Source organism: Haemaphysalis longicornis, unplaced genomic scaffold (genome assembly GCF_048455015.1).
Source record: "Haemaphysalis longicornis isolate Haplotype H1 unplaced genomic scaffold, Haemaphysalis longicornis Haplotype H1 scaffold_6, whole genome shotgun sequence".
Taxonomy (NCBI): domain Eukaryota; kingdom Metazoa; phylum Arthropoda; class Arachnida; order Ixodida; family Ixodidae; genus Haemaphysalis; species Haemaphysalis longicornis.
The window spans coordinates 32,824,901-32,953,466 of NW_027526407.1; the positions used below are offsets into that span (position 1 = coordinate 32,824,901).

Genomic DNA, 128,566 nt, shown 5'->3' on the forward strand with positions numbered 1-128,566 from the left:
CGGTGCGTTAACACGTTTGAAAGACCACACTTCTGTTGAAAGGGCGCCATTTCACGAACTTAACTCATGCTCTTTTCAGCACTCAAAATTGGTGAGAGGTTGCTAGCTGGGATACTGTACCGGACGGCGACGTCCTTCTTCCTCGCCGGCGGATACGCCATTCATAATTTGTAGAACTGTAGAACTGATGAAATTTGTAGAACTGATTTGTTAAATTGAAATCGTGTTTTATTTTTGTTTTTTTTTTGTTACTTATGATTACATCTGTGTTACGTGGTCCGTCCTCCATGCCTTGTAACGGCTTCCTGCGCCTTTGTCAAGCTGCTCGAGCAGCTTTTAGCCAGGAAGTCGTCCAGATGCTTCTGGGAAAACTGAATAAACTGAATTGAATTGAATTGAATCCATAATTGCGCGCTTGTCTTAAAAAGATAGAACTTTTCAATTTCGGGCAGCAGAAGTCACCGCTGACGATCCGACACCACAGATGGCAGTGGAGACGCGCGATTACACGCCGACAAGGAGGCCTAGCACCAAATCGACACCGCACTCACACGTGGAAACGCAGGGTAGTTTGCGTTGCGGGCAAAATTAGCTAAATTAGTATATTTCCCCGGCCTATTTTTTGAGAGAAAAGTGCAAAAAATGACTCATCAGTGTAGAGATTTCGTTATACATCACGGTTAACCGTCGCAACGCCTTCGTTACCTAGAGGTCGCGAACACATGTGCTTCAACGGGGCTGGCAATGGTAATTACAAAACTTCGTCAAATCCAAGAATTTGTTACATAGAAGTTTGTTACATTCAGGTTTTCCTATATTTCCTGAACCCACGATTTTAATAGTGGTGGCATACGCGAGTAACCACCTTCATGCTGCAATTCTTGCAGGTATTTCTCAAACACAATTTTCTGCTGATCGCTTCCACACAAAACCGTGCGGCGGCAAATTTGCTGGTGTCGACATGGAACACTGTACGAGGTGTTGGAAGAAATTTTTTTAGGAATCGCAGAAAAATTACCAGACCAGCCATGCTAGCGTACATACTACCACTTTAGCTATTTCTAAAAGCTTGTGTTGATCACGGAAAACAAATAAAGCAGTCATGTTTGGCAAATGACAACGTGTACCAGAAAGCAGCCGAATTTCGTTCACTGCCATCTAGGACACCTGCCGATTTTTTCCCCGGCGCATCGCCGACACGGAGACCTGGAGCGTGGGTCCACTAGGGTTCCCTAGGAAACCACAACCACAACTCTTTCTTCCTCCATGACCACAACGGTTCAGATGGCAACGCCGTCTGGTTGCTGTCGATGACAAAAGCCTGCCACCAAGCCTCATCTGGTTTCGTAAAGACTTACAAGGTGGCGCCACGCAATCTGCTTCCGTCCTTCTGTTGCGCCTTCACAAGCGCTTTTTTCTCTCTCTCTCCCTCTCTGCAGTGTTCTCTCTCTCTGCCTCCGCGCCAGCTGTGCGGAGAAGCGGGCACAGAGGGGAAATGCGGCATCGGCGCGTTTCTCTCTCCCTCTTGCGTAACGGAGGCGCTCTGCGAGGAGGTGCCTCCCATGCTTCGCCGGCCGGGCTTCGCGTGCCCGTAGCGTCAAAGCCGCATTCGCGACGTCGTAGTCGAGCGAGGAGCAGCAAGGGGGGTTCTAGCGGCGGGGAAGCAGGAGCCGCACGCACAAGACCGCGGCCAGGGCCGGACAAGCGGAACTCCGATTCAGACCACCGGTGTTGCCGACTACTTCCACATCGGTAGGCCTCTGCAGCGTCGCAGCGAGCCAGTAGAGTATTGCGGGATCCGTCTCAGCGTCGGAGTCTCAACATGGCCGAGGACACGCAGTATTCCGAGGTTCCGCAGAATGAACCCAAGCAGGCGGCGGCCAACCAGCCGGCTGCGGGTGAAAGCGACGTAATCTGCTTGAAGCCCAAGATGAGCCTTCTCAACGGCATCACCGTCATCGTGGGGAGCATCATCGGATCGGGCATCTTCGTGTCGCCTCGTGGTGTCTTGGCGAACACCGGCAGCGTCGGAGCCTCACTCGTGGTGTGGGTGGCTTGCGGTATCTTTTCCATGATCGGAGCCTACTGCTACGCAGAGCTGGGATGCATGATCACAAAGCAAGTACACCTTTCCCTGTCTATGCCCTCGTTTTGCTCTTTTTTTCTTCGTTTTGAACACTGTTTTCATTCAACGTGGTCGTACCACGTTGTCGCCACTTCCGCGAACCTTTTCCTGCCAAGCTGGCTTCCCCGCAGTGGTGACCGACGGCGTGGGCTTCGCGGTATTGCATCACCGCATGCGCCGGGTTTTTTCGTCGTGTGCTTTTCATCGACGCTGTTGCCAAAAGCCACCGAAGCATTTTGAAAAGCTTCAAGACCCACTGTTGACAGTATATCACCCAGCGAAATATCGACGCGATGAGGCTAGAACTGGCCCGGTGGGAGTTCGATGCTGGATCTTGTCAGTCTGTCTTGTCCGTAGCATGTCACAGGCGGCTATTCTAACAAGCATAATCATATATTCAAAGATCATAGGCGTTCTCATTAATTGAACTACATTGAACTAAATTGAACTGTGCGGGTAATCAGTTCTGTTCATCTGCCTTGCATTTCTGCATTCCGAGTTTTACATAAACCTGCCGCAGTTGTTAACAATAACGGGTCAAATTGCGAATCTTGTTGCAACAAACCTGTGAGCCAACGTATGCGCCAGTTCTCTCGAAGGGAGGAAAGTTTGTTTCATTATATTGGGATGGTTAACTATCAGATAAATTTCGGCGATTACAGGCGAAGAAGCCTCCCACCTTATGCGTTAGGAAAATGGCGAGAATATTTGTATCAAATAATCACAAAAACGGGTTCAGATAAGTCACAATAGAGCAGCAGTAGGGTAAAAAGATTAATTAACGTAAACATTCAGGAATCTTAGCATTAAAGATCGAAAATTCGTAAAGGCACATATTTGGGCAATTTTTCTGAGATGTAGTGTGATATTAGGATATATTTTATGGTAATATTAGGGTAGATATTTGGTGGATATTAAATAATGGAAAGAGATCTTTCGGGAAATAAAAATAACTGCGTCTACAAACCCCTAAAATGTACTCACAAAGTGTCCACTCGCGTCGATCTAGGTTTGAGGGGCATTTTAAATCATCAATTCTTTTGCTTTTCCTGATTTGGTGCCACACTGCGTCCGCTTTCCAACGGGATCTATTGTTCTGCTGACAGCGAGTCGTATAGGATGAGCCCATGTTTATACCATTCTAGTCACGCGCCCTTGAAGGAGGGCAGACAGCTCCCAGCCACCACCCATCGTAAAATGAATTGGGAAAGGTCGGAGTTGCCCAATGGCTTGCCCATCAAGGCGTATCGATTTTACCTTCGCGTTCTGAGCCAACGCTATCCATTTTTTGAGCATCTTTCTTCGCAGCACTGCTAAATATACCTTGGACTGACGTGTATTTCTCGCGTTATTGTTTAAACAAGACGCCTTTTGCGGGTGACCAGTTATTCAGTGACCCAAGGGCGCACGTCAAGACAGAACTATCTGTGGGCGATATCGAGTGCGCCGCGTAGGTTCTCATCCATCTTGTCCTCCAAAACATCTAAAGATTACACAGAGTATAGAATGTTTATATCGCGATGTTCCGGGCATGAATTACGTGAAAAACATTATGTATGCGGGCGCCGTATTTCTCAACCTTTTCAATGAGCGTACGAATACTGGTTGCCTTCCGGTAATTAAACTAAAATTACGTAATCACAGAGCTGACCATAAATTCAGGCAAGCATGGCGGCTGAATGATGTTTCGTTGGACCTTCTTTTAACAACCTCTGATCTCCACAAGTGGCGAAGCTTTGCTTAGCAGGTAACATCATATCTTTTGTTCATATAATGAGAAACCGGAAGGTTAAGATACAAAATGTATTTTCAAATAAAAACTAGTTTTTTCACATCCCATCGGCAGAACAAAGTGTTTGAAAAGCCCGCATAAGTGTGACAGACATCGACGCGAAGTCCTAGGATGCAACGGCATCCTAATAACAATATCTTAATACAACCGTTTGGCTTTTAAAGCTTCTCCCGAGATGAGATTGCATCAGCATGATAATGTTTATTCAAACAATACACGAATAAATCGGCGTCTCCAGTCACTTCAAATTCATGTCGTGCTCAACCGAACATGTTCTTCATTTAAGTGGGGCTTTTGCGACCTGGAGCTGCACCGCACTGCAGTACTATAGATTCATTTAAATATATTTTTTCGTTTTTCGCCTCCACAAAAAAAGGCCGCTGCAGCCGGGATCAAACCCCCAGCCTCGTTGTCAACAGCGCAACTCCTTAACCACTGAGCCACTGAGAATGGTCCAAAGGAACAAAGGATCGCACTTCGCCATAAAATCACACCAGCTTGACTCCTCTTGCTGTTCTGCCAGTGACAGATTGCGGCTGAATATTTCTTTGATTTCTTTCTGACATGAACCTACTACCGTGCAGTGAAAGCACAGTAATCAAAATATCCAAAAGTATCGCATTTCTTTTTGAAAAATAAAAAGGTACAATGACAGTGCATATACACCTAGTGCTCATCTATTAAGCAGAACATGCGGATCGTGTGAACAACTACTACGGTTAGTTTATACCGGCTGAAAAATCCATGTAATCAACGTGATAATTATAGCAGGTCCGTGTCATAGCTTAGAGAACAATTAGTACAGTGCCAAGGATATTCTAGCTTAAGTTTGGATACGCGAAGTTAAAAGTGGCAACTGATCCGGAGAACACACAAAGGGTGGACATCACCTGTTACAAAATGGATATCTAGGGACAGAAGCGATGTCAGGAACAGGTGGGGAACAGGGCTGGGGCGAAGCCAGCATTAAGAACATAGCGGGGACAAATGGATCTGGGGCTGCTGCAAGCTTAGAGTAAGTGGGAGCCATTGTCCTGCCTTGGTCAGCTAATGGTAGGGGTTGTTGTTGATGATGATGGTGGTGGTGGTAAAAGGGGACCTGATTATCGTAATAAAGGAGTTGTAGTAGTAGAGAACAAAATTAAAACCTCACTGAACATTCCAGGAACAAGCTCACTGAGAGTGCATTAAAACGACATGGCGTTACTTTGACGAGGTCTAAACCAACGTTGGTCTAAACCACGGAGGCTCAAAATGGTCGAACTCGGTTTTTATAAACACCTTCAACAATTTTTTGACGAAAACGTTTTGTCATATGTGCACCCAACTACCCTCCAGTTGAAGTTCGCCGGAAAACGGTGGGGGCATTTCAGACGACGGCTGCTTCGTGCCGGCGCTGTACGACTTCTGCAAAAGACGCGCGTTTAAAATCTGCGTAGGTAAAAAGCTATAAACGAACACGTGGCTGCGAAAAGCGTGGCGCTTTCTGCGAAACTCGACGCTTCCGCTGCCGCTCGGGTGCGCTCGCAGTAAAAAAAAAAAAAAAAAAAAGCGGGGAAGGCGCGGCTCCAGAACGTGCCTCGAGCGGCCGCCTTGCCTCCGCGGTATCGAGCGCTAGAGCGACCACGTGTTCCGGTCGGGCATGCTTCTTTGGCGCCGGCTGCAATGCAGCCCGTTTATTGCACCAGCCACGAGTCTCAGCTCTGCTGAAAAGCGAATTTAAAATTTCCGATTTGTGTTAAGCTCGAGAGTCGAGACGGTCCTATGGAGAGGAAATTAAGACTAGGGAGTAATAAATCGGTTCCTTTAACTCTAAGGGGGTGTCGGAATTTAGTGCGACCTAGCGGAAACCTGGCGCCTTACTAAAGAAATTGAAAGCTAACTTAGGTCGCCTCAGTGGGCCATGAAACGAATAATATTAGGAATAACACTCAGGGATAGAAAACGAGCTGCCTGGATCAGGGAACAAACTAGAGTAGATGATATCATAGTTCAAATAAAAAAAAAAAAGAAATGAACTTGGGCTGGCCTTGTAGTTAGGCCAAATGACAATCAGTGGACTACCAGGGTGACAGAGTCCACACCGAAAGACGAGTCTAGGAAAAAGGGGAAGGCCAGTTACTCGATAGGGGGACGAAATAAAGAATTTCAGGCGAAGAATGGGCTCGAGAGGCACGGCGGGAGCGTTTGGAGGTCGATGAGAGGGGCCTTCGTCCTTCAGTGGGCCTGGTGGGCCGTTGATGATGAAGGATTCAAAATGGCAATAAAATGTGTGATATGCCCCAACCACCTAAAGGCAGCGTTTAAGAGAATTTCAAATTAATTACAGACACTCTTCCCTACGGCTTGCCCTAAACCCGTTAGACTACAAGTACTTCGTCCAGCGCTTCCAGTTATAATACTTAAACCTTTGCTAAATAAACTGTCTATTCATTATTACCTCACACACAACATGACGAAATAAGTTAGTATCTGTCACTCTATCAGAAAGTGTTTTGATCATAAACACTTCTGACAACCGACCTGCTGACTTCACCAGCTAGGTTGAAATTATATTGATCACCAGCGAATGTGGGACGGCTTCAGAAAGTTGGGCCATTAAAAGCTCATTTCTATGATGCCTACACCCACGTTTTCGTCGTGCAAAAACGTGCTGTCGCAAGCGAAGTCAACGCCGTATTACGGTTAAAAACAGATGGGAGAAGCGGATATTCGAAGACCGCGCCACGAAAACAACGTTTCGCGGCCACGTTGAACATCTGGGCGGCGGGTGCTGCGCACATTACTCCCACGTGGTTCAACTGCACCTTAGGGTCGCAGCCTTTGGGTGCATTTCTTTTTTTGTTCTTGCGTGATTGCGACCCGTGTAAGCCACAGAAGCAGCTGTGATGGGTAATTTTTATTATTCTTTGTTTTCCTTACAATACCCAGGCATCGGTTGAACAAAAACACAGCCAAGTGCACTTTTTGTTACGCTTTGTGTGCGCCATTCCACCTCAACGCTGAGCACAGCAAGCAACGCGCGCATGCTATGTACCGCATTTTGTACAGTGTAAGCAGCCCCTCCCCTATTTTCATACAAACCATGGTTAATAAGAAAAGGCGTGCTTGCATAAAAAGCACGTCCGATATAAAATGTCAGTTTGTTTAGAAATTTAAGTGTAATGTAATCGGGCTGGGCGCTTAGACTCAGTCCAGCCCCTACGACGTCTTTTCAACATCTTGCAAAGACCGGAGATGTTCACTCTGTCATCATTATTCATCCCTAGCCAGAATAGCTGTAAAACTACGAGTAAGGGTGTTGGCACTTTAATACAACGGATGTAATCACTCTGAAGCACCTAATCCCGTCTATGGCACGTTTTTTTTGCAGGATTAGAGAGTAAAGAAATCAAGTGTGCATATTGCAAATTTTCTGAAGGCTGTAGCTTTGATGCCAAGCTATCAACGGTGGGCGGTGTTCCAAGTATACGAAAAATCAGACACAATAAATTATTTTCTTTCATACATTTCAAAACCTTTCCACATATTCGAATAGCGCAAAAAACTGCGATTATCCACAAACGCCAGACAATCGCAGTTTCTTTCGCGCTAAAGCGGTAATATGTATCACGGATACCAACCAAATGCACACTGTGCTAAACCCTTTCCACAGTGGCCGCATAGTCCTACGTTATGGTAATAGGCAAAGAAGAGGGAATACTTCGATGGGGTAAATTTACGTCTGCTCAACAGATTCCAACACAAACCTGGCCTGCAGACACAAAATATGACAGGATGATGCCGTAAAATGTAACACTATGTATGGCCACTTTAAGTTCATTTACGAGGTATCCGTTTCGCCCTGATTTTGGGCTAGCCTTTATACAAGAACAATTCAATACCGCCAAAGTAATGTACGGTTGCGAGAAATAATACGATCTTTGGCCTTCCATAAATGTTAGTCCTGGCTTTGCCTGGTTGCCTGACTCACGTTGTTTAAAACACCACAACACACCTTTCCAGCGCAGAAACGTCGGGAAAGAAACATATAGCAGGTGTGTCAGTTAATTTCTCGGATTTTGGTTCTTTCTCGGCTATACAAAAACAAACTAGGAACAGCAAAGACAAAACAGGCCTAAACGAAGAAAAGCCGACCGTTAGGGGCGCAGTTTTTTCGGAGAGTGGGCGTGAAGGAAGAGCTTAAGGTAATGTAAATCAGCGGGGCTGGTGTGTCCACCGGGCTGCCTGAATACATCCAGGTGGAAACATGAAAGGGAGGTCTAACGCTAACGAGACTTCCCGGTGAGGTTGTACAATGCGTTCATTGTGACTGCAGGAAGTGCGTGCCCCGCCACATCCGGTTTGTCCCCAAAAGCAGCTGTGGCCTGCCTTGATGAGCGCGTCCTATTTAGCGTTCCCCGCGAAAAGCTCCGTGTTCAAAAGGCGAACTCAGCGATGAAAACTGGGGAAGAGAAGCCTCCATTATTTATGGCTGTGTACACATGGCGCCGTACCTGTTCCAAGCGATGCCGCGGCAGCAAGCCGACAAAGTTTTGGCGAGGTGCGAACGGGCTGTCAAGATATTCACAGCTCTCACAGCTCAGAAGTGTTTGGAGGTTATGCAAATTATTTCCTTGCTTCGTGGGCAGTATTCCGTTCCGGATGTGGTTTTAACAGTTTGCAGTAGAATATAAAGCACCATTCGTAACTCTACCAGCAGCAAGCCTTCAGGATTATTTGTATGAAGATTCTAAACGTGTTGCAAAATGTTAACTTGTCGTGTCTGATTCAAGCGCAATCACTGAAACATTGTAAAAACAACGCAGCAAAGCTGACTAGCGCGGGACAGGACTAGCGCTGGACTAGCGCTGGACAGGACAGAAAGACTGTGTCTTTCTTCCTTTGCGTCCCGTCTCTATCTGCGCTGTTTTTACCATGCCTCATTGCTCCAACCAACTAGCCCATATTCAAGCATTGGCAATCATTGATGCGTGCGAGAAAGAGGAGTAAACTTTATTAGGCGAGCATTACTAGGTGCTGATGTCTGGGCACCCGCCTAGTGGGGGGTTTTCTCTAGTCCGGGATACTCCGTCCTGCGCTGGCCACCCGGGGCCCTCTCCACCAATCTATGCTGGGAGAAGAGGTCGGAGTGGTCAGCCGTGCCACCCACTTCTCGTATGCAGGTTGGGGATTAGGCGTAAGGGCGGGGTTTGTTGACACCCCATACCAGATAGTATAGGGTGCCAGGGTGGGGCAGTACTTGCAAGAGGTGGGCTAGAGGGTGGCATACATTGCAAGGAGTAGGGTATTGGGGTGATGAGAGTTTGTACTTTGTCGGAATATTGTAGCTTATGTTCTGGATAGGTATGGGTGGGGCGTTGGATGTTGTTGACGCCCGTGCCGGTAGTGAGCGAGTATGTCGTGTGAAATACATTGTGTGTGAAATTTTTACACTCGTCATGAACGGCCCACTTTTTAAAAATAGATTGCTAAGCAGGCGAAGAGAAACGACGTGATTCGCGGGACTTGCAGGAACAGTTTTTTCTTGTAATAAATAAGGAGTAGATGTGATGGCACTTATCCTTGAGGTTGGAAGAGGGGCGTCGCTTGTCAAACCCGGGCTGTGTGGCTGTATCACATCAAAGCGCCGGTACGGCTTTGAAAGAAACCACCTTGTTTTGCTGTTATGCACATTAGAAAATGTCGCGTAACTCCCGACGAGACCATTATGCTTAGCTGGTGATTTGATATCAGGGTCTGATTCCACTGTTGGAATGCAACCCGTGTGGTACGTTCCACAGCTTTAGTCTACAACCTCGGTCTGAGTGACCTACCCCTAACCTTTATTTTTTCCGAGCTTGATAAGACAGATTTGACCTAGATCAAAGAAGGGAGCAACCCCTGTACTAATTAATAACACTGCATCCTGAAGTTTTCGCCGCACATGTAGCTCGTACCGTACGCTCACAGCTTCCGTCGATAACCTCCATCGGGGTGATCTGACGTTACCTTTACTTCTTCATGCTCGGTGGCAGATATTCGACCTTGATGACAGAATAGAGAGATATTCGTAAGAATTATCAAAACAGCATCATTGCGTCTGTTGCGCGTGTAGCCTATATCAGTCATTCACGTATGTATAGCGAAACGTATACCCCTCGTGAACACAACGGGATCTCTTTCCGAAGCAATGTTCTGAAACATCCTTGCTGTACGATCAGCACTGCTCTGAGAAATCAGCAGCATTTGCAATAACAAAGTTCGGTGGCGCTTCGTAGAAACCTGCCGGAAAAACGAACAACATTCATTATGGTTCCGGTTGTCGGATAGAATCCCCGTGAAAGTGGGGCCATTTGTAAACGTTATACGCTCGAAAATTTCTCTTGCATTTTTTAGACTGCTTGCTAACTCTTTATCTGAAAACACATGCAGATATCCAAGGGAAGAAATTATAGTAGGAAACCCTCGGGGTTTTTTTTTTTTAGTTCGGGCGCCCTTAGCACGACACCCGAATCACATATAGCCTGTGATGTAATGGGATTCGTTTTAGGGGGCTTCAGAAAAAAAATTATATTCGACCCCTTCACTCATACTGTTGGAGTCGTCTGTTAAAGCAATGCCTTGTGTACAGTTCATCACACATCGCTTTAAATGCAGGTCCCCAAGCCTGTTGATGAAACCAGCAGTGTATCTATAAGGACATGACAACGCACCCTCAGACTGTGGGGAAAGACCCCGGCAATCATTTTTTACGATCAGTGTCTCCGCGTCGACAACGCCGAAACGGCTGTATCAGAAATATCAGTGTAACCCAAAGGCCCTGTCTTAAAACGACGTCGCAACATCTTGCAAAAAGCACACGATGTTCGCTCAAAAGCGAATTGAGCACGTTTATGCCATCAAATTAGGCCAAGATTGCGCCATCCCTCTTATGCCGGTTTCATAGTTTTGTGAATGAAGCTCAGCTAGCGAGTACAAAAACCGGGTATCTCGTTTAACCGTTACTAGGTCTTTCAACCGTTAAGTCTGTCGTCTGCTCTTGCGCATCTGGCGTCGTCGCTTAGAAAAGCCGAGGAACCAAACGAAACAAAAGCGTGCGGAGTGCACGCACATGTGCGCCGTCAGCTACGCGTGACGCAAAACCTTATGCGCACTTCTAGCGCTTACGTTTCTTTTTTTTAAATCCTACTTCTATAATGCGCCTGAGAGAATCCACGGACGGACTTCGGTCAGGGCTGTCGTCACTTTTAGAACTAGTGACGTCGGCGTGCTTTGGAGATGACGCTGGGGACAGCAGTTGGTATTTCGCAGATGACATTTTCGCTGGACAGGAACGCTGTGAGGGTGCTTATCTTTAAACACAGTGCAAAAGTTGTGGTGTAAAATGTGGTCATTTGACTAGGTCATCGGCGAAGACCGTGGCTAGCCTGGGGATTACATCTCTTGTAGGGCAGCCGCCATGACTGGGCAGACATTCTCAGCAGGATCACTGCCAGATTGGAGTCGCCCCATAACATACTTATGAATGGTAGTTCAACAGCAATAAGACACATGCTTTGGGGCTAGCTATGTCGGAAGACAGCAAATTGCTTTACACGCACGCCCATGCCTTGTTCGCTTCCACCATCGAAATAAGCGAACGATGACAGATGCGTGTTAAATGAGCTCGTTTGTCCTGTTGTCTTGGGAAACTGCAAGGTACGAGGAAGAAACCAAATTCTTCAGAAAAAAAAACAAGGTACAAGCAATTTCTCATGCTATTTTTAAGCGCGTAATAGCATGTTAAAGTTCTCGACAGCAGAAGACAACTGGGCAGTTTGTAGAGACTATTATAGATAGATAGGTTTTTTTTATTCTAGGTAGGCCTACTGATATATCGTAAAGAAACTTCCAACACATTTTTAAAAGTTTCGCCGGTAGGTCTAACATCTGACCATAAAGTATATTTTAAAAAAGGGTAGCAGCGCGTGTCTTTACGTACAGCTACAGTAGGTAAAACGCTTGTTTATAACAGCGATTGCAACTTCAACTTTTTACATCTGAAAACTGACGACACATAATCTTTACAAACATGTTGGAGACAAAGGGGCGGGCCAGGCCATCAGAACGCCGGAGTAGTTTTCTTCAAATCCCGCTCGGGTGAGGCAGGATAAGGCTGAAATTACGAAAGCTGTATTATAGACCCGTTTTATCGGCTGTAAGCTTGACTTTGCAAAAATGTCTTCGTTTCGTACACGTAGGTGTATTTTGGCAAAATTTCAAGCGGTGCGCGAGGTTCCAATTCAAACACAGCTATTTGATACCGCTGTTTTCAGGCTGACATTTATACGCCGCGACGTGCGCCGCGACCTGTCCTGCTCTATGACGTCATTACCTGAGTTAGAGTCAGTTCACGGCGCCTAACAGGACTACACTTCTCTCCTGATCTCTTCGTTATTTGTTTTCTACTCCCTACATATACCCTCCTACGTCGCACGTGTGCAAACTTGCTTGCGTCCGCAATATTATACCCTAAGCGAGCGACTGCGACTTAAGTTTCCAGGTAATGATGGCGTGTGTATCATTCGGCCGCCTACGTCTGGAAACACGGGAAAAAGAGCAATTAAACGAATTTGAGGAAAGCTATAAACAAATGACGCAAAGGCGCACCACAAAGAACGTGCACTAGTCTTATTATGCTTTTTAAACACAATTTATTGCTCTAGTGATCAACTCGCCCATCTTTATGGAACAACGGGCAAATAGCAGTCATTATCGCTCTTTTCCTGTTGCCGTCTTCTTGGTCGCTCTGATAACAGGAGACTACAAGGAAACCACAGGCAGTATATGGCTAGACTACCCCGCCCTGATTCCTACTGCAGCGCCTAACACTTTAAACAAACAATGGACAAGTCAATATTACTGCTTCGATGAAAATTAAGGCGCTCCGATTGGAAAGTATACTGTCTAAAACAGGTAAAGCTGCGGTGAACACATATTAATGGTGGTTTGATTCGACTCCAAGGAATTGATGCACACACTCACGTGCAAATGCACACGTGCGCGGGCGAACACAAATAAAAAAGCAAACAAAAACAGAGCGATTTTGTGGTCGCCTCGTCTTGTCCTTTGTATTTTTTTTTTGTTCTGTAGTTCAGTTTTAGTACATTTTACCAGCATGATAGCCTAGGCATGCTGCACATCACATTCCTTCCCTCCTTTGCGCTCTTCCTGAATGTGCTTTGTAAATCATCGAAACCATTTTATAGCTGATTTTCCTGTATAATGTGGTAGCTGAAAAAACTGGTTACGGTACTTTGGTATGCCAACAGCATTAAAGGGACCATGCTTGAAGTCAATAAAGTGACAAGCATTAAAACGACAGAATTAGCCATAAAACATTAAAATGACACTATAGAACTTCGCTTCAATTTCTAATTGCATTACCGAAAAAACATGTTAAGGTCAATGCAAATAACGCCTGACTTATTACCTCGTGTCTGTGTCTCTTCATTCTGTTGACTTTCTTTTGCGCTTAAACGATGCCATAGTTCCATCGACACCAACTAGCCGAACGTCTACCGAGCGACGTCATCATTAGCTTGGTTGCTATGCATTGCACTCCCCTGCATATTGCAAATGGGCATCACGTCTCGTTAAACCAACGGTATTATTAAAGCTGCTATGTTTATCTATTTTTAATGTTCTACTCTGAGTCTCCAATGTGGGTTTTGGTGTCACAAACTGCAACTCGAAGCATCGGTCCTTGCAATAACATACGTTTTTGCGTTTCCGTAATTAATTAGTTTCTCGCTGAGCCATGGCATCCGGGTATGGTATGTCTATTGTCAAATGACGTAATAGAAAAGTTTGTGTCATATGCTTTCTACTTCCTTAACTGACTGCCTTAAAGTGAAGAAGGGAGTAGATGCTCCTCCAGCTCTAATGGCGCTGACAAGGCCGTCGGCGGCCGTCTACTGCAGGCAGTTATATCTGCGCATTCGCCTCACGTATCTAGCCCTCTAAAGCTGTACATCGTTTCGTCAGGGATCTCGTTTCCTGCAAATGACCCTAATTTGCTTCCAGATAAAGCAGAGCTCAGAAGGCCGACGGCTGTTTCACACTGTCAGCGACAATGTAAATGGCGGCGTAGGTAATTCCCGCGTAGCACGTTAACAATTGCCGGCCTCCACCAACGGCGGAATTTCGTAAATGCGCTTAAGCGAGGGCAGAGATTTAAAAAAAAGGAGCTGAAGTGGCTGAAAACCACAAACTCAGCAATTGGGCTAAGGAAAACTCAGCATTTTGACACAGCAGCGAGAGCTTTCTCGGTAATTTGTTTATTGTGTCCGGCGTAAAGTATGGCCGGCTCCACAACTCCCTTAGGTGGCTGTATTTTCAAGGACGACTAAGCACAAAAACGTACTGTACACAATGTTTTGTTCATCATCAGACGGTGTCAAAGATCCACAGCACGGCACGCCTTACAGAAATGTCTTGCAGTAATAAGCACGTCACTCTAATGACCACGATCGTTACAACGATACCCTTCTTTCACGCTGCGGTGGATATTTTCATGTGGCGGAGTTCGGACTCTATCTGAAGCGAAGCGTAAAAAATACAATGCGTTGCAAGATCAGGAGTTCGGGTTAAGCACGCAGTCAATTAGAATATACGTGATTCCTTTTAGAAAATATGAGCTTAAGTGAAAGCAGGTAAGTAGCGGTGGGGCAAACACTATTCATGAATCAGATGTCCGATATCCAAATATTTCGATTTGAATCAAACGCTTTAGTTTGATACTCAAAACGTAGTATTGGGTACTTTTAATTCCTGCAACCACTTAAATACTGAATTTAACAGCTTCCTACTTCACGAACCACAGCAGAAAACTTTAGTAACACTACTGATATATAAAATAATGCCCGTATTATTAAGGCTACTGTTATTATTATTTTTACTGTGTGCATGTAGAAGGGTCAGAACTGGAACCCCGAATTTTATTTCGTACGTTAATACGCCTCTGTCTTTACAAGGATCATGTACATGATTGAACTGTTAGGTGTACGTGCAACATCCACCATAAAGCTCTTACAAATCTTACCGACACAGCATACTGTAAAATATGAAATGGGCAACGATAAAAGCTGACGTCTTTCGCCAGATAAAGCACTAAGTTTTCTCGTTCTTGGAATTTTGAATATTATATACTTGAAATCAACGCATATCTCAAGGGAAAAAAACCATAGAATAGGTCAATAGCCTGATGTCACCATTCGCAGTCATGGACAGGAAAAAAACTTTTGCTGGATGCAAATTACAGCATTATCGAAGATTCCAAAACAAAGAGGCTGTGACAACCCAAGCGCTGTCTTCCTTTTCACCTGCATTCCTCTTCGTCTTTTAGTTGGCTCTGCAGTTCAATTCTAGTAAGCTTTGCCAACGTAGCCAAAAATGCACCTTACATTGCCTTTATGATCCAGTGCGCTCTTGGAGCGTCATGTGTTCTTAATGATTTCTCGTAGTAGCGCCATCCGCTTTGAGACGATTTCCTTACTCTGAAACCATGAGGCGCGTTTAAGTATCACACGTGGCTACAGAGAAAAAGTCGTGCGTACTTCTGATCATTCCGCGGCTAAACATTCACCCCGTGGCATTTCATGGCGTGTGTTCGTTCGCGAAGACCCCAGAGTTCGCCAACCGACATCCCAGATTCCTTCCGAGTTCAGCGGACTTCTCCTGAAATGTCAGTTTCCGAGGAATTTTCTGACTAGCTCTTTCACGCCGAAGTAAACCACTTTTCTGTAGACATAGAGCTACAAAATTTCCTGGGGTCCTTTTTGCGTCTCTTGTTCTCCAGCATCTATGAAACATGCAACGCACTCCTCCTAAGTTTCGTACTTAAGACATGGACGTCCTTGCGGATGCTTTATCTTTATTACGTTATCGGGTAAATGGTTGATAGCGAGGACCCTTAAAAAGGCAAACCGTATGTCAAAATGAGCGACTTTTCAAAGAAAACACGCTATAGAATGAGAAAAACCTGTATATAAACCACGGCGACATGTCCGTCGACGTGCTTCAATCGCAAGCAAGGAGCTAGCTCCAATTACAATGGCAGAGTGCCCGTTTGCCGACGCGCTATCAACTAAAGCTCAGTAACAGTCATTCGGCGTACCGGAAATTCAGGTACGCCGCAGGCTCAAGACAAGTATAATGGAACGTTAAATAACTCCACCATAACGATAGCAGAACGAAAGAAAAGAAATGTTACAGTATATTGTCAAGACAAATCTAAAGCTAGTAACAGTCATTCGGCGTGCCGGAAATTCAGGTACGCCGCAGGCTCAAGACAAGTATAATGGAACGTTAAATAACTCCACCATAACGATAGCAGAACAAAAGAAAAGAAATGTTACAGTACATTGTAAGACAAATAATTCAAGGACGTAATAGCTGTCAACGACCTTGAAAGATTTTCCGTGAGTATTGTAACATTTCCTGTACCTGTCTTGAGCTGTCAGCATGTTACAATAGTCAGCACAAAGAATTGTGCTCATACTTGAATTATCTGTTTTGGCTATTGTAGCACTGCACTACACTTGTAGCCTGCAGTCGCACTGTTAAAATAGCAACACAAATTATTGTCGCCAAGCTTAACAATTTGTGTTGAATACCAAAAGATTTCACTATACGTGTCTTGAGGTGTCGCAAGGTCGCAATAACCAATACAAATAATTGTCACCATGCTTGAATTATTTGTTTTGGCTATTGTAACATTTCACTACACCTGTCCTTTGCAGTCGCAGTGTAAAAACAGCAACGCAAATTATTGTCGCCACACAAATTCCTGTGGAATACTAAAAGATTTCACGATATGAGTATTGAACTGTCGCAAACTTGCAATAACCAAAAAAATTATTGTCACCATGCTTAAGTTATTTGCGTTGAGAATTGCAACATTTCACTGCACTTTCAGCTGTAGCAATGTAAAAATATTCATCGCAAGTAACTGTCGCCGTGGTTAATTATTTTGCGTTGACTATTGTACATTTGACTACATCTAACTACACTCCTCCGGGGCTTTCCCAATATCACAGTGGCCAACACAAATTATTTAAGCACGCGACAATTGTCCCCGACTTTGAATTAGCTATTTTCGTCATACCTGTTTTTTTTTTCACCGCATTTAATCATACCTGCTTTAGGCTATGTTCTAGAAATTTGGAGTTTATCTGGTTTATTTCTGGTTTTATATATTTTTTTCTTCGAAAGCAAGCATTTCGTGGTTTTAACTTTCATAAAATCACTTCTAGACGAAAGTTTAATGTGAGCTAAAAGTGAGAATGTCATAGATTGCATCTTCTGTAGTGATTCATTGTAAAATTTTGTAGGTAGTGTTATCTGCACAGGAAGGTATAAAGAATTAGAGCAGCTCTAGCTAATGCTAATACAGGAGAAAAATTCGCATCGCGGAATACATTTTGCATATAACTGGCGGGCAGTACGGCGTTCTATAATATGACCTTTGTTTTTTGTTTTATTACGGGTGTTACATGTCCGGAACTGCACTACAGCATAGACGCGGAAACGAACCGACTTCAAGTTGCAAGTTTCCCGGATATTGTGCTTTCTTCCGTTTCGTCTGCCAAGTTCCTCTTTTGACTCGTCTTTATGTCGTGCGTAGCTATGATTTGTAACTGAGCCCGTGAACCAGTATTAATGTAACTAGGTAAATATTTTCAAAACTTCGGTGATATTATAAGCTGCCCTAAGTCACTCTTCGTTCAAATTCAGTGAGAGAAGATAAACTCACACAACAAAGAATAGAACCAAGCCTGCGGCGACCGCCTAAGAATGGGCAGCGATGACGTTGGGCCTTTTGCCTCCACAAATATGGGTTTAGCCGATATCTGCCGTTTGCAGCTGTAGCGGGCGACGGATTTTCGTTAATCCGGTCGTGCGTTTTCCGCGCCTGTCGGAGGAATTAATAAACCGCTGGGCTGAGGAAACAGCAGGGTGCCTTAAAATACCCTCAAGCACGTTAAACCCAGATTTGGCATCGGAAAACATAACTGTAGGCTACATGTTTGTTTGCCCTTGATAAAATGCGATTTCTAAAGCATGTTAGGTGCTTGAAATGCCAAAAAAAAAAGAATTCAGCGTGTGTGGCCTTCGGAAATTGCCGCCGTCGGCTAATTTAGGGTTCATGAAATGCAAGACCGCTGTGATGTCCTCCCAAAAACAAAAGATCCATCCTTAATTATTAATCATTTCCAGGTAGATTCGCATTGTAAGAAGCTACACCGCTATTTTTATATTACTACATTTTGTCACTACATAGTGGTACGGAAAGTGGGTGCAAGCAATCTTTAAATTCCCCTCTACATTCTCGTATAGTCTCCTAATAGATATCATCATCAACAACAACCTATCTACGCCAACTGCAGGCCAAAGGCCTCTTCCAGAGATCTCCAGTTATCGCGGTCCGTTCCTATAACTGCGTCCAATTTATCCACGCAAACTCCTTGATCTCATCTGCCCACCTCGCTTTCTGCCGCACCCTGCCGCGCTTGCCTTCTCTAGGGATCCACTCCGTTGCCCTTACACTCTGTTAATCTGTTACCAAGATTGTGTCACCTACGGGACAGAAACTTGGAGGCTTTTTAGAAGGGTTCACATTAAATTGAGGACGACTCAGCCAGCCTAATAGATATAAACGACTAATAAATATTACCAGTTAGAAATGCTGAAAAAGCATTCGCATGACATCGTCCTCACAGAATCCCCCCCAGTCCAATTATGTTTCTTGTTCTTCGTGAAACTAGGTTGAAAAAAAAAACGCCGATCTGCCTACTTTCCTCGATCTCCATCTAACCTGCATGGGTGCTCTCTTTTCTTCCCTCGCAGGACGGGCGCCGACTACGCGTACATCATGGAGGCGTTCGGTCCGTTCGTGGCCTTCCTCCGGCTGTGGGTGGAGTGCATGATCGTGCGTCCCTGCTCGCAAGCCATCGTGGCGCTCACCTTCTCCTTCTACGTCCTCCGGCCCATCTTCCCCGACTGCGACCCGCCGGACCCGGCCGTCAGGGCGCTCGCCTTCGTCTGCATCGGTAAGCCTGGCTGTTTACTTCTCGTGGCCAACCCCGGGTAGCGTTTCATTTTAGGGGCGAAGCACCTTAAGGCCGAGACGCTTGTCCGTCCGGCGTCCGGCGTCCGTTCTCACGGCACAGCACCGTGTGAATCGAAACATCTGTGAACAAAAGGTTCACAAAAGGTTAGAGAGAGACAGAGATAGTGCTCCTGCAGAGCCGTGCTGCGCATGCGAGAGGAGCATTGGATTGAAGTAAATTGGATTAAATTGGATTGAATTGTATTGGATTGGAAATCGTTTTAGCAGCAGTAAGCACTCTCACGGGTGATTTAAGGCAAGAACGATCCCCAGTGCTTCGCCCAGTCGTCATGATTCACTTCGTGCAGATGCGTGAATTTTTTTAAAGGGTCATGAAGACAGAATGCAACTTTGTTTAATTTGAAATAACTAGGCTTGAATACCTCACTCAACTCCATTCCAGCCACGAAGGAGTTTTTTTAGCCGAGAAAAGGCAGCAAGTATTCAAAGACTGTCAAAGTTCACGCTACAGTGACGTGTTATTAGTAGGAGGGATGTTATATGGGCTAGCACAAAAACATTGTTGTCAGTGTATCAAGTGCAGGTTAGCATTCAAGATGCGACAAACAGAATTAAAGGCCGTTAATCGACCAGACTTAGGGGAAATCCCCTCGGTGGAGTAAGTTTCTGCGAAGGAAAGTTTGAAATCCACCTCAATGCAGCAGTACGGCCACAAGGGAAAGCTATAGAGCTTTCTCAGAAGCTTCGTCGATGCATAAAAATTCGTCCTGGTCTAGGATTTGAACCCGGGACCACCGCTTAACCGGAGCAGTCGCTGTTCGGGGATATAAGTTATTTCGGGATATATGCCATTCGGGGATATAATTTTTTTTATTTTCGGGATATAAATTTTTGGGGATATAATTTATTATTGTTTGTGTAAGGATTAGGGTATATTGTAAGCAAAAGCGTGACATTACGGCAGAAAAGGCCACCGAACGGGGCTCTAATGGAGCGCCGCTAGACGACACTGCAGGCACAGCGACATTTTTGTCATAGGATGGGATCGATGCGTAGCGTCTCATTAAGAGCAACGATGCCGCTGAAAAGGTTGCCCGAAATTCACTGTCATTTGCTTCTTTTTTTATTGTGCCATTTTGCACACATTGTGTGGGTAACGAACTAACAACAACAGAGGCATCTTGACTGTATCGCTTCCGAATATGCTCGGCAAGGACTACAGCTTGGGGATTCAAGACGGCGTCGTCCATTAGCCTCTCTACAGGCTTGCCATGTGCAGTTGTAGAAGAGCAACAATGCCTAATGTGCTTCCCAGAGCGTGGTTCAGAGTGGACTACCTTGCTTTTGGCAACACAAAAGCTATCAGCACCACAAACCATGCTGTGCAACGTCGTCTTGCCAAAATAGCACTGGGTACTGAATAGAGAGCTGTCGCACCTCATTATTAGTTGTATTCGGGATACTGATCTCGGAAACCCAAACTTAAGCTGAAGCAGCCATATTTTGACATAACAGGTGCCGCTCGAGCGGAGCAAATGCCGGCATATCTTGCAAGGCAAAGAACGGCTAATTCAACGAAAAAACTAACAACGTTAGATTTCCCACTGAACGCTTCAGACCACGCATCTCAGCCACGAAAGCGAGCTAGCCAAAACTATGAAGATAAAAAGAAACTGGAGTTGAAGACATGTGAAGCAAATAGTTGACGGCAGTGGAAGGACATAACAATCTGGTATCGAAGAAATGAGACGGGCGACGTTACTGCACTGGTAATGGTGGATATAATGCCAGGACTCGACTCCGGTACGAGTCCCTCGTATGCGCTAAAAATTTGAGAGTATACAGTCAGTCGTTGTGAGAATCGTATAGCGTCCGGCCGACTGCGCCAGATGTGAGCGTACCGAACGCCATTAGCGGAAAGGCCGCCGTACAGCATATGCTTCATTTCTGGCGATGCCAGACCAACAATTCAGCCTCGTTTTATTGTCACGTGGCCTGAAATCTTGTCACGATATTTCAGTGCGAGACCCCGCTTAGCGCTGCGTCCCATCTGGAACTTTCAGTGCTGCGCCGATAGCAAGTGGAACGTAGTACGCGATACGGCTGGTTCCATCACGGCGTGACAGCCGGCAGCAGTGCTGAAAAAGGCGAGCCGCACTGAGGAAGGTCACATTGGTAACACTATAAGCCGAATCTCTAGCACCGCATATCGTCATCAGCCCTCCCGCATGGGGACAGCCGTTGTCGCCATTAAATCTGAAATACGAGTCGTCGAGTCGCGTAAAAGAAAATAGAAAGAGTAAACAGAACTGCATCGGTGTCGCGTGGCAATATGAAGTTTATACTTCGTTATCTAACGCGCTTGAAATCCCGATCTCCCTCTCCGTTCGCGTTGGAAGCCCGCCGGCACGAAGTGTGCGAAACCTCTTCAGATATATCCAAGAATGGAGGGTCATCGACCGTGTATATATAGAATTACTCCTGGACGATTGATGAGCTGAGTACTTGATAACCAATCGTTTTCTTTGTCAACGCCATCACTGCGTAACGTGTCTCGTGGCTGTTTTGAACACACGCGCCAGCGGGTTTCGAACGCAATGAGCGTCGATGACACTTGGGACGTCAACAGTCCTTCTTCGAGACGTGGCAGCAGCAGCAATCAACTTGACCGACAAGTGGGCACTTCGTTGCGCGCGTCGTATTCACCCGTCTCATCTGTATTCACCGACGTGCTTTTCTTCGAGACGGAAACGACCAAGATAACGGTGTCTGCAATCGATTCTGTCTGCGCCAACCGTCTGGAACTCTTTCTCGTTCCTCAGGCAAGAAAGCGAGGAACCAGACAAAACATCCTCCTTTTTCCGCAAAAGGGTGGCATGAGTGAAGGTCGAGAGACCCTGGAAGCTTTTACAAGCAAGCGTATGCTTACGACTGGCGGCGTGAGAGCGGCGGGCACATAACGTGTTTGCGGTTCGTTCAAGTGGGGGCCCGTCCACTCGAGCTGATATCTGGCTCTCTCCAGATTAACGGCTCCCTTGTTTCGTGCTTGACTTGGAGCCCCCACGTGTGATAATAATTAGGGGCCTCCGGGCCGCTCGTCCGCTGTGCGCTGCCGTTATCGTACGCTAACCTCCTTCGAGTGTGTCGTGCAAAGTCAGCGTATACCGACTGTTTGACTCCGCTGGTTTTCACCCAACCCTCAAATATTTCTGGTCCGGAGTACGGGAGCGGAATCTGATAAGGAAGGGCTGGCTGGTTAAAGTGCTCAATCCGCAGACGCGTTCTACAAATAATGATGGTAATGATTATGCTCGCGATGAGTACGACGACAGGGATGTCATGATACACATGTCTTGAGGTACTACATGATATTCTATGACGCTACAATGACCTCAATCTTGGAGCCGACAATTACGGCGCCCGCAATTAACAAACCACTCTCGCGCATGCGCTTAACAGGAACAACGGGTGCTTGCCCATTCTGTCCGATAAGGCATACGTCGCATTGAGCACTGCAGCTCAAAAAAAAAGTTTCTCAAGACCACTTAGGGAAGCGGGTTTCATGTACTTTTCCTAATCACTCTAATTCTGTAACCTCAAAGTGACGTCACGCTTCAGCCTAACAGCGTGGGTCTATGTAGCAGTTTGTCCAAGACTCGCCAAATTGTGGCTTGCTGCTTTGTGATTGCACGTGAGTTTACTTGAGAGTAACGGCATTACGGTAGCAGTGAGGATCGTACGGCTTGAAACACACACACACACACACACACACGCACACACACCGATATAATGTGAGACCTATAGAAGGAACTTTACTGATGACACGTGCTTTTACGGAAGCTCGACGCAGACTACAACCATGTAGTACCGCTTTAAAGAGGCCCGTGAGTAAATGCACTCGACGAATGTGCACGAAGCTCTGTATACACGCCGGTCAAGGTTCAGACCGAGTTTCGGGCATATCGTATTGCAAATGAGCAGCGCAAACGTGCGCTCGGCGAACGGGAGGGCTGTTGGCGGTGTGTTTCTTCCTGTGCAAACCCTGTCAGAGGAAAAAGAGGGCATTCGAACCTGTTCCTAAACATTGTGAGCGAGCGGCTGTGCGTGTGTTCAAATAACGCCCACCGCCCACGAGTGGCACCAGTAATTTGGCAGGGCAGTTACTGTAATTGGTCCTTTTGGCGCACTTAGCCCTACACTCGCCTCCTTCACGCATGCGGGCGTACACACCCTGGAAACGTTTACGTGACGATTATAGTTTCTTTTTTCTGTGGCCAGCCCGAGGCTTCCTGCCGTGCATGCGGCAGTGAAGGCTGACAACTGCGGGTCCAGTGACCACTTTACCGTTGATACTGTGCGATACCAGGTGTGCTGCAGGCGCGTAATTACGGCTGTCCATTTTTCATGCGTCGTTAGGGGAGCAAGAGTTGCCGTGAGGAATCCAGTTTCGTTCCTCGGATCCAACGCTTGCATGGCGTTGAAACGCTGATGAAACGTGCGCCTGCTTTCGTGCTTTCCACATCACTTCCTTTCTTTTAGGGGCGAAGCACCTCCGGGGCACGCCTAACGTGCTCACGGCACAGCACCGTGTAAATCGAAACATCTGTGAACAAAAGGTTCACAAAAGGTTAGAGAGAGAGAGAGAGAGAGAGAGAGAGAGAGAGAGAGAGAGCGCTCCTGGAGGACCGTGCTGCGCATGCGAGAGGAGTATTGGATTGGATTGGATTGCATTGCATTAGATTGGATTGGATTGAATTGGACTTGGATTTCGATTGAATTGGGCTGGGTTAAATTGAGTTGTATTGGATTGGATTGGATTGGATTGTATTGGAAATCTTTTTAGCAGCAGGAAGCACTCTCACAGGTGATTTATGGTAAGAACGATCCCCAGTGCTTCGCCCACTCGTCGTGATTCACTTCGCGGAGATGCGTAAATTTTTTTATCCCTTTATATCTTTTCATGCTTGTATTTTCATTTATCTTATTTTCTGCTTTACTTTCTCCTCGCATTTCTTCCTCCTGCGATATTTGTGTTTTCCTCATCGCTACTACTTTTTAGCGCGCAAGTTTCTGCAAAGACTGCGCACCCGGTTCCTAAAATTTGGAAGCGGCCGCGAGCATACGTGGTGAATGTATACAAAAAATTAGCTCTGGCTTAGCTCGGCTATGCCAGGATATACGTAGCGTGAGCTCAGGTTCAGCTGGTTGTTCTTAGGTTTCCTGGTTGTCTAGGATTAGCTGATCATCATGCTTACTGCTGCTAAAACGATTTCAAATACAATACAATCCAATTTAATCCAATCCAATCCAAGCCAGCCCAAGCCAACCCAACCCAACCCAATCCAACCCGGTCGCGGCAGCGGCGGCTCCGGCGTGCCAGCTGTGCGCCGTGAGAGGACACTGCTCCTCGCGCATGCGCAGCACGGCTCTCCAGGAGCCACGCGAAACTGCTCAACCTCGGCCAGTGTAGCTCACGCTACAAAAAAAATCGGTGGAAGCGCTTTTAAGTTTTGACTCAGCGCGCTCAAAGCTAGTCTGCAAACGCACTGCAATCTCAACTGCGGCACAGCCTGCCAAGACGACATGCTTTAATATCAGGGAAATGAAGTTGGAAAATTTCCTTACCACGAAACACAGGTCAAGGTATGTGTGCACAGGTTGGCATCAGCCGGCAGAAAAGCAACCAGTTCAGTTCATAAAAAGGGTGCAGAAGAATAAATGTAGATGAAGAACTAGAAGATAATAAGCAACCACTTTTAAACGCGCGGCATGAATGGCAGCGGCCGCTAAAAGCTGATAGGCACATTGACTGAATTACAAACAACGCAGGAACAGGACGGTAGGAGGATCACACAAACACGGGGCTGCTCCTCCTTGGTGATCCTCCTGTCGTCATGTTCCTGCGCTGTTTGTAACTCAGTCAATGTACCAACTGGACCGCCGACAATCTGTGATGCACATTGACGCCGCACGCAGGCGCAGACCATCATGTTTAGTTCTCCTATTCTTTTACATTGATACGTGCTTTTGAGTAACCGTTCTGTTGCTAACCCGCTTTCGTTTCTGTTAGGCTTCTTTCGCAATCCGCTTAGAGGTTATGGTCACTCTGAGGGGTCTCTTTACGAGAAGCAACACTGCGGAGTTTTTGTGTTAAAATTCTACCATACAACTTTGTTTTGATCGAATTTCAGAGTATTTGTGCTCCCCTTCCTTCGTGAAGTTGAGTTTTTGTTCATTTCACACATTCTGGCAGGCCGTCAAACGGGGTCTGTCAATCGCATGGCCCGAAATTGTGCTAGATTTCTTTGCGTAGCTTTTTCATATGCAAGTTTATCTTGCCAAACCCTGGCAGGTCTTTTGCGTCAACTTTTTTTCCCTTGGCTTTTTGACGCTGTCCTTTATCTTCCGAGCTTTTTCAGCGTTCGTTTAGAAAGCGTTTCTGTCATAACAAACAGTGTGAACGAAAACTTTGTAAAAGCGCTATTTTTCCAAACTCCTAGCACCGGTTCCACTCCTAGTTAATGTCAACACAGTTTAGGGCGAAGCAAACGTTGGGCTTATTCGTGGAAGAACATCATTACATAACGAAACGGTCGGTAGTTGAACGATAATGTTTTTGCATCGCTACATAAAACTAAGTGCATAGGTGTCCTTGTAATTTTTATGGAAGTTTCTTAATTCGTGGCGCATTATACTGGTTTTGCAGCGGAAACTTGAATTTAGGCTCGAATGTTTCCGCGGCACCTTCCGTTGTTCCTTCTTATTTGTTCTCTGTTTCCCCGTCTCCGTCCGTGTTTTGAACAGCCTTAGCGGTGGTAGTGTTCCCGCCTACGTTCAACATGTACCAATTCGCCCATCGGAGTGCTTTATTGAACTGGATGCTCTATCTGCATTTAACCCCTCAACGATCGAGAACACAAAGGATTGTAAGGCGCCGCTTCGTCCAATGTCAGGACGACGTTTATCTCTGTCCTTGTGATACATAGCGCAACAACTTCAACAGATGAACAAAAGCGCGCTCAAATTACAATGTTCGAGTACTCGATGTTCTGATAACGCGGCAGTATGTTCGCGCACTTAACAAGTTCAAGTGGATTCGGTCATGACGCAACACCTGGTATCGATCGCTTTGTTGCACGACGGTTGTATTAGACTGGCGGCAGTTGTAGCACATGAAGTTGATAAAGAACGAGACAAAGAATTTTCATTTATCTTCCTGAACAAGGACGCTGCCGTAGGACCGGTAATTATAATGATCTGAACGTGACAAAGGTTCGGGTCAGGCCTGTACGGCGCTCCGAAGGAGCTACAGGCGAGCGCCGAGAAATTTGTTTTTTGAATTGAATTGAATTTTATTTACAAAGCGTGAACATGAAGCGTAAAAGAGGCACTGGGAGCTCCCAAGGTAAGAACCGCAGGGGGGAACTTCCATGATGATTGTGAAATAATAAAAAATGAATAAATATCAAGAATCACTAGAATACGATGTCAGCAAATAAACACTCAGCATAAAACAGAGAACGATTAATACGAAAACCAAAGTAAAAAATATTATACTGAGTAGCCGGAACACTAAGAAAACAATACATGCAACCCCAAGCTATTCACAAATCGGGATATGAATGCCACATTATCAAAAAATACATAATACTGCAGGTACAATTCAATCAAACAGAAGGGCCCAGAAAGAAAGTTTTTAGTTTCGATTTAAAGAGGCGTGGTGAATTAGAAGATTTAATATCTGGGGTTAGTGAATTCCAGAGTGAAATGGCGGAGAATGTAATCGTATGTTTGCCGTAGTTAGTGTGTACACGAAAGTATCAGATTCTGGCTTGAAGCAGAGTGCGTTGAATTGAGATTTGAAGTGATGCGTTGATGGAAAATGTCTAAAGCAAGGTGATAGCAAAAATGTTAAAAAAGAAAATGCCGATGCTGTAGCTATAAAGTCGTTGTATGGGCAAAACACGGAGCTGACAGAACCACGGGGAAAATTCTGCTAGTCGATGGGAAGATGTAATGGTGCGTAACACTTGTTTCGGCAGTGTTATTAATGGTACGAAGAGGGTACGTATCACCCCAGGAAGAAATGCAGTAATTTAGGTGACTGCGGTAACGCCTTTTCAACTCTGTCTATGCCGCACGCTGCGTGTGCTGTTTCGCGGGCAAATAAAAACGAACGAACTCGCACTAACATCTAGCGTTTTTGTTTGTCCAAAGAGGAGGGGACCATGCCGTTGAAAGCGGAACCAAAATGACGTCCGTCATACTCGTTTTGCAGCTTACCCGTACCTCGTAGGGATTAATGCACTGTCAGCCTATATCGGACGTATCATAAGGGCCAAAACCCGTCACCTACTGTTAATGTCCTTTATCTGCTTTGCCGTTCGCGCTCCTCATCTTATTAGGTTAGGCCGGTAGCAATAATGCGACGTCGTATGCTTTGTTCTGCACAGGATGCGCAATATTAGTTACCTCGGTTATCTCTCATTCGCCTATTCATCCATATGAAGCCTCGAACAGTATTTTTGCTTCTGCTCTGGTGTAACAAAGAATGGTTACATAGTTTTTCCACGAATAGTCGTACCCAGTCTAGTGTGCCTCCCTTTTCCTTTGCTTCTTGACCGGCCTCTGCCATATATAAAACCAAGCTACACTACGACTTGTCGAGTCTTCATAATTATCCTTCTCTCACCTCCACTCTCGTTTTCACTCCAGGCTATAAAGCGTGACCTCCATCATTCTTTTTTTTCTTTTTCTTTTTTTTTCTGTCCGGGGGAAGGTAGGGGCGATGCGGGACCTCCAATTTCCGCGATAATTCGAATCCTTCCCGCCAGTCTCCTGGCCCCATTCTTTGGCTGTGAAGAAGAAGTGAAGGCATTTAATAAAGCCTCTGGGCACCGGCCTAACGGATCCCCATTTTCCTTCCGGGCGCATTCTTTCCCGCCTCAAGGCTCATTCGCCTGGTATACTCTGCTCCCAGTCTCACACGACTTCCCGGCCCTTCCATGGCATAGCCTGCTTCTTGAGACCCTCCGTAGTGGTGGAATTCTTTCCAGACTGGGAATTTTTCTAGAGTTTGCTTTTTGCGAGGGCGTTTCGCATTGTCAGGCCTTTTGAACCGCGCGTGCCTTGCCTGCGTTGCTGCAGACGATTTTGTTCGACGACCTAACTTATCGTCTGCTAGGGTGAGGTCGTGTATGTGCGTCTCGAACAGGCGTTCGTTCAACGTAAGCGACGTCGCCAACGACAATGCCCGCCGTGTTTGGAATAGATCACGGGGACGGGAAACCATCGAGGTCACACTCATCAGAGCTTTCGCCGGTCACCGCCAGGGGAGCTGCCTTCCGCAGCCCGGTGTCGGCGGCAGCGGCCGGCGAGTGACGGAAAATCGAACACTGATCGTCTGTGGCCTTGGCGTTGTGGTCTGCTATTTGTGGGTGCTCGTTGCCGCATCTTCTAATTTGTCGTTTATTTTTCAAAGCTGTAAGATGATGCAGAAGGTCCTCTGATACTCAACAATTTACGTTTCTATTCGTGCTTGGGATAAATTTGTTATATGAGTGGCTAAAAGATTTAGCCCGCAAACAGTTCATAGCAGATGCATATAACTGTACAGTACAACAGAAATATTTTGAAGCCATACTAATACATCAAAGCCATATTTATTTGCTTCTTAAATAAAATTGTCCGGTTTGCGCAGGAAAGTTAAGCTTAAGCTTTGGATCCCATACGGCCTAGAAACATTTAAGGTGTCATACGAACCTTTCAGAAAGACTGTACCCTCTTTGCGTGTATGTAAGATCTGTAGCGCATTGAAAGGGAAAAGCAGGAGCGGTAGGAAAGCGGGACAGAGTGTAGGGCCTAACTAGATGAGGTAGAGGAAATGCGAAGACTGTTTTGGATGGGTGGAAAGAGAGGATTAACCCTTCGGTAACAGTGGATGCCGAAACGTTACCATCTTTCGATGCCCTTTGCACAGGAGCAAATAATGCGCGAGCAGATTCTTGATGAGGTTTTGCATGAAAATTATGGTTGCTCGAGCTTCTCGGCCATCTGAAGCATGTGCAGCTTTCCCGCTCATGGCAGTCCTTTCAACAGCGAATACTTTGCAGTTATTTAGCGTAATTGAAAGTCGTTTTGCGCTGCTAATATTGGGGGTGAAAACTTGCTTTGCGCGCAGTTTCAAGTCTTGCACGTTTTGCGTCTAGGTTCCTGAGCCATGGAAACTATCCCATAGAAATGCATGGGGAATAAGATTTGACAGCGAATTCCACCTAAGATATTCCGAGTCCTGGAAAGTTCTCCCAGTGTTTTCATATCCACGTTGACTTCTTGCTTTGTGCCAAATATCACTTTCCTGAAGTGGTTTCCCTAGGTTCCTGAGAGGTCGGAAATTTGTGCGAGAAAGCTGGGTATGGGATCTGTCAAATAAATACAGCGGCGAATTGCAATGATCCTGTAGGTTGAAAGTTCAGGCACGTGCCGGCAGCTTTGCGGACGACAATAAACATTCTAAATGGAGCTCTCCGGTCGGGAGGCGTCGTTTCGACGCGGCGATTATAACCTTGAATAACCAAGGTAGGAGGGCGATGCGCGTGGCACACGCGAGCGCTTCGGAGTTCTTGGCGTGCCTTGCGGCACTCGTGATGCGCAGGCTTTTTCGAGACGACGCCCCCGTTTTCTTCTTGGCGTTCTCGATTGGGAAAGCTCCAGCCGTTGGTGACGATTTCAAAAGACCGCCTGAATGAATATAGAAAGAAACTCGCCGCTGGCCAGCAACGCCAGTGTGGCACGTGTATTTTTACGCCCTAAGTTTCGATACCAAGGTTCGACTTTTCATTCTACCACAGTTTTGTGAGAGATTGTTGCCTAAAAGGAAGTGAAAAGGTGACTCATTTAGTGCCTCAGCGTTGTGAAAACATTAAGAATTAATATTAAAGATGGATGATGATGGTTGTGGAGGAAATGTGTTGATGTATGACTCATCGATGATGAGGTAAAAAACAAAGTGGGGCTCTCAACTTTATCTTTTACAAGGGAAACAGGCTGCATTTCGCTTTGAACTAACCGGCAGTTAAACAGTCTCGAAATGCTGGCACAGCTAGATTTCCACTGCATAAAACAATTCGTTTTGTAATTGGTAATTGTTGAAGCAAGAAATAAATTGTCATTTTGTTAACGATTGCATTATCCAAAATACTGCTTAGCGCTTTTCATTTTAACCCAGCATATGACGTCTTCTATAACTAATGGTCATCGTACGACTCATCGGCATTACCAACTCCGTTTACTGGCGTCACTAACTTGCAGCCGTGCAGGACAGTTTCTGTTTCGCTTCTTCCTTTTGCCATAATTGACTCAAAATTCCCTACGTAATGCATTTTATTGTTCGTTAAATGAAGCCACAGCAATGAACGAGAGACATGAGAAATGCTCGAACAAATTGGTTTAATTTGCAAACAATGATGGCGAATTCTCCAGTTCCTAAACAAGCCTCAGGCCTATAGTGTTCACATGACCTTGGTTCATAGAAATGAGATAGACTCTGATTTTCTAACTCAAGCCTTTGGACCATTGTTTTTCTCTGTTCTTAAAGCCCTTCTTACGTGACCTTATTTGTTCTCACTCCGCGGTCCAGTTTTTGGCAGTAGCCCGGGATCGGTTTTGAGCGCCGTTGCGTCCGACCGGTCTAGCGCGCCTATATTTGTGTTGGCCGCTTCACAAGGTTAAGTTTGGTGAGGCAACGCGAGCCGTTGGTGTTGGCACGTCCCCCGTGAAAATAAACTACTTTGACGAACGACTAGCCGCCGGAACCCTCAATAGGCGCCGACTGACTTTCTGTGTTCTGCCTGCTCTCGGGCGTGTGGATACGCACCTCTCGTTGGGCTTCTCTCCGTTGTTTTCAGACACGAAAACAGCTAGAAACATAAAGGGGCTTCAAAATGGCGGATATACGCCTCCATGCATTCTCGAGGCTTTCTCGCGTTTCTAGGAATTCGATTCGCTTTGTGGTTTTCTTTATCGTGTTTATATTGATACTCTTACCACCTGATTCATTCCTTACAGCTTACTAATTTTGTTCGGGCATACGGTTTCTCTGCAATTTCTTAGCTCTCAAATGTTTCGCAATTTCTGTATGTCAACGCTTGAAACCCAGCTGGCTTGTTGATGGGTTGGACCCGCTCCTTACGACTCGTCCAAGCTTGTTGCGCAAGCTAAACGCGCTTACACGTGGCAGGAAAAAAACGAACGAGCATAGCTCCCCTCATCGTGTTCGCGGCCCTCATACGTCCCCTTGTTATCGTATCTTGCAAAAATCAGAGAAAAGGCCACATTCGGTATAGGTAAGTCCACTCAAATGTAAGCGCAAAACCAGAGTCCTTCAATTAAGGGACTCTGGTAAAACTGACAGGAGTGAACAGAAGAGATATTGCGAAACGTCGTGCCGTGTGCCATTTCCTAGATATACTGATGATGATCGTCATTGTCATCTTCATTAACAAAGTCTATGCTGAACTTCGTCAAACACTGGGCAGGAGACCGATGCAGCCATAGTTGTGGACGAAAGCTTAATCGCTACACTAGCGCTTCGAAACAGGAAAAATGGAAGCTTTCTACACAAAAACGCTCATTTGTTCGTTTGCTTGTTTGTTTGTTTGTTTATTTGGGAACAATTTTCGGCCACACTGCTTTGTTCCTACACGATCCACAACACTTCGTCTTGGCATCTTGCCAGCCGACAAGAATATGTGCACGGGCGTTGCAGGATTCTAAACAATCCAGTTAAACATTGCAGGTTTCAAGCAGCTTATGCCCGACTGTGTTTCCCAGAAAAAATACGGTTTGCTATTTTAACAAAACATTACTATAGCATGTTATTTTCAATCGATGACACCAAACACTTCTGTTCACTTTCTTTTTTCTCCTTTTCTGTTTTAAGTAAGCGAAATGTGTTTCAACAACCACATTATCCGAACCAGTAACGAAGCTAATACTATTGAATATTTGTAGCCACCCGACTTAAGACGGTACGGCATTGGCTCCACATAATCCCAACTCATAAAGATGCAACCCATCCTCATTGCAGTATACTATCAGTTATATATTTTTTCTAAAATTTGATGCCTACGTGCAAAGGATTCTCCTGGGCACAGCCATCATTCACTGGTCCCTCTGCTGTTCTCTGTAGCTGAGTTTAAAACACGTCATAAAGAAACGGCAGCATCTCCACTCCGTGGATGATGGCGAGGGTGCAGAGAACGGGGACTCGAAATGACATCCAAGTTGCACCCCGAGTGACATCCGATTTGCGCCCCGACCGTCATTCGATTTGAGCCGTGAGTAGCACCTTATTATTCCCTAAATGAAACTTCAACTCACGGCTCAGATCTAATTTCGCTTGATTTTCGCTTTATGGTGGTGTGCGCACGAATTGACGCGGACGGAATTGGGAGGTCCTATGGTACTCCGCACCGTTACAGGCGAAGGAGTAAGCCGTTTGACCCTCGGGTTCTAACTCACGGTCGTAGCCCAATGGGTAAGACGACTGACACTAACTCTGCCTGGTCTACCAGACACAGGCTTGAATCCTGCCGGTGCCTGTGTGATTTTTTTGCGATTGTAAATGCTATGCGCACAGACGCGGACGGACATTGTGCGGTCCTAACGTACTCCGCACCTAAAATGCCAGAAGGCCCTGAGGCTAAAATAAGCAGTGCTTCAGCAGTCGCGTGAGGCAGATCAGAGGGGGTGATGTAAATAAGGCTCTATGCTTTGTCATCTAGCTGGTGTTGGGTAAAGAAGCCCACCAGCGAGAGCGCGCTTGCAAGCATGTTGGCTGTAATGGACAGTCCGAAGAGCGAGGCAGGCGGCAAAGACTTTACGATAGCAGCGGTAAAAATTTAAAAAGAACAACACTCTACGATAGCGCTGTTCGTAGCTCGAAGTTGTAAACCAATCCACCTAAGATATTCCGGCGCCGCCGCCTAGGCGGGAAAGCAAAGCAAGAAAAAAAGCAAAAGGAAAGGAAACGGAACGGAAGGTGTTGCACAACGGACTCCCGAGAGCTGTTACGCGAATCCGGAGCGGGGACCTCCCCAGACACGGAACGACCTTGCCGGTAGCAGACGAGACGGAGCGCTGGAGGCCAAGGTTGCCTGCTTAGGCCTACGCCGTTTCGCCAAAAGAAAATAGAGAATAGTAGAGAAACCGCTTAGAGGGAAGCCATCCTTTCTCATGAACCACTCCACATCTCTTTCTTTCAAAAAAAGCACGTAACGTGGCTATTGCCTGGTTTAATAATGTTGACAATTGCGACAAGGCTTGTCGCTGACACTGAAATAAATCTGGAGTTTCACGGTTGTGTAAACCGTAAAAAATCTGCGGGTGGCGACGTCTTTTTAGTCATGCAAGCACATCTTTTCCGACGTCCAAAACTTGAATCTGTTCGCGCAATATCCACCCAGAAGGTGAAGCATCGGTAAAAACTCGCGAAGAACGCGTCAGACGCCCTCTCGTATTTGAATATCCCCTATCTTCAAACATCGTAGTGTGCGTGGTATCCGCTAAAGTATGCGTTTCTTTCCTACTTTCCATTCTCGGTATTTACTTCCAAGTGTGTGTGAGAGATGAAATAGCAAGGGATGTGCACTGCGTGTACTCGATAGCAAGATGGCCTATGCTTGCAACAGCATGTCCCAGTTTGCAGAAAGTGGCACCAATGAAGCTATCGTAAAGACTCGCTGCTGTAGGCTTACCTCTTGTAAGAGGTGCACTTGCAGAACGCTTTGTACCGACACTTTATTGCTCAACAGAGTTTCATCTGTGTACAATCGTAGGAACATTTCTTGTGAAATCGCTGAAGAATCATCAGGCAGTGGAAAAAAATATTTCTGTGGCCGTTTGGGATGGGCCTCCTATAAATTCTTAGGAAAACTTTTTCAAACGCTTTTATTCACTGGGTATTGTTGATTTCACCATATACTCCCCAGCTGGCTTTGCGCCATAAAAAATCCAACCATCATAATTTCCCCATAGAATAGAACGAACGTACCATGGTTGCACTATGCTGATTTTATACCCATTAAATATTTGCCAGCGCGGTATACAACAGCAACAGCAGGTAAGCAAAGCGGCTAATTTTTCTTGAGTAAGATTCATCGCAACAAGAACAACTTGCTGAGCAAATTTCCCGTATTAAGCCTATTCTCCTTGTAGCACGACATTCGCGACAAATGCGCACGCGTAACACGCGTGATAACATCACAAAGATTGCGCCATCGCAGGACAGTTCTACACATTATTCAGTATGCGCAAATCAGCGATTATGGGGAATGAAGCCACACGGCAGCGTCCGCAGAAGCGATCCTTGAAACAGGCGATTGTCCGCAACGAACCTCACCAACTCAAGGATTATTCTGCAAAATTGTGCAATCAATATTTCGAGTATAGGCTACGCCAGTTTTTTGTCTTTTGAGGAAGACATTGTGGTTGCTCTTGTGCTAGATGAACTCCGGTTTAACTGGCCAGGTCATCATATACCAGGACCTGGATGACAAAACCCTAACGTCTAATGTGTGGCAGCAGACAGACTTTCTCACAACCCCGTAATGTTCATAGGGGTTAAGCGCAACAATGTGTAATAACACGGATTTCTGGCCTTGCAGATATCATCATACCACCATGCGACGACGTAAATACAAACTTAAAGACTACATCCGGTGCTACGGTTGTAAATCTTTTGTTTCCCTTACGTACACTCGGTAAAACGCTGATCTATAACAGCGATTACATCTGAAAACTAGTTACATCTTCCGAAACATCACTAGTTACACCTGAAAACTGCCGAAACATACTTTTAGAAACATGTTGGAGTAAAAAGTGGTGGACTAAGGGCCGTATTCTGAATCCCTCCTCCACTTCATTTGCTGCCTCTCCACGCCTAAGGAGAGGATTCCGCAATGCTTGTGCATGGAGAATTCGATTTCAAATATCTCCTCCACTGGAGGCTCGAGTGGCGGAAGGACTCAGAATACCAGGGTAAGAGTTCAGAACGCCGCAGTAGTTTTCTTCAGATGCAGCTGAGGCTGAAAGCGAGAAAGGTGTGCTGTAGACAGGCGTTTTACCGACGGTACTAATGCACCTTTTGCACTGAAGACGGAAAGGCGATACGTAAGCGAAAGGCGAGCGAGCAAGCTGGAAGGGCTGTCTGATGACTCAGACGTGAGGCGTGGTTCAACGAGACGAAAAAACGTAATGCATATCGATGTATTCATATTCTGCTCAAGGCAGCATCACCGACAGGGCTGGTACCGCGATATCTCCGGAACAGCAGCTACATTGGAATACTAATCAGATTGACTGGATCTATGCCAGCACCGACAATGGGATCACAGCAGGAACAATTTGGCCTCTTTGAGAAGAATAGCGCTGCCGCTTTTTTTCTCTGTGCATTCGTGGTCATCATGATACATAACGAAAGAAGAACAATTGCTGGGTGACTGGAGCATTGTTTGAACCGGTGGAGTACTTTCTACTCTCATTTTGCTGTTTTTCAGAACAACTGCTTCCTGTCAAGCTGCTCGGCACTGATTAACAAAACGAAATGGAAAAATAATCTGGAAAACTTCTCCACTGCTCTATTCTGCAGGATACAATTTCGGCTTGTGTAATGCTAGCCTAATCTTGCCTAAATACATGTGCCAGATCCCCAACCGATAGCATGCTCAGAACCAAAGTTCGGATAAGTAAATGAAGAAAATAAACCCATAAAATGGTACATGTGAAGCGTTTTCGTCCCATAACGCTTGAAGATTAAGGCATGTACAAGTACAGCATCACAATTTATAGATGCGACTTAACGAAACCTGCAAAAATCATAATCAAAGTATAATCAAACGAGGTATGGTCAAAACCGGCAAATTTCAACCCTTTAGGCTTTCCCGGCGGGCTTTCTTCCAATTAGGCTTCCGTTGGCAGGTGTGTTCTTTATTTGTTACATCGTTATGACGATCATCTTGGTGAAATTTTTAGCTTGTTTTCCGCCGTGATGGGGCTCTGTAAACTGAACAGCCAAAGGGTGTGCGGCTTAACCCTTTGATGCCCAAAACTTTATTATTTTGCTTAAGCGTGTGAGAAGTCTTCAATGATCTAAAATGACTTCTGACATCACAAAGATGAAGTCAGAAAAAAAATTCGTTCATTAGGACGGACACTAGGAAACACTGGGCCCAGACTGCCCATATAATACTTGAACGAGAGAGCTACCTTGATCACCATGATTTTTGGTTCAAGTGAAGACAATAACGTCAAGTCTGTATTGCTATCATTTGTAATAACAACGGAATAGCACAATTTCGGTTACCTGTCCCTAGCCCTTTGAGCCACCCGGGCTCGATGCGAGTTGACACGCGTAAACAATATTTTTTAAGCACACGTAAGTACGTGTTACTCTCTCTTTAACTTTTGAAGGTCCCGTGTCCTTCACTATCGTTAGATGATGGTAAATTTCCAAAAAACAAACACAAAGTGCGAGAAAAAATATATTCTTTGAGTTGTTGTTCCTTAGCAACACTGGGTATTACAGGATTAATGTTCGTCAGCATCTGCAATTACGGTTAATTAACGATGTAGCTATTTGCTTTGTGGTTCTCGGGGCACGCATATCATCTTCAATGCCGCTCTCAGGCGTCCTGTCAGACAAGGATGCTGGGAAGCTGCCCTGAGACTCACCACTGCGACTGGCTGCGCCTGTAAAACGAGCGAAGACAGTCCTCGCGGCTGCAACCACAGTAAGAGACAAAAGAACCCGCATTCGGATTGCCGTCTGCGCAGAAGCAGGGCTGACGCAAGCCTTATTAGCGGGACGCGACGCAGAGCACGAAAGCACGACGTGACCGGGGAACGCGATCCATTTACGTTCCGTCGAGTGCAGCCCGCGCCTTCTCCACGCAGTGGGGTCGCACCGCACCACACGTGAGGTGTATAAATAAGCTGAAAGTGTGCGCTCGTAGATTACGGTTATCGAGGTAAACGCTTCATAAAATGTATCGCTTACGATGCAGGAGCTGAGGAGACGATAGCGGCCGGATAAAGTTGCCGTCAAAGCGTCTTCGCGTCAGATTTGGACGTAACTGGCGAAGTTCAGTACAAACGTGGATATTTGTAGGGGCTAGTGTAATACCGGGAGGCTAGAGCATTTGAGAACGGGTCCACCATTTGTTCAGTACAGTATGCTTAACGCTGACCAAATTTATTATATGAAGCTTTTACAAGTTACACACAAAGAAAATCTCCATGGCAAACAGAACGATAATAACAGTATATACTATTTTATGTGTGCCAAAATACATACACTGAAATTGCGAACAAACTACGGCGGGCAGTCTTTTCTGTTTCAACGCACCGACATACTCAACAACGTTGGAGACTACACTGATTTGAAATGCAGTAGAAACATATTTAAAACACAGGCGAACGAATACTTCTTAAATAAGAATATGTGCTTCAATGGCTAGAACTGTACATGTGGATGTCGTTTAGACTTGTTTAGTGCGCAGGTTTTGTAGTTGTGTCTATCTATAAAACACAATCATAGTTCTACCCTGATTGTCCACTTGTACTTTGTTTTACTTTACTCTGTTGTACTCTAATGCACTTTACTGTACCTTTCCCATATTTTTCTTCAATGTCTTCTGCTCCACATGTTGCTGGTATTTTTATAACTCAAACATTACAATTTCCAGCTTGTTTGATTTTGCTTCTTCATTGCACTCTACCAAAGGGGACTGGGGCCTCTGTCGGGCTTTGTAGCCTTTAGTCCCAGCCTGTCTCCTCGTGCTTTTGAGGAAATGAAATCTTATTCGATATTCGATAAAACAGATAGGCGCGATACAAAGCGCTGGACTGGAGCTGCTTGGTGAATTCGATACCTCTTTAATGAAGGAATGGTTATTGCGCCTGTTGAAGAACAGGAGGAATTGAGTGAAGAAGCAGTAGTCCTAAATGGCCTACTTTAAGCGAGAAAGAATGATCTTTTTTGAACTGGCGACCTCGTACACTATTGTAGTACCCCACTCCGAAGGTGATAGTGACCGAGCGAGCTTAATTTTCTCTCGCTCTTTACGATGACCATCCGCCTTAAAGCAGGCGACAGCCACCCTGGTGACCCGCGGCGGCAGCGGCGGTATCGTTGTGGTTATAGTGCGACTTCAAGCGACTGAAGTGACGGTGTCAGGGCCAGGGCCAGAAGAAGTGGATATTTCAATAACACGGTTCCCGCCACACGTCTTTACTAGGTTGCCTGTACGTAGCGGCTACACCTAAATTCCGCCAGAAATTTTAGCACACGTATTCTTTGCATATCACTCGGTATTACTGCAATCTACGGAACATCGCCCTACCACGCTATAGGGAATCGGCCATAGACAGTGTTGCATGGCACCACGACTTTGCCAATGTGATGGCTTTCGTTTCGCAATACAGGTAAACCTGGATGTAAGGAACCTCTACGTAGCGAATTCCTGGATTTGACGAAGTTTTTCAATTCTCCATTTCCACCTTCATTGAAGCCCATGTGTTTGCGACCTCTATGTAACGAAGGAGTTGCGACGGTTAACCTGGATGTAACGAATTCGCTACGCTGATGAATCAAGTGTTCTTGGCATTTTTTTGAAACATCGGCTGGCGAAATGCACTAATTTAGCGAATTTCGCCCGCAACGCAATCTCTCGTGCGTTTCCACGCGTGGGTGCGGTGTCGGTTAGGTGCTAGGCCTGCCTGCCGGCGTGTAGTCGCGCGTCTCCCGTGATATATGTGGTGCAGGTTGGTGGGTGATTTCTTCTGCCTGAATACGAAAAGATTTGTCTTTTCAAGACAGGCTCGCAATTTTAAATGCCGTCTCTGGCGGCGAGAAAGAAGAACGCCACCGCCTGGTACAATGTCCCAGCTAGCATCCCTTCAACAATTTTGACTGCAGAAAACAGCATCAAGTTCACGAAAAGGCGCCCTTTCAGCATCAGTTTGGTTCTTGAAACGCGTTAAGGCACCGAAAAGTATCAAAAAGCAAAAGTGATAGTTACGTTTGTGTTTTAGGTGGTCGTATAGTATCAGCAAGCGCGCATCATGCTGTGTTTCAGTGTGAAATATATCCTTGAACAAGGGTGAGTTTAGCATCACTGATGCCTAGCATACTGGTTTTGTTACTGCTTACTTCCCGCGAGCTTTAGCTCGAAACCTGAATGTAACGAAAACCTGGATGTAACGAAAAAATGCCAATTTTTGTCAACTTCGTTATATCCAGGTTTGGCTGTGTACACTTACCCGATGTTTCGAACTAAGCGTCGCACGAAACATCTTCTCCTCCCATCGTTCGTAATGTGCATCGCGCAAGAGCGTACAAGCTGTCTTGTTGGGCCAGGGGTGGGACACGTTTGTTCGGCGGGTTGGCACCACGGCCGAAACCAGACTTTGGCTGTGTATATCGCGTAAGCGTACGGCGCCGTCGGAGAGGCCGGTGCGCTTGCTCTTGTGCGAAAAACTTGGACAGCGTCCAGAAGCTGTCGTGGCAAAGGAGAACTGCCGTGACTTCCGAATGACGTTTAACAAATGATCCTGCTGTGTTCCCGGCGGGCCATTGTCGACGCTGTCTCGGGAGCCGTCGTCTAGGAAATGGCGTGATCACAGCGGGAGCACGAACCCAGAGAAGAAAAAAATATTTTCCCGGTGCACGCTGCCAACGAGTGCGCGTTCCCCACAAAAAATTTTCGGCGCTGTCCGCCTGGTATACGTCAGCCGCTGCTTGTAGGTGTTCTGTTTGCTGTTCTGTTTGGTGCCATTAAATTAAAAGGAAGCAGACGCAGCACCATTTTTGTGCCCACACTTTGAACCAACCTTGTTTGGCACGTATGATATCTCGCTTAGTCGTCTCAGTCGCTGATGGAACTGATCGTCGCTGATCAGTCGCTGATCGCTGATCGCTTATGAATTACTCAGCGAGCAATGGAACGGAAGGTGATAAGTGTAACATTAAGGGACAAGAAGAGAGCGGAGTGGATCAGGGAACAAACGCGTTTTAAGGACATATTAGTAGAAATTAAGAAGAAGAAATAGACGTGGGCAGGGCATGTAATGCGAAGGCAAGATAACCGTTGGTCATTAAGGGTAACAGAGTGGATGCCTAGGCAAGCGTGGCAAGAGGCGGCAGAAAGTTACATGGGCGGATGAGATCAAGAAGTTTGCGGGGATAAATTGGTCGCACTTCGCACAGGACCGGGATAATTCGAGTTTAATGGAAGAGGCCTTTGCCCTGAAGTGGGCGTAGATAGGCTGGTGATGATGATGACATCTCATTGCATAGGCTGAAGGTAATTGTTTCTGCATATCTATCTAACATTACTTTTGACGCATTCATTTTGACGATCAGCCGTCCAACTAAGCCTTCTGTATGCAGTTTCTGCGTGTCTATCTAGCATTACTTTCGACGCATTCCCGTTTATCTCTAACCCTACGAGCAAGCCTCCTGAACGCAGTCCCTAAAGCATCCTCCCCAGGTCCTCACACGAAGCATCGAAGAAGACGATCCCCGAATCTGAAGTGGCTCGAACGTTCTCAGTTTACGTTCAGTCGTAATTTTTCTGCATGGGCGAAGCGATTGTCCATTCTTTGCGGGTGGTATTCGAATTTCCCCGTGATGCATGCGACGCAACGGGAGCCGAGGCATCGGGCCAACGCGAGGTGCAGGAGGGACCTCATTTCCTCTCGCGCTACGCGATCCCTCGGCCTCGTGCAATGCGTCACGGCGAAAACGAATGAACCCAAGACAAAAGTGCTAGACCCACGTGATAAACATTTCGGCCACAGCTGCTTGTATTACCTGCGTTGTGCGCTGAAAAGACAAATGTTGTGCCCTCCCCACAGCTGGCACAAGGGATGCAACTTTTCTCACCACGCGAAGCTAATGCGTGAGAACAAAGCAGAACTCTGTGCTCTGCGTCGTTTCCTAAAGTTGACTGAAGCCGGCTATGTTCAACAAGAATTATTACATTGGTTAGTTAAATAAATATAAATAATATAAAATATGAAAATATATAAAATTATACATTTTATAAATTAAAATTATAAACTTTAAATTAATATTATTATTATAATGAAATTTAAAATTATAAATTATGTAAAATATATAACAAATATAAAATATCAATCCGCTAAATAAATGTCCGTTAAATTAATAACTTAACGGGCGTGAATTTACGACACAGATCTGTACAGGGCTCTGAACATTTCAGCCGATAGGAAGCACCTTTTCTGTAGCAATATTGCTGAATCAGGTTTCAAGATTGCCGTTGGGCGCGCGTAACATGGTCTCTGTGTCATCTGCGGGTTTGGCACAGCGTAAGCTGCAGAGTTTCCTAGTCAGGCATGTTTCCATGCTCTTCACCAGTAACCGGGAATGTTCGATAAGCCATGATCGCGATGGCTCATATCGCTTCGAAATTTGACGTATACAAGACATACAAACAAACCTGGTATATAAATAGGGTTGTTTATCTTTGGGTTTTATATTTTCGTAAATCGGAGGGTAAAATCGGGGGCTATCTTCCAAACTGATTAGCGGCGAGAAATCGGGTATCTTTGTTGAACCATTCCGAAATTCGGGTTATTTCGCGTTAAAACTAAACATGTACTAACTAAATATGTTTATTTTATCAGACGCTATCACGAGCTTCTTACCTGTAACGCGTTAAAATTTGTGTTTGTTTCAAGGTGGTCATAGGGTAGACATCAGGGATTTCCCAGCAAATACTCTCCAAAATTTGATGACATCTCTTTGTAAATGAATCAGTAATGATGACCGCAAAGAGCACTGAAAACCTCCAAGAAACGAAACATTTCATTCACGACAAGCGGGTCATCGATATTTTCACACACTCTTGTTTGCGTACATTATCGTCTGCATGCGCAACATGTCAGTCTCTATTCGATGCCTTTCCCATCGTTGAACATATCTTAGCCGGGAAAAGTTTTCTCCACATCACAACTTCCGTTAGCTATAGGCGCAAAAATGTCAGTGCAGCGTTGGCCAGCCTGGGGTAGCTGGTGGTAGATTCATGCCAATACTCAATGAGTTCGAACGCTCTGTTTGTGGGATCTGCTTCCAGTAAGTACTGGTTGAGAACTGAAGATCTTCAGCGGACGATTGTGCAGATCGCTACTTTGAAATGGTCCATTCGGGGGCAAATCGGGTTCAGCCCGATTCTCCTTAAACATGTTCGTGGTGTAAAAATCGGGTAGAATCGTGTTTTACCCGTGAACGAACAACCCTATATATAAATAAATATCTAAATGCAACAATAAAAAGCCGATGAAATAAAACAACGACGTCCGAAAAAAATACTGCTATTACTCCGTGCTTACCTTAAAAATGCGAGGCTTGTTCATGGTGCAGAAGAAAGCAATGTTAGAGCAGACGCTTTCTCAAACAAATCAAGTATTTTAGCTTCTCTCTAACATACATTATGGCATAAACACCTGGTTAATGCGAATGCTTGATCAGATAAATAGATAAAATGATACGAACATTTTTTATCGGACAGGCAATTCGGGTTAATGGTGGCCTGTTGTATTCCCAAGTGCAGGGTATTTTCCGCACAGCATTTCCACGGCTCCAATTATGGGTTGAAAACTATGGCGTGACGCAAGTGCGTTATTTAGGACCGACAAGAAATCCAACCGCAATTTTTTCTCACGAATGCAGTTGCACCCAGTCCATCGCTTGCGTCACCCTGAAGTCTGTATGTCTTCATAGCGATAAAAACGTTCTGCCGCGTTCGTTCATATTAGCGGCCGACGTGAGAAGGCGAGGCTGTCGCAAGCGCCGAAACTGGCGCTTATTTTTGTTTCAATGTTCTAGCGATCCTGTGGCTAAAACGAGACTGAACCGGACAACATACATCACCGTGCGTGTCCAGGGGGAACCCCACGTACGGTGGTGTGTGGAAGCCTATGCCCTCTCTAGCGGATGCAGGGTGTGGTACCGGGGGAAAGCGGCTAAACGCGACCGAACGATCTTTCCAAGAGAGAGAGAGAGAGAGAGTGAGAGAGATGGAATGTTATTTATCTATCAACACCACTTACTGTTTACAAGGCCCGCTTAATGCGCCATTCTAATATCATTCCGAACATGCAATGCACCTTTCAGTACTCCCCACACGAAAGTCGCCATCAGACTCGTAAGAGAATCTGAGACATAGGGGAGTGGTAGAAAAAGAAAATAGGTGAGAAAAGATAGCTCTGTAAGCCTTGTTACTTAGCGAGTGTTTTCTGTAAGCGGAATAGAAGAACATAAACGCAGCCGATTTGGATAGAAGGTCGTGTATTTTTGTTGCTGTTGACAGCTTCAGTAGAGGCGCAGCAAACAATTTCGGCGTTCCCTCCTTATTTTGTGCGATGGCGCACTTGTGTTCTGGTGATTGTTGTTTCTTGTGGTCCCTCCGAGCCAGACGACCGACCGTACAATTTCTGAGTCCAGCCGGATGCGCCGGCCGGCTCGGCGGCGGAGGCCGACGAACTTTCATCGATTGACCGGCGCTTTCCATTTCGTTTCTCGTGTGGGAAGCGCCCTCTTCGTGCGCGCGTGGGCGCCCGTCTCGCTTTTATGGGCGAAGCTCCCGCTCTCGTCGGTTTGACGTTCGCTTATACGAGCGGCTGTGCAGCGCGGCGTGGTATTATTAATTCGCATGGCCGCGCCGTAATAGGCTTTTAAGGCAGTGACGGAGAGCGCTATCACGGCGAATCACGGCTGAAACGTATATACACGCTCTGAAACTGGTGCATCAAAGCTTGTGATTGCGAAACGGAACGGAGGCGGAGAAATTCGTGCTTGACAAAAACACTAGGCAAGAAGGTTGTTTCTCAAAGCGATGGAGCCAGGCACGCGAAATTTGAATGTCTCTTTAGAAGATTTCTTGCAAGTCCGAGGCGCACACGAGCAACTTGTACTTGTGAACGAAGCTAGTGTCCCTGTAGTTGATGCGGCAGGTAGGTAATGTCGGGTGATTTGCGATAAATTGCAAAAGGTTGTACTGAAGTGCTTGTTATGTATATTTTAGCGTTCAAAAACACCGCGGAATACGGGAATATATCCTGCCTTCCACGCTGTTTTTAAACGCTAAAATGTACCATCAAGCTATCTCAAACCACCATCGCGGTTTGATATAGACAAACCACAGTAGCAGCTGTTAATAGCAGTGGCAAAATTTTGTGCGATGAATGGGGGGCCTTTCCTCAAAATGTGGTGCGTGGTATTCTTACTGTTCGACCGGCTACAGACGGGCCCTTCTGCGTCCCGAGAGTGGTTTGAAGGTCTGTGCCACTTTATCGTCGTATCCGGAAAGTAAACCGCACCATTATGCGCAAAGCGACCATCTCACTGTAAGCTCTGTCTATACATGGCCAACGGTAACGGTGAATGTGTGTGTGGCCATGCAGCCTCCTTTCTTCAACAGAAACAGAACAATATTCTCCTGTAAGAAAGACGTGCTTCTGTTGTACCTTGCAATTTCAAGGCCATTCGCGACGTCGGTGCTGTCGTGTTATTCGGAGTTTTCTTCAAGGGAACCTACAGTTATTGCCAAAGGTACTTGTAGGTTTGCCGTCCGAGGGCTCGTACTACTTTCCTTGCATAAGATACATTCCAGACGTTCTCGAATAACCTGCGGCGGCGCTGGGTCTGACGCATGTTCAACACACCACCAGATGGCGCAATGTGTCACCTTGCCCCATCTAGCTACAAAATGATTGCTCTGACGTCCGCATTGGCCAACAAATAATAGGGGCTCCGAAAACGTGCCAAGAATGCCGGCGCCCATGCTTGCTTGCTTGCTTGCTTGCTTGCTTGCTTGCTTGTTTTCTCAATCAAGCGGTTCACTTTTGCATCTTACGTACCCCCCGTTTCTCTTTATACCTTTAATAGCAGAGCTGTTGTTACTGGCCGTAAGTCCGGGGTTCGTGCGCGCCGAAAACTCCCCGAGAAAAAGCCGAACGCTCGTGCGCGCGTACATCGAGCGCATGTTCGTCAGGGTAAGCATACCGTACACTTGGAGTGACTGGCCAAAATTGGCCACAAAAACACTCCAGCATTTGCCGTATCGTGGCAAAACTTGCTCAGAACGACGAAGACAAGTCATAGCGTACGCCTTTCATTTGTTCGTACTCGTGTCGTCGTGCGCATGCGCTCTGTGCCGTAGAAGAGCCGCGACTTGAATGTCGAAGCTGCTGTAGGGGATCATTCACTCCACATAACCAAGCCGCGGATTGTTCGCCCGGCCGACGAAGAGGCGGCGCTTCGAGAGGCTCGGCGTGCAAAGCATCCGCTGGAGACCATAAGTCGCGCTTGCAGAGTGGCGTACGAGCACGCCTTCCGAAAGGACGAGCTCACTCTGGCCTCGCTCAATGTAAGGTCATTTAAATTGCATGCCTCCAACGTCAACCACAACACCACAACGATACTAAAACTCAACTTTGTGTCCGTCAGTGATCACGTACAGCAGCTTCGCCATTGAAGCCTTGCGCGTGAGTGCAAACTTCCCTAATTTTTTTTTTTAAAGCAAAGCTTTACTACTTTCGCCCATCGCTTTCGTGGAGGATGCGCAAGTTAACCTTTTGACCGGTGGCACACCCCTCTAAGCGCATCGCGTCATTCGCCGGGCCCGCTTTCGGCGCTGCGCACAAGGCTTCGTTTTTAGTCGTTCTGCTCAGCACGAGCGATGGCCGCTGCCGCAGTAGCACCCGATCAGCTGATCAGCAGCCGACCACCACTACAGCCCCCATGTATGCGCCGCAGGTCGACTCGGGCTACGTGACTCGTCTCGCGCCCGGCGAAGAGGAACGGCGCGTTCGCCGTGAATGAACGCCGCGTTTGCCGGCCTCTTTCTAGGAGCGATGCAGGGGACCAAATTTGCGGCTTTGAGCCGTGGTCGGCAATACAACGACATCAAAGGTTAAACAAGCGAAACCAAGACTCAACCAGACCAAGCCCAGCTTTTGCTTTGCATATCCAGTGTTAGCTGATCTAAGCCACAGCCATTTTTTTTATCGCTTTTGACGTAGTTTCCAGCGAAACTATCATGGGCGCGAGATTTTCCTAGCATTCGTCCAGCCGTGTCGGATTTACTTCGCCCGCGTGCAGCATAGACGGGCAAAGCACGTCACTGCAGCGTATACAAATCACGCGCGAAGATTCTTGGCGCGCGTCCTCAGCTGGCCTGTGGCGCCGCACTGTCTAGAAAAACAAATGTCGCACCCCCTTCACCCGGGACGCTCACCCACTGTCTTCGTTCGTCGCGCGGGAACGATTGTGATGCGCCGGCGACAGCCCACGTGAAAATGTCGTCACGCCTCGCGTCTGCCGCCTTGGCGCGGTGATCTCGTCAACAACTGCTACGCTTCCCACCTCCTTGAGGATGCCGTGTCGAGTTACAGAGAATGGAACGCCTGGTAATGGCGTCGTGGCCGTGTCATCCAGTTCGTCGCTTCTGATTGGACGTTATCCCTTAATTCCCGTTGTGTTTTTTCAGTTTTGTGTCCGTTTCAACAGTGTCCGTTTTGAGCAAGCCCTCAATTGGCTAAAAGCGAACACCCGGATGTGACACCATGCAAGCACGGCGTAGCTATGAAACGCGGCTTCTTGGAGCCACTCGGAGCAGATGATTTGGAGCAGACGATTTCTCGTCGCATTGTTTTTGGTTCGCTGGCGGAACAATAAACACATAAAAGATAGTTTAAAATGGGTTTAGTCGTTTAACATGAGTTTACAAGAACAGCTGCGCAAAAGTCAACCCAAAGCCCGCCTACAACTGGAAGTACGTCACAATAAAACAGACGCAAAACGGACGTTTTCAAAACAGAAAATTACAAATATACCGCCCCTGGAGAACTCGAAAGGAGAAGGAAGGTCAAAACAAGGGACCCGAGGCTTCGGTTGAATGCAGCATGCGCACATTGTCACGTGCAATGAACGCGTTGCTTTGTTGTAAGCTTGTGAGACCCGTGCTTGTTTCTGCAAGCGCAAACAACAGCGTTTATATTATTTCCGTTACGTACCAATGGAGTTTCACTGATCCCCCTCCTAACGCTAATGCTTTGGGTAGGGTTTGTTACATATTAAGGCTAGTCTTATTAAATACTTAGAAATACGATTTGGGAACCTGATCGATTGGCCTAGTTGGCATTCCATGGTTCTGTACAGTTGAGCGGAAAGAATAGACAGGGACTGTAAATGTACACGAGACAAAGGCGCTTCATCTCATGTGACCACCTTTTTCTTTTCTTTTTTGTTATTCTTTTCTTGTTTTTGTACGGTTTTGTCTGTGTTTGTGTAAAGAGAGTGTGTAATAAACTTCAATTGTAGTAGCGCCCTTGTCTCGTACCTTTTTGTAGTAGTCTCTGTCTATTCTTTGCGCTGAACTGTACAGAACCATAAAAATAGCCATCGCGTGATAGTTCAACAATTTTATCCGACCAAAATCAACTTTTGCTCCAAGTAATTCCGAAATCACCACTTTGCAGTGTAATTACCAGCGGCTAACATTTACCTTTATGCTTAACGCTAAGAACGTGCCAAACTAATATTTTGTCATTTTTTGTCAAGTAAAAAACTCAGGGTACACCTAAGCACTCCTTGTGCTCTTATGGCGAAAGAATTGGTGTCCTTGCCGCAGAACGCGTCCTCTCGTTATTATCATTATCTTTTTTTCCCAATTACCTTGTTTTTTTATTCACTGAGCCGTAGGCTATTTTGTGTGCCATGCGCCTTCCATTTTGTGTTCTGTCTGAGCGCCAGGGAGGCCGAGTTATCGACCTATACAGTTACAAATGCTTTTGCCTTTAAGTTTTTGAATTGCACACTCAACTGAACACATGTGAAATGTGAGGCGATGCTTGCCAACACGATTGTCCACGTCACTATATTTTTTCATTTTTTATTGTTGTAAAGGCACCAATGACTCAAATAGGCTCGTATATGTACTAGCTCTGACCAGATAATTAAGCAATTTTCGCTAGCGTAGCCACGGAAATTTCGAAATTAGTGTCCTTCGTGACTGGCGCACGTCAGGGGACCCCCAAAATCCACGTATATATTGATCAGTGGCCTGAATTACGTCACTCTTCACAGGGCATGCCCAGTTTGGCCGTGTTGAAACCTTTAATTTGATGCGCGTACTTGTGCGCGGCGTACGGGTGTGTCCTGCTTGTCGAGAGTCACGTCTACGGTCCAGCAGAGGTCTGCTTAGTGCCTTTGTGCGCCCTTAGGGCATATAGATAAATAGTGCTACAAAAAAGTGATGCTAAAAACCGCAGTTGTAAGTGTGTCAGTGGTGGTACCACTGAAGCAATAATGCTGCAATGGTGGTACCATTGATGTCGCAGTGGTGGTACCGTTAATGTCAGAATGATGTTGCAATTGTGGTATGTAACAATAATGGTGCCAGTGGTGTCGGAATGATGCCACAATGGTGGTACTATCATTGTGGGGGTCGGTGTGTGTCGCAAGAGCCCCCGCCGCCATTAGTCCGCGTGTACGACGCAAGATCTGGCGAAGCAGAGGAGCCAAAAAGCAGCAGTCAATCCTCCCGCCACCTCCGCCCACGCCCCTACGAAGCGAAGTGACGTCACCACACACGTCAAGGCGACTTGGGCTGGATGTGACGTGTTTCTAAACCGCGCCCCTGCTGCAACCGGATGTGACGTTGTCGGTGACTTCAAAGCAGCCTTTCCTCCTCTGCACTTTTTCTCAGCGCGCCTTTTCGCCAGCTCTCGTCATCGCGCTCAACGGCCGGGAAGGTATCTCGACGCTTCACTCTGTTTCGGAACACCGAGCCTTCTCTCGTCCTTACCATTTCATGGTTTAGGGAAAGCAAACGAAACGCGCGAAAGTTGGGGAGGAAGGGAGGGATCTAGAGTGTATAGAGAAATGATATTGGGCTTTCATTTTCTTCTCGTCTCGTTTATTTTGTTCTGGGGCACGCTTCGCGGGCAAGTATGGATTGCAGGGAAGCGGTGGCAGGGGACGTCGCGGAGCTTGCTGGCCCGCGGAGAGATGCCGCCGACATCGGAGGTGGGCGTGGCCTCGCGGGCTTTTCATTTCCCTTATTTACTGTCGCTTCTTCCTTTTATTAGTTCGCTCTGTGCAGAGAAGGTCGTTCAAGGTCCTTCTCCGCTCGGCGGAGGAGCAGCCGTGTAGTTTTGTATTCGGTATTTCACATGTTATACACCTTTTTTCTGCATTCGATGAACACTGATCTTTCCAGCGACGGGGGCCTTTGTTGTCAGCCCTTCACGGTATGAATATCGACAAAAATGTCATCGCACCTATTGTCACGGGGGCTTGACGAAATGAAGAGGGACGAAGGATAGGCAAAGATTCTTTTTATTCAAGAATATCTCCCCTGGCAAATACTTCGACATTTATATGACCTCCGGGTGTGATCCATTTTAAGCCTCATTTTCCTTTCTCATTCGGCTCTGTCTTTCTTGGCAGGTAAAAAGTTCAGTGATAAGACTAAACTGTTCTTTTTCTTATGAAATATCAGGTGCGCCTGCATCAAGCGGGAGGCGAGTAGTGTGTGGTTGCCTCCGTATCAATGCTGCCATCATAAATTATCATCGCAATCTCTGTTCATAAGCCATTTCTACACAGGGCAGCCAGGGTACAAGCATAGACTATTATAAATTATCATTATTATCGCCCATTAAAGGGTCACGTAACTCGTGGCAGTGTTAGTGGTAAAATGTAAGTTATATAATTACCCAAAATTGTTATCATTGTAGTGGCATGGGCGCAATGAACATCCTACACTTTCGCTAGAATATTGTAATGCTGTGAAAAGTAATTCTGCATTTATTTTACTTGAAAATGGGCCAGGAGCAAAAAAGTTACCTGTTGTTAAGCACACTGCAAACGCACAGGAATGGATCATGCCTAATATTGGAACAATATTACGAATTATCATGTTTATTGTTTGCGCGTTTGTGTCGAAGCTGATTCGACTTGCCGCAAAAATAGTTTGTGAAATATTACTGTAGTGTTCAAAAGAACAGGACTGAAGGACACAGGTCAAGGGCTAGATTAAGGGACACGCCGTCAGTGATGGTGGTATACAGTGGCAAGTTGTGTATCGTTATCAATATAATTTCCACAAATATTTAACATTGTCGTGGCGGGGACACGTGAACGTCCTACACCTTTACTGCAATTATCAAATGTCGCAAAAGCGTAAATTTGCTTTTCATTTTATTAGGAACTGAGCCAGGAGCAAAAGCGCTTGTCGTGCGTTTTTCTTCCGTCCTGTTCATCGCGCGCTAAGCAATCCCGTTTCACAACAGCAAGCACCTCGCCAACATGGATGCTCTGCTACAGAATGCGTCCACTCGTCAGTGGATATTCGCATTCACCTGCGTTTCTAATTGAGCATCGTACCGATATCACCGCCAGTAGACGCGCCTGTACGCCGAGCTGTAAGTACGCAACCTTTCTCCCATCTACAGTGTAATGTTTCAGAACACAAAAGCGACAGGAAACAGTATCGCATTGCCCCATACAACTACATTGTCTGCATCGCCATCTGTCCCACAGACATACTTTTGCATCAGTCATCCAGATGACAGGGTTCCGCTTGTAATCCACGGCGAAGGACTGTGTCGCCCAGTTTCCGTTTAGTGACTCGGCCTGTATGTAACTGGGGCTGTTCCGAAAGAACAGCTGTTTCCCTGCCCTGCATGGCTAAAATTGCGTCGGTATCGAGAAGTCATTTTGTTTGCATATGGTTAGAGCGTGCTTTTTTTCACGTGTACAGGAAAATTATACCTTGAATCAGAAATTAAAATAAGTAACGTTGGCGATTGCCAGCGATATTCTGTCTGTTTTATTGCCGCCGGGGTTGACATTTAGGCGTATTCCACATAACTATGCTTTCTCCTCCTTTTAAAAAAGCGATGACCAGTAGTGCCAAATATGGTGAGACCAGTGCAAGATGCAGCCTCAAATCTTCCACCAAATTAACCAATTAAGGTTTTGTTGAACGATGATTCCGGATCCAAGTGCGTCAGTAACGTAACTTACGTAAACCGTTATAACCTCACACATCAAAAAGCACACCTCACGCTCCGCTCTACCACCGAGTTTGATTTTGAGCCATCCTAACTTCGACCACCACTGATTAAAAAGACTAGAATTTTACTCTTGTACGCAAATTTCTTCCATTCATATGCTCTTGTGATATTAAGGATCAAGGGTTCGGCATTCACGAATATTGGTGACTAACAAAACACACAGCAGATGAAGCATGCTTGGACTCCTTTCTTCTACGCTCTGCTGACACGGCCTCAAGACACCTCAAAGCATCTGCAGCCCTACACGAATCTACTGTAACAGCGTATACACATCTGTTTGCGAGAAAGGAGAATGCTCTCGGCGCTTACAGTAACCGAAATCTTACGCTCCGGACAAAGACAGACGTCATCGTCGAATAAATTATTCGTAGATTTATGTTCCTAATTTTGGAGCACACTTACGGCACAGCGAGGATGATAAAGCCACACAGAACAGTAACGGATACACCTTTTTTATTAATATACGACAAGATTAGCAACGGGCCTTGATATACGAGCACACGTCGTACATATTTCATTACCCGCAATGGATGCACTTGCATGTTCTCCAGCACAATCGAAACGAGATTGCGCGAGATCTCGACAAGAGCGTTACCTACGCATGAGCGCCCACGAGAGAGCGGAGGAGATTTCGCGCCGGGTGGAGAGTTCACGGAGCGTAGACGTGGGATGGGCCAAGTCACGAGAGGAGAGGCCCATGTATTATTCATGGTGGCCTGATAAGCCCCTTGTTTCTGCCTCGTAATGGACACTTGCGAATTCACGGGTCACCGCGCTCCTTTAAACAACACTGGTGATAAGCATGCCGTCAAATAAAAAAAAGCTAAACAAGCAAGTAGGCACACGAAAAAACAAACGAGTCAGAGTTTTTTAAACCGGTTTATAACCACCCCCTCTTCACCTTCTGCTGCATATTTTCTTCGCAGGGTGACGCGAGGGAGTCGGACAGCATGGCGCTCTTCGAGCCTCGTTTGTCTCGATTATGCAAAAAAGGCAGACGCTTTCCCCGAGCATACCTCCTCTGTCGTTACGTCCCCCTGATTCTTTTAAACTCCAGAGGCATCCTAGGTGGTCGAGCAGGCGTAAATTAAGTTCTCTGCGGCATCGCCTGCTCGGTTAAACGCGTTTTCCTGCACGCCTGCGTCGTCTGTTTCAATTCGCCTTGCGCTCATATCTACCGTGAGTAATCGCTAATTCCAACTCCTACCGCCTGGTGGGTGTTCAATTTTGCATGAAAAAGCGGTAAAACAACCATTCGCGTGAAGACATTGCGAAGGAAAATTTGACATCCAGCTGACTGCAGCCGTACGGCTACAAAGTAAAGCTGTACATCTTTCTCAGAAACTTCGCAGTTGAATTTAAAAAATCCCTCCTGGTCCAGGATTGTATGCGAAGACATTGTATCCGATGCTTCAGGAGTCAAGAAATCTGTTGTTGTTGACGGTCCACAGCAGCTGGTACCAAAAAGGCTGGGGAAGTGCAGTGCGTAGACGCAGCACTTGTCGGCCCGTGAGGAAAACAGGCGCAGCCCGGCCATAGAGATTATTAACAAAATCATGTAACAGTTCTCCGTTATAAAGTTATAATGCTAAAGTTACGGCTACATGGAAATAAACTGCAAAAAGTGTCTATTCGGAATCATATTTTTGTTAGCGGTTTTATTCGTCCATTGCTATTTTTACGTACACGCACAAGAAACCCTACTTGTAACATTCACTGTGAAATGTAACTTTTCACATTTACTAAGGATTTACTTGCAAATGCTGACCTTAGAATTAAAACTGGTTCTGTATTCACAGGAAAGGCCTTTGATAGTCTCTCACATAAAATCTGTCAATTTTAAATTTCTAGCAAATCAAAATTAGTCCGACAGCTCTCGAGTGCATTAAAGCCTTCTTATTCAGCCGTTCTCGGTTTGTTAGTTCTAATAACCACTTATTTGCCTGGGGGTCGCAAGGTTCGGTACTAAGGCATCTATTCTCATTCCCATCAAAGACCTTCCCCACTCTCTTAATTTTCATGAATAAAACTTAATTTTCATGAATAAAACTATTTGCCGAGTATTGTGGGATCTGCAACAATATTTTCTATTCCGCTGACATTTGAAATCTTCAAAATTACCTTAACAGTGCCACTAAGTGATTAAATAAACAGTTTATACACTTCGCATTGTCAGGTGTGAAGGTATGAGAAAATTTCACCAGCTTAATTTCACAGATGGGCACACCACCTTCCTTAACGGCGCCCGCCTCGTACATACTAACAGATATGGATAACTTGAAGCAGAGATTACTAATAACTTGCCATAGCAATCTCGCATTGAATACTTACCCAACGACGCTAACTGCAATCTATTGCAACTCCTTAAAATTGCAAATTAGGATCCACATGCGCCAAATGGGATCCTATGCAAGATATTGTTACCCTCGCTCTCGAAACAGTCCGAAACCGTGCGGCTCGATTCATCTCACCATTATTTTCACTCCTTTCAAATGTCAGTGCACTTCCATAAAAATACGCTTCATCGGCTTAGCCTCTCATCTACTGCAAACGTTCTCATCCTTGCTTGTTCAACAAAATTTATCATCCTAACTCTGATTTCAAATACCGGCTTTTTAACCCTTCCCAGTCCCCAAATATGCATATTTTCTGTAGCACCGAAAAGAAGAGTACTTTATTACACGTCTTCAAAATGTCGTCCATGCGCATGTATGTGAATATATGCGTCCATCCTATGTTCTACAGTCGGTTTAAGCAGGAATAACCTCACATTTTTTTCTTTATTTACTCTTTCCGATTTTCTGTGATCTATGGCAAAAAGCACTGTCGTACGTGGGCCGCGAAACACCATAGGTTGCCTAATGAATTTGTAGCCCTGACTGCGGTGAGCCTGATTGCTCAGGTATGCTTATGGCGCACTACCCACTAAATGTCCCTTAATCTGGAACTCACCAAAGCAGTTGCTCCACTCCAGAGTGCAACAAGCCGTTATTGTTTTACTGCATTGATTGTCGGCGAAATGCATCGTGGTATTGAAAGTTTAGAACTCACCCTGTGCCTCCCCAGACGAAGCTAAGTTCAAATTTCGCGCCTTTGCATGAAACTCGAAGAATCTGGATGGAAGCTAAGCTGATGACTAGCTCGTCAGGGAACTCAGGTGCGCTCTTGAACCGACATGCAGAATTAATAATAGGGCGCGGCGAGGTTTACGGGGTTAATGAATGCAACGCCCTCGGCACACTTGCGTTTGCCTTTGTTGCGAGCGCTCACCTGCTTTCAACACCATCCGCCCTCTCGAACGAAGGGAAGTGGACGCCCTCGCCGCGAGAGGGCGTTGGCATCCTCTCTGCCTCGCGTCTTAGTGAATGGCATGCAGTTGATCACGGCCAAGCCCTCTGTGTCTGGCGCCGGAAGTTGCGGCCCCCGAGAGGCGGAACCTCCGAGTTAAGACGGATACAGGGCTGGTCTTCATCGCCGGGTCATGTAGCGCATCTTCACCGCACCCACGCACGAAAACACACACAGATAGGATTACGTCGTATACGGCTAATGAAGTGTTCTCATTTTGAGCCGGCCTGTACGCCTTCACGGTTCGCACCCTGGATGGGAACCTACGACTTACTACCTCGACCGCGGTGTTCCCCAAGGGTCGATTTTATTTTAAGCCGGCCTGTACGCCTTCACGGTTCGCACCCTGGATGGGAACCTACGACTTACTACCTCGACCGCGGTGTTCCCCAAGGGTCGATTTTAGGCCCTCTACTTTTCAACCTGGCCATGACCAGAGTAGCTCGACAACTTGAAATTGACACAGGCGCCCGCTTCACCATATACGCCGATGATATCACGGTCTGGACTGAATCGGCCGACTTTGATTCTTTAGAGGGCCAGGTTGTTGAGCTACAGGCCGCGGCTAATAGCCTTGAGCTCACTCTGGCTCAGCTAGGTCTAGAACTCGCACCTGAAAAAACCGAATTTTTGGCAGTATATGGCTGTAAGCCACCTGACCCGCCCCAAGAAATTGTAGTCAACCTAGTCAACTGCGATGTATCTGCTTCAACTGAGCCCATTACACTCCTAGGCCTTCCAATTGGAACAAAAAACAGTCCTGGCATTTGGCTCAAAAGATTAAAACAGAAATGGAATGCCATACTGCACTCCATTCGTCGATTGTCGAATAAATATGGTGGAGCATCGCAGAAAGCCATCTTGAATATGGCCAGGGCTGTCACTGTGAGCACCCTCACGTACGGTGCAACGGCTTACGACCTCAACAAGACGAACACCAAAACCATTCAGGTGCTACATCGGGCGACCCTCAGGACAGTCACTGGCTTACCAAAGCACACACCCATTGGTAAACTGGAGCAAGCTGTACCTCTTCCTCCTATTGAAGCCATCATTCAGGAGGCCAAAGCCCAGGCGGACTTCAAAAGACCCCTTACACACCAGGGACACGCCTTAGTAGCGTGGGACGCCAGAAGACCACCAGTATTGTCAGATTACCCAGTCCCCATAGCACCCTGGCAGCGACCAGCAATTGATACTTCTACGCACAGCAGACCTATAGAGCGTGCTAATACTCTATTGCGACAGCGACGAATCCGACGCCTCGAAAGGGATCGCCTTCAGAACGAAGTGGACATTTTCACGGACGCAAGCGTAAACCAGTACGGCGCGGGCCTTGCTTGGACATGCCCTGAGGCACCGGTTCTCTCAGGGTACACTACCATACTTGGCAAAGAACTTTCCAGCCTCGATGCGGAGCTGTACGCTATTAACAACGCAGTGTCAGCTATCGCTTTTGACTGTGACCCACCTCTACCGCCCTCCATACGCATACTCACAGATTCGTACGAGGCCCTCACAGTTTTGCGATCGTATGATTCGACCCACCCTGTCGTCCACGAAATTCTGTTTCAAATTCAACTCCTCAAACGGAACAACACCAACATCCGCGTCGACTGGGTACCTGGCCACGAACCATTTTCTTCAGGCAACCAGGCGGCTCATGTGGCCGCTCAGGAGAGTTCCCCCTCTTATCCTCCACTGGTGCCTGGGGTAAGGCCGTCGCGGTCCCCCTCTCCCTCCCCAGCGATGCGTATTCATCAGCACAAGAAGGACCGACGCACACGTCTAAAAGCCCTAACTCCAGCTGGCTACCTCAGCCGCCTACCTCCTATTCCCCGCTCAGGCGAAATTTTTATTAACAAATATATTGCAAATTCAGCATACACACCTGAAACACTTCGCAAGTGGTACACCCCTCAGCTGCCCCCTCGATGTCCTTACTGCCGTGCCACCACTCCATCAGACCTCGCACACCTAGTTTGGTGGTGCCCAGCTTTCGCCACGCACCGTACATTTAAATCTCCCCAACCCCATCCCGATCCACAACAAACTGATGCACAACTATTATATGAAATAGCGGTTTATTCATTTAAAAGCGGTCTGGCACGGGTTGTTTGAGCGGGTCCTCCCCCGAACGAACTGGTGTATGTGCTCTAACCCTATTGCGATCACCATGAACTGGCCCATGAATTGCAGGTTCTAAGAACTGGCCCAGTTATTGAGTCTACTGAGAACAACCAGCATTTATTTGTTTTTTTTTCTCTTACCCTCCCTCCCCATTCCTTTCCCCCATCGTGACCAGTGGTCATCCTTTTCTATTAAAGGCTGTCTCTCTCTCTCTCTCATTTTGAGCCTCTCATTTCGTCATGATGATAGCGGCTATGGGCGGTGTGACGCATGCACGTCGCGACGAATTCTTGCTTGGAGTGGTCATACATGATATTGCATGATAAAGAGTACCAGCAGCACCTAAGCTTACTATTATGTTGTCGGAATGCGTGAAAAACACTTCGCGTTGGGTTTTTTAAGCGTCTATGAGTGGCTATGTTGACGTCAGTGCTAACGGGAGTTGGTGAATCGGCAGTGAGCCCCTGAATGTTGTGTCACTGATCAATACAACTGAGCAGCTATGTGCGAATCGTGGGACGGTATGTTAACGCAGCGGTCAAATCGGAAATTGCAATTGCATTAGCCGTGAGCTTCTTGGGGGGACTGTCATTGTCATTGGCCAACACCACTGCGTGGATATCTGTGAATTGTGGCTGGGTATGTTGTCATCAGAGCCAAAATTGAAATGGATAAATCAGCCGTGATCTTCTGAATGCTAGTGTCATCGTAACTGGCCAATTCACCCGAGTGGGTACTTTAGATTCAGCCTTAACGTTAGCTCACCTTTGAGTTGACCTTAATTACGTGCCAAGCAACACCAAGCACGTCAGGCTGCGGGTCCCGGTTGAAATGCTGAAACCCCAAACGCAGCGTTAGAACTGACCTGAGCGGGTAGGTTTTAAACCTTCGCAGCCAATAGGAATTTTCATGTGTGGTTTCTTTTCAGCCTATGTGCATTTTCATAAGGGTTTTCGAGCTGAATTCAGCCAATAAGAATTTTAAGTGTTTTTTTTTTCGTTTGGATGCAGCCAATGGGAATTGCCATTAAGGGTTTCGGGGTGGATGCAGCCGATGGCAGTCTTGATTACATTTTCTGGCCACGCTTTTTGGCGACGCCGATCTAGACGCCGCTTTTTTAGCCAAATGAGACAAGTGATGCCCATGCATCAAAAAACGGGCCTTGTAACGCGTGTTTAACCCGTGGTTGTGTAAATGCAGATAAATATGCGACACACTTTTGCCCGGGTGATTTATTGCGTCGCCTTCTGTTCACTGCCTGTCCCTCTGCCATGCTCGTCATCAATTTGGAGAGGAAAAATCGCGTCATTTTTTACTGGTACTTTTTCCCGTCTTTTCCACAGTTTAGTGATACCGAATATACTCCGAAAGTTTAACAGTTAAAGCAAGTACTGAAAGAAAGGAATCAAGTTGCACACCTGTCATTTACGAGATGTCTAGCTGTGGGACATACGCAAATGTGTAGTGACGTAGCTCGATTCAGTTTTTCACGAGCACCTGTTGAGTTATAAAACGGGGCAAGCGCAGAGAGACTAAAACAGGCCTATCGCAATGTGCTCGGCTACGCTTGCTGAACCCCGATGCCGTTTCCACGTCACGGTTTTCTAAAGGGGCAGCTGAGGCGAATAACAAGCTTATTTTAGATCCCGACGCTACATTCACCCTTTCATATTGTCACCAGAAGTGTACAGTGGTTCGTAGCGCTTTGCTCCTTCCTTTGACAAACACTAAGACGTGTGTTGCACGTAGCCAGACTCGAGATGTCTCATTGCCATTAACATCCCGCCATCGTCCCTGCTATTTGTCTTGCCGATACCTAACAATACATTCGTCGGTGTATCTTCTTCATTCATTTAATTTTCCGTGGTGACATCTTCCAGGGACGAAAAAAACATCATTAATCGAAATAGACAAATTCAGCATGAACTACCGTCTCTTTCTTTGTTCTCTAGATGCTTGTGACGTTAGACCTTGTTAGCTGTGATGTCACAGTCATCGTAAACCTTCAGGAGCGGAAATTTGTAGCGAAAGCTGTAAAAGCAAGCTGCCAACTTCATTCAAATCATAATGCCACAACCACCACTGCCACAGCCACCACCACCACCACCACCATCATCATCATCATCTTTATCCTTATCATCATCTGCCAGTACTTGCCAATAGCATTTTCAACGCATCTGTGAATTCCTTTCAGCCAGGCTATTTATTCTGCCTAAAAAAGTCGTTTTCATAACTTTTGCTATAACGTCATTTTTGCTCAACCACTCAAGAAATGCTTTATGGGATTAGGTACTTAGTTTCGAACTGTCCGTATTATCGAATTAACAAAGGTTGGTCGTGTAATTCTGGATTGCATAAGAGAAAATTCTATCGAAATATCACACAAAGCCGCCTTTGTTGCAAGCTGCATGTTCATGTCATCCGAGCAAAGCGTAAAACAACAAGATTGGGCGTCCTTGCTTTTACCCTTTTCTCCTCCGTCATGCTTGGATAGCCGCAGAGACCTTGTACAATGTCAAGGACAAGCAGATACATCATCGCAACTTTCACACCTGTCAAATTAATGGCTTCCGCCTTCATCCTTTTGTTTCGACGAATTTTTCTTTTGGCGCCCATCGAGCTTTGAGAAGACGAAGCGCGTGTGAAGTACGACGAAATAAACGTAAAAAAAAGAACAAAGCTTTCTCTGAACTCCAGGTAAACGGATTGTTTGACATGTACACTTCGTGACAGAGTGGTAGTTGGTGCTTAGAAGGAGTTGTTCTTGGGCGAGTTGTGCACTTCAATCAGAAATATAAATTGCGCCAGCTACAAATGACCACACACCCGGAAGGACAGACAGGCGAAGATATGTGCCTTTCCTTATGTCTTCTTATCTATGTGGTCGTCGCAGTTTATACTTGTGCAGTTGATGGCAGGAGTGCTAGCGTGTGTTCCATCCAGATTGCTCTCTCCTGTGCTCTCGTCTTTTTGGCGCTAGTAAATATGCACAAGTTATCACAGTACTGAGTTACGCTACTTTCCGCTCTAATAAAGACAGTAGTCTGATAAATACAGGGGTTACGTTTTTCAAAGCGAAGGCACTAAACCGCCTATTGAGTAAAAGAGCTGTCAACCTTCAGGAGTGAGTGTCTGTAACAGCAAAACAGCTCCTAAAATGGCCTACGCCGCATACAGAACACGAAAAGAAGTAATAGTAGTTTAATGCAGAAAATTTGTTGCTTCACTGCAAACTGCGCCCAAAGGCGACACCAGGCATGGCCGCTGGACAATGGCGATTCGTAATGCCTGCATTTTTTTTAATTATCTCATTCATCTCACGCGCAGTTAAAAGTATGTTGCCGTGGACTCACTGTCATGATTGATCGCAGAAGGATCAACATTTGGGCGAGTTGGTACTGGTTATGTATCATCTTGACGAAACAGCGTAAAAAACGGGGACACTAGGGGAGGACACTAGGGGGGGACAGCGTCGTCCTGTCGTCTTTCTCTCCTAGTGTCCCCGTTTTTTACGCTGTTTCGTCAAGATGATATGATTGATCGCATTCCTTTTGGCGGGACACGTGCGGCTCGTAGATCTAAAAATTGTGATTTCAAAAGTTCTATGGCGCTATCAGCAAAACCGTTTCGGGTAAAGGTGTTTTATGCGATGCCCTTTCATTGGGGATAAAGCAAATATAGTCGATAAAAACCGGTTATCTGTCCCTCTAAAGCTAAGAACAGACAGGAAAAGAGGTGAATCTCAAGGGACAGGCAGCGAGGCGTAAGTGTGGACGCGATTGGGTGGGTGGGAAGGGAAGGAGTCCAGCATTCAAGAAGGAGAGGCAAGATGCTAGCCGGAGAGGAGTGGAAGTGAATGCGTACACTCCGCTCCGCTGTCGCTGAATTCGGTCACGTACACCGCTGCAGTGCGCACTCGGGGGCCAAGTAGTTCGTCAGCCACGTCCTTGCGAAACCAAGACGCAGCCTACACTATATGACAGGCCGCCTGGCGAGAACAATGGGTACGGCAAAGTGAAGAACTTAGATGCTTTTAGGACTCCCTGCGGGCTACCGGGAAGGTGTACAAAAGGTCTTTCTGTTCTTCCTAGATGGCCTCCCGCTGGTGCGAAGTCGAGCGTCGCTTCACAAAAAGTCGCCCTAATTTTATCACAATGATCGGGAACAAGTTAATTAGAACGGCAATAGCTTATGTACGATATCACTCCCCCTAAGCGATGGACCAGGATGTCAACGGGCGCGCGCGTTTTGAAAGGAGATTGCTATGAATGCCTGATATCGTCTGCCTCTTCTCGCGTAGTTTGTTTGTCGTCGCTGGGGTAGTTTATAAGGATATTAAGCCTGAAGAATCTCCGAAATAATCTCGATGATGAGGCACAGCGACAACTTCCGTTGTTGTTCGTAAGTTGTACCCGAGTATAATACTTTTTTCTCGACTTTGCCACAGCATAGCGATACCGAGTTCACCCCCAAAGTTGAACAGTTATAGTAAATACTGAAATGAAGGCATCTAGTTGGACGCTTGCCGTTTACGAGGTCCCTGGTCGCGAGAGGCACGCGCAGATGGGTAGTGGCGGTGCTCGCTTCATTTTTCACGAACACCTGTTTAGCTATAAAATGTGTCAAGCGCAGAGAGTCTAAAAAAGCCTATCGATGTGGGCTTGGCTACGTTTGCTGAACCCCGATGCTGTTTCCACGGCACGTTGTTTTTAAGGGGCAGTGCCGGTGAATAACAAGGTTATTTTAGCTCCCGACGCCTGAATTGGCCCTTTCATAGTGTCACCAGATGACAACAAAGTGGACAGCGGTAGATAACGCTTTGCCCCTTCCTTGATAAAGGGTAAAACGACCATTAAAAGCTGAAGTAATTGTCAGCTTTTAATGCGTAGCATTCTTTTCCGAGCGCCCACACAGCCAGGACTGTGTTACGCCCTGCGTTTCCACAGAAATGCGGATTTGGCAGAAGTAACACTTTTAGTCGTCATAATAGCGTGAATTTATATACTTGGTCGGGCAGAATTTCGTAAACCCAGAAAATAAGAAAAATAGAAAGAATAAAAATTTAACAAGAATGATCTTCCAAAATAAAAATATTCGTCCCAAAAACAGAAGAATCAACGAAAAAATTCGTGAAAGAACGTTGGAAATACGAATAGAAAGTAGCATAAACGGAGCAACTCTGCAGTACGCCTTGCAGCTTGGGGAAAAAAACATAATTAGCAAAGTAAAGGCACTTCATCGCTATAATGGATAAATTTACATAATTTGCGAAAGGAAACATCAGAAAACATAAAAGAGTATGATAATCCAACGTCTTACGTTAGTCAGAGTCATATTTGGCAGTAGATTCTCACACACCAGACAAGCGGCATAAGAATGCTGCGCAGTAGCAGACAGTTCTCAGAATTTTTGCAGTTTTTGTGTCAGTTTAGCCCAATCTGAGACGAGCTTTGTTTTTCCTAGAAAGGACAGGAGCTCGGACAAAATGCTGATTGAGAAACCGAATTTACGATCCCCGGTGCCATACATCAGTTGCCAAGTCAATAATACGAGCAAGCACAAGCCTAACAATGCGGAGAACATAGCCATAAAAATATTTCTAAGCGTTAAGCAATGTGTATGGACTGTCACAAAAGTTCAAAATAGAAGTTTATTGGTATTTGCACACAAAGAACGCGGAAGTGTGTAACACAAACCGTTTCTTAAACTGACAGCCGGATTTCATGAGTAGAACGAAAACAGATCAGCCCTAATTAAAGCGAGCACGACCTCGGACATATTATTAAAAATATACACCCGTGAATCTGGTGTAATCGGTGTAAGGCGGAAAATAGTGATGTGCAGGGAAAATGTTGTCGCATTATTAATTGTTGAAGTGGTGGTAGCGGAAGTTTTTTTCTTTATTTATTACAGATACATTTAGGGCCCATAGGGCGCAACAGAAAGGAGTGGTGAAACATTAGAGAAGGTGCAGTTTTTACAACAGTGGAATGGTTCAGATGCGTGTACTACAACAATAACCGTACACTATTTACACAGCAGCAAAACAATACACAATCTTCTATGACATTCTACGAACAGTATGCGTTGTGTACAGCACTTTTAAATAGGGTTCTATCAGTAATGGATGTGATGGCGGCGGGGAGGTGGATTCATTGTAGACTTCTTTTAGGAATAAATGAATCGTTATATGGGTTTGTACGACAAGAAGGGAAGCCGACTATGCAACTATGGTCCGTTCGAGATATAGCGAGGCGAGCGAGGCGGGGTAATAAGTTCTCGCAGTTGTAAAAGAAGTAGACGCAATAGTAACAAGAGTGTTTCAATGAACCCCCCACAACAATCTACGTCGACAAGAAACATTCGAGTTAACGTTGTTCCTAGTGAACGCACCCAGCTGCTTGCGGCATTCATAAACAACTTTAAGCTTCTTTTAGTTGTCCCCGCGCCCTGCTCCCAAAGTAAGCATGTACACGCAAAAAGCACCCTCACAATCGAAACGGCCCGAAGGCGCCAAAAGGAAGCCATTTCCCCTGCACATTCTTCCACGCATCGCCCTCCTTTTGAGTGTTTGAACAAACCCGGCGTGGAGAAGAATCGGGTTCCGACGCCCCAACGGAGGGGCCCCACTTTTGGGGCAAAGGAGGACGGCGGGGATTCAACGGGGGGCGGTGAAAGACGACCGGGCGCAAGTCTGCCGCATGGCCGACGCCATTCTCGATAAGGCGGTCCGTGAGACTGGTGGACATCTGCTGCGGGGGTCGTTGAACCTTTGCGACGAGACGCGTGAGGGGACTGCCAAAGACGCGACGGGATGGTGGTCGACCGAGGGGATGATCTCCTCCAGATGCGGTTTCAATTTGTTTTATTTTTGGAGTGAAGTTGTTAATGATGTCTCTGCGCAATATTTCACAGCCATTGTCGAAGCAGACCCGCACAGAGCGGGTGACACTGGACCGGGACCGTCCTTCTTGATTGAGAGGGGTTGCGATTGCCCTCTCTCCTAAGATCAGTTTGGTGGGGTGTCATGCTGCCTTGCTATCTAGTGGTCCTCATCCGTCACTGCCGGTAATAAAAATTGGGATTGCACTTTCTATTCTTGTCCTTCCGCTAGTCAGTGTGCAGTAGGACTGGCCGCCACTGCCTAATTAATTAGCCTGTCGAGAGGTTTTCACCGGGTGACCCAATATGTCCACCTTCGCTAGGTTGGCATTTGTTCAGAGGTAACTGTGCCCCGTTTTCTCACTTCTTTTCTCTTCATACATGCCACAAGCATACTTCGCTTTCTGGTATTTCGAAACTGTGCATCGATTTCAAACGTCAAGATGCCTCTGATACGACCATTCTATGCAGGCACTATGTCGCATACAGCAAGCTCTCAGCTCGGGTACTACCAACAAGCCAAAAGTACTTTGTAGAACGCACCAGGGATACCAATTTCGCGTGAAAAGAAGGGTCACGCCGCTTGGCCTCCAGTTATTTAAAATTACGCTAAACCGTCGTTTTAAAGGTGCCATCTCACAAATTGGTCATTTTCGTTCGGAGTTCACTGCACCAGGATACTTTTTAGAGCACTAGAGAAATTTTAGGCAATCAGTACAGCAAATAATGCTCTCGCGCTCCGAAATCCCAAACTCTGCATGTGCTGGTACCCGGGAATCAACGTGTACAAACAAAATGTAAAAGTACACCACGTACTTCAAAGGAAACAACTCTAAGCCAAGTATAAAACTTCAAGGAAGTGGACGTCTAACGAATAAAGCAGCTAGTGACAAAAATGAATACGTATAGGCTGTGAAAGGGCCGGGAGAAGAACACGGTGATAAATGGTCCTCAGCATTTGAGCATGCAACGGCGGCCGCGGGCAGTGCTCTCCCAGCGAGTGGAAGAAGTACACGGCCGGCACACCTTTGCGCTCTGTTTGTTCCCAGGGGTCAAGGCGAGGGCGTCGGCAGACTCGACGCGAGACTTGTTTGCAGCAGCTTAACCACCCGCCGTGTTCCAGCCCCTCTTCCCTTGTGAACGTGGCGCATAAGGTCTGTGTGTTGTGGCAGTCTAAGGCACTGTTTGAAGGCGTTTAGTATTCCGTCCGTTTGCCTTTGAGTCAGTGGCCGGTCATCGGAGTGTTCTCTCCCTTGGTGTGCAGGTGTCTTTGGAAGTAATTTGAATAAGAGCTCGTGACTTTAAGTAGATTTTCCCACGATTTTGCTCGTAGTACACCCGCTTCTGACAGCGTCCAGTACTCCGTGGGTTTGCGGCTTCAAGTAACAGTCTTCTTTGGTGGGTGCAGGTGCCTTCGAGTGTAATTAGAAAAAAGTTTAACGAATGTCATCAAACTTTATACGAAGTAGCGTTCTGACTCCTGTTTCCAGCCTCAAGGCGGCTGTTCAGTTTACATGGTCCAGGCTAACGCACACGCCTGGAGCACGGGCCACGAGAGCTCGAGAAATTCGAACTGTTGTTCTAATTGCCTCTTATAAGACTTGTAATCTGTCGCCGCACTACCGCATTGGGAACGGCTAAACATCAATATTTTCTTAATACGAGTGTTCTGTTCGCCACGAGCGATTAATTCGTCTTCCATAACGAAGCAGGGTTGCCTTTGGCGTGTGCACCTGTCGACTTCCTCGAGTTCATCACTTTTTGCGCACCACCATGCTTCGATGAGGATTGGGTGGTGGTATCGACAAGAAAATACCCCGCAAAGCAGCACACAGCTCTGTTAGAGAGTGCAGAAAACGGACAAAGCACCTGGGCTGTTAGATCGAGCTGAATGAAGTTGAACGCTGCTGGAACATTTTTATTTTAGCCTAAAGTAAAGTTACGCAGGTACGCGCACACCAAGACAAGTGCCCGCAAAGGTGATGTTAAACTATCGGCTGAATAATATAACACACACATGCGCGGAAACTACGAAGTACCGTATTTACTCGATTCTAAGCACCCCCTTTTTCCACGATCGCAATGCTCAAAGTGAGGGGGGTGCTTACGTTCAAAAAACCTAAATTATCCCCCTCCCCCCGCTACCTTTTTTTGTGACCTTATCTGGACGGTACTGGCGCAAAGAATAATGTTTCATTTTGCAAACATTCCAAAGAAAAATAAGTACAGGCATCGCCTCCTGTATTTTTAAATACAGGAGGCGATGGTACAGGCAGTGAATCGCCCGCTTACATCTGATACTCAGTCACCCTCAGTACCGTTCCAGCCCATTGTGCCGCTTGGGCCGCCGCTCTATAGGTATCCCCCAGGAGGTCGTCTTCTGTTCCATTGAAATGGTTTGTAATTGGAAACCTTACACTTGGCCACAACGTCAACTCGGGCCCGCTTCCACGTGTCTAAAATCCACCTTTCGAACGTTGCTTAGAAAAAGGGGTGCTTAGATTCGCGTGCAAATTTTTTCCAACTTTTTCCCCGAAGGTAGGGGAGCGGGCTTAAAATCGGGGGAGGGTTGGGGGTGCTTAGAATCACGAGAATACGGTAGTTATCCTGTGAGCTAAATCTCGAAACGTTAGGAAAAAGTGGCTAATGTTTCTCACAACACAAAACTGATAAACCAAAGTGAATATCAGTAAGGGAAGAGTATTTGAGTGAAAACATTGACCTCAGCAGGTTCACAAAGGTGAAGACTCGCGCGGGATTTCTTTTATGTATCCCACTTTTTTCTTGCGTGCGGGTATTCTGCCACGAACCCATGAACTCGCAGCGTCCTACTACCGCACTTATGTGAGTAGAGAAAGTAGCACTCGACGCCAACGACCTTCCGCCGTCCGCCCCCGCCCTCCACTTTCGACTCTGTCTACGTTCTCCTCTTTCATTTTTCATCCTCTCCGTCTGCTTCATTTTTCTATCCTCTCCGTCTGCTTCCTCCTCGCAAGAACGGGCGAAGCGACTCCGTTTTCAAAAGGCCACCGGACTCACGCAACGCTTCCCGAGATAGGAGAATGGCGGGAAAGTGGCTTCTGCTCGTCGTTTGCAGGCGTGTAGCAGACGCACTTTTGCTCGCTTCGCTTTTTCCGCCACCACGCAGCCTACAACATCTCTTCGGCACCAAAAGGGCGTGTTCCTTTAGAAGTGCCCAGTGGGCTTTGCCCTCAGTCAAAACGTTTGGCTTTTGCTGTGTTTGCACTCTTCGGGTACCTTTCTTCGGCCTCTTTGGCAGAGCGGCTGCGGCGATATAAGAAGGAAAAAATAACAAGTAGAAATAAACAACGAGAGGGCAGGCAAGCATTAAGTCTACGTTGGGCGCCAGGCCAGGTTGGTGCAGACGAAACAAATGACACGGAGATTGCCCTGTGCTTCGTGGAAGATAACAGGTTCAATGGCTTCCTACAACGCAGTAAAGAAGACAGCGGCGCGCGAGTGGTCAACAACTGTTTTGGCCGCCAGTAGGAAGCGTCGAAGGCCCGGAAACACAAAGCCGCAGAAAAGCCTTGCGAAAGTTACAGAAAAGAAAAGGGTGTCGGTGTGTCATTGTTATTTTTTTCCTCCAAACAAAAAAATGACACTAGCTGCGCACTTCGATGATGTTCAGGAGAAGATGCATTGCGTCATCACTCCTTGAACCCATGTGCTGGAGCTCGATTTCCACCTTCCGCCACCTGTTAAACAATTTGCACACGTCGCACCTGCTCTTTCAAAAACTAACATTGCGGGAAAAGCTTTCGGCGTCGATCCGCGGGCAGAAAGCGACAGAAGAACAGAGAACGACAGAGCGCGTGCGGGGAGGTGTGACGTCAGCCGAGCTGGTGGCGGCGTAAGCTTTGGTGGCGCTGGGTTCGCACCGGTCCTAAGGTTTTGGGCAGCTAAGGTTTTTAGGTACCTATACTTGAAAAGCGTGGACAAGCAGTGGTAAAGGAAGGCTAGAAGAGTAACGATGAAATACGGGAAGAACAGTGGAGAATCCAAAACAGCCAAGGTAACCAAAAAGAGGCAAGGCAGATACAAACGAATTGATTGATTGATTGATTGTAGGGTTTAACGCGCCGACGCAACGCAGGCGATGAGGCGCGCCGTAGTGGAGGGCTCCGGATTAATTTTGACCACCTGGGGATCTTTATCGTGCGCCGAAATCTCGTACACACGGGCGTTTTTGCTTTTCGCCTCCATCAGCAAAGGGGCCGCCGCGGCCGGGAATCGAACCCGCGACCTCGTGCTCAGCAGCGCAACGCCTTAGCCACTGAGCCACCGCGGCGGGTCAGATACAAACGAATTAATGGAGAGAAAAACATGGACGGTAAAACGTCGTTAGAGACGTACAGGGCTGAGAAAGTGGACATCAGAAATGAAAATTTCTACCATAATTCCCAGGGCAGTGCTTTGCTTTTTGAGGCTAGAGCAGGTTGCTTGCGAACTAAGAGATTTGTGGGGTAGTATTCACAAAATGATGGGGCATGCGTGGTCTGCGGAAAAGAAACAGAAACTATGCGGCATATAGTGTTAGAATGCGAGGGTATCCATCCAAATCTACATGAGGGAAAAATTCGACTTCCAGAAGCCGTAGTATTTAACGGTAGCACAGAGGCAGTTAACTCCAGGGCTGTCGACGCGACGGCAAGGAGATTAGAATGCTGGTGGACGAAAAGCAGAGAGGGGAATATTGCCTAGGACAGCTACCACCTGTAACAGGAAAAAAAAGTATTTCCAAACCGCCTCCCTTCCCCATCCCCTGAGTAGTGGGAGCGCGAGCTGGCCAGCTCACGGTGCGAGGACCAAGAACGCCTCATCACTCGCGCCCAAGCAGCTGCGCTAGCTCGCGGCTATCTGGACTGAGAAAGCCACCCACTTTTATGCTCATTAAATGTTTTCCAATCCAAAAAAAAAGTTTTTTGTGCCTGTCCTAAAAGCAGCGATAGTATTAAACCAAGAGTATAAAACATAGGTATATTAGTCCTTTTTGGTCAGATGACACGTCATCACGCCGCTACAAAGTGGAAACCAATAGCAATCATCATCATCATGCCGACTTGCAGCAGTTATAGCTGCTAGGAACACGTCAAGTCAAAGCGCGGCTCGCCCTCTCTTCCGACCGTCGCGTCTCGACCAGTCCCGTCGTCCCTTGTACACATTGCAAAGCGGAGTGTGGTGCGAGTGCATCGCCCAGAAGACGGCGAAATAGGGTGGAATTGGAATCACGGCGACGAAATTCCGGCACTGGTAGCCCACAAAAAGAGCGGCAGGCAGCCATGTCGCAGCTAAAGCGAGCAAACATGAACACTGAAAGCGACGGTTAGAACGAAAAGTACGGTGTGTGAGGGGCGTGCGAGAAACGCCCGCCCTGTTGCGGACTTCTAAAGCGGGGGCAAGGCGTCCGCATCGGGCCGAGCGTCAAGTTGGTGGAGGAGAGGGATTTATAACTGCCGCATTCTAAAGATCTACCGTTAATCTTAATTTTCAAATGGTCATTAGAACATCCCATTTCAACTGCATCTACGTGCAGTCGTTGCCAAAATTTGCTGGGCCGTGCCGAAAGTGTGTAGGCTACAAAAATTTCAAAGTACAAGCTTACCTTTCGAGCCGGCCTGGAACGTTTGATACCAGAAAGCTGGAGAACACATCTTAACTTCTTGCTGTCACAAAATAATTTGGACGGCGTTAAACGTACAGCTCGTGTTTTGAATTCCCTGTAGCCCAGAAACCATTGGCGTGGCCTAGAAAGTTTGGACAAAGATTATACGTATGTGCACTACGTATACCCTCCAACGGAAGCCGATGCAGCCTTCGCCTTCCGACCTCTCCTCTCACTTTCCGGCGTTTGCAACTAGCGGTTCCTGAAACTCGTTAGAACGAAATTTTATTTCATCACTCACTCACTCAATCACGCACTCACTCAATTACTCCACTCCATTTTCGCCTCATCCCCGCGTGTGGCATGCGTGCGTGCGCAAGTGTGTGCTTGGGTGAATTGGAGGATGCAGACAGCGTCTCCAATGACGTTCCGAGTCACCCATATTGAGCAACGTCAACCGTAAACTGTACAAGAAGCAACAATTAAACCAAACCGTTCCTGCAGCACCAACCGCAGGACATTGGCCCCACTCCGCCGTCGTCCGCGCGTGATAACGTTTTCGCCCGGATTGTTACCCGGTGCCGACTTGGCACACACGGTGCAGATTTGGCACCGTGATTGCGAGGGAATTCCGAGCGCCTACATTCCGAGACTACCGTGCGGACGGCGGAGAACATTCACTAGGAAGAAAAAAAAAAGATTTAAGTGAACGCACAGGATGGTTGCAATGAGCAGGATACGTCCTGGCGGGTTTCAAAGTGAAAGCCTTCATTAAGTTCGTTGTCCTTTCGCAGTAAACACATGCTCGGAAATAGTTGGCGGACGCTGAAGTTGACGTTTCGTAACAGCAGGGGCGAGCAGCGCATTCTTTCCTCCTAATTTAGGGCCACCCTTAATTGAGGCCCGTGGCTACAAAGTTACAAAATGCCTTCACGGTACTGTAGCCAAAGATTTTGCAAGCCTCGCTCGGTTCCTGCGCTAATCTCACTAAGCAAAAAAAAAATGGCCGCGTATCTGCTCCTTTCGTTGCAAATGTCGACGCAAGACGGTAGTCGACTGGCGCCACTGGCAAGTGAATGCATCCCTTCTCTTTCCCGCTCATCTTTCATTCTGTTCCTCTCCCGTCTCGTTCCTTCCAAGATAACACGCTGAAGGTTTGCTCAAGACAGTTTAAATTTACCGTGTTCCACTGCTCCAAGTCGGGTGTCTGGATGCCAGCGCTGCCGTACGGCGGAGACGCGCGTGAATCGAGGCTCCCTACTACAACGTTGATGGAACCACGTTGCCCTACTCCACGAGCGTTCCAAGCGGAACGCGAATCCTATCTAGTGGAACGTTTCGTAGCTGTTGCGGTTTCATTTTTAGAATTCCGTCAGGTAGCGCGGAAAACAGCAGGCGATGGTTTTCTGCATTTGATGTATTTTATTTCCTATCGCAAAAAGCAAGCATCCGTAAATTTTGAATAAAGGAACACTTCAAATATTACTCATAATTTCCTGCCTTATATTTGCGTAATCTCCTGTTCTTGTCCAACGGTGTTGACAAGTATGAACATTAACACCGGAATTAGACGTTTAGATTTTGCTGTGAGTTTATAAGACTATTGCCCAGCATCCGGCTGGCTGGGATGAATGGAGTGATGGACAGACAGACATATAGATATACAGACCAAAAGTTTCCCGTTCAAGTAGGCCAAGAAAGATTATTGTCTTGAAAAATGGAACGAAAAGACGAAAATGCTGGTGCTTTCCACTCCGGTACAGTATATTTAGAAACAGAAAAGAGCGATCCATGCTGGATTTCATGACTGCACTGCCGATTTGCCATATTTAAGCTTATTTCGCCATATTTAAGATTCATTTTAATCTCTGAAAGGCTGCGCGCAGGTGGGGGGCAAAATACCAACAGCGCAGAAAAATGTAATGCCCTACTTCAACCAAGTTGGCAAGTAAGAAGGCTGCACAATAAAGACAACGGATGTCGATCACAACTCAAAGCCATAAAGAATAACCCCGGCTATAAATGTCACCCACACCAGATCCAACGAGCTACAACGGAAAACTCCTTTTTAACGTGCAGGCTGCTTGGGCGAAGTCTCAAAAACACCAATGACCGTCGACCTGCCCTGTGCATGACGTACGCGAAAGAAGTGTATGAGCGAAATTTTACGGCTTTCGTCAATGGATCTCTTTAAGGCCAACAAAAGTTCCAACGAAAAATGACAATGAACCGTAATTTTTATGCCTCACAGTAGCCTGCGACGTCGTTCACAGTGCGAACCATTTAATTACTGTCCCCTACCCGTATTATATATGTACTGAGCTCTCACCCCTATCATCAAGGCAGGGGCTCCGGCCTTCGACACGGCTGTACCCGACCGTTTATTTTTAAAGGGCAGACTATACTTGGGAACAAGCTAATAAGGGCAAAAGCTTATGTACGGTATCACTCCGCCTATAAGCGATGAACCCGGATGTCAACGGGCGCGCGCGTTTTGAAAGGAGATCGCTATGAATGCGTGATTTATTCTCCCTTTTCTCGCGTAGTTTGTTTGTCGCCGCTGCAGCAGTTTATATGCATATTAACTCCACAAAATCACGAAAACGGCTCGTGCCATGTTCAAAATATTCTCAGTAACGCACTACTTGCGCCGCGCGGTGTAAGAGCCGGCTGCGGAGATGAGGCACAGCGGTAACTTTCGTTGCCGTTCTTTAAAGTTGTACCTGAGTATACCGATTTTCGTGGAGTATTCGCCGTATTCCAATTGAAAGGGCATTCCTTGAAACACCTTTAACCGAAATGGTAGGGCCCTAGAGCGGAGTATCTAGATCTACCAGCATTACGTCTGCTCCCAAAGCGAATACTGGCAATAGGTGACCGGTAAAAAGCGCAAAGGCTCATTGGTACGTCGTCTGCTGCCGCCACTTCCGGTTCGAGATCGCTCCTGCCCTCCCGTACGCCTGCGTGCGCCGGCGGCTGTCACGCGCGTGTGTGCGTGTTGTTTATTTGTCACAGGGTGCTTACCTGTTAGATAAACCCCTTGTAGGGTCAGTCGTCATTATTTATGTAATTCCCGATGCTTGAGCGTTTTTTTCCCGATGGAAACAGATAAACAACAAGCACTCACGCGCGTGAAAGCCGACGGCGTACGGGAGGCTAGGGGAGCTCTCGAACCGGAAGTGGCGGGGCTACGCGGGAGCATACAATGTACCCATGAGGCTTTGCGCTTTTTACCAGTCACGTATTATGACAGCGAGCCGTGCGGCAACCGTGGACACATACTCTTAACTGTACGCAAAATTAAAATAGGTATTTAAAAACTTGTCCCCCGGCAAAAGAACAACAAAATGCAGCCTTTCCTGTTCCTTTATGTGGTTTTTGAATCACGCATCGAAACAGACGGAGCTTCTGGTACATGTACCGTAGTGTCACGGTTAGACACTACGTGGCGCCACCTACCAGATTTCAGAAAGTTTAGTGCGAAATTAAAATTATTTCCGCCAATTGGTTTAGGTACTCATTGTGGTTACTCTACTGTATAAAACGCTGCCGTTCATACGAGCTAGAGTACACGGACTCGACAAAAACCGGTTGTCTGCGAATACGAATATGAGTGGATACTTATAAAGGGAAAATTTGCGGTCGTGTCGTTTTGTGTGCGATCTGTATTCCGTAAACGAGTAAATTTAACTTGTTTTTTGGTTTTGATCTAAGCAAGAACCCACGAATGTACGCGGAAACGCATGATGCAACTTTCGGGAAAAGTTGCAGCAAGGTCGCCGCTGACGAAACCGGTCGGCTATATTGAAGGAGAAAGAACAAGCACCTTTGAACTTCAAAATAATAACTGAAGCATGTCAGCTCCTACGCACGGTCTTGTGACATTTCAATTGACATTACGATGAACGCCTCGTGCTAAGAGGCTTCTAGATGACGTTTATCACACGGGTCTCGGCGCATACGTTGTCGGAAGAAAAACGATATATACATCGTCGCCGCCGATGTACGACGAAACCAGGACGACATTCGAGACTTATGCGGCGCTGACGGGACGGCGCCGTCGGCGAATGATGCAATATTGCGCGAGAAAAGCGAGACCAACGATCGAGCGGCGAAAGTTTTGTAGCCGGAGCCCGGATGGATGGAGTCTGTCGTAAAGTTACGCCGCCGCAACCACCACGTGCGTGCGTCCGCACGCTTCCCGGAGATCAGCCATATCCGGTAGGGCTCTACCTTCTTCCTCAACCCGTGTCGGGCGGGAAACGCCACCGCTGTTCTGACGAGGCGTCGGCAGTGGATCAGGTTTGAACCCAATGGAGTACGGAAGATTTTCTCCGAACGGGGGCAAAAAAGGAAAAAGGAAAAATAAAAACAACAAAACAAGAAAAATGAGCAATCAAAGCAAGTAATAGCAACACAAAGACTGACTGATGAGGTCGTACAGCCCATATTTTTCCGATTGCTTTTTTTTTTTTTTCACTGAAATCGCAAAGTGGCTGATCTTGGTAAGAAAATACATCGAAGCCGCGTGTGATTGGTGTGTAGCTTATCAACACAAGAACTATTGTCTGTAGTCAGTATTTGCTGACAGAGTTATTTTTGTCTTTCGCCGCCTCGCCTCCTAGGAGCGAAAATTTCGCACCCCCTACCTTGCGTATGCCAGTGTTTCGGACCTTACACCGTGCAGTTACTATATAACTGAAATGTTAACAGAGATATGTTAGTGACGACGTTGACAGTCAAGACAAAAGCGTTACGTTAAAACCGTACACACATTTATATACAGTTCGGCGTAAAATAGAAAGAGACTTGAAAAGATTGATTGATTGATTGGCTGTTTATTGGAGGAGGTCATAAGACCCTGAAGGGGATGGGGGAGAGTGGGAAAGGGAAAAAATATGAAAATAAAAGTAATCGATAACACATTTGCACTTTTTGTCCCATTAGAAAGTCAGTTCGCACTTGTCACAGAATCACTGACCCATACAGAGCTGAGTCAATCACGAATCAAACTGCTTTATAGAGACCATTCTGGAGAGAGAACTCTACAGTTGCCTCTAATAAAGAGGGATTAGCACGCATTTGGCTAATATGGTCCTGTTCATCACACGGGATGGAGTGTAGTGTTAATAGTTCCGATCGTCCTTGTGAAAAGGCAGAGCCCATCCAGATAAGGTGGTAAAGATTGGAAACGACTGATTCCCCACAGAATATGCACTTTGGAGTATATGCTGTACGAGGATAGGTCCATTTAAAGAGAATGTCGGGGGTATATGCACAGTTTGCGTATATCTTGTTTGCAATAACTTCTCCTTTTCTGGAAAGACGTTTTAGAGGTGTGAGAAAGACACAACGCAAGTTAGTAAGCGCTCTTGTGCTGCGTCTTTTCTAGTCCCTGTCTATTTTAGCGCTGAACTGTATATAATGAAATGCCAACTAGGCCAGTCAATTACCTTAAAGACCCTGTTGGGTTTAGGATGCTGAAACCAGCTCCAGCGTAATAACGCCCGCACCGAATTCAGCGATTGCGGGAGAATAAAAGCACGTTGTAAACGCGCCTCTGAAACCGAGCGACATTGAACACCTTGCGGTGAAGCAGCTAATGAAGGCTCGGTGGAGCATAGCTCGGCCTTTTTCACTCGGCGGTGGTGAGTGGAGCATGGGTCCTATTCTGAGGCAGCAGGGCTTCCCGCGAACTCGCCACTCGTCTTACCCCCTCTCCGCTACGTCGGCCGATCCCTTCTCAAGCTTCCGAAGGCGGCGGCTAAACATAGCCGTCAATCCGGAACACCGGTGCGGGGAAAAGTCGGCCGGTTTGCACGGCGTTTGGTTCACCGCAGAGCTCAATGAACATTCCGACTCTGTCGGCACTTGTATGGACACCGCGCTTATGATTGCTTCGATATTCAAGTCATGTGCTTGCTGAAACGCTTGACTATTCTAACTTTTCCGATGCCTTCGGAGTCCTACTGTGTACATCTTATTTTTAAAACCTTGCGAGAGCACTAAAAACAGGCTGAAAGAAGAAAGACCGACGCTCACAGTCTGTGGTTTCACTAGATTAGAAACAGAAGGCAGGACGGCTGATAAAAAAAATGTCTGATTACGTGTATCGTTCTTTTAAAAGCAGAGTTAAACAGTGATGGCCTCTGTATTGTAGGGAGGGGGATGAGTTCACTACTGTAGTCGAGGCTGGCCAGGCCTGAGATGGATAACACATTTGACTCCCAGCGCCGTCATCGTTAATCCGCTTCAATGGCCTTCCACCTTTCAGGTGAATATAAATAATTAGATAACGACCTTTACCGGCTCTGAAAAGCTAAACTACCGGACATAACCACCGTGCTCACCCTGGAAACCTCCTAGAATTCAGGCCGTGTAGCACGCAGCGAGAAAACGCCGCCTGCCTTAATGATATCTACGATGTCGACGAAGGTGCGTTAACTCCGTTAGCGGGCGGGCGTTTGCACTCCACACGCCCCATTTCGTTGACAAACGGTGGACGTTCCGCGTGACGCTATCCTGGGCGCCCAGCCGTAACCTCCTCGTCCAAGGTTTATCTGTCTCCGTTAAGCTTCGACCTGACCCCGGCCCCCGGTCGTGTAAGCCGTGGCCAAGGGAGCAACGCTCGCAGCACGGACCCATTTTCGTCGTGCACGTAAGCCGCTATTAGCGTCCGCTATCGATCGCTTCTCAAATGACGGACGCGAGCGAAGGGTCTTGCCGGAGCTGCCTTCCCGGCGGCGTTCCGCGGGGAACTGTCAACTGTAAACTGTCTAGAAAAGCTGCTGGCACCTTCCGCCTAAATCTTAAAGACGCAAGAACGCGCTAAATTAGTAAGCACTGGTCTTAAAGTATACGTTTTTTAACACTTATAACACGGCGAGCAACCGCTGCTTATTTGATTCGGCGAGGAATCCGACACGAACGTCAAGTTTTGCACGTGCAGGTGCACCTGAGCAAGCAACACGGCTGTCTCACTTTGTGTTCGGCCAAAAAGAGCTCGAAAAGCACAGATACTTAGTACATATACAGCTGTATCAGAAATGGTGAAGGGATGCGCTGAATTTTGGTCACCAAGTTCGCAGCCGTAACATTCGGACCGACTGGCAGACAGACCCCACACAGACAGTCAGACAGACAGACAGAGAAAATGAGGCACACATAATCACATGAAGAAAGCTCTGGCGCTGACATGTTTCTCAGATCATTTCATCCAACCCTGTGCCGAAAAGCTTTGTTATTCCATGCGGCCTTCCACAGCCTAAAGACCAAGGGTCAGGGACTTTCTTCAGCTCGTCTCGCGTTTTGCGGCCCGAACAAAGACTGAACACCGCGAACTTCGGACATGCCCTAAATCGTCGCGTTTGTCTCATGTATGGAATACCTAAACTTTTCAATGTTTAAACGTACGCCGAACGTCCCTGACCTATATATTGTTAATTTAAGTCAGCAAGCAGCCGTTCCTTCTTCGGGACTAATAAATGTGGCGAGCTTAGATGTCCTTAAAGGGACCCTGCAACACTTTCGATAAGCTCTTTCACTCTTTCCTTCGCGTCTGGAAGCACTGCGAAAGATATATAGTTATCGCCCGCACGGACCGGCACTGCGTGATTTGCTCGTTGCACCAGATACGTTTTCCATTTCTGCTTTGTTTTTGTGACTTTTTTAAAAGTTGATATTGAACATCGTTCATTGCTCCAACGGAAGGAAAACCGGTCAACAGCCACTACATGGCCTTAGTGACGTAATTAGAGTCGTCGAAGAACGTCAAAACAGGAAAAGAAAAAATCTTTTGAGTGAGTTTACAAGTTATCTGATGGGAATGTATTATATAGCAGTAATTTTTGACTGAGGTACTTTGCGACCCCCTACTGGGTGTGTTGGGTGACTACGTTCTGCAAGCATTTAAGATTTCAAAAGAAATTGAAGAAAGTATTGCAGGGTCCCTTTAAAAGCTTAAAAAATCACTTTAAAGCTTTTTTGGGTAATTTCAATGTGTTCGGTTCATATTGCGGAACCCTGAAAGGACGCCCTTGACAAGATCATACCGGAATCGCATACCGCCGTTTCCTTTCCCGCCATATCGACCCACAAGGCACCGACATGCGTTGTTCTCCCACTCCTTCCGGAGCCGCGGAAACCACGCGACGTCGTCTGGCAACCAGAGACGCCGTTGCTACTTTACTCCGCCGGCGAACAAATCAAGAAAACAACATGCAAAGCGCGGGCGCCTGTCACGCCTTCTCTGACACCCTGCACCGGGCGGCGCAGCGTCCGGTGCGATCGCGTTTCATCTCGACCGATCGTGGTACGGGCTTGGTCGTACGCGTATCCAGTAACCTGTCGGTTGTGGGCGCGAAACAAAAGACTGCGGGAAATCGTTATGGTGGCGTGAAATGGAATGATCGATGTTTTACCGTTCCCGGTTGGTGCTTTCACGCCAGTTCTGGGCGGGCTTGCTACGGTAGTAGATGCGGTCTGGTTTGTCCGGCTTTAGAGAGTTTAGAGCAGTTCCGTAGGGTCGTGCTAAGGCCGGTGTTGTATATTATTTGCATCAAATGAAATGAAAATGCCACTGTGTATTGTTTACATTTCAAATCGCCGAAAAAGCATCAGAGCTATACTGGACATGGTCCACCTGAACTTAAGTGAAGCCCACCACTATAGAGGTGGACTATGAATTCATCTATGACACCTGGGAGATCGTGAATAGCGCCACAATCTCCATACATGGGCGTCTTCTGTTTCCCCCGCTATAAAATTACAAAATAGTATATGCAAGAAGCAGTCGAACCCGCTACCTCGCACTAAGTACACTTAGCCGCTGAGCCATCTTGGCATGTCTTGGCAATATGGCTACACACCAAACCCCTGTAGTTTTGTTTTGTATATAGTCCCAGCCGGCCGTCAAACCAACTTATGAGGACATCATATCTTTTTTAGGCTATCTTTTAGGCTAGAACACTTCAGAATGGAATGTACTTATTATAACATTGAAGCCAGAAAAACGAGCGACACAAAATGAGTAGTAAGGTCACATTTTACCTGCGCATAGCAAAACCTCTATACGCAGGTATCTGGAGCACTTATTTACACTGCCGTCTTTTCTGCTCGTTGTCAAAGAAATAAGCGAAAAATAGTTACGTCGTTGTAGGCTTTCTGTTTTTTCTTTGGCCTAATTCAGGACGATGAAGTAGGTGCGGCGAGCGCATTGACGTAACTTAGTCCAGAGTTTGACGGAATACCGTCTGGTCAGGTAAAAGCATGGTTGTGACGATGAAACGTAGGTCACTGACCAAGTCAAAGAAGCGGTTTGACGTTTCGGTACCCCTACGGGTACCTTGATCACAATGAGCACGTGCGTCGAAAACGAAGCTATATATTGGGCATGAGGCGTCGCAATGAGGTCGCATAGATACGGTGCAGATTGCCGTCTGTTCTGTTAATAGTGTCGGCCGTCGTCTGAATGATGAGAAACGTCAAACCGCTTCTTTGACTTGGTCAGTGACCTACGTTTCATCGTCACAACCATTGACGTAACTCATAGCTCTTTGAATCGCTGCCAGCAGCGGTTTGTTTTCTTAATTTCCTTGTCCAAGGGATAAGGAATTTTTTGTTAGAGAACACACGACGCACTACCTAGGTCAAATGAACGCTTCAGAGCCCTCAATACAAACGAAAACAGGAATGGTTCAAGGCATCATGACAATGCAATTCATCAGCGGCACAATCTTTACAAGGGCGCAGTGTTGTTAATGCGTCGGACATCGTCTCGGGTTTGTCGTTAGACAGCAAGCCATGCACCGCCTCAAATCAACACCTTGTAACCCCAAATACAAAAAGCAATAAGGGCTCAAGGCGTCGTGACTGCACAATTCATCAATCACAGCGGTGTGCAAATCTTTGCAAGGGTGCACTTTAGTGAATGCTGCGGACCTGTTCTCCGTACACTTCCTCGTAAAGGCAGTGTATGGTTAAGTAGAAGAAGCCCTGCAAAGAAAAAACCCATCCCTGCTGACCTTCGACCCCAGACGCATTCGATGGGGACGGCAGCCTTCAATCAAATCTCTGACATGGACGTGCCAGGTACGGTGCGTCGGCTGTGGGCGCAGGTCTTCCTGTCTGGCTTCCCTGCCTTTTCTTTGCAACAGCCAGGCGCGTTTGTACGGTGATTCTTGACAGGGGCTTCACGCGGAAAGCAGACGCCAAAGATCTAGAGGGCAGCACACAATGAAGCACTACACTTCGCATCCGTATACTCAAAGAATAGATGGGAGGACCTAATATGGACCCCTTTCACCTTCTGGTCCCGCACAACAGTGCTCGCAGTCAATGCACTTTGAAGGCGGAAGTTTTTTTTTATCAGCTTATCACAGACGTTGTTGCAGTGCGTACTGGGGGCGTTTTTATGTGAGTGATGATATATTGATGCATCAGCGTATTCGAAATGGCGTATTGGGTCGCCCTTTTATGTGTACGGTGCAATCATGCAAGCCTAGAGGTGGGATGACCTGACAAGCAGGAACCGTCTGAGCCACTGTAAAAGCTTTCCTGCTCCAAATCAGGTAATGCAGAGCCTGTTGCGTGGTAAACAGAAAAGTAATACAAACAAAACTCTCACGTCCGGGTCACACGAGTTAAATACTCAAATGGCGAATGCAAAAGCTCTTTGTACTTAATTGTAGCTTTCAGGACTTCAAAGCGTCCTGGAAACTTCGCTTTCATGTTCTTATTCCTTCATTTCTTCGCTGCCTTACGGGTCCCCAGGCAATTCAAGCGTTCTGTAACCGCTTCTCGCTTGGGAGAATTTTAACAAATTCTCCTAGAAATGAAAGAACTTGAAAATTCATCGGTTAATCAGGGCATGGTAAAAGAGAAGCCCAAAAGGCATTACCAAAGCAAAATCATTTGAGAAGCACACCCAACTGTTTGGAAATCAAACTCTCATAACCTTTCAGACCTTGCAATGATTATGTAGTTTACGTTCAATTACAATAGCAAATCCGCACTCTGCAAACAGGTGACAGCATCTTGTTTCGTGCTGCCATCAGTACGGTCCTGGACTGAAACGCTGATTGGAAATTTTGCGTGTGTATAATACGCAGAATCGTCTGGTGAAATCTGTTTTCCCAGTCACCAACTGACTCGGTCGACGAAGAGTATTCCTACATAGTAGTAGTTTAGCTATATTTGTGTCGACCTCGCTGAGGGTGTCCTTTTAATAGCTTTCGGTATATCGTCATTTTTGTCCTCCAAAGCAGCCTCCTATTTCAAGGGCAGCGGCTACATTCCAAGTCAGCTTCACTGCCTTCCAAATCTCTTTTCGCGTTCCAAGTTACCTTACTGACTTGTGCCTGAAAATTTTCTGGTCTCTGAGTTAACATTCAAAGGGTAGCGTTACGCGGGGCAGTGCATCTGTGCTACTAGGCGCGCCGTAGAGTCATTTAGACCATTTCATGATCTTGAACGGATGCTGAAACATCGACGATTGTTCTTCTATTCCTGTTTCGCCTCCATGGGGAAAGTGGCCTTGGCGGATGGAGCCAAACTCTCGCTATTGTGGTCCGCATCACAACGCTTTAGGCGTGCGCAGAGCCACCGTGGGGGTATTACGAGTTGCAAACGGCCGCTGTGCTTTCCGATATGTTTTCTTCCCTGTTGCAGCTGTTTACGACTGTCGAACTACTTTTTACCTCGCAAAGATTTGGACAGTATAGTTATTTATTTATTTATTTATTTATTTATTTATTTATTTATTTATTTATTTATTTATTTATTTATTTATTTATTTATTTATTTATTTATTCAGGTTACCCCTAAAGGCCCTCTAGAAGAGGGTATTACATAGGGGGGGGGCAATACCACATGGTGTGTAAACTACTACAACAAAAAAAACAGAAAAAAAGCAGTACAACAAGATACAATGCAACGTAACAACTGCAACAAAACGCAAACCATGATATGATATCACAAAGATAGGGACAAGAACTCATAATGATGAGACCAATGCTGTATCGCTCGCGCTGCGCTGTTAACGCAGCTAAGGGCCTGCTAACGTGGCCAGCGTCCCGCCTTGCATACTAGGAAGGCGGGCGATCTCTGGAAATATCTTATCCTCCATAACTGCAATAAGCGCTTCCTCACACTCGCTGCTTCACAGTCTTATCAAGCGCGACTCCACCAGCTCTTCTTTGACTACATAAGCCATTTCTTGCAACCGTGGCGGCTTATCTCCAGATGTCTTATGCCTTGGCACTTCTTCATCCTGGCTCAATGCGATTACTTGAGTGGGAATTAAACGTCTTTGGGAAGCTACTGCTGAACTACGCAAAGACGTTTTCAACTCCACGAAAGCGCCTCGAAGCCTCAGGAGATGCGTGGAATGTGGGTTGAAGGCGCTAACCTGAAAGTGCATGAACGCGTACAGAGAGAATCAGTGCACGGGGCGCTGGCTAAGCTGCTGAATCCTGACCTAATTAGGCATTCAAAGTTCACACCGTCGAGGTGTTGCTGAAGTGTAATTACGTTCCCACACGTGCACGTTAATTTGGAATAGCGAAGCTTTTAGATGGCTCTCGTATGTTACAGAACCGCTACATTCTCATAAGATGAAAATCTTGCTGCTGACAGACTTGCATGTCTCCGTAAGGCTTAGGAAAATTGGAACTTTGTTTCTTCCTGATATCAAATCTATTTTAGAGTCCAGCTGTAGTTGCACCCGCCTCGAATCATTCGGTCTTATCCCGTCAACATATTACGGATTTCACCAATGCTTAGTTCACAGAAAACGCTGTGAAACGCAAATATCTTATAAAATGCTCTATGTTCGGCATCTAGATTGTATAGCTGTTCTCAGTTTCACGTACTGCTTTTAATTAGTTAATGCGCAGTGGCGTGGTAAACGTTTTGACCTACCTCTCGCCGTCATTGCATGCGCATCTATAGAGGTACGTTATACGACGTTTGACTTATATCACAACTCCATAACCTCTGAAAGGGTTATCTCAGTCGGTGCTATATATAATTAGCTGCGGCAGTGGTAATACGAACAAGGTCACCCCGCCTATCGATTCGGGACTCGCTTCCCTGGTCATTTATGTCGGGATAGCATTACTGTTTCCAAATTTTTACTGATAGAGGTGTGTTTCAGTCTCTATCATCTACATACCTTATGACTACTTGCAAAATTCCCTCTGCAATAATGCCTTCTTGGTGCTTCAGGAAACAGTTAATAAAGAAATGAATAAAAATAATGAATGTCTGAATGTTTTCGCTATATTTTTTGTTTGGTGTGTTCCCTCACAAAATAAGATAACTTGGCGGTGATCGCTATATATAATTCGAAACAGCGTTACTTAACAGGACATGAAACGACAACCCGTAGCTACAAACAACTGAAGGTTTATTTCGCGCGCTGCTTTAAATGTAGCAAGGAGAGGGAGAAGAGAAACAGACATGGAAGAACGTCAACTTTAAAAGACGGACACGCGGCAAGCAGCACGGTGGTGAAGTGATGGCAGTCATTCTCACTCCTTCATTGTAGTTATCAGGTTGTACTTCCAGGGCAGTGCCTGCTGTGTGTGATGCCTTGCAAAGCGTGCTTGTAGTCGGGCTTTATTTGTAAGCGTGCACTACAAAGGGTTGGCGCTGAGAGCTTTGGACGGAGTGCAACAGCCTTGTCGGTGGCAGGGGCGCCTGCCAGGCGGCTCCACGCGATGTATCTCTCGAGGCGGCGTCGAAGAGCAAGGTCAAGTGCTCGCAAGACGTCGGGCCACTCGCAGCTTGCGTAACGGACTCCTGCGGTGAACTTGGCCCTGCGCCCCGCTATCATCTGTCAACCTTCCTTGCATATACGTGCCCGATAACTGCTCTTCGGCTTTGCTCGTGCGGGCTGTGACCCTAAAGGCCACTTGGGCAGAACAAAATATCCAAGAGGATTGGCGCTACAGATGATTCGAAAGCGTCCAGTGCTGCAGGAGGCTGTTATACGTTGTGGAGGTATTGAGGAAACTTCCGGGAATAAAATTTGATGTACGGAGTCGCATCACATGTCTTTTTTGTGCATAACTGGTATTATAATATTTCTGCAGCACTTTCAAAATACAGTTTCCCTCACATTAATTTGCCATTGTATTTAGGATAACGTAGAAACCCGTGCAGCAATACGCGCTCGTTTTGCAAGAAGCTTTATGGCAGTTGTAGAATGGGAATTACTTGTTCTTCCTGTATCTTACCTTCTGCCTTCACTTCATCCAAACTGAGCAGTTCTTCCGCACCACCTTGCTATCTTAGGGGTGGTGGAGAAAGAGTACGGGATATAAGCCGGCCAGTGTCATGCCGATCCCCTTTCCTTGTCCACTGCAACTGCGGCAACTCCGCCACGCTGTTGATATAAAGTGCAGATTTTTTCAATACAGGGTTTGTCACGCTTATAGCGAATGTTTGCCCACAGCGAAAGCCGGTTCATTGCAACTTTCGCAGGGTACAGGGTAAGAAAAGTACACATAGTAGGATTTCCTGAGCACCACTTATTTATTTATTTATTTATTTATTTATTTATTTATTTATTTATTTATTTATTTATTTATTTATTTATTTATTTATTTATTTATTTATTTATTTATTTATTTATTTATGCTGTCAATCCCTACTGGGATTTTCACAGGAGCAGGCTCCATCAAAGAACACATGCCAAAACACACTGCCTTTTTTACAATAGTGAAGAAACAAGTATAACGAAGTTGTCACGAAGTACACAGTTTGCAGCAACCAGGAAACTACACAATAAAAAGGAAAAAAGATAAACGCCGCAGAAAAGACAGTACTGGCTCAAAAAGATACCCAAATCACACGCTTCGACGCACATAAATAGCTTAACAATGGCAACCCTGCTATTAATACAGTACAGTGATTTCAGCACAAACAGTCAATAGTGTTCAGTAATGGCGTGATCTAATGGATTCCAATCTCTGGTGCCGCGGGGAACGAAGGAAAAATAGAACGTGGCATTATTACAAGAGTTCTTCAAGCGTGCGCGCGTGTGTGTGCGCATGTGGGGAGCGAAACAATGGCGCTCATCAGAGAGCTTTATTATGAAGGGTTCGACTGTATATCAGGTTTAATGAAACGGGAAAGAAGTGTCAGATTAGTGATATTTGTTGCAGAAAAACATACGCATCTTTCATATGCTGGCCGTCGGTGCACGAGATAACTGTGAGATCTCCAATCGTCGGAAGTGAAGCGAGAGTGTGGCGCACGCAGACGGCTACACACACGGTGTTATCGTATATGCTATCACTTACGCTAAAGGGGAATTCTCTATCCGGGTAAGCGGTCCTTCGCGGTGTCGCTTGCCACGCGCGATATGTCGTGTTTGCCTGCACACGCAGTAGCGACTCGTGCACACACCTAGCGGTAAGTGAGTGTGCGAGGCTCCTAAAGAGAGAAGCCTGCCACAACCCTTCATCGCCGCCGCAAGTCCTAGACCGCCACAGGCAGCAAAAGCAAACAGAGAAACTGTTGGCGCGCCCTAAAAGATACCGAAGTCACCGTTCTCGTCTTGAAAGTGTGGCTGATTCTTCGAACGTTACAAGCGTTCCCAGATCTGTACTTATTCATAGTGCAGACAGTCTCGAGTGACTCAGAGCTCTAGAAGGTTTCAACGTGCTAACAAGATAAGCTGAAAAGTACGCTGAAAATTACCATTTTAAAACCAAAGTGCTTCGCATGACGGAGTCGTCGTGCCGGGCTATCCGATACCCCGTTTGTTTTTGCGTAAGCACGAGTTACTTTGTACTGCAGGTCAATACTTTTGATACCTTTTCTGCGAGAAAACGTATTTTGAAGCCATACTGAAGTATATAGGAACTAGTTCCAATGTCGTTAAAGGTGTGGCCAGTATTTGTTTGCTTGTTTTGTCATTCTTGGGGGCAGTTTCACGAAGACAGATTGGCTTTATGCAGAGAAACTGTTTCAGGATGTCTTACCGGGCGAGACGGGCCAGGACTGCCAGCCAGAGAAAGGGACTCCAAGACTAAGGACTCCCACCACAGATTCGCCTCCGGACACGTAGTCGAATTGAGCATAAATAAAAGTTATAAAATAATAAAAAATATATTTATTCAGGCCAGGTTGTGACCCCGGATCCCAACCATGAGGTAGCGATAATTGGAAGGATAAAAATGGGGTGAGTGCATTCGGTAGGCATTCTCAGATAATTAATGGCAGCCTACCATTGGCCCTGAAGAAGAAAGTTTATGACAGCTGCATCTTAACGGTACTCACCTACGGGGCAGAAACTTGAAGGCTCACTAAGAGGGTTCAACTTAAATAGAGGACGACTCAGCGAGCAATGGAACAGAAAATGATAGGTGTAACATTAAGGGACAAGAGGAGAGCGGAGTAGGTCAGGGAACAAACGCGTGCCAAGGACATATTAGTAGAAATTAAGACGAAGAAATGGGAGTGGGCAGGGCATGTAATGCGAAGGCAAGGTAACCGTTGGTCATTAGGGGCAACCGAGTGGATCCCTAGAGAAGGCAAGCGTGGCAGGGGCGGCAGAAAGGTGGGCAGATGAGGTCAAGAAGTTTGCGGGGATAAATTGGTCGAGTTAGCACAGGACCGGGATAATTGGAGATTAATGGGAGAGGCCTTTGCCCTGCAGTGGGCGTAGATAGGATGATGATGATGATGATGATGATGATGATGATGATGATGATGATGGTGATAAAGAAAAGATTACTCTAGTCAACTCAATCCTCACAAATTGACATACAAATACACGCAGGCGCCTGTAGAGCTCTGGCAGAAATGCCGCGAGTGTGCACGTGGCGTCGGCGGCCGTGATACTGGGAAAATATGGGGCAGGGAAGGAGAATGAAGAAGGGATGAGCGCGAGCAGCGATTCATACACCGACCGCCTGTATAGGACCGCCGGAATAGCAGCCCCTGCTGCCGCAGCTGTCGTTTTTACAGCGGGCAGAAACGCCGCACGGACTCTCAGCGCGAGTCTCTGCTTTTATGACGTGGCGTAGAGAGGTCTGGGTACCGGCGAGTCTGAAGCCGCAGCTGTGAGGCCGTCTGCCGATGCGACGTCTGGGTTGTGGTTGTAGACCCCTCGGCTCCACCCGTGCCTTCCTTCTCTCCCTTTCGTCTAGTTATTCTTAGCTTTGCTCTCGTTTCGAGCTCACGACCTCGAACCCTGCTGACTGCGCTCCCGCTGGAGGAAGGCTTTTGTGACGCGAATGACATTTGTGAATGGGGGAAGGTGCAGCATGAAAGAAGTATGATGAATGAAATTCAAATGAATGAAGTCCAAATAAGGACAAATGAATGAAATCCAAGCTTCAGATACACTGAAAGACTTGTTTTCGCTGTGTTGTGCTCAGCAAACGCTGGTTGGACGTGAATAACTTTTACAGGGTTGGAAGTAACGAAAGGTGCTGTATTTTTTGCGTCAGCTGAGTATTAAGGTACCACACCTATTTACCGAACGCATTGTACCGGCGAGCTGTGGAACGGAACCTAAAAACGAGTGAAAAACTTTGTAGCCGTAGATGAAGGTATTTAGGATGCACTACACTCGTAGATTGTAAGTTGGTAAACGATGGCTTAGATTCCTTCAGCAAGTGAATGTGATTTGTAGATTGGCATACAGAACTTGGGCAATAAGGGCAATTTATAATAGCATGCAGTTAGGCTAAAGTTGTGTGCGTAATTAAACCCTATTATTTACCATGTGCCTATGTTACTTGCCCATGTACGGTCCTAGAACTCAGATCAGAGCTCGTAAGCCGAATCAGCACTAATGCCAGTGTTCTGTCAAAATTTTCTGCAAATTAAAACTTGTGTATACAAACAATAAAAAATACAAATTCTCAAATTGAACTAGTGACGATGATAACTACTATTGATAACGTTGTCGCCGTAATAATAGAAACTCCATCTGGCGTTTGCAGGATCACGTTCAAACTACCAATTTTTGGATATTAAAACCTGCAGCAATAATTATTTCTTACCACAATAGGCACTCATTATGTTTCATTTTATTTCGTTAACTTGCTGGGTTCAAATACATGCCCTCAATTTATCTGTATGCTATCTAGCTAGAGTCGGAGATCATAAGCGACATTATCGTGGCTATTGAACTATACAGAGTTCCCCTTCATGGTTACAAAGAAAAAGGTTCAAACTCTATGCTGACCTGAAATACCTAACACCGCTAAGAAAGGGCTGAGAGAGCGAAGCACGTAAATGTACCATGTGAACGTGTTGACAACGACCCGATAAGATTAGCTTCGTAGGTTTTTTCCCCTGTGCTCTTGTTGTGAAATCAGCCGCTATAGACCCTTCTTTGATATCTGAGGTGTTTCATTTTCCTTCCTCTTTCTATTAACGTGCATTGGAAGCGACGTAAGGGCTATCACGTACCCTGCGGAAGCCCGGAGTTCGCTGCTAGGGTTCCGCGCCAGCCTACTTGGCCTTCAACTCCGATGCGATGTACGCAAGACACGCGAGATAGATAACCGCTGACGGCGTTTCTGGCTGAACGCTGGCGCGGACGTGCTCCCACTGGACGTGTCCTCCAGGCGAAACTCCTGAATGGCCACGTACGGCACAGGACCGGGCTTCTGAAACACGACCCGCCAGTAAGGACGATAACGCGAGAACCGAACCGTCAAGAGAGCGCTCTGTGCGGTGGTAGCGAAAGACTGCCGTCTTGTGGCGTTGTTGATATCACTAAGAAGGCCTCGAGTGAGCTGTCTGCATGCGTCTATCAGAAATGGTGGCTACCGTGACTCCTAAGCCTAAACTGTTTTGGACAGTAGGAGACACAGTAGGAGTAGAAGTACACAGTAGTCTCTAGGAGTAGGTTGGATAAGCCAAAAGACTACAAGAAGACAGATACTGCAAGTCGCCACAGAATTTTCTGCACGACACTGAATAGACTGCATATCTACTTATAGGCCCGACCGCTCATGTCGCTTTCCTCACTATCTGTGATTTCTGTGCCCCGCTTTCTCTTATTGTCCTTCACGTTTCTGTCTGCCCAACTTTAAAACGAGCGGCACAATGCATCTTTTACGGGAACATCGCGAGAGAAATTATTTCCCGAGGCAGCTAGCACGTATTTCCTCCTTCAAGATAAGCTCGTCGAATTGCGGACAACAGGGTTGAAAGTACCCGTCTCCGAGACCAGGAAGTGGTCAGACATTTCTCCTTTCGGCTATGAGACAGGGCTACAACATATTTGTCTCGCTCGACGGCCACAGCTCGCCGGACCTGCGCGTTTTGTGTACGCGCAACCACTCCGGCATATGTCCATCCCAGCATGGACAGGATCACAATCTACACTTGTCCCTCAGTCACGTTTTGTTTGGTTATTTTCGCCGTCCGTGCCGCATGTGGTCACGCAACCCTCCATGCACCGCTTACCGCCGACGAGCACTGTAGTTCGGTCAAACCGGTTTCGCGGGGACTAAACAAGTACGCGTGAATGTATACACTCAAATTTGTCAGCTGGGCGTTCAAGTTTATTTTTGCGTGGACTGTAACGCCCCGTAGAGCCATGCTTCCCTCTCCCCGGCGTGTCAGCAGTGACGCGTGTTATAAAGGCAGCCGGCATCGGTGGTTCATTATGCGTACGATGCGGTCACGCGTCAAGGACAGACGTACGTAAGCCTTCGTTCATCAAAGAGGGAGCCGGTTCCACGAGCAGCCCTTTGGTTCCGTCGGGACGGAGTTTGTTCTTGCTGTCGTCTGGGCCCGGTGTCTGGCAGGCTCAAGCGGGGCAGCCGTCGTCTGCAAGGCACTGCGGCAGGCGGCGCCGGCCCAGCCGTTCTCCTGCTCTTCAAACGCGCGGTGGGCCGCGCTTGATGTTTCTTGAGCCGTCACTTCGCAGAATAAGCGAAGGGAGAGAATTCTCGAGGGGAAGAAAGAGAAGAGATTACGTGGCGGAGAGAGGAACTGAAGCGGTTCCGTGGTCGACAGGCCCGGAGATTAGAATGGAGGCGGAAAGGCAGAGGCGGCGGGTTCAAGGCAGAGGAAAGACGCGCCGGAACGCAGCAGACCACGCCGTCTGCCGGCGCGCTGGCGGATCTGTGCCAAAAGCTATTTGAGAAACTGTCTGCTTTGCTTGAGACAGGGGGGACAGGACGACCAAGAGGTGGGATTGCCTTCTTGATAGGCTCCACAGAGCAAAGATGGAGGGAGCATGGTGCTTTCCCTGGAAACGGTACTTCACTGAACATCGAGGAGGCGCAATACACGTTGAGTCGCGCATGTCTACGTGAAGAGAAATGCCGTCCTAGACGTTAAGTGCTGGCGGCTTCTGTTGTATTTTAACTCCATTGCACGTGTCGTATTCCTAGTCGAATGTGGATGCGTGCATGACCTTTTTGGTCAACTGTCAAGTTCTTCTCATACACATATAAACTACAACCATACACTAACTACAGTAGACTCTCGATAAACGGAACTTCAAGGGAACGAAAAAATTAGTTCTATTTAACAGGAGTTTAGTTTACAAAGGAAGAGATGGGCAATAGTGCAAATTTATGTGCGTACCCTCTCTTAATACCATTTCATGGAACTCTAAGCACTAGAAGGTGAATGTAGCAGATAGTTTTTCAGAAAGCAAGAAAACTACAGGATATTTAGGCACAGCATTCAGAAAGTTTATTTGGCAACAATTAGTCACTGTAGCAGCTGATTGGCAGCTGATGCTCATGACAATGGGTCTGACAAGAAGTTCCATTTCCGGTTCCGTTTACACGGTGACGCGGACATTTTAGTTCTGATTACCGAAAGCTTTTTCACGTTGTCTCAATACAAAACCAGCCAAATTACAGGCAATTCCGTTTACGCGATTTCCGTTTATCGAGATTCTACTGTATCATTTTAAAGCGCTCACGTTTGCTCCTGTCGTGTTTTCATTAGTAGCCTCTTTCACGCGAAAGGTCTACGATTTGAACGGTAGAAGGGTTCTGCTTTATATATCTGATTGCAATTTGCAGCCATAATGTAACGGCTTTTTAAGCAGAACAAACGTCTTAAAACATTTTATGGGGTTTTAGCCTGACGTAAGAATTTGGCATACTGAAAGCGTACTGAAAAATCATTTCAACGTAAATTTCACTGTCAAAACGTGGGCGGCAGTAAACCTAACAATCAAAGCTGTGGAAGTGGGTGGAGAAAGTCCCTGATGCTTGCATCAAGGTTCGGGGACATAACGTTGTTTTCATGACTGCTCAACCATACATTTTTGAGTGTTCAGCAGCGTTTATTTGTACAACTTTCAATAGAGGTAAATGTGCGCATTATGTACGATGTGATAATATAAAAGATGGTTGTACAGAGATGCAGAAGGCCTTAGGCATATTGCTGAACTTGTAGCCGCGTTTGTCGTCTAATTACACAGACATTCAGCAGCTTTCAGAAGGTTTTATTCCGTAGTTAGCATTCAAGGTGAATGCCTGCGGCAAAGGAATGGTTTTGCGAGATTTGTGAAAGATAGTGACAGTGTCTCAAGTTCATTATAAAAACGAAGATAAGCCAGGAAAGATCTCATGAAGGCACTCAACGAAGTCTCTCGAAGTGGACGTTGTTCCAATACAGTATGTCACTCATGATATGCGTAGTGACAGAATATTTTGATTGTTTTCTTACACAGTGTCTTTATTTCTCTGCTGCTTCCGATCAAGCCCTGACTGGTGCAATATAACTGCGGTATAATCTCCCTAGTGTGGCCAAATTATCCTGGTAAAATACGTTCCTGAATGGGGTGTCTTGAAAGAAACGAGCGCGACGTATAGAAGTAATGCAAAAAGGAACGTGTCAGTAGTGTGAGTGTGTGTCAGGGTGAGAATGGAAACCATACCAAGTAGTCACATTTCCAGTAGATATACCAAATACAACATCCTCCTTGACGCAAGCCGCAAACGATCGCTGCCTGTGGCTGTCATACTAGGAGTGAGGCGGCCGTGTGAAGAGTCTGAAGGCTTTCACGGGAGTGTCACGTAGTTTCCTTTCCGCAGTTCGTTGCAGACGAAAAAACTGTCAAGGCAATCAGGCTGACAGAAATACGAGAGGTCTCTCTGCGTAGCCTCTCTCTGTCTGCCCTACTATCCACTCAGCTTTCGTCGCGAGGTGTAATTGAAGAACGAAGGTGTCTCCGTCGGCCGAAGTGCGGACGGCAGAGAGACGTCTATTTTACCAGTCGGTTCTGTCGTGGCCAGACAAAAGGAGCCAGGCTTGATCAGAGTCAGAAATGAAGCACTCCTTTTTCACCTGAGGTAAAATACCATTAGCCTCACCTTGCATTCAGAAAAGAAAAGCGCGAAAGCTTTCTTAACATTCGCGATATTTTATTTCTTCCCTTAATATATTTTGCAAAATATTTAAATTTTAACTTTCCTTAACATTTTTATTGGAACTTTTGTTATGCGGTTTTTTGTTGGTTTAACCCCATAAGGATTACATGAGGGTTCTCTCAGGTCGCTGTTGGCGTCCTATCTCACTGTCATTCTTTCATTTCAATTTCCTCCGCAGTAATTCATTGCTTCGTTACTCACAGCTCAAAATTTACCGCAAGTTACCTCATACTTCTGCCTTTCTTTCCGAGTTCAGAATTCACAGCGAAACGCGCACTTTTCAACTATTCCTTGCTCAGGGAACCAAGTGAGCCAACCTTGACTACGAAATGCGCCTGGATGAACGCATCAGACCACTTAAAAAAATATTTTAAAAGACGTGAGTTATCGCAGAGCTTGTGCGTGAAGCCTCCATCGTACACTCACGAAAGAATTGAAAAATTGTCGAATGCAACACTGTGGGCACTGCTGGACTATTGTACTAAATTTGGTTCGAACGCATGGCACAACCGGAGAAAAAAAAAAGACAGAACAGAGACGAAACACATTAGGGAAGGGTAAAAATGCCTCTGTCTTGTCTTTCACTGGGGGTAAGGCGCTGTGCCGGAATATAATAAGACGGTTCATGGAGGGACGAGATCAGAATTTCCCAGCAAATAATTTCAAAACGCATCCATGTGGTCGCAAAGTAGAGTCACGACAAATAAAAAGACAGAATTTTGCTTTTGACTCGTTTAACGCCCGGCCCCGTACTAGTTTCTTGACAATTAAGCATGTTTGAAAAATTTGTGCTAGTTTCTTGACCATGAAGCATATTTGAAAAATTTGTCTTGGCTGTCTCATAACATACAAGGTGCATTCCGAATTTAGTAGTCGACTTGGTAGGCAATGCACCACATTTTGTAGAATCGAATGCTGTCGTCGCAACCGTAAGGAAGTGGCTTGCCTCGGCTAGTTTCGCGTTTGGCTAGAGCGGCGGCAAAGTGCACAACAAATGTTTGTGTGTGTAAAAAATATAACTAGCTGAAACTTGGCTTTGCTTTTGCTAATATTATGTTGTTTTCCGCATCTCTTGTGGATTCTACGAACATAAACAGGAAGTGTTACTTTGAGACTGTTCCTCGTATTTTCTTTGTTGTTTGGCCCTCGTCCTTCTTGGCTAAACCTCCTCAGTGGGTATGTGCCAGTTTAGTTTAGGTATGCGTTAGAATTTTACTGTGTAGAGGACAACAGAACGCGAGATGAAGCGAAGAATGTAACTAGACATTCACTGAGAAAAGCTTTGCATTGAAACCAAGTGCGCGTTTTAACTTTGTTCATTTTTTTCCATGCAGCTCTGTTGACCTTCGTGAACTGCTGGGATGTGAAATGGTCGACCCGCGTCCAGGACTTCTTCACCTACGGCAAGCTGATCGCCCTGGCCACCATCATCATCACCGGAGTCGTGCAGCTGTGCTACGGTGAGCTCCGCTGCTGAGTTCTAGCATCTTTGTTTCACTTCAAAATAATGCCTAAACCACTCAATCTAAAATAAATCTTAACTCTAAGACCACAAGCGAACGCCACATTCACCCAGCAAGCACCACCCTCATTTTTTTGCAAAGCAGTACCTATTCTGTGTACCAGATCACACGATAATGTGCAGCATCATTCCGTGAATCAGGCGACAGGAGGAACCAGACGACAAAGTGTTGCAGCTTCATTCTGTAGAGGGTACGACGGTATGATTAATCGTCATTCATGTAAACCAACGTAATTGATGCCAAACGTTTCTTACTTACAAAAATAATAGGTATAACTGGCTTAGGAGAACATTTTAAAGTCAACAATTCCCTTTGAAAAAAAAACTTTGGAACTTCTGAGGTTCTAACCCAGGTCATTAGAGTCGAAACCCAACACTCTACCACTTTGCCACGGACGCCGATGTGTGAAGCTTTTTAGCAATACCTAAAAGCGGGAAATAGCACTGCGACCTGCTCCACCGATTTAGTCTGTGGTCTGGTCCACAGAACAGGCAGCGAGCGTTTGCAACACCTTACTCGTCGCTGCAGCGGAAGACATCGTAAACGGCCCTGCCAAACGACGTCACGAAGTTTCGGAAATAATGAGGCATCACGGGTCTCTCACGCCTATTTACACCCATAGCTACAGCTTCCATCGGAGCCGCATAAATCAACGGATTGGCCGCAGCTGGCGAGACGCTTTTTGCAGCGGGTACACGGACAGGTCATGCTCCTCGCTTCTCGCTCGCGGCCGCGCCAAACATCGAGGCGTTAATGAAGTTGAAGGAGACCAACGAACGAAGATTGCAGCCTTCGGCTGCATGGCCCGATGAAGGATGCGGATGACAACAGAGGCAGGTAGTGGCAGAAGCGGTGGCCGGAACAGTCAGAGACCGAGAGCGCGTCAATTGTACCCGTGGCCATCGAAGGGTGACTAACAACCACTCTTGCGAGACGGGGACGGGCCGTACGCTATTCATCCCAGCGGTTCACGAGCAGCTCATGCCAGGCGTGCGCCCGTTTGGGCGTGATACCCAGAACTTTGTTTTTTCAGCGCGCGCAAGCTTTTTTATCCGTTACGCCTTAATTAAAACGCACTTTGCGCGTTTGTGCTTTCTCTAATGGACGCCAGTGAGGCACGGACTTGGGGTGCGTTGACAACAGCAGTGCGGATGATTTCCGCTTCATTGTTTACAAACTGGACCGCTCGTGTGTTTGTTTTATATTATTTGCACGTGGAGGGTGGGCTAGCCAACTAATGATCTAAGCGAGTGCGCATCTGCACAACCCACGGGCATTGCACCCTTCTGGGGGCCAGCGAGGTAGCCGCGAGTTTTCCCGGTAGCTTTGTCTTCCTAATGTTACGCGTGCTTCCTGTTGGGCGCAGTCTTTTCCTGGTGCCTCTCCCCAGCTGCTCATTGCGCCGTGTGCGTCAAATACAGACAGAGAGAGCAGAGCACTGCGGACAGCAACAAAACAAGAATTTAAAGCAGGCATTACCGCGGTTATATAAAATTGAGGTGTCCGTACACTGCTGCCACCCGTCTGATTCCGCGTCCCTGGCGGAATGGGTCTGCTTTGTTGAGGATTCCTGAATGTACGCAATCTGTTGGTGTGATCAGCGTCACGTGACATGCTTCAAACGATGTTTACTTGGTCACTGGCGACATTTTTACGCGCTGCATCTACAGTAATCTCCTCACCATGTTGGCTATTATGGAGCTAATGGAGGCATTCTATAATTTCTGCAGAAGTATCATCATCATTATCACTCGAAAAGTTTCACTGGGAAATCGCTCGTGGAACAGGATTCGTGCTTTCCCGTCGGCGTATATGCATTTCTTAGTCAATACAGGCAGCCGTCACCTGAGCTTGCTTATGGGGGTTACATCACAGCATAAGCGTACCTAAAGCACACAAAGCCAGCCGAACTGAAATAAATAACAGCCAAAACGGACCTGCAATGGTCGAAAATCACGGTGTAGAAAACTATTCAACAGAAATAGCCGAAACCGACCTAAAAGGGGAAAACCCTCAAAAAGGTACAAGAAGCAGTAGCTGAAACTGGCCAAAAGGCGACTAAAATACCCGAAATCCCATTTTCAATGCGTAAAGATGTCATAAATAGATTATATGCGTGATAACAAATGTTAATATTCAAATATGACAAACCCTTGAAAATGAAAAAAAAAACGGTAACGTGATTCGAACCCGGGTTAGGGTGTTTGCTTCGCAGGAGCGGAAATACTACACTGCGAGACCAAGCGGTTCTGAGAGATTAAATTGAGGGCCACATGCACGTGGGCATAGCTTCCTAGATGGCGCCATGCGTCGCTTGGCTGCGCTGACTAGGAAACGCCTATACGTTCCCCGTCGCTTACAAATGGTGCTCATCATCGCTCGTCCCTAGGCTTCCTTGAAAAGGGTTTCTCCGCCTTCTGGTTGGGCGAAGGTATGACAGCAAAGTCATCAAAGGCGGAAGCTCCAGCCTTTACCTTTAATTATACTGATAACTTAAGCTGAAAAATGCAAAAGGCAAGCCAAAAGAAAGCAATCCAATTACGTTCATCTAATGAAGGGCTACATTTTCTGGTAAAGCCCTTGCTATTCTTTCAGCTCCACTTTTCCGATTCCTAATTTGGGCTTGGCTGCACAGCCTTCCACAATTCAAAATTATCCTTAGGTGCCCGTAATTGTTCAAGAGTAATGAACGAAGCATTTAAAAATTCGGTTAAGTCAGTTAAGAATGTAGGTTATTTAAGATTGTTTTTCTTTCTTGTTCTATATGACTTCAACGAAAAATGAAAAACAAGAAAGTTAGTAACCGACACAAGTAACAAGACAGGAAGATAACGCCTTTTGCGTTCTGGCTGCAACAAGGCAGGCTGCCTAAATTTTAAAGCGAAGCTTTCTTGATCTCACTTACCGTGGTATCTTAGCCTAACTGCCCTGCAGGAAATTCAAATTTACACAATGAAAGGGCAATATAATTATGATGATGATGAAAGAAAGAAAGAAAGAAAGAAAGAAAGAAAGAAAGAAAGAAAGAAAGAAAGAAAGAAAGAAAGATTCCTGTAGTCAGAACGAAATCAGGGTCCCTCGCGTTATAAACCCGACGTCTATGCAATCGCGTCTTCATCGTATTCGGGTCACTCAGTATCTCCTTAGGGTTGGTTGCGTGGGCGTTGGCTTTGGACACCGTCTGAGTTGACGTAGACTTTGGCTTTGGGCTTTGACAGCTTGGATTTTCGACTATGAAGACAATGCGGGTGGGGTAATTCAGAATTCATGTGAGGAATTCGTGTTCTGTCACCTGAGATTGGACTTTGACTCAAAGGCAGTTTGCCCATGGACCGTTCACTGCAGCGTCATAGATTGCAGCGTCATGCAGCGTTGATTGCAGCGTTTCCACATTGACCGACTTTGATTGCAGCGTCATAGACTTTGGCACTTCGCAATTTGGCTTTCGCAAAGAAAAAAGCTTGGCATTTTCGTCCCGTCGCTTGTCCCGTCGTCTTTCTGTGTCCGTGTTTTATTTCGCGCTGTAGCATCTTTTGCAATGAACTACCAACTCGCCCAACCGTACACCTCGTTAAGTTTCAACCGACGTCGTCGTTCGACGAAGGGGCTTCTGATATTTCTAACAAGACCCCTGTGGAGAAAACAGCACGTTAATAGCAGTCAAACTACGAATCGGCATCCTTATTCCTCCTTGACAGAAATAGTTACGTGTATCCACATAATTATTGGCTATCATCCTGTTTTTGTTAAATAATCCGCAGGACATTCGTGGCAAAATTTAACCATCAAAGCTGTTGAGCTTGATCCTTACGAAGAATGTCATCACTTTCCCACTAGCATTTTCCGCTCACCCACGCAGAACGTTGGCCTAACGACGTATGATATAGGCATTGCAACATGCAGTGCCATATACCCATCAAATTTTTATTGGGGCTGGCTAGGTTTTGTAAAATTCAGTCGCACATACTTTCAGGCTTGGCATCTCTTCTGCGTTACACTTTTTTACACTTTCGGAGTACATTTACTCTGGTCATAAACTGCGTTACGTTTTACGCGAACATCACAAAAACAAAATGTAGCAGAACACAGTACGCCGGCTACAACTTTAAACAACAAGTGCCGAGTAATGTTTACTGGACATTTCCTAAATAACTGTAGGAGTTTATGCTAGCGTCACATTTTTCACTGTCTTTCGTTGGGAGCCAGTTCCTTGCCGCCTCATTTCGTTCTCAAAGACGCGCCGACGACTGTCTTGCGTGCAGCTTTTCTCCTCACTAGCTTGTCGTTTTATAGAAGCACATATTAGTTAATCATTAGTACACTTTCGTTGTGACATTGGGTTGGTTCGCCCAATTTAGTAAGCCACACGAGCGTGTTTATTGTTTTAGTCGAGTAAAAATATTGATTGCTACTACCTAATTGTGATATTCATCTGTTTATATTTCTCGAGCATGTTTTTTAAAGTCACCCCTACGAACACTACATTTGCGTGTAGGTAGTGCGATGGTTTTGTCTACGTCGTACTAATTGCTGGGTGCGGTCCTCTTGTCTCCCAAAGTGACACGTCGCCATATCACAAATGCTTTTTTGTTTTCATGTTGTTTCGAGTACCCCACCTTCACCCTTTTGGACGTCACATGGCGGCTTCGAGTGTGGGAGGCGTAGGAAGATTAGGGGCACCCACATAAGCAATTTGATGAGCTCAAGGCGCGTGTATTCGCAGAATAACGAGCCGTTACCGCTGCCAGACATGGTGTATTGTCCTTGGGTGGCGTCTGTTTTTGTTTGACAGAAGCCTGTGTTGGAGCTCTGAATGAAAACATTCATTAAGGTAGTTTACAACCTCGCCCACAGATAACGCGAGTTTGATGTACGCGTAAGTTCGTAATTATAAAGCCAGACATAAACAGAGACATGTACAGGCATTGTACTGGAACAAGTAGAACAGTATATTTATCTTCAGCAGTCCAAACGTTTTTTACACAAATGCATGTCCACTATTGTGTGACCGTCGAAACGTAAACTAACCATTTTTGTCCTCCTTAATGCACCCTACTTTATTCAGCGCGTCTTATTGTCTTTTTGGTCGCTTTCTTTGTCATATTCAGGAAACACCCAGTACTTCAACTTTGAGAACACCGAGACTGACGTCACAAAAATAGCGCTGTCCTTTTACTCGGGGTTATTCGCTTACAACGGCTGGTAAGTTCATTTTTTATCTCTGTTGACATTCATTATGCCAAAACCAAGATTGAAACGCCCTATATCCTGAATGCTTAAGACGTTGCGTTGGAACTAATACTGAAACGCCTGTATGAAAAACCATTGCCTATTGCCTTTTGGCCTCTTCGTGCTTCCGGCTGATTCACCGTTGTATGCCGACAAAAGCGTCGTAACTCACGTATTAGCACTACAATTTAACTTCTAACCGCAGTGCGGTCAAAAAAGATTCTGTTTACCGGCGAGCAATAAAAAGACTGCATAAACTACTTTTGCAGCCAGGTACTTTTGCTTCAGTTCATGCTAATATCCCATCTTAATCTTACAATCCAGTTGAGAAAAGTATTATCTTGCCTAAAAGGATAGTATGCTTATGTATCTCCAATAAAATATGTTTTGGTTCCATGCGACTGCATACCAAAGTACAGGTTCTATGCGACTGCATAGCACAGGAATTTTACCTGTGCTAATTTCGTCGCATTGTTCAGCATCAAAGCTTCATTATAATTTGTTTTAAAGAGTCCATAAATACCCACGACCACAATAGAAAAAAGAAATTACATCCAACTAGACTACACATGTAAAGTTCGAGAACAATAACCAGGAGCTCTAAGTGTAGTCAGAAAGGAAAAGAAGTGCACATAATCACCAATCCTGCTCGTGTCTCGTGCTCGCGTAACAGTGCAAACAATAGTATAACGTGAGCATTACACAACTGTAGTATAATTTGTACATTCGCCCTTATCGTTACTTTTACAAAGAAATCCACGAAAAATATATTGCCAACCTGCGAGCAGAATGTATTTTTTACACTTCGGGTACTTTTTGTACCTGATTTGGTGTGAAACTTCTAAGACAATGTTTGTGTTCTCAGGAACTACTTGAACTTCGTCATTGAAGAGCTCAAGGATCCCCACAGGTAAGAAAAATAACTAATCTTAGAGCACAAAAACAGTAAGTCATATCAGGAGTGTACACGGCTTGTTGTATATATTAAGGCGAAAGCACTAAGTGGGTCATTGTGCGAAAACGTGCTGTTGCTGTAACGATTGTTGTTTGTAGTTGTTGGCACAGTTGCTGTTCCGTCAAGAAAATGTCCGCCGCAGTAAACAGTAAATAAATAGAAAACACATGGGATCCGATGGGATGTGAACCCGGGTCTGCACAGTAGTAGCTAAATGCTCTACCAACTGTTATAACTTTCTTTTTTTTTCTTTACTGCATGGAAAACTGCCCTTAATACAGCCTACAAAAATTATGAGTCATCCAAGCAGATGCACATCTTACTGTATAGGAGAACCCGCTCAAACGTAATGACAATACGAAGACATTGCCTTGTCAAGCAAACAAAAGAATACACAAAAATTGGGGCAAGCACAAATGCATCCGAACGTTGCCAGTTGTAGAAAAAAATTGTCTTTGTTGGCGCTTTCTCCGTGGCACATGCACGGTTGGGGGATTGGCCACAAATACGGAGCTTTGATCACACGATCAGGATTGACTGTAGGGTTGTTCAACGCGCCGACGCTACACAGGCGATGAGGTGCGCCGTAGTGGAGGGCTCCGGATGAATTTTTACCTCCTGGGGACCAAAATCTCGTACACATGGGCGTTTTCGCTTTTCGCCTCCATCAGAAAAGCGACCGCTGCGGCCGGGCATCGAACCAGAGTCCTCGTGCTCAGCAGCACAACGCCTTAGCCACTGATCCACCACGGCTTGTTTATAACGCCATCGTAATTTTTTGTACACGAATAAATGCTGTTCCTGGCAGTTTAAGCTGTTTGCCGACTATAGGGGATACTAGATTACAGGAAAACGCTTCACTTTTTGTGCCTGTATTAAATTTACACAATTTTATTGCAAGAAGAATACTTGGCGTAAAAATTACTTTTTATGTTTTATGTTGCCATCTCGTATGGACGAAAATATTGTTACGTGGTGGCAGAGCAGATACCACGAACCATGGTTGATGATGAAGTGATGTATTTACAAGATGAGGTACTCAGTTTACGAAGCGGCTATTACGCAGCCCGCGCTAGCTGCACCTCGCACACAGCTTCTTCCTCGGCGTCATTGTCGTTGATGGTGGGCCTTGGCGCCTTGGGGATTGTCCGCCACGTCCCGTGACAATATTCACCTTGTTTGGTCCGTTCAACGCGCTCGTGGCTGACACGTTCTTCCCTCTTTTCCCGCAGGAACCTTCCCTTGGCCATCTTCATCTCCTGCATCCTTGTGATGGTGGTGTACACGCTCAGCATTGTCGCCTTCCACACCACTCTGTCCGTGCAAGAGGTGCTGGGAGCAGAAGCCGTTGCCGTGGTTCGTGTTTCTTTTCAACTGCTTTTGCTACAGCGAAAAGTGTTTTATCTTCTCTGCGTTCCAGCTTGTGCAACATTGGAAAGCCACTTGTTTTGGGGCTGCTCCTAGAAACTAAAAACAAGGCTCCACTTCTGAATGTGCGCATAGCAAAATAAGCTCGTGTTGAGCATTTGCATATCATATAATCATGACCGCACGCACCATGAGCTTGTTTGCCTTCGCAAAACCTGTAACCCCGGGCAACAGTTCGCCAGCCTTGCGACTTCAGCAAATGAAATAAAAAATGACACTGCACTATAAACGTTTTCTAACCATATTCAATCAACCCCACATGCAGGCTCTGCTCGCCTTACCGTAACCTGTGTTTGTTTGTGTTAACGTCATCTTGAACACGCGGGCGACGTAATAGTGAGAAGCCCTGTACAGAAGAACGCCTATGAAAGGCCTTCACCTCCCCTTTTTGCAGACATTTGCTGAAAAACTCTACGGGTACATGGCTTGGATAGTGCCAGTGTTCGTCGCCATGTCAACGTTCGGAGGCGTCAATGGCATCCTTTTCACCTCTTCTCGGTATGTTTATCCAGTATCTGTTTTATTTCGTCATGTAAGGTTCCACGTTTTTGTTGCGGTGTTTTGTGAGCCAGCTCGATAACTGAACAATCTGAGCCAATAATGTGTTACAATAAACCAAGTTTAAAGCAGGACAAGGTGAACGCATTTGCGAGGAAATGTGTATAAATTTAGGCCATTGAACTTTTTTTTATAAATTGAGGTGTACTATGGTAGTCAGTGGGAAATGGTTCGATGTGCAGCATTGTCATGTGTTATTTAAAGTGTGTTTGTGTACTTTGGGCCACTGCTTACATTGCACCTTACCGGTAGTTGGGATGTGTTTCAGCGCTCTGTACTGCTTACGCAAACGTGGAAGGTGACATCGTAGACCGTCGAAGCTTAGCCGAATCATGCTGTCAATGTGCGTGCTTCGGGCATGCTTGGCCCATGCAAGCAATGCTATACTTCGTTCCAGAAAAGTTTCTTTCGTACATGTATTTGACGGAAAGACATATGTCACGCCATGTTTGTTATGTCATGACAAATATCCCCTCGCTGTACACAAACACGAGCACCAGTTGGATAACCACTCTGACTTCCCTTCTGCTTGTAAAGTCAGAATAGTTATTGTGCGTTGTGCTCGTGTTTGCGGAAAACGAAGGGCTCTTCGTAATTGCGTAACATACACGGTGCCCACTGCAATAACCACCGCCAGAGTGCAGCGGGTGCAAAAAGGCTCCACAAAAAACAATCTTTATCTGATGCTATGTTAATGTAATCATTCATATAAAATATAATTCAAACTAAAGCCGCTTGTTTAGCCACTGCAGGTGCGCTTGCTGACAATGTTCTAATTTTATTCGGGATACTGCAAGCATGTGGGCGCACCGCTCAGCGGATGCCTGTGTGCCTATTAGGCAATGTAATTAAAAAGACAGGAGAACTACCTACAGAAGTATACGTGCATACGACCTAACGTTCTGTTCCATCGCAGTTGCCGTCCGCTTGACACTGTCCGCTGTCTGCAGCACTCCGCGGTCTAGCTTCTCCAACAAAAAATGCAGTTGTGAAAGCTAAAGGACAAGCTGTGTTTAATGTATCTCCCACCACAAGGTGTTGCTGTGGTTGTCTAGGGCTCATCAGGCACGTATTTCGGACATAACTGTACAAAACCTTCGCCACTGAAGTTTGCAGGAACAAGCGGTTTCAGTTACTTTGGCATTATATACTGCCCGACCATTTCGTAAAACTTAACTGCAGATGTCTAGAGTTCTTTTTTCTTAGGTTGGAAAGCCGCCCTGGTTTTCCCGTAGAGAACAATGACCAAATAAACAACACAGCTTTATGTGCAGCCCTCAGCGCAGCGTTAGACCATTCAGCGCGCAGTTTTGTGGCTATCGTTTCCACGGCACAAGCGCAGCGTCGTAAAATCGATACGTCAATGTTGCTCCCATCAGTGAGGAATCATACGCTCGAAGAGGTTTTCGCGGCAAATCGATTTCCACGGGCGATCACCAGGTGGCGTAGCCAGTTTCGAGCAGCGGAGAGGATGCCGCGGGTTTTGCGCCATCTGCCGTAGTCGCACACAAACGGTGGCACCAAAGAACTGAGAGAGAAGGAAAGGTGGTGTGTAAAGCGCACTTCAGCCAAGAGCCTTTAGGAGAAGGTCGGTTTGGTATTCCACTTTTCTTGGTAGCTCTGCGCGGGAGCTGATGGCGCTGGAATGTTCGAAACATTGAGGAAATTGAGGATATCTTAATTGTGTGGAAATTGTTCTTATCGTAAATTACGAGTGTACAATGATATTAAAAGGCAGTTAAAATTTATCCCTCTACCCAAGAAGACGAGAAAATTTTCTGGGTTGTTTCCTGCCTTACTGAATTCTTTAGTATAAATACGAGTCATTACCCAGTGCAATTATTATAATAATAATTTCAGTGATATCATATTTAGAGGAAAGGAATTACTTTAAAGCATAGTGTAAACTGCTTCTTAAAAGTACTTGGCAATGGGTTAACCACGAAATTTCTCAACTGTATTTTTCGCAAGCGTAGCATCCATACAATGACATAAGATCAAATAGGTAAAATTCTCTGTGGGTATCCCCGGCTGTGGTGGGTTAGCACAGCTTGCATTAATTGCTGCGAGAGACCTCGACACCGAGCAAGTTTTCTCTATTATTTCACCCCGGCAAAGAGGAACAACGTTCGGTAGTTTGTGTAGTGATTCAGCCGCCATGTTCTGATCGAAATAAAAAAAATTCAGCTGAATAGCTAACTCCTAGGTTTCACTCCGTGCCGCCTTTGCTATGGCAAAACAGTTGTTTCATGCAAAAACGTCCTATTTCCAATTATGTCTGTTCAAGTGACAGCAAACACGTTTCCTGCATTACACTTGAGATGAAAAGATCATTTATTTACATGAGCGACTTTGAATGAACAAAAAAAAAAAGGCTTTGTCAGTGGCAGGTTGAGAAAAACGTGGAACTCGCACCCGTATCTGGCCATAGTAGTCGCCAGTTTGCCTAATAAGAGCGTCATTTCAGTGCTTCAGGAAGTTGCCGCCAATAGTAGACGACCGCATGTACTATTATGAATGCAAGTAAAAGTTTCCTCGTTTTTTTGCACCCGCTCTGAATCGAAGCATGTGCAGACCAGGTGATTTGTTGAATATTTGTTACTGTCATCGTCGTTTTATTTTGTGCCGTCAGTCTTTCCTACACCGCGTCTTGGGGTATGGAATTTTTTTATCGCACCGTCATTATTACGCACACATCAATGCTACTGTTTCTTCTTGCAGTCTCTTTTATGCCGGTGCTGAACAAGGCCAAATGCCAAGACTTCTCTGCATGATCTCGATTAACCGCCTGACCCCAACACCTGCAGTGCTCGCTATGGTAAGTAGTTGGCATAGCGTTACTTTTACAGACGCTAGTCTTTCTTAGGCTACTTAAACGCAGAAATTTTGGTCTGTCTCTCTGTCTTTGTGACTCGATTCAGCCACCCGGCCAAAGCAAAACAAAGGCTGCGCAATAGCCTTATATACTCACAGCCAAAAAATCCGATGTCTGTGTTCATACTTGTCAACATTGTTGAACAGGAACAAGACATTACACAAATATAAGTCAACAAGTCAATACATAAGTGACATTTTCAGTGTTCCTTTATTAAAAAATCCGTGGATGTTTGGTTTTTGCGATAGTAAATGAAATACTACATCAACAGCAGAAAACCGCTGCCTGCTGTTATCTGCGCCACCTCCTGGCGGAATTCAAGAAGTGAAACGGCAATAGCAACGAAAGGTTCCTCTAGATTGGATCCACATTACGCTTGGAACGCTCGTGGAGTAGGGCAACGTGGTTCTATAAACGTTGTAGTAGGGTGCCTCGATTCACGCGCGTCTCCACTGTACGGCAGCGCTGGCATCGAGGCATCCGACTTGAAGCAGGGGATCAAGCAGTGGATCGCGGTAAATTTAAATTTACTTGAGTAGACCTCTTGTTATCTTGGGAGGAACGAGACGGAAGAGGAATAGCATGAGAGGTGAGCGGGAAAGAGAAGGGAGGCATTTACTTGGCAGGGGCGCCAGTCGACGATTGTCTTTCGTCAACATTTGCAACGAAAGCAGCAGATGCGTAGCCATTTTTTTACAAATAACAATGACATGCAATCTGTGTGCTGTATACTTCTGGTACCTCCACAGCCACCCCTGGGTGCACCAATAAATTAAATACACGAAATAAATCCGTTTAAAATCTTTGCCTGTGCAACTGTTAACCTATAGTACTGCTCTTCAAATGCTTTAAAATGCTCAGTCTGATAGCAAAGCTCACTTCCGATTTATTACGCTGTAGGACTCGGGGCTAGCTGCCATGCATAATCAACGCCACTTCCTGCTTACTGTAAAACCATTTTTGATCAATCAATCAATCAATTAATCTTTATTTGGTATCAACAACACCAACACAAATACCAGGGGCACAAACAAAAAGCCAGAAAAAGAAGGCTTGACGGGGTCTGTGCCCCTTTCGTAGCAATGTACAAAAAATTTACATGCCCCAAAAAGAGCCACCACGCTTCGGTACCTTCTTAAACTTTGACCAGCGTGAAAAGACATAACGCCCTTTCGTGACGCCGAACATCGCCACCGATCAAACGATGTCACTAAACTCCCCTTCACAAAATGACAAAAAGAGGACGCTCTCATGTGAATCCGATATACGCTCTTCCCCTTACCAGGTTAAAGTTTGCGAATTAAGCTTTGCACATTGAACTGCGCTCCTTGCACAGATTGCAGAGTACTAAATATTTTCGTATCAAAATGATGGTTCACGTCTACCAGTACGCTATGTCGACGATTGAATATATTCACATACACCTTACCTATTATGATATTCTATGCACTTGCGGGCTTTATGGAGCAAGCGATTAACCCTGAATTTTTCGTTTCGCAGTGCCTGCTGTCGCTCGTATACCTGTGCAGCAGCGACATCTTCGCCCTAATCACGTACGTCGGCTTCGCCACATGGCTGGCCATCGGTCTCGCGGTGGCTACGCTGCCGTACTTCCGCTGGAAGGCCCCCAACCTCAAGAGGCCCATCAAGGTAAGCATCGTGATCGCACTTGCACTTATTATAGCAGTTCGTCGAAATTTGTTTCGCTCTCGAAGCAATAGCGCACAGCATCATCATCATCATCATCACCATGAGCCTGTTTGTGTCCACTGCAGGACGAAAGCCTCTCCCAAAGATTTCCAGCCACGCCTATCGAGTGCCAGCTGAGTCAATGTTTTTCCTCCAAATTTTCGCAGTTCATCTCGCCAACGAGTTGATAGCCGACCCTAGCGCGTTTGCGGTCTATTGGCAGCCAGTCTGTCAAACGGATGGTCCACCTGTTGTGCCTCATTCGCATTCCGTGACCAGCCCATGCCCATTTCCTTCGCTTAATTTGAACAATAGTGTCCTCCACCTTGGTCTGTTCCCTAATCCATGCGGCTGTTTTCCTGTCCCTCAACGTGACCCCTAGCATTCGGCGTTTCATCACCAGTGGTGCCGATCAAAGTTTGGTTTCAGGTCGTTTAGTGAGACGCCAAGTTTCTGCCCCATAAGTCATAACTGGAAGAACGGATTGATTGAATACAAGCTTTTCGAGTGACAGGGGAAGCTTAAAAGTGAGGATGTCGGAGCTCTTACCAAACGCTGCCCACCCCATGCTTATTCTGCGGGTAATTTCCCTTTTAAGGTTTGGATCAGCAGCTATGACTTGCCCAAGATAAACATATTCGGTGAATGTTTCCACAGCATACCTCTCTTGAAAAACATGATACAAGATATAGCAACTATCATGCACCAAGATTGTAAGAAAGAGCATTGGAGTTACTCGAAAAAAACTTAGTGCATTTTTCCAGAAAAGTGGAGTAGTAGCCAGCGATTTTTTGTTAAAGAGATCCATAAGTTAGTTGTAATTAATCATCCAACTTGATAAGTACTGTCCAAGTCATTGAAGTGTCAACGAGGCACTTGTAGGTACCCACGAGAAGAGTCTAGCTGCGGTATTTTCAGCGACGAACTAACTGCGTACTCATTTATACGGCCGGATGAAGAAACCCCGCGAAATATGAGAAATATCACGAGACGACACTCCCGCCTGGATCATGAAGCAGCGCCCACGAACAGTCTTTCTCTGAGCGAGCCAGATTGAAATACAGGAAAGAAATAAGGAGGAAATCGCGACCGCGTTTGTGCCTTATCTGCCACACGCGCCCCTCGAAACTTCCTGTTGCTGCTCCTTTCATGTCATTATCAAGGTGATGCGCTGCCACTTCGTGTGTGTGACAGGCAAAGACCTTGCTTTCAATCAGCTTATTTGAGGGCACTGGTTTATGATGCGGGCGGGAGCGCCATCACATATTTTTTTTATATTCCGGGGGTTTCTTTCTCAGCCACAAAAAAATGAGTACGTCATTAATATGTCGCTCAAAGTACCGCAGTTAGATGCCCCTCGTGGGTACCTGCAAGTGCCTCATTGACACTGTAATTATCGGGACAGTACTTCCCGAGTTGGATAATTAGTTAGAATTATCAATTACGAAAAAATTACTGGCGACTACTTCACTTTACTGGAAACATTGAGCAGTAGGTTTTCTTCGAGTGATGCCATCGCTCTCTTTTTAATATCTTGTTGCACGGTAGTTGGGACATCCTGTGTAAACGAGCTTCTCCCCAAGACGTTATTTTACGACCCTATCTTGATGATCTAATGGGTGCATTTGTCTTGGCGCGAAATAAGGGCTCACTCGATGCGTAGAAAATCAATGCCCAACCTTGGTATGCAACAATGCGCCACGATGTGCCATCACACACAACCTGTCCCTGACATACAAAGAATAGAGTCAGAAGTCTTTCAAACAGCTTACCTTTTAACTGCTTCATAGAAGTTGAACACGCCATTCTGGACTTCTGTCTAATAATTTATATGAAAGTGTTTCGTAGGATTGTACAAGCCAGATGACTTCTCCTTTCATTCTAAGACAAACGCCAATGCGAGACAGAACAATCGTATGAAAAACGTTTTTGCTACTAAGACACCGCAGGCCTGTCAAAGTATGGGTATTCGAGTTGGTGGTCATCGCTGGTTTGGTAAAATTGATGTAGAATACTTTGATGCTATTACTGAAGGTATCGCCGTTTGTTTTCTATATACTTTTGTGCTGGTATGGTTTCAGCGTTGAGTCGCTCGCTGCGTGACTTCTATTGCGCTCACGAAGTCTCTACATATTTTACCTCCAACTATTCAGCGTTGCATAATAAAACTGAAGAAACCTCGGGTGCACCTGAAGAATAAATTGCCGCAATATTGTTCACCACACCATCTGCTTATCTGGCTTTGTGTTACGTTCGCAGGTTAACCTTATCTGGCCCATCATCTACCTGATTGCCACTGTCTTTATCACTATTGTGCCCATGATTGCGGAGCCCGTGCAGACAGGTGAGTCCTGTGAAACCACGCGTTCTTCCCATTTAGTTTGTACACAGTACACTAAAACCCCGCTGGTGTACCTAACTGGCCACATGAAGCTGCTGCAGCAACGCTGGTTTTTATTCGAGAACTACAGCTTGCAATTTTTTTAAGGGTGGGGTTCAGGGGCTTAACTTACAGCAACTACAAGCAAACGTCAGTTCGTTGAACGCCTCGGTTTAGAAGTATTTTTTGGATGTCGCCCTCACGGGTTCGCGCTGAATGGGATGATTTTGCAAAAAAAATAGTACGGCCTAATTTCACATTTGTGCTCTTTATCGGGGACACGGTATCCTGGGTCCTAGCGATCCCCTTAAAATTATAACAGGGGTCGCGAGGCAAAACAAATATCTGTTTCATAAAAACACTGCTTTGTACCTACAACAATTAAAGAAGTTTTGACACGAACTTCAAGAAACTAATTTAGGTGTTAACAAAAACATATGAAGTAGTCAGGAGTCACCGGCCACTTTGTCGCTGCGATTTTATCACGCCACTTAAACTCGTGTGTGCCATTGGTGGCCGTCGACCTGCTCCACGGCGAAGTAACGTGACTGTTTGATTGTGGTGATGCCTATAGTTTCGTTTTATCGAACCATCTGAGTGCTAAAAACGTGCAGTTAACACACTGATAAGGATGTCTTAGTATCCCCCCCATTATGCCACTACAGGCGTCGTGCACCGATGTATTTGAAAGTTGCGATATATTTTTTTTTTTCATTTTGGGGGGTAAAACGCGTCTTTCGGGGCAGAAATGCAGTTCAGGGAGTAACCAAAAGCTGCTTGAAATTCAACAAGACTTTACTTTGTCTCCATAGCCCTTTCAAAAAACCTTGGGACGTTGTCTTTGCGCACATGCTCCTTCCATGCAAGCTGTGTGATTAAGAAAGGTTACACGAACCCATAACTACATGCATGCGGAGTAACTACAATCTTCAATCAACCGCAATTATCATTGAAAAGCAGGGCTTTCTAAGTAGTTGCTCATTGTAAGTGGACTCATGCCATTGCGCTGCTTGTCTATCAGTCACGGTTATGCCCGAACATCCTGTATTCTTGACATTCTAATTGTGGTTGCACAAAGAAGAAGCAACGTTTTATTAAATCGGCTGGTATGTACTGGTAGTATCTCTTTTTATATTGCATATAGTCATTATTGCTTCCACAAGTCTTATCAAAGAGCGAGTTTTCATTATTTTGCTGACACGCTGCTTGGGCGCGTCTACTGCACGGAAGATCCTCCTGAGTTTTCCCTAGGTAAAAGGTAGACCACTTGAGGTGATTTTTAACGCATCAGTCCATGTATTTTTTCCTGAGTACCCTTCGTGTTCATCGACCTGAAGCGATTTGGAGGACCGAAAATGAAGCGGTATAGTCGAGTAATAATGCTCCAGCCATAAAGGCAAGGACACAAGGACATCTGGAATGCGTTTTATGGTTATTTTTGTTTCTTCAAACCCTATGAAAATGTCTTTTCGGGTCAATGTTTTATTCTTCCAGGGTTTGGAGCTCTCATCATCGCCACTGGAGCACCTGTCTATTTTGTGTTCGTGTACTGGAAAAACAAGCCGCGGTGGATTCAAGGAACATTCGGTACGCAGTTATCCCTCCAGCGTTCAATTTGCCCTTAGATAGAAGGGTCGCGCAGTCACAAAAAAAGAGACTGCTGAGCCGTACATACGCGCTTATTCACAGTTCTTCCGATGGTGGGCTAGTTTGACATAGTTATATGTACATATTGGTTGAATTAACATTTTGTTATCTCTTGTAGTTTTATTTATGAACAAAGCACTTTGAACTTCTAGACAAATGACGTCGAACTTTTAACATGACTGCAAGGCGTTGATTGGCTATTGTAGCACAAACGTTTGGAAGAACCTCGGCTAATTCTCCATAACGGTGTTTTTCTATTGACAAAAGCTTAATGCGACAAAATTGTTGGGTCGCGTGATTTTGAAGTACGCCGTTCGGAACAAGGCTAACAGTTGCTATATCTCGATTTCGACGCTGACATAAACATTGTGTTACCTTCCGCAACTGCACATAGTGCGGGAGTAAAAGTTCCGGTGCTCGCGCAGCTTTAGTACACTGCGATTGTTTCTTAAGCAAGCTACCACACCAAAATTTTTGTGACACAACACGTGCAGTACAATGCAAGAAAATCGCGAAGGACGATTTCGCTTCTTTAACTGTCGTGAAGTGTACCAAGCGTCTGCAAAAAACCGGTAGCCATAGTCATAGAGATAGTTTTATTTGCACAAAGAGTGTGCCCACCCAGTTGTGTGCACGGCTACACGAAGGTGACTACCTTTACGATAGTGGGCGGAGTAAGCGTGACAACGCAATAAATAAATAATTACAGGTATAGAAGAAAAATCAAACAAATAAACAAAATGTTAGACATCAACAAATAAACAGAGGAGACATTGACAAGGTAGAGAAAGAGCGATAACAGTTTTTCTGTTTCTCGAAGTGAAGGCTAAAACAACCTATCTAAAGCACTATTACGTCAGATGACCAACTTTTTTGCATCAAATAAACAGGAGAAGCGGTACAAACTATACTTGAGATATTCAAACTGATTGTTCACCTCTGTTGTCATAGATATCCGAGCACGTGCCCTCAAATAAGTGCGGTTAATGTTAACATGTTTCCACCTCGCCTTAAGCCTGGGTTAAAGTGCAGAGCAGTATGAATAAAAGGGATTTTGTTTCTACAGCACTGGATAATGTGGACGGTAACGGTGTATTATTTTGCACGAAATTTGCATAAGCATATCTCAGTATGAGTTTGAAATACTGTTCATTTAAGAAATATCAAAATTAAATTTAAGTGCGATATGCTTGAAAGTGCACTGAGACAGCCTTTATACCATCATGAAATAGCAATCTTAAACGAGAATGTAATATTTTCGGGTAAACCCATTGCATAGTAACATTTTATGCATAGAAATTGACACAAAGAAGTTAAAACTGTTTTGTCTATTGATAAACTTTTGCTTAAAATCATGAACCATGTTTTCAAATGTGGAAAACGTTCTAGCAGTTACTAGACGTTTTCTGTCGAGCGGTTTTGCTCTGGTTGTCACGTAAAAAAGTTCCCTCCAGCGTAATCCTCCGCACTGCATTTTCACGAGGGGAGGTAGTGACATGTGGCAATATTACAGCTAGCAATTTTCTTTATCGCTTTACACTCACGGTCAGTGCGCAGCCATTAACAAATAATGTGATGTCGTTGCTGTTTTATGCCTACCTTGTCGCGGACAAACAACTGTTTGTCAACCTCCTGTAAATAGGTGAATTGGCAGGTACAGTGCAGAAGACGCCGTTTCATGCTAGTCCTTAACATTTTAACACTTGCATTATCGAGGTCAAATTTTAAAAACATCACTTTTTCTTTTTTATTTGAATATTATGATGCTGGAACGCGTTTTTCCACGCGTCATCACGTTTCCAAATTTTGCAGTGGGCTCATATTGTAGCACGAGGGATTTGCATCATCAGACCTGCTTCATTCTTTATTTGGAATCAATGATCTAAGTCATCCACTTCAAATTTAACCGAGTTCAAAATTTGAGCAAATTGTAACCTACTTGTGTTTTTTCTCTCACGCTTTACAGACTGTGCCACGCTATTTTTACAAAAGATGCTGGTAGTGGTGGCATCGGAAAAGCCCAAGGATGTCTAGGCTCAGCGGCTCTCATCCAGAGGAGAACTGTTTATCATCCGCCCATCATCCTTCGGGGACTGGACGGCTTCGAGTTACTTCATCGTCGTTGACACATTCTCACTACAAGCAACAGCCATTGAACGTCGTCATCGCTCGCCCTACCCCAGTCGCAAACGGCAGCACATAACTCTCTGAACACGGCTGAAACATACAAAGATGTAAAAAAAGAAAACGCATGAAAAAAAAGAGAACAGCCTAGCGTCTGTACACAGTTGTGCAATGTGTGCTTCGTTGTAACAGATCCGCAATGCCCATATCGCAATTTTCGTGTTTCGGCAGCCACGCTATAGAGCGAACTTAGCTGACATGGCTTGACGCGCCAAACCTGCGGAAGTGAACAGAAGCTTATAATTCTGCTGGTGAGTTTCCAAAGATTTCGGAGAATGCATAGAAACTCTGCCGCGAAAGTACTCGTCCGCATAATTTTTTGACAGGAAGTAACTTTTGCTATGGCCTATATTGCAAACAGATGGCATTCGAACCATGGAAGAACTATAGTTCCAAGCTAAAAAGCCTTTCTCAAGGTTGTTTCTGAAAACTACAGAGGGAATTCACCTCATAGCAAGATAATGGGCTATACAATGCCAATTCTCAAATTTCAAAGCTCGGATCCATCGACGCTGTGTAAAGTGGGCGGCCTGTTACAACGATGCAGACCAAATATATGTATGTGTGTGTAGGTATAGACATGTGTGTACATAAATCGGTATGCTCGTCAAAATATATGCACGTATATTTTTGTAATTAAGGTATTAAGTTAGCCGAAGGAAAAAAGATCTCCGCCGAGATGTTCCAAATGTCTTTCAGTAAACCAATGCTTCCATTAACGACGCGAGTAGGAACAAAATAGAAAAGAGAATGTAGGAGCGTGATAAGTAGGAGCAGTGCTGCATTACATCTCCGCCACATATCGAACATTTATGGGCTCTCGTTTTTTTTCTGTTTCAATTTCTCCAGCTTTAATCAAAAGATAATAGCCAAGGCTGGCTTGTGCATGGTGCCTCTCGAAGTGTAGATTAATTTATTCTTTGAAGGGCAGTCATTTTCAGAGCACGAGGCCATGAAAATATTGCCGAAATGGCAAACGTTGCATCCCGTGTCATTGTTACGTTACTTTGCTCAGAGATGACGTGTGGAAGTTTTGAAAGTATAATGGCGCTTAGTTTCAAACTCACCAAAATTGATCCTTAGTACGTTTTGCTTCTTCGTATTATGATAATTGCTCACTTAGTATTTTTCGCCATTTCTTCGGCGTGCGACGTTCTAGAGACGCAAAGCAGGGATAGCTGCTAGTGCGGCATTAAAACAACGTGAGCCAGATGGACTATTACTGTATAGTTTATTAAGCATGTGAGAGAGCAGATCAGTACTCGTTTTGTTGATTCCCTTGCTTTAAACTAAATTGTTTATTGCTTCTGACTCGGTGTTTATCCTCACTGCTTTCCTGCTCTTGCGACGGCATCTGGCTGATTGTGCAGCCATAGTGGCTGCTACTGATATTCTTCAGCTCCTCACGGTTGTACGCCCTAGACCATACCATTGATAAAGAAGCATACAACCAACCTAACCAAAAATCGAGGTGGGAAAGTTTCAAAAGTACTTTAAAATGTAACCTCAGCGTCTGTCGTTGCCTTCAAGAGCCCCCATAATTTTTAGGCCTTTGTTAAAACAAGTTTGCACTCGGGGGAAGGACAGCTCAGTGGGCGGATGCGTATATGTTGTCCGATTACATGCAAAAAGAGTGCCAATAACGCTTGTCTTTAACTGCCAGCTAACCAAACTTAGCTTTATCTCTGCTTTCATTTCCACTGCTTTCATGTTCTGCCACACCCTTGGGGCTCAAAAGGATGCTGAATAATGTTTTCACTGCTTTTTAGGAGAAACCAAGAATTGCAGCTTTGCATTCCTTCTGTAGAAATTTTCTCTGGGCATACGTTTTCTATCTGTCTCCAGTCTCTCTTACGCTATGCACTACGATCAAATCGAAACATATTGTCGATACGTGAGTCTCTGGAGCCACCGGATGATGAGGATGGTGCATTACCGGCATTTTTCCAGCTGCCTGCGGACAGATAGTCTAGGCCGAACAGAAGACCAAAATAATTGGAACGCATTTGTCTTTTTTCCGCGCGGTGAAAAAGTTACCTTGATTATTGCTGCAGGCATTGAAAGCTATTCGCCGCTAATTGTATCAAGATGTGCAACCACTTTTTCCAACACCGTTGCTACCTCTGCGCATCAGGGTGCTGAGAAATGCGTAGTTCCTAATGTTAACTGTGTCCTTGGTTCTGCGAGGTGAACACACGCCTGATTTTGCGGTTATTTGAATTGTTCCGGGTATACTTTGCTGGTTTAAATTTCTAACAACGATTCAAAAATACCCTGGGCATCGTATTTTCTTCGCAATAGCTGAAACTAAATTCATTTGCATACTGTCGATTAACGTGATTGATTTACCAGCGGCTCATGTAATATTTTTATGGTGATGACAGAAATTTAAGAGTACCCAAAACATGGAAATATTAGTTTATGATTGTATTAGTCATTTTTACATTACATATTTCCGGTTATTATTTTGGCCTGCTTTTTAATTATACTTTTATGTGTTATTGCCTCAATATATTTCCAATTTAGGATATTTCTTTTCAAGTGCTGAACGACGTGTCCGACATAGAACACTTTACGCATTATGAACGTAGAATTGTTGCTACAATTCACTCCCATTCAGCTTCAGTTTTTTGGACATTTTTACGCAATGAGTTCTCAGAGCATAAAATTGGTCATGGTCCAACAAATACGGCCACTATGTGTAGGCAATTCATTTGCTTTTCATTTGCCTATGTTGTTGGCAGCTCTATCGTAGTTTATTATAATGCGCATGAAAAAAACACTGTATGAATGGTATGTTGCATCTGTGTGGACGCGAGTTAGAACTTTGTCATAGCATCTATCAAGCTTTTTCAATGAAACAGTGGCCATTTCTTCGTTAGCACGACGTTATTAAAAGTGAGCTCCACGCTGTAACCATTAATTTAGCATTATTGCGTAGAGCTCAACTGATATATGCGTCTTTTAGTCGCAAGAATCGCATAGTAATTCCTTATATGTACTCCATTTTGAGAACTGTGTTCATGATCAACTCACTCAGTGTTCATCATGACAACTTCTAAACAAACAGAGAGGCAATTGTTGCCATTGAAAAATGCAGTAAATAAACCACTTCATACCTTTGTGTTCCTTTTTGTTCTTGTTTTTGTATGAATCAGTTGTGTTCTCTTGAAAGGCGTTTAGATTTGTTGCTTTTGTTTATATTTTTTTTGCCTTGTAAGCATATTTTAGTAGTTTGAAATGTGGCGGACATTTGTTGGTTAAACGGAGTCCAACCACTTCAGAAACATCCCGCAGGGCACTGATACTTGATCGAGTATGTTTCCGGAGATCTGGTACTTTAAAAGTGTATTATCGGGGGACAAGCGAAACTGTACAAGATGCTAATCAGAACGGGCTGAGTTGATAACTTACATTAAAGATGGCCAAAAAGTATGTTCGTCTATAAAAAGCTTGCTAGAGAAATATTTAGAACACGTTCGGAAGTCTTAGCTGTGTCATTGCCTGCTGTAGCATCTTTATCCCACTGGGGCATCTTCAACGTGAATACCACCTTCCCTGACCATTGATCATCCACCATTTGCTCAATTCTTTAATGAAAAAGATTATTCACAGTAGGTGACAAAGTACATTTCGCCCCTGTGAAAAGTCGCCCTTTACCATCACTGAAATTCACCATTTCTTTTAGACGTGATTATATTACAAGTTGGTTAAAAGCTTTGTTTACCTTACTCGTGACACCAAGCAGTGGGACACGCTTTAGCTGGCGCTTATGCAAGCTGTACTATGGCTCATCTGCAACCATAGACGAATCTGTGGCACAGCAAACTTCACGCAAGTGAAGCTGGCTGTTGGTCTTTTTTTCAGGGTCTGACGCGGTATCTACAAGTGTCCAGGCTTTCTTCTTGTAACACAGTTTGTAGCAGGAGCATTAGGCTACTTTACAAAGTGAAGCTTAGTCATTTTTATAGTATCCTGATGCAACACGCCATTTTAGGCAATGTTTCAGTCCCGCAAGGCCAGAGTGCAGTATGAGGCACTCAGCCTGTTTTGTAAACACGCCGATGTCGACAAGTCTTTCATAAACTACGTTCTTCCAGTAAATGGCAAGGCCTGTGCCATGCCCTATTTTGGCGCACTTTATTTTTAGCCACATGAGCACTGTTTTTGCCTCCCCGGAATGTTGTGCCGGGGCGTAGTTGAAGCTTTTTAGACAAACAAGCATCACGTGCTGGTGTTGTTTACGAAAATGCCTGTCATTTTGGGAAGACAGGTAACATCTCGTGGACTTCACCTGAAGGTGGCAAAATGCCTGTGGGCGTTTTGTACCTGAAACTTGTTCTGGTTACTTAATTTTTAGAACACCAGGAGTTTCTAAGTTTAAAATATCTACAGTTGCTGAATTTAGGTAAGGTGACGTGCCGATGTCCCGCAGACACAATGGTTGAAGACTGTGATGGAGTAAACATAATCTTTCTTAGGTAATGACGTCTTGCCATTTCAAACGTGAGCTTTAATTGGGAAGAAAATTATATTTCCAGCCATTTTTAGGCATACAAGCACCATCTTTCAGTTTTAGACAAACATCATGTTTTGACATATTACCAGATACCTTAAACAGTTCGCCTTCGTGCTTCAGTAGACCACGGCATACCCATTTGCCTATTGACACCTTTGAACTTTTTAAGTTGTGCCTTAAGCAGGGAAAAAAATTGTTTGGCGTGGCTGTTGACTGTTCGTTCGAGTAACTGTGTCTAAAGTGTGAACATACATTTGAATGTGTGAAGTAGCTTAGAATGTCAATGCAACTTGTGTCCGCGTCGTGTTATAACACTATAACCACAGAAATGATCTTACGGTGCTTACGTGTGTTCGCGTGCCACCACAGGCGGACTGAAGACATGTCCTTCTCAATGCTATTCATTAAGTTCGCATTAATAACGAATCGTGCCACAAAACGTGAATTATTAATTACCTTAATCATGGGTCAAATTACTGTAATGCTGCGATCAAAACATAACTCGTGGTTACCCATTTTCTCAATGGTGTTTCTGAGAACGAACGTTCCCTACCAACGGTGAATTGGAGTAAAAGCATGTGTCGGCATGTCGTCGAAGGCCACCACTAGTTGAGCTGTGTGCGTGCTGCATGCCCCCAATCTTGACGCAAAACAGATTGTTGAAACGAAAATATACAAATCTTCTTGCTGTAATATGGCTCTAAGCTGTAGTGTGGCAAATGAGAAATGGAAACCTTTAAGGTTCAGCTGGGTTTTGCTGTACCCTCATTTCAAATACTTTGGCAGTGTGCACCTTGCAGCACCAAGTCGGAGAAGGAATGGTCTCAAATTCTGCCCAACCCTGAGTGGCGTCCCTTTGTACAGTACACTTGACGTTTCATGTCTGAAGCCTGTCAAAAAATGCCTGTCGCGTGCACAAACATATTTTGTGAAAGACACTGTTGCCAGAAGACAACGCTAGGCATGCAGAGGCCCGGTACATATTCACGCTGGTACTGGTGGTTCAAAATTTGCTGATTTCATCTTTTTCCTATCTGAGGTTTCATTTCAGGGTGACTTTTTACCAAGTCTCCAAGCCCGAAATTTGTAATTATTAACCACGGGTGCTTTGACAAAAACGATTCGTTTCTTGATCGTTAATATCCTGGCAGCCACTGCAGCATTTATTCTAAGTGGTATTGACTAATAGGTGCTCGCTCTCGTTGTTCTTTGAGCAAGAAAAAGTCAAATTTTCGCAAAAATGTGGCCTAAATGTATTCTATAAACAAGTAGAAAAAGCCTAAGGGGTGTACCCTATACTCGCTGCGCCACATGTCTTATGCATAATGTCCTGTGTGATGTCTTGCTGTCGTCATTGTTGTCCCAGTAGAGAACGCTTTCTTCTGACTTGCAGTACCCGTGTATGGTTGGTGCGCCGCTTGTCATCTACACGAGAGCGTTGTTTAAGTCAATCGCCGATCCTGCAAGAATAAAACTCAAAACTGCGCCTTTGATACACCAGGGCGGAAACATAGACGATACGCTGCAGCTTGCAACGTCTTCTTCGTGAAACTACGCAACGAGCTCAGCGTAATTATCGTAATGTCATTCAATGCAACGCTACTGTGACACAAGAAAATTTTGACAAAACGAAGTGCTGCGGTCGTGTGTATCCTGTAAATGTGCAGTGTGATGTGTGTAGATTCAGAAGAACCCCCCTAGAGTTGTCCATGTCCTGTCAACAAAGACACGAGGGTGTCCCTACTGTGCAGTTTCACCAGTGTGATAAATTAAACTGACTTCGTGAACAAGCATTGCAATATATTCGTGTCATCATAAGTCTTTTCGGACATGTTCACCACAGTTTCCTTTCCCAAAATTAAAATTCAGAAGAGAGAGAAAAAGAGAGAGAGAAAGCCCCCTGCCACCCCAATTTTCGTGTTTAGTGACTCACAGGAGGCGCTACGAAATATTTCCCGATACACCACACACTCTCATACCTCTGATACTCTCAACTGCGCCCTTCGCGCCCATCCTCCCCCCAAGATAACGCTGGTATGGGTCTCTTTTCAAAACGCCTCTCTTTCTCTTTCCTTCCTACTCTCTTCTCTACCTCTATATTTAAAACGCCTTCCATATGCCGCGCGGCAAACACTCGTAATAAAAAAAAAGGGTCTCTGGCCACGCCAACTGAGACGGCAATGCCCGAGCACACAAGCTTACCCGAGTACTCTCCCCGGGTCCGTCCATGTTGTGGCCCCATGTGTACCACCCTGGCACTCAAAAGATTTCAGAACATCAGGCACGCCGACAGCATCTCTGCGCGCTACGCGCTAGTAGACAGTGTTTCCCGTTCCCTAATCTCGCCCTCTCCCGTAAAGCCGCATCTGTGGTCCGGAAAGCACCGACCTCATCTCTTATCACTCCATCCCGTATCCACTACATATATGGCATCGTCTCGCGTCCCACTTGCCCTACACCCAAGTGCCCTTCCTACCCATCAGTACGACACTTTTACTGGGAGTGCCATCCGCCAGACCTACCACCACACCTGCGTTCCCGCATCGCTTTCTGCGAGGACGGGTTGAACCCGGGTCCTAGCGTAGATGTCAAATCGACGCAAGAACTTTTGGCGACCCACTGCCTTAGTGTTAGTTCGGACCTCTGGGAGTTCTACGGACCAGCCGTCTCCTAATGAAGAGACTGTGGCACGACGGCCCAGACTAGGGCTGTTTAAAGAATAAAGTTTTCTCTCTCTCTCTCTCTCTTTCGCTAGATAGTGCCCAAAAACTATGGCAAGTGATACCGCTTGGTAGGAGTGCTTGGGAAGTTCGCGCAAAAAAAAGTATCAGAAAAAATCGTCCCGTAGTACCTTTTTTACGGCGCCTGGCACGCTACTTCAGAACACAACGCAAAATTGAAGTATGTACGCCAAAATATCATAGCAGAATCCGTGAAATAACGAGAGCAATTGACTGTTATCCAAGTTATTAAAGAAGAGTAAAACTGGTTTCACAAGACCTCAAAATATTGCGAAAGTTGAAAAGCCTTAAAGAGCTGTTGAACTTCGATATCAACCAAATAAGAGCACTTAAATTAGCGCTGACTACATGTATGCACTACAGGGTGAAAACAAGCAACTTTGACAATATCCAGCGACAATTCAAAAACTACAACTAACTTACTTCTGACAACATTTCGGAAAATCGTTTATAGCGGACATGTTTTTTAGAACAACTTTTGAACATAACGACAGATAGAGTTTCACAATTGGCAACAGTATGAAAGGTTGAAAAGCGACCAAAGGTTATGGAATAATACCCTATTGATCCATGACGGTTTCATGGATGTTAAAGAGCTTATCGAATTCTCACAATGTTTCAGTACTTCAAAAGTGCACCTGGCATAGAAAAACGCGAACATTTTTCTAATACACGAAAAGGGCGATATCAAAAAGCTCTAGAGTTACAGGCCCACTATCTGAGATACATAAGCTAGTGCCTAATGTAATGCTGATTCGCTTAACTGCCACGGACGACATTCAATAGCCAAATACACAGGTTAGATATAGGACGACATTCTAACAATCCGCCATATTCATGCCTTCGGCAAAATACAGATTATTAAAAGACATTGATTGTAAGGAGCACCACTGTGGTGGAATGCTTAAAAGATCAGGGAGTACACGAACCATTCATAGCGCCATTTGGCATCTACAGAGATGCACAAATACGAGACTTCATAAAACTATAAAACGTTTCCTATCCAAAAAGGCGTCAGACAAAGACAAATTATCGCAGCTTGTCTGAAAAAGGTGTGTAGGAATCTCACTTTGAAAAAGCAGGCTTACAAATTAAGAGGAAATATTTTCGTCACGTATGATCGCCGGATGACATCGCCTGTTCAACAAGTCGACGCGGGGACTGCGGAAATTGATTAATGTACTTTAGGGAAAAAAAGTGGTTGATCCCCCTTTTATAGGAATCGGCAAAACACGGAAGTGAAAGGGGCCTTCACCATAGCCGTTAAATGTTAAAGGAACCTCCTTCATGTGCGAAGGTTTCGCGAGCCTTACCCCGCCAGACGAAGTGACGCCGACACGCAAGAAACAAAAAAAAAAAAAACAGCGGAGGGTGCCTCAATTCACGCGCGTCTCCCGTACACAAAGGCGCTGGCATCGAGGCGCCAACTGTCGGCGTTCATTAGCATCATGATGCGCTATTTCTCTTCGCCTCTCCTAGACGGCATCACCATCTGAATGAGTCATATGGAAGGACATAAAGCGCGTTCCTAGAGTGGCTCACGTCTCTGTTCCTAGCGCAGTGGGCAGAGCGCCACGTACCTCCCGTTGTGGCGAGAGAGTTCGTGGGCTCGAAACTGAGCTCCGCGGCGTCAAAGGCACTTTTTCTGGCGATGTCACTTCCGTGACGGATATGCCGTCACTGAGATCTTGGTGCACCCGGGCATCAAACACTTCCGTGTTAAAAAGCTTGGCTGTAGGAATAAGACCCGAACTGAGCCCTTTCGCCCTATGAAAAGGGAAGTGCAGCAAAGCTGGCACGCTACCGGATTTGCTATGTTGAGGTTCAGCTATATTGGGGATTCGCTATGTTTAATTAGAACAGTGGCGCTCCCTCTACGTCACAAAGCACACACGATTGTTGGTTAGAGACAATGACGTTTCTAGGGCACCGCACAGGTGGCCACCGAAGAGCGCGCGGCATTGTGCAATATCAGGGCGGAGACAGAGGCCACGCGGGACGATGAGTACACTAGCCCTTTCGGCCCTGGTGGGGTCAATTGACGCCATCAAATAAAAGTTCCTCTAGAGCATATAGAATGAAACCAAAACTGCTAGTTCTTTTTAAAAATTCTTCAATGATGTCTATTGCGATAGATAACACTGTTGTTTCTTTTTAGTGGAGCTACACGCTACAAAAAAAGGAAAATCTCCGGTGCAGTCGAAATTACGACATTCCGGCTGAAAAAATGGCCGTCTCAGTTTTCCTCCGAAGATTGTAAATATATAAATACGTGCGCAACGAAGCGCATTTTTTCTTTCTAGGTTCATGTAGTCACAAAGTTTAGGAAAATGTGCAAAAGTGATGTCTCTGCTCAATTTTAAATTTTCGATTGCTAGATGCCATAAGTAATTGCCTCATTAATAAATCTGTCATTACTTTTACTTCCAGCGCTATTTTTTGTTCGTGGCCTTGTAGCAGCCCGCAATGTCGGCTGCTGAAGGAGGCGAGAAAGCAGACGTAGAGCTGGTTTGCAGTTTCAAGACAAGACTGTTTATTTCCAAAAGATGCGTACGCCGGGAGCTTCCCCCGACGAGGGAAAAAATGGGAACCCCTGCGTCCTTCAAAAGAAGTTTGAAGTGAAGTGAAGTGAAGTTTATTTTCTTTTTATAGAAAAGAGGGGACCGAGGCAAAGCTAGCAGACAACGGCGCCAGGACTAATGCCAGGAGTCGGCCGGACAACAAGTTAAGCGCTCCCCCGAAAGGCGACCGTTGAAAAGGGCGGGGGAATTACCCCCGTATTAAGCCGGCGGTGGCGTCGCCAATACGCGTCTTCCACAAAGGCGCACTCTCGTCAAGCCGGCGGCAGACCGGAGAGAAAGGAAAAGTCCCCATCGGCGGGAGCAGCTTGCGCGCGGGGGCCGAGCGGCTTCCGCTACAGGCTTTTGGGACCATTAAATTTACGAAAACACACAAAAAACACTGGTTTGGTTCCTCTTTCCACCGCCAGCGCTGGAAAGAGGCACTGGCGGTGGAGAGGAGTACAAACTAGGGCTCTAATCGTGCTCCCTCCGTGGAAGGCCATGCTTCGCTGTGCAACACACCATGTGGGAAAGGGAGGTTAGAAAGACCAAGCTTACACGGATTCCTTCCGACTCGGCTTCACCTCTAAACGCAAACCCACTGCTGGGAAGACACTTCCTAGGGGCAATTTGGGCCACCTTATACCAGAACGTGGAGGCCCTAAGACATTTTTATTTGTTTTGTTACGTGGCGCAAGAACGGATGACATGAACCATGATCGCTCCTGAAGCGATCTATTTACAAAGAGCTGCAACCTATTTACAATTCTGCAATCACAGCTCGAGCAATGGTGGTGGTGGTGGCCCGAAAAATAGCGCATACCCACTTAGGGGGATTGGCCAAGAAGAGTTATGTTTTCATTACAATCAATCATGCGAGTTAAAATAATGGAGCAGAAGAAAGAATTTGGTCTAGGTTAATGAGAGAGAGAGAGAGAAAACAAAAAAAAACAGCAGAAAGAACAGTAGGAAAACTATAGTAAAAGTCAGCCTAATCAGAATGTTTTTAACACTGCAGACGAGCTGTCTCCGAAATGAAGGAGTGGATGGCGTTGCACACGTCCCTATGGCATCGGCCCAGCCTAGTCCCCCCAAACGACAAAGACACCGGTACAGTCAAAGGCAGTCCAAGACGTAGCAGGGGAATCTCCAGCAGCCTTCTCCGATGGTTAGAAAATCGGCGAGCAATGTTCCGCCCCAACCGTCTTCGTCTTTTTTAGTAGAGGGTGACGAATGCGCCACGCTGCGCAGTCTACTTCCTCTTGTTCTCGTTACAGTTTATGTATTTTCAATACGCGGCAACTTCTTTGTCTACGCTCGGTCTTTCGCTGGAGACGATCTGCTGGATTCAAACCATAGACAAGTTATCTGCAAAGATTAGCACAAGGAAATAACCAATACTGTTAAATATTCATGCACAATAATTAACTTCACTTCTGGCAACAAAATCATGCTGTTTTTGCTGCAGCGGACTGTGAGTACAGCAAACGATTCGCTGGCAACCCGTTCGGTTTCGTTCGCATGGTTTGCGAGCCCGTGTGGTTTCATTGGGGTTTACACAGTGCTCCGGCGCATGCAATCCAGTGTATAAGGTTGATGCGTCTTACGGTTTCATACCGACGAAATATGAATAGCGATGTGCAAGTTCATGAAGACCGGTGCAGAATAAACATTCAACTGATCCTATGAAGGCACATTTCACTTTCGTGCTTTGCCTATTCGTGTGAAAGCGAGATGAACCACATCTTTCTGATTCGAGAGTGGCCATCACATATTACGCTACGAGTACCATTTCACCCCAGGCCCTAAACGTTCTCCCGCAAAGCCCCACCTACTACCAAATTTGAGCTTATTTGGACTGCTGCCCCCACTGGGCTTCGGGGGTAACGAAGTGGCACACAACGGAATCCGAGCACTCAACTTCCGGGCGTTCCCCATCTCTGTAGCCTCTCACGGAGCCAGATCAGCCCGAGATAGCCTATTGAGCTACAAGAAAATTACTATACTCATTATCGCCTCTCTCGCCTGAAATACCATGCGGAAGAATGGATGCTCACACGGACGTAATCCCTTCCCAATAGGGCCCTCCTTCATCACATGCATCCCTCCGTATATCCCTCTCCCGTTTGCTCACTATGCAGAGACAAGGCCACGGTGCAACATCACATGTGGGCGTGTCCATATGATCCCCTCTATCAAATTAATTCCTCGAAGCTCTGCGGGGCAGCGTTGAGCTGGTCTGACCCGTAGAGACAGAGGACCATCATACCCCGGGCTACGAAGGTCGCCGAACAGCTCCGGTTGGCAGCCACCCCTCCGCTTAAAGGTGTTCTTTAATAAAGTGTTTCCCTCTCTCTGCCTCTATCTCTCCCTCTCTCTCTCTCTCTCTTTCTCCCGAGTGGTGTTCCTCGGAACCAAATAAAGCACTGCGTATTAAGCAGCTTATGAAGCCGGGAATCTGTCTCGCCTCTTCTTTTCCGAGAAAAAGCTCTGTTAGTCCAGGTACACACACAGAAAACGCCTCCATCCATCATTTCTTCGTAGCGGCAATCTGACCTTCAAGCTCAGCCAAGGTCAAGCAAGCGGCTCGTGCGGCTGCGCGGAGTGAAAGAGCGTAATTGCTGGTTCGTTCCAAGGGGAGAGGTGCGGAGGGGAGGATATGGGAAAGAGTAACAGCGCTGCCATCAGAAAATGATACAAGGAGGCCCTGGCCGCATCTGAGTCCACTGCTTGTTCGTAGCTTGACAGGCGACTGCACCGAGCAGCGCCTGTGTTTTGTCTTGCCGTGCAATTTTGAGCGCCTTCATTGCGCGCTCTCAGCGCGAAAACCGAGCTATCACTGGACAAACTTGGTTTAACCGCGTTCAACCATGGCGAGGTCTTTCTAGAAGACCATTCCATCAATGCAACAAGTTGGCTTTGCCGAACAATACTGTAATGCCAGATCACGCCAGAAAAACTGTGGAAGGAAGCCGGAAAAAAAGTACGGATCCCGTTTGCTTCCTCATATTGCCGCAAACCATGCATTGGATTTGTTTTTTTTTTATGTTTTGTTTTTGCTACCGGCTGCACCGGGCTGTGTTATCTGTGTTATCCGTGGGCCAAGTGAAGCGAGTGTTCCATTCCTTGTTTTTTATGCCGCACATGTTATCTGCTTTGATAGTGAGAATGTTTCGAACTAACGACACCAACCTAGAATACTCTTCTTTGATCTACAGTGTTCTGGATGTAATTCGACGGTTCGAGAAACACTCGCACCGAGAGATAAATGCCAGCAGAGCCGCGGTATTCGATTCGCCGACACTCGCCTGCGTACGTCACTTTGTTGACTGCTGCTTCGCCGCCTCTGTTTTCTTCGAGCTGTTAGGGGAGCACAAGTTCGATCCAATAAACTTCTTTTTCCTTCAAGACAACTGCATCATTTTTGGCTTCGTGGCGATATGATGAGAGAATGCGTGAGCATGGCTTCTTGTTGAGCTGTGTGTTGATGGGTTGTATCTTTTGATTATTTGTATGAGTTGATGAGTTCATGAGTGGTATCGCATTGATTAGTACGCACTGGCATGTTTATGACGCTGCCAGTGAGAATCGGTTATTCCACAATGAGCCCCTCACGCGTCGCTCCGTTTTTTATACGGCACAGAATTGAAAGTACCCAGTGCCGCCACCACTCGCGACATTCTTCTTTTGGTCAACTGCTAATAAGAACCCACTGTTCAAATTTCATCGTTTTGACGTGATGTATCTCACTCCTATTATAACGACCTGGGTTCGAGCTCCCACAATTCTTTGTGTTTTCTTTAGTCTAGTTTTTTTTTTGCAAAAATTAGCTAAATAGGTAGTTGAAGCCATTATTTTCGCAAATAACAGCGTTTCGGTATATTGTAAATTCCTTTAGGGGCTGTGTGCAGCCGACCACAGTATTTAAGTGATGGTTTGCGCCGTGCAGGAAAACATGGTCCTGTACTGTTTGCGAAATAAAATATTGAATACTTCATGGCTGCTATCTCCATCACTAATACTTCATGGCTGTTACAGCCGTCACTGATAAAAAAAAGTAGCCTACGATCTCTAGGTCACAAGTGCATTTCGCTTCTGGCGCAGTTGTTACAACAGAATCTGCCAACGCTGCCTTTTGCGATTTCTATTTCCAGCTTCATCGCATCCTTGACGCTTTGTTTTGACTCTTTTTGAGTGTTCACTGTCATTGACTTTGTTTATAACGTTTTAGCCCACTCAGCGAAAGTACCAACATACCCGCCGCGGTGGCTCAGTGGCTAAGGCGTTGCGCTGCTGAGCACGAGGTCGCGGGTTCGATTCCCGGCCGCGGCGGCCGCTTTTCTGATGGAGGCGAAAAGCAAAAACGCCCGTGTGTACGAGATTTCGGCGCACGTCAAAGATCCCCAGGTGGTCAAAATTAATCCGGAGCCCTCCACTACGGCGCGCCTCATCGCCTGCGTTGCGTCGGCGCTTTAAACCCTACAATCAATCAATCAATCAATCAAAGTACCAGCACTGAAGCAACACCTCGATATAAAGCTGGGTTTAAGCTCAAAGTGTGGCCTTTTACAGCGAAGCTTTATATGTCCAATCCTCCCGTGTTTGTAATCCAATATTTGTACCCGTGTGGTACAAATACTCGGGGACTTTTGTTCACCGTGTGCGAAAATTCATAAAAAAATAACACAAGGTCTTAGGGAATCCATATTTTGATATAAGATGTCTCATTATGAATGAATGAATGAATGAATGAATGAATGAATGAATGAATGAATGAATGACTTTATTTCTCGCAAAATTTACAAAAACAGTACGACGGACGATTTGGGAAAAAGTTGCTCGCAGGCAACTTGACCAGTCCAAAAGCCCGGTAGACACACATTATCCCTGGAAAAATGACTTCCCAACAATACATCTGTATTTAGAGTATTTAGAGGTGGACCTTAGTTTAAGGGGTCGCGCTGTAACCGTGTTCTTTATAAGCTGGATATCCCGCATTTTTTCTTGCTCAGTAAAGCATGGCCATTTAAGGGGGGCGGGATGGTTGCAGCTTCACTTTATACTTTCTGGAGTCGTGTCGTGTCTCTTTTCTGAGTTGTGAATACTGCTCACCACGCGAGGTCTCCTCCTGCCGTTTCAGAATTCGGGGGTTGGAGCCTACACGCGCAGGCAGGCTTTACGCGTTCACCGTTGACGTACAGTCGCCCAAATCTTTAGCGTGCGCGAGCGGCGAATTTTCAATCTTATGACCCTTTTAGGAAGGAAACAGCTTAGCAAACGATGGGCCTGTTTGCACTCCTGGATTTCTACTCCTGAATTTCCCCTGTTCATGTATTTTTTGTGTTGACGCCAATGAGAGCAGTTATGGCCTATATATGACTTTATTGTCTTTTTTTTCCTCATAAGCTGCAACTAGTTCTCCTGTCGTACACTTTTTTCCAGTATGTACTTTGCCTTTTGCTTCTTCTTTTGTCACTGTTCCTTGAATATTCTGCATATTTGGGCTATATGTCGAATTTATCCCTTGTTGCTCTTCTGTATTCGCAGTTTGCAAAGTGCCTTCTTTCACTGCTCTGTACCCTCTTGCCTTGGCAGCCAAAAGACTGCTAGCAGTATTGACCAAATAAACTTGGCTTCCGACGTGTTTGGAACTCGACCTATTTGCAATTTGGCTTCCGTCATGCCCCGCTGACGCATGAAAAGTCGCCTGTCGCGAACGCTAGTTAAAGATCTGGCCGCCTATACTTGGTCTGCTGAAGCGGACTTCGTCGTTTACGTCTCACGGCCCGATGTGAGCTGACTGTTGTCTTGCGTGGTCGAGTAGTTTCGGTTGGTGTGTTACAGAGACCGTTAGAGGCCTACGACTGGGAAGGGTAACGGACAGCCCCACGTTTGTCCGCCAGGCTAAAGCTCGAGTCACTCCAAGATTCATTCAGCTAATTGGCTAGTAATTATGTTCAAACGCAAATTACAAAGAAGTGTGTCTTTTTTCGTGCCGTCCTTGCACTTAGGCAAGCTGCGCTTGACATCTTTCTTAACAGAGTTAATAGCACTGACTTTATGTACCCGGAACCACTAGAAATAGTACAAACTTCCGTGCAGTTAATAGTTACTGTCACCAACGTGCACAAAATGCAAGACTAGCATGGCATGGGATTTCTACGTCACACGTACCTTTTGTCATAGTTTCGTTGCTTCAGCAGGAATCGTAAACTCTTCTATCCTTCTCGAGTTCTTTTTCCAGCTGCAGTGAGTCCTTCATAATTTGTTTTGACTCCTTGTTAGCGGTATTAATTTTCATTAGCTGTGTTCACAATGTTTTATTCAATCAAACTGAAGTGCCAACAACGACATTCAACCAGGATTCAAGTAAAATCTTTATATTTACGACAGGGTATAGCTCAAAATATGGCCGCTTCTGTTCTCAGATGCCACCAGCGATAGCATCAACTTCGTTATAGTACTAGTCGCAGTAATCAATGTCCACAAAATACGAGTTTACATATGGCATGCCAGCGCTAGGTAGCACGTGCCTTTCGCTTCTGGCCCGGTTATTGCACAAAGATCTGCAAACGCTACTATTTGCGAATTTCATTTTCAGCTGTGGTGCGTCCTCCATACATCATTTTTACTTTTTTTTTGTCCGCGGAGTTCATGACGTTTCGTTCTCTCCAGCTAAAGTACCAACCTTTGTATTCAACCATTGTTCAAGCAAAACGTTATTATAAATCGGTACTAATA

General features: G+C 45.8%; 1 protein-coding gene across 1 annotated transcript; it reads left to right on the top strand.

The window, feature by feature from the left end:
- The first annotated feature begins 1,586 nt into the window (after positions 1–1,586).
- Positions 1,587–115,129, top strand: LOC144142448 (large neutral amino acids transporter small subunit 2). Its single transcript, XM_077673967.1, has 12 exons — positions 1,587–2,118; positions 18,789–18,991; positions 92,871–92,996; positions 98,168–98,261; positions 99,154–99,198; positions 100,476–100,599; positions 101,066–101,169; positions 103,951–104,047; positions 105,605–105,754; positions 108,053–108,137; positions 109,668–109,760; positions 111,787–115,129. Exons 1-12 carry the CDS (start codon positions 1,823–1,825, stop codon positions 111,852–111,854), a joined length of 1,485 nt encoding a protein of 494 aa, XP_077530093.1. The 5' UTR covers positions 1,587–1,822; the 3' UTR covers positions 111,855–115,129.
- Positions 115,130–128,566: the final 13,437 nt, after the last annotated feature.

Bases quoted from the DNA above. Each gene is read 5' to 3' on its own strand.
- LOC144142448 (XM_077673967.1), top strand. From the start codon at position 1,823: ATGGCCGAGGACACGCAGTATTCCGAGGTTCCGCAGAATGAACCCAAG. The intron at 104,048-105,604 runs GTAAGTAGTTGG...TTCGTTTCGCAG, and splicing joins CACCTGCAGTGCTCGCTATG to TGCCTGCTGTCGCTCGTATA. The intron at 108,138-109,667 runs GTGAGTCCTGTG...TTATTCTTCCAG, and splicing joins TGCGGAGCCCGTGCAGACAG to GGTTTGGAGCTCTCATCATC.